The sequence below is a fragment of the Dermacentor albipictus genome, chromosome 2 (assembly GCF_038994185.2).
Source record: "Dermacentor albipictus isolate Rhodes 1998 colony chromosome 2, USDA_Dalb.pri_finalv2, whole genome shotgun sequence".
In the NCBI taxonomy this organism is placed as follows: Eukaryota; Metazoa; Arthropoda; class Arachnida; order Ixodida; family Ixodidae; genus Dermacentor; species Dermacentor albipictus.
The window spans coordinates 122176554-122298449 of NC_091822.1; the positions used below are offsets into that span (position 1 = coordinate 122176554).

A 121896-nucleotide genomic window follows, 5' to 3' on the forward strand; every position below is an offset into this window, starting at 1 on the left:
TTAGCCTTTCGCATCTCTTCTTCGTTTTAAACGGGGGCACCGCCGTTCATCAGTAACAACAACCTAATGTTTGTCGAATCTTCTGTAGTGTACACGAGCCGGCCAAGATTAAAAGACCTGCTGTGGCTGCTTAATGCCTAAAGTCTTTGCTATGTTGTTCGGCTGCTAAGCATGAGGTCGCAGGATCGAGTCCCGCCCACGGCGAGCGCATTTCGATAGAAGCGCAATGCGAAAGCACCCGTGTAGTTAGATTTAGGCACGCGTTATAGAACCCAGGTGGCGCAAATTTCCGGAGTCCCTCACTACGGCGTGTTTTACCACTACCATGCATCCATTGTTATACCGTCGTCGCTATGTCGTCGTGATCCAGCCGTCATCGTGACTCCTGCTTCGTCACTCGACTCTCGCCATGCTGTCGCCGTCACACCATCGCCGTCATACAGGCTTCCTGATACGCCATCGTCACGCCATCATCACCGTACACTAGCCTTATCCCGTAGTCCTCATACGGTTGTCATGTCATCGTCGACATTAATTCGTTGGCATACCGTCCCCGTGATTCCACTGGAGTTGTTCACTCGCTCTCAGTCTGACTTCGACATGTTGCTCTCGTCATGCCCCCGTGGCTGGCCATCGTCGTCACCCGCTTTCGCCATAATATCGATGTCGTCAGTCTGCCATCATTATGTTATCTTTGTACGATTGTGTTCATTTCAGACACGTCATCCCATTGCCGTCATGCAGCTGCCGTTATACCGCCTTTGTCTTTCGTTTGACGTCATTTGTTTTTCGTCATTGCAGTGTCATTACGGCGTCGTCGTAATGTAGCCCTTTTCATGCCACCATCTCACGAGTGACCTTGGCAAGCGAGTGTCATAGCAAAGAAAGACAATATAGAAGTATGTTGCGAATTGCCGATGCGGTAGCAGTCTCTGAGTTACCACTACATATTTTCACAGAATGTGACCTCAGAAATGCCGAGTTTTGCCACCTTGCTCGAATGGTAATAACCTCAGCATTCTTAAGCACCGGCAGATGAGTTCTGCCGTAATATTTTTTACGTTACGTGTTGCGGGTGACGTCAACGTTCGGAATCGGCCATTCCAGTTTAGCTAGGGACATAGGACACGTTCGCACGAGCTTCATGCAATTACTGCAGCTGATGCACTCTACAAACTACTGCCTGTTAGGTTCTCCAGTCTGTTTGTGTTGCGGCTGGTGTTTATTTGGCACAATTGTGAGCAACTGCGTTTTCAATCGGAACGTGCTGCGAGTCATTCTACGCCCAAATTCGTCGTGCTTTAAACATTTATGCTCGTCAAGTTCCTCACTGTCTGGAATCACAAAGTTTTTCACTTGAACCCCCTTTTAAAAGAGACCCTTCTTGCCCCTCCGTGTTATATTTCTGCCCGCACTGACCACCGCCTTAAAATCGGGGTGCCATTGTGCCGTGCTAACCGGTACAGTGACTCATTCATCCCCAGGACAAGCACGGACTGGAATCGCCTTCCCGCTTCAATCGTACTCATCACCGACCCTACTAACTTCAAGACCGCCATTCAGAATGCCTTTTGTTAATATTTTTTCTTAATACCTTTTTGTTTGTATTTTTTACTGCATTACTTCTTGTTTTGACTCCACTCCTTTCTGTAACGCCTTCGGGCCTTGAAAGTACGTGAAATAAATAAATAAATAAATGCGTCGCTGTTGCGCTTCCCGCGAATGGGTGCGATGTTCCTTACACTCCTGTAGCTGCTATCGGGCATCAAGCGTTGTTGTTCCGCTTCGTGGTTAACAGTCAAGAAATGCTGTACTACAATTATACGAGTGCACGAGGCGAATTTGTGTTGTTGATGCCCTTGCATTCATGTTATCACGCTGTCTATGGCTCATACGTGACCTCTAGAGACTCGGAGTGCGTTTGGCTGCAGCAAGAACATGTGAAGTGATGTCAAGAAAATTGATATTGTGATCTATACAAGGTGTGAAGATTGTCGCAAAGAACATAAACATAACAGTTGCATCGCTTGAACGAATAGAGCTTTATAATGTACAAAAAAGTTACAACCTGTGTTTTGTTACTTTTAATCAGTTAGCAATGTATAATGTATCATTCACAGCCTTGGCATACCCGTCTCCATGCTCTGCTGAAATTTCGACCAGGAGCTGCTTCCCGCCTTCCTTGCCTTGGCACACATTCCTCTGCGGCGTGACGACAGATTGCTACGGACGGGGTGGTGCCATTGTCCGCCCCGCTTGATGCTCACTTTCGTGGTAGAGGACGTGCTCTCGAAAGGGCGGCGGCCTTCGTTTCCATCCACTTTCCTGCCTAGGCTAGTTTCCGAAGCTGTGGTGGAGCTTCTACGGCGGCTGCCTGGAGATCTTCGATCACCTCGACCGCGATCTACCAGGGCTCCTTTCCAGAGGAGACTCCACGAGTGATGTCGATGCTTCGGACTTATAGCAAAATCAGAGTGGCCAGTTCTCGGGGTGGAGGTTCCTATCTCTTCTTCCAGCTCAACCTGGGCAACCTAGGCAACCTGGGCACGTCAATATCATTGTCGGATGGCTGTGCGTCTGATAATTTCTCGACTTCGCAGAAGTAACACGTAAGCCGGTTCCGCATTCGCCGATCTGGTCCTTCTTTTCCTTGAGGACGAGACCTTACCGGATCTGGCACGTAACCCCATGGCAGTGGGCGCCTCTTGCGAACGTCTAGGCCCGTCGTCGGTATTAGCCGGCTGCCTCCTCGCCCGTTTGTCTAGGGCGGAACTCTTGTTCCATACTTGAACTGCCACCGTCGTATACCTTTGAAGAGATCGGTCAATGCTAGGCCTGGGTACGAGTTGTGAGGAGCGAGGAAGTTTGCTTGCCGAAGAAGGAAGCCATTGCCACAGTAGCCGCAAGAGCCGAATTTGCTCTGGCAGTAAATGCCTCGAGAAGGCTTGATCTCGAATGAAAGCAATGACAACCAAGGAAAGTTCGTTGCTTGGACGTTCGCTAATGGCGCAACTTCGTCTGCAGCATCGACCAAGATAGCAGTAACTAGCAGTGTTACAGAATATAAAATGGCTTCTCACTGTTGCCACCGGTGACATGTCTTACTTTGACGATGGTGATGATGATCCTCAAGCATGGCACGTACTCCCGAGTTAGGGGGTTACATCAAGAACCATGAGGGAGGAGGAAGCATTAAATTACTCTAAATGTTTAAAATATATAAAAAGTCGCATAAGGTATAACAGAATTATGCATTCCAGAATCGTGCTCAATCGAAGGAATGGTGATAGTGATTTGGTGCGAATTGGTCTAAGTTCATGGCGCGAATGCTCACGACTACGTGAGTTCTCCATGTACACTCTACTCGAGCAATGAAGTTCAATTGGTAGCCACCGCCTAGGCTTGCACATCATTGCGCTAAGCACACAAATCCTTTCAGATGACGCTGCTTTGCGCTACATTCACGCCATTTACATTCCGCAGGTCTCACTCCTACTTTATAAATCTTCTGCGTAGTCGTCAAAATAAATCACTCACACTCACTCATTGGAAACTGTAGGTACTTCAAGGAAGAAGGCGCCCCAGATAAACCAAAAAACACCTCAATTTTCTATCCATCTTTTTCGTCCATACCTTCAGTTTTGGACAACATTACTCAGAATGTGGAGTCTCTCAATTTCAAACGGCCTCTTCCTTGCTTCGGATAGATTTGCCTACATTTTCCCATATCGAGCATTTTACGTTACCCGAATCAAGCATTTAAAGAAAAGTGGCAGATCATAGACAATCCCGGCTATCATAGCTCCTTTTCTTGTTGTCGCACAAACTCTGCAATAACCTGACGTGTCCACGGATTCGGTAAAGAAGGTACTTCTGGAGCAGTCAGAGCGAGACCTTCGGTATTCACAGCAGAGATTGGCTGGATCGGCAGCCGTTTGCTCCGCGCTAAGGGAATACTTTAATCTAGGACAACGCGACCGACAAGGCTGGGGTCAGTCCCGTCATTATCAGAGAGAGGTCCGTGCCGCCCATGTTCCCCTGTAAGACGCGAAATAGGCCAGGGCTTTCTGTGCGGACGCAGCTGTCCCCTTTCTTGGAGCCCCGTAACGCTAACCTTTAATATTGCCGTCAATGTTTCACCCTTCAGGCGAAACTACCAACTTTAATGCCCATGTTCTGGAGCCTGATTGCATTGTGCCCATCATGCAAACGTATGGGACGAGCAAAGAGGATAGAATGAGTGAGAGGCACTGACGTGCACATCGTCACATAAGACAAAATGCGGAGCGCTCGCTCCTTTGAGCAGACTTTTTGCACCTCTACGAGGTCTTCGTATTCAACTCCGCCCCAAATATAGGCAATTGAAATGAGAAAATCAAGAGCGATTTAATGTCATGTGCTATTTTACAATGACGTACGAGCGCTTTACACGTGGACCAATAGGTCACAATTACACGGTACAGGTATTATGTTGTGGTTTGTTGTTTTATAAGCAACAACAAAGGTGCGCTCGCTTGCCGTAATTCTCGGCTAAATTGTGTGCTGTAAACTCCTCAGTCTGCTCGGGTGCCACAGTAATGACACGCGAAACCAGGGGGAAAACAGAAGAAAGGGTCGTTAAATAATTTAGAAAAGCGGGAGGGCCTTTGAGATTGTAAATATAGAGGCTGCTTGAAATTATCCATTGTAGATTTAGACCTCACATACAATGTGGTGAAGCTGATGTGCTATGTTTTAGTAGATGAAATAATCTCATACGTCTTGGACGCTGGAGTGGGCCTCCAACTTAGACGCTGGAGGCCCACTCGATGTTATGAACGAAACACTAAAATGAACGTTGTTATCAACGAAACATCAAATATCAATTAAAACGCGTAGAGGTGCCTTTAAGTATGCGCCCAAAACTATTTATTTTCCTCTTAGAACTGCAAGCAGGAAACATTGCCGTTAATTAAAAATTAGCAACATTTATAAAAAGAACATAACGTAACTGAAGGGGGTACTAAAGTATGATACTTGAAGAGACTCGAACGTACTCCTATTTGAAGAAAAAAATGCAAACATGCTTATGTGTAATGATGGTCATCTGTTGTCATGCTGACGTAATAATACAGAGTATACTTCCAACAAAACACCAGACGACTCGTTCAGTCGGGCAAAGTTTAATTTAATGCCCAGGGTCTTAGCGTTTGCTAGCTTTTGGCTTCACTCCTCGTAAAGGAGCACTTGCACAAAAGTTACGATGAGGTATTTTAAAATCCTTTCCTGCGAAACGTTCAATTCAAGAATAAGTAAATATGAGAGCACTCCATCTCCTTGCAACAGAAATGCTTGCGTCAAAAGATAACCTACACTGTCCTTCTACTTGTCTAAAGTTGGGCGTATAGACGTCGGGCTTCCCTTTTTGCTAAGGCAGTTAGATGTATGATAATTTCAGCCTATCTATGTACGCGGGTTAGCATCTTCATTCCTACATTATCATACCTCATCGAGTGCTCTATTAGCCTAATCTCATTCTGGATATTATTGAATTTTGTATACGCAGTCATGTGCTGCGCAGCTTCACCGAGCCCCTGTCCATGGCTACGTAAAGTGTGGGTTTGGCTTAGTTGTTAACTCAAGTCTGGTTGGTTGGTTCCTTTGTAGGTTGATTGGTTGGTTGGCCCTGAATGCAACGGTACTCGTCAATTTGGAGTATGAGCCAATAACAGCACTGTTAGGGAGGAAAGAAAAAATTCAATAAGGCGAATATAATAAAAGAGTAACAGTAGTGCAATAATAAATAAGTTTCTCTCTCAACCGGGATATATAAATTTTAGGAAGAAATAAGTAAAGTATGCATTACAGCACCGTTAATTATTAGGGAAAAGAAGCAAAATTCACAATACCTCAACATTGCAGAATATCTTACTGGCCGAAGTACCACATAAATAGCTCCTCCAATGGGTCGTCACAATGTGCAGCGGCTCAATCGCCGAAATCATAATGGGGAGTATGATTGACTTCCAAGAGTCGTCATACTGCCGGTGGTTGTCTGACAAGTTACGGAGTTACCCACTCTAAAAATGAAATCGCACATGTGTACCAATATGAGCAACTGACACATCAAAGACGGGCGAAGCTGTACTATCGAATTCTCACAAGCTCTGGAAGAAGAGGGGATCTGTTTATTGATTATTATTCATCGGCGCCATTGCCATACGCGAGTTTGACGGCTCCAGCGCAGAGCGCGTAGCTCAAGTTTGGGATCTTTCTTGGTCTTACAACCTACAGATGACCTTCAACGGGGAGGCGCTAAGCACAAACACTTACGCTGGCCAACAACGCCATGACACGCCATATGGAACGCCGCCTGGGTCACCTGTCCGTCCAGGCGGGCGGGCTATACCCAAACGTCCTCCACACCTTCTAGATATGTCCACGTGCTAAGTGATCATCTTATTTCTTCCACTACATTTCTTCTAACCCCTTCGCCTACTCACCCGTGACTGTTCTGGACCACTCAATCAGAATCCGTTTACCCCAAGCTCTGGCGACTCCTTCTGCAGCACATCGAGCCCATTCAGAAAATTTCCCTAGCTCAAGGAGCTTCCTAATACATCATTAGAAACGACGGCTCCGAAAATGAGCTGTTTGTTTATTAGAGTTGATCTCTCCCTTTCTATATCTTTCTCTGCTACGTGGCTTATGTGAAACTTAACGTGAAAAACAAGTCTCCAATTATTTACAAAAAGAAAGAAAAAAAAAGAACACTGAACGAAGTTGTCTATTTGAGCAAGGTACACGCACTGTAACCGTTAGAATAAAATTGATATATATATTTAAAAACAAAAATTGGGTACTGTGACACAGGTTTTGCTGCTACCTGTTCTTTTATTGACATTGATAATCAAGACGACGATGCATGTCGGCCTTCGCCACCACACAAAAATTGTTGCGGAACTATTCGTCATAGTTTCATTGTAAAATGAGGCAGTTTCACCACAACGCCAAATTATAACAAGCGAAAGAAAGGCTTTAGCGTTATACTGAACCTCTAGGGACGCAGGAGGGAGATGTTGACGCGACGCAGCAAGCAAGCAACTGCTAGGGAGCCTTTGTTATAATTGTTCATCATGTTCATAAACTACGTCGTGCCTATGCAAGAACACAAAATTCAGTACTGGGTTATTCTTTTAGTAACTCTTTTAATTAGGTAAACAAAATATATGTACATCAACAAATGCAAATCTAAAAACAGTGCTACTACATGTCGAGTGGTGGATAATGAGGGATAAGAACTTGCACTCGAGCTTCAAGGTTAGTAGCACACGTCTTCTTTACATGAAAGGATTTGTGATGTAGTCTGGCTGCACAGAAATGTTAAACGCAATTGATTTAACAATGTTCTGGTAGCCGACATCACTGTGCAAGCGCTTCAAGAAAAACATCCCATCGAGTTTCAAAATTCTGGAAACACATCCCTCTATAGTGCACTTATTCAGTACTCTAAGTTATCTGGAATAAAAGAAGTTAGTTAAATCGGGTTTAATGGCGCAGAAGCGACTGAGGCCATGCTGAGCCAGCCATAATATATAAAGAAATCAAATCCTAAAGCAGTGAAAGCTACGTTACTTTATAGACTTAAAAAAAATGGTTTCTTCTTAAAAGCTCAACAAGTCAGTGAAATGCACTAGCGGATCATCTTACCAGTATTTAGGCTGGGTGTAAGGTTTGTGTAAGTAATAGAGATTCTGTAAAAGCTTCCTTCGTTGTGTTTCAATATGTGAACATGTCATATAAGCGTGCATTAATGTAAGTGGTTCGTGGCACTTTCTACAAGTTAGCGGGTTTTCGTTTTGGAAAAGAAAATTGTGTGTCAGGCGTGTATGCAAGTCGACCTAGAATCACCTCATAGAAGCGTTGCTAGTGGCGGCACGACTTCCACTCGAAAAGCAGGGGGTTTTCTTGTGTGTAACCTGATATTTATGCAAGAGTCCCATTGTAGTGGCCACTTTGATGGCAGCGCCTTATGAATTGGTGGAATACTGTCTTTGTATGGAAGTGTTGTGTGCGTTACGCCCTTTGTGCGCTGCCATGAAAGCGCATCTATCAGCCCCTTCATTCCTTGGCATCCCAACATGGCTTGAGACCCAGCAGAATCGTATGGTTCATCCATACTTATTACAGGCCACCATGTTTAGCATATCGCGATGCAGGGATTCAGACGCGGAATTAAGGTTCAGAGCTCTGAGTGCACTTAACGAATCGGTATATATGATGGTATTCATCTGCTTGTCGGCGGTCATTTTTTTACCGCCATTCATATCACATACACTTCGGCGGTAAAGACAAGAAAAGTTATATATCAGAATGTGATTTTCCCAATTTTTCGTTATGACTATGACACCTACATATTCTTTAGCTTTAGAGCCGTTCCGTGCAATTTTTATATTTTTATTCAATAGCTCGGAAATCTTGCATTATGTGTTCGTGTGTAGGGTCTTTTTTCTTGAGATGTGTTAGTGCCCAGTCACATAGCTGTCTAATATTGTACCTCGGGGGCAATCTTCGTGGTGTTTCAGCAACCTGCAGGACCTCATGAGGAATATCATAAGTCAGTCAGTGTTCTTCGCGTCGTAATATAAGTGGCCGCATCGTGTTCGGCTTATTTGTTTAATGTATCCATGATTTGCACTGCGTTATGATGTCATAACACATATGTTGGAGTGATGAGAGAATTCGCACTACGTAGGAAAGTGTTAGTAGTGCTCTGCGGTTCTGTAAGGAAGGCTCATTACAGCCAACGTACAAACTTTGGACAGGCGATGTTCTGTAGGCACCGCTTGCCAGTCTCGTAGGCCAAGATTATGAACTGGATCAAGTCGCTTAATGTACAACTGCCTAGCTGTACCATAAGCTACACTGCCCTAGTCGCGGATGCTACGTACAAAGGACCAGTATATACGTAGTAGACATTTTCGGTCAGAGCCCCAGTGCTTGTGCGATCAATCCTTGAGGATATTTAGTGCTTATTTGCTTTAATTTAAGTTCTGATAATGTTAACCAGGAAGTTCAGTTTTGTGTCAGAAGTTACGTTTAAAAATCTGTAGTCATCTTTCAACAGCTGCGTTGTACCATCCAATGTGAGAACTAGATAGTAGATAGCAGTGTAACCCTCGCATCTGGGAAAAGAGAACTGTAACAGGTTTGTGTGTTGAAAAACGGAAACCATTTTTATCAACCCGCTATGTTAGATTATTTATAGGTATTTGTAGTAGTCTTTCGCAGGTGGGTAGATTTGAGGCGCGGCAAGCCACTTGCAAACTGTCGAAATATACTGAGTACATAACAGAGCGTAGGATGATTTTATTAACAGAGTTCATTTTGACTATGAAGAGTGTCGTGTTCAGAACGCAACCTTTTGTAACGCCATTTTCCTTTGTAAATGTGCGTGAAAGTATTTTGTTGAGACGTACTTCAAATGTTCTATTTGATTGGATTGAATTGGAGTGAACTTTATTTGTGCCTGCAGTTGGGCACTCGCCCGCCCTGGCGAGGGCTCACGTCATCTACAAGGTTGCCGTTACTCAGAGGGTCTCCGTTCGCCGTTGCCTGCTCGCAGGGTTCCTGCCTTTCGAGCGCCCCGAGGACCTGCTGGACGGCCCAGGGCTTTTGGTCTTGGTCGTAGCTCTTCGCGGCTGCCTCGAGCCGCGGCGGGATCGTCCTTGATCTTGCTTCTGGATTTTTGATGCAGTCCCACATGTTGTGCGTGTAATCTGCCGTCTCCCTCTGGCAGACCCCGCACTTATCAATCGGGTATGCCTCGGGGTACATGCGATGGATCAGTCCCGGGCTCGGTAGCGATCCGGTCTGGAGCTGTCTTGGTAGTACCGCCTTCGCTCGACTCAGCCTCGGGTGCGAGGGTGGGAGAGTCCTGCGAGCCAGGAGATAGGCCTTCGTGCTGTCGTTGTAGCCCGACATGCGGTCCTTCGCTCCGAATCACGTCGGACGGTCTGTCGCCGGGGCGCGGTTGGTTAGCGCTCGCGCCGCTGCGTATGCCGTCTAATTGTGGTTCTCATTGCGTTCCGACGCGTCGCTCACGTGCGCTGGGAACCACTTGCCTCTTGCTTTTCTGCCTTGCAGTTTGGCCGCTGGCAGTACGCGCTCGGCCTCCCTGCAGATTTGGCCTTTGGTGAAGTTTCGCACCGCCTGTCTCGAGTCACTCAGCATCGTGTGGCAGTCTGCGTCGGCGATGGCCGGGGCGATGGGTGGCTCCTCCACTTGTTCCGCTCCGGCGCTTCTCACGCTTGCTGCCGTCCTCGTGGCGCCGATTGTCCCCTCTATGACGACCGCTGCAAAGGCGTTCCGCTGGTATTTTGCCGCGTCTACGTACCACGTGTTCCCGTCGTTGGCGTGAAGGTCGATGAGAGCCTTGGCCCTCGCCGTTCTTCTTCCCTCGTAGAACTCGAGATTCATGTTCTTGGGTATAGGGTCGCTTCTGGTCTGGGGTCGGACCTCTTCGGGGACGGGGAGCTTCATCTTCGCCTCGTTCCAGCGTCCTCTTCCCAGGTCGTCCAGTATCTTCCTCCGAGATTTGGTCGTGGACAGCCGCTCCACTTGAGAAGTCTGTTGCGCTTCGGGTCATGCTGGTGGACTCGAACAGGCCAGCGCCGTCTTGTACGCTCTTCTGATGACTACGTTGATTTTGATGCGTTCGTGTGGCAGCCATCTGTGGTAGGCTGCAACGTACGCGACGTGGCTGATGGTGAAGGATTGGACGAGCCTAATCTACAGTCCCTCCATCTGCAGGTGTGCAGGATCGCAAATAACCACTTTCAATTTCAAAGTTTATTAAGCTCTCCTCTTTCATGCCAGCCTTCCGGGAAGCGACTCGTTTGAGGAGTTGAATCGCGTTGGTCGCTTTTGCCGTGAGACCGGTGATAGTTTCGCCGTTTCTTCCGTGCTTTTCGATGACCATGCCTAGAATCCTGATTTTACCGACCTCAAGGACCACGTTGCCGGATTTGGTTACGATACCTGACTTTTTTGTATTCGCGTTGTATGGTCTTGCCTCTGCCGTTGTTGGTAGTTGGGAGTATGAGAAGGTCCGATTCGCTCGACGAACATGTCAGTCCGGTGCCTTCGAGCTAGTCTTCTATCGAATCGACGGTGGTTTGCAGCGCACCCTCGATGTGGGCGTCGCTGCCACCGATCACCTAAAGCGTGATATCGGCCGCGTAGAGGGTGTGCCTGACGCCATCGATGTCCGCGAGCTTCTCGGCCACTCCGATCATTGCCAGGTTCAACACCATTGACGAAATTACCAATCCCTGCGGTGTGCTGGTGCTCCCGAACTTCTTCTCTTGCATGTGTAGGTCGCCTGCTCGTAGCTTGGCGGTCCTGTCCGTGAGGACGTCCTTGATGTAATTGTAGGATCTTTCGCCCATGTTGAGCTTGGAGACTTGGGACAGAATTACCGAGTATTTCACCTTATCGAAGCCGCTTTATAGGTAGAGCTCCAGGATTGCCTTTTTATCGTGGCCGCTAACGCCAACGTTGATGATTTGGTATTTGAGCTGCAGCATCGCGTACTGAGTACTTAGGAGCTGTCTGAAGCCGATCCCCGTGGCCGGGTACACCCCTTCCGGTTCCAGGTAGTCTTGTAACCTATTGAGCAGGACGTGCTCCAGCACCTTGCCCACGAAGGACGCGAGCGAGATGGGCCTGAGGTTGTCCGTGTCCGGCGGCTTCCCCGGCTTGGGGATCAGGATGGTCTTGGCTGTCTTCCACTGCTTTGGCGGCGCACCCGCTCTCCAGCACTTGTTGAAGTATTTTGCGAGGTTCTCAATCAACCTCGAGGTTCTTGAGGGCCTTGTTCGTGACGAGGTCTCGGGCCGGCTGGCAACCCGCTGTTGAGGCCGTGCAGGGCCGCGCGTAACTCCTCGACGTCGATGTCACGATTTGCGCTTCGTGTTGGGTAGGCCACCGTACGGCACGTGTTGTTCGGTGGGAGTATTCGGCAGGTATCTGTCGTTAATGCGCCTGATTTTGTCGGCGCCGTGTATCAAGACCGCCCGACGTATGAGCTTTTTATGTCGCTGAGATTATGACTTCAGTGAATTTTTCGTTCAGCTCGTGAACGGTTAGTTCTGGCGAAAGTACATCTTCCAGTTTCGCGTTCTCCATAAAAGCCGGCCAGTTAGCGAGCTGTAATTTCCATCGGCGTGGCCTAATTACTAAGGTTTCTGGTGATGATAGGAGTTTGATGACTGCGTGTAAATGATCGCTACCATATGACGTGTCGACAGCTTCCCATTTAAGATCACTAAAAAGAGAGCGTGAGCGAAAAGCTTAAACTAAACAACCAAACTTGGGAGAAGTCGGTGAAAAGTAAGTTGGTGCACCTGAGTTTAAAAGAGAGATGTCATTTGACAAAATGAAATCTTCAACAAGTTACCCTGTTTGGTCAGTTTTTACACTGCCCCAAAAAGTACAATGAGCATTAAAATCTCCTACCAAAACAAATAGCTCCGCTAACTGATCTGTTAAATTTTCTAAGTGTTTAGTACTAAAACGGATGTGTGGTTGAATATATAATGAGCAAATGGTGATGGCTTTGTGAGACAGAATGGTGATAGCTATGACCTCGAAAGATGTATTCAATTGGACATTTCGGGAAGGAGTGCCTTCCTGCACGACTATACCGACTGCTCCTGACAAGCGGCAGGAGTGTACACGATCCATTCGGACAACGGTGAAACCTATAAGCAATTGACTGTTTAGGGCCTAAGTTTGTTTCCTGTAGGCAAAATGCGACTGGCGAGAACTTATTTAAGTCTTTAACGTTACCTAAAAATTGTGAATCAGTCCTCTACAATTCCAGTGTGTGATACAACTATAGTGGCGGAATTGATAATGGTAATTTATGTGTATGTGCTCAACAACTGTAGGTGACGTGGGCTAGAGGACACATGTTAAAGGTTACAGAACGGTAACGGTTCAGGTTTCCCGTCCCTTTCTTGGAGCAGTTACTACGAGCTTATCTTCCTTAGCGCACTCCAGAGAGCACTGATCTTTTGACGTCGATGATGCCGGAGTTTTTGCATCAACCTTCGTAGCCTTCTCCGAGGCGCTGGATGATCGAGAACCAGGCGCTGAAACGGGCGTCTCAGGCTTGGAGTTCGGTTTAGCCTAGAGCACTGCGAAACCGGGGTCTGCAGGTCAGTCTTTGATGATGATGGAGCAGCACTGGCTGCTGCCATCAAGGGGGTGGATGAAGTAACTACTGCGCCACTAACTTTGGTCCCCGTAGACACCTGAGACCACTGTGGCGCTGCCTCCTGCCGCGCCACACTGGCATAGGTTGTTTGAGGCAAGCATGATACCTTTTTCTTGCTTCATAAAAGGGGATCTTTTCTTTCACGGTGAGTGCAACTGTCTCTTTTTCTTTCTTCCAGCCAGAACAAGATCATCCTTTACAGGTTGTACAGTGGGGCGGAGCATTGCAGTTGTGCGATTGGTGATCGTTGGCACTACACTTTGGATATGTCGATTTATCTCTTCATGTCTGTGATGCATGTCCGAACCTCTGACGCTTGAAACACCACCTCGGGTTCGGGAAATGCGGTCTTACGTTGACTTTCACATATCCTGCATCAAGTGAACTTGACACAATACTGATACCAGAAGTAAGTATGACGCGTTTGGTTGGGATATGTTCAGCATTTCTTCGAAAAGGTATTCTTTAAACTTTGATTACGTTTTGCTTTTGGAAACCTTCCAGGAGTTCTTCGTCGCTCAAGTTCAAGAAATCTAGTTCTGATATCGCGCCCCTGCTTGTGTTTAGAGAACAGAGTGCTGAGATTGTGTCTTTGATGTCACCGACACTGGTGAGATCAGCCAGCTTTTCTACTTGGTCTTTGGTTTTTAGTTCTAGGAGGATGTCCCCACTTGACATCTTTGAGGCCTTGTATTGCTTTCCAATTTTTTCTACGAGGCATTTCGCCACTAGTAATGAAGATAGTTTTATCATTGATGTGGATACTTCATTGTGCATCACATGATAGCGTGGGAATGTTTTGAAGTTGCTTGTTAAACTAAAATCAAAAATTGCTTCGATGCGCTCACTTTTCTAACGGCGATATGGAAGGGGGAGGAATGCATTTGCCATGACATTCTTGAAATTTTCAGCGGCGATGGTAGCCCCCCACCACCGAGCACAAGGGGACGCTACGAGGTTAGCAAAATCCCTGTAGACGTCAGCTACACAACGGCGCTATAACCTAATATATGTACTCAAGGCTGGGTAGATACACACCGTTGACCCTTGCTGCCTGGAAAACGAGGAGTAAATTGAAGAGAGTAGAAGACAGGAGAGATTGAAAGTGAGAGAAAGACGAAGATTGGAGAAGGGGACACGAAGAACGTGCTACCAATTTCTCCAGGGTGGGTCAGTCTGGGGGTGCCGTCTACATGAAGCGGAAGCCAAAGAGGCGTGTTGTCGCCATCGAGGGGCCTTAAAGGTTCGAACACCCGCCATTGGCTCAACCCGCAATACCCTTTTCCCCGGACACAGCTAAGCTGCGATCGGCTACATGCGGAAGGGTCCAGCCCTCGTGTGCTCGGATACGTGGTTTTGCAACACACCAAACGCCTGCTGACGTAGACGTTCCAGCGGCAGGAATAAAAAAGGTCTACTTAGGCACGTGTCTTAGCATTTACGCGTTTAAGTGAAACCGCTATGAGGTAAGTGCTAAAAGTACTATAATAACTTTACATACTCACTTACCAGTTCCATTTAGTGAATTGGCGCCATTTATTTAGACGAAAAGAAGACGAAGAAGAAGTCCAGAGTGAAAGCGAAGCTTGCTTTTATTCAACCAAATATTCTAGATCTCGGCACAGTTTTTTTTTCATTTTATAATTTTAAAGTCAATTGGGGTACTTTAGAGCTTTTCCCTTAAACGTCTTAAAATAGCTCGAAAAACTGGTTACGTACCGTACTTGAGGATCATCATCGCCATCATGGTAATAAGACGTGTCGTAGCTGATAGCGGTGAGCCGCCATCTCTATATTCTGTAACCCTGCCAACGCCTGATCTCCTGGCTGATCTCCTAGACAGGGTTGTGACGTTGCTCAGAGGTACAGCCGATGACAGAGCAACCAACTTTCCTTGGTTTGCTGTTGCTGTCCATGTACATCAAGCCGTCTCGCATTATCGGCAGACATATCAAATGCGGCTCCATTGGCCAGTGCGGCTACGGCTTCCTTCCCTGGTAGACGACCATCCTCTAGCTCATCAAGGCTCGCATCCAGGTCCAGTCCAGCCTACCATGTTACCAGTCTCCGCGAAGGCGTACAACGACGACAGGACAAGTCGAGAACAAATTCGACTACGGACCCGGGGCCACGGTATTGTGCCAAGCGTGGCCCCCATGAAGAAGGGGAAGGTGAAGCCTGCCGAGAAGGAAGCTGCCCCGCGCAACACCATATGGGCCAACAGGCAGCCGGCTGCTGGCGACAACTCTAGCGGACCTTCACTAAAGGCCATAACTTCCATATGGGTACCTGCTGGAGCCAGTAATGGCCCGTTCACACTAAAACCGAGGGCTTCTGCAAAGAGAACGGAAGCTTCAGAGGCACCACCACCGGACGTCGATGTGAATCGTCCATCGAATACGCAAGGGTTTTTCGCACCATGTACACAGGGTGAGCCGGATAACGTGATCAAGGAGCTCCTCCCCGACTTCTGCCCACCCTACCGCTGCCAAGTCCCCGAAGCGTCGACACTGCTCGCGGAGTCACTTCCATGGCAGCAGCAGTCGCCATGCCAACAGGGGAAGGAGCCATGCAAGATCCAGGCGGTAGTCCCGCAGGCGGCACGGCAGGCGCAAGCGTCGTGGCGCCTGCCGATTCAAGAACAGCTTGTCTGCTGCCAGTGAAAGCATCAAGCACGGCCGGAAACGGCACCGCTACGCCCGCAGCCAAGCGTCGTCGAACTGCAGAGGAGTGCGTGTTAAGGAGAAGGTGGCAAGCAGATCCTCGTCGAAATCATCAGAGAGCCATGAAGGCGACTGCTGGCAAGGCTACGAATAGTACAGTATACGTTGTAAAGGGATTATAAGTTATAGATCGTAGATCGTAGATTTCTACTCTATAGTGCAGAATAAAGGTGTTTTCGGTAAGGTAATGCTTCGTAGACGCTGATCTTCTTTCCGACTATTACTACACTAGGGCGTAAAGTCGTTCTTTAGTAGACGGGGGGAGGGTATCAAAGCATGGCAACAAGCACATATATATATATATATATATATATATATATATATATATATATATATATATATATATATATATATATATATATATATATATATATCTTTATTCGTGACCACAAAGAAAACAAATAGTATCACCTGCTGGGTTCAAATTGATATCTGGAAATAATCTCGGGCAACCTCATTGTACTACTACAATATGTTTACGGTTTCACACCTACTTCCCTAGAAAAGTGGTCAAAATGTATGCGTCATTGCTAAAACACGTCACTCGTAACGCACAGCTAACGAATGAAAATTAGCTGGTTACCTAAAGAAACCAACGTGAACTTCAATAATTCACGAGTAGGTAGCTTCATGGTCATCTTGCTCAAGAACCAGTATACTATACCTGTGCCAAGAATCAGTCGAACAAGGGTTGTGACCATTATATGCAGTGCCTCGGGGAAATGTGTGAAGCAACACGACAATGCATGCTTTCCTGCTCTTGCTGATGCCATATCAGCCTATTATTCACGAAAATATCATTATTCACAGAATTGAAGAGTTACAATTACCCTGTACACGACACAACTCGTAGTAAAATAACCTCCAACTCTGGCCGAATGGATGCCACAGTGCAACACTTGACGTGTAGAGGGGGGCAGAGCCCCTCCTTAAAGAATAGAGGGGGAACCGGACCCACCGCCCCCTCCCCGTCTTCCCCTAGCATTAAGCACGGCATTACACAATAAGCAGACGAGAATATAAATTACACCTGGGGTTTCTTAAGCGCTAAATATGTTGTGCCAAATGACAAATTTGGAAGTAATTCAGGTAGTACTCATATTTCTGTGAACGCCTGCGTTAAGGCGATTATCCTTGAAACGATGCAGCAACACACCGTATTTACTGCCACAGATGGTCGTTACGTATGAAGCGTGTACGTAGCCAGATTCCCGTAGCGCTTCCCACTGAACACACTGCGTCATCTAGCGGTGGCACTGTGAACTTCACGCGTGTTGCGCGTGAGAATATATAGTTGTGTGAAAGAACACAGAGAAAAGACTATGTACACTATGTAGTATTTACACTGCCGCCAGAGCGCTAGGTTGATTTGCTTTCGTTTGCTTTGCTGCCTATGAGTACGGCTCAGCCCACTGTAGGGATGGTTTAAATACTTCCGGAGTCCCCCACTACGGTGTGCCTCATAACAGAGGATTGTGGTTTTGCCACGTAAAACCTCGTAGTTTAATTGAATCGCCCGTGAATCTGGCGGCGACCGTCACTCGCGCCAAGAGCTCAGAGGCTTTATCGTCTGCCTCACCGCAGCTCGTCGTTTCAAAATCTGTCGATGTCCTATCGAGGTCTGTCGTAATACTATTCGCGGTGGCGAAATCATGGGCCCGTGCTGCTAAATATCTAAGGTGCGTGGAAATTTGTAGGGCTTGCGCCTGGTGACGTGGACAATGTCACTGGTTTTCACAGCAGAGAACGTTGTGGGAGTTGTCAGAATGATTTCGTAGGCGACATCGGTCATTTGGCGGAGTACGCCATATTTGCCTGGGCAACAGGAGAGTACATTTTCACAAATGCCAACTTTAAGTGATGGGGATCAAAGCAACACGAGGATGCCAGACTAAAAATGGACATCACGGCGATGGAGGTCGTTGTGGTGCTTCCGGTTCTCTTCAGACATTTGCGGATGAGTGCGTGCAAGTTAGCGAGCGTGGTCAGCACCGGCTATGGCATCGCGCGCATACTAGCTAGTTTAAGCTGTGATGGACGGAAGCCTGGTGTCTACACGTAGCCTCAGCTCTCGGTCATACAAGAGGTAGGACGGGGAATAGCCAGAAGTTTCGAGACGGGAGGAGTTGTGAGCAAAGCTGATGCAAAGTAGGGCAAGATCCCAGTAGTGACGGTTGGCTGAAACTTATTTCAATGTCATTCCTGTAAGGGTTTGGCTTACTCAGTGATATTGTGTGTCGTATAATATATCGTAATGACATATTCAGACAAGATTTTCTGTCTACATAGGCCGAGCGTTATATTCCCTCCAGCACCATAGAAAACTTCGATTGTGTATTTTCATTGAAATTACAACGCCACAACCCTGATATTACATACCGATAGGTTCACTAAAGAACGGAAAAAGGTCAGGGACACATTGCCAATGACTTAAGTCGATCCGACGGTTAGTTTCCAGCTTTGTTATATCAGCACAGCAGTCTGATGCTGTATTCGCAGAGACTTATTGACTACCCAGTGATTTATAGTGCGCGGAAAAAACCGTTAGATAGAAAATTAGTCTTCTGAGAGTGCGCTAAGTTCGCGAAGAATTATAATCGCACTAATATGTTGTACTTAGCACAGTCTCTGCATCTCAACCTAGACTAAAGCGCCGCTAATACGATGTGTGTGTGCGACCAGGCAAAGTATTGTGTTCATGTTATCCTGTGAGTGCTTGAAACATTGCTTGTTCGTGTAATTTATAGGGAAATGTCTACAGCAACTTATTCAGTTGATAAAACCACAACCCCTACTTCGATTAGTTGTCTCATACTTTGCTATCACTCTCAATGTTTTGACTTCTTGGCGAAAACATGCCATTCTGTTTTCACTAACTGCCGTCAGTGCTTTCGTGCTAGCGAAGTGATACACTGCAATTTTAGCTCTTGTGTTTTCTTAGAGGCGCTGGTCTCTATGAGACATTTTAGTCGAGCGTCGAGTGTTGTGTTTTTTTCTGTGTGGTATATCTGTGCTCTGCACTACGTGCTCATTTCATTTTTCACCCCATCCGTTTGCAGTAGCAGGCTATGCATGGCACCAGGCAAAACTCTCCAGGACGCAATAAATCTTTCTCCAAGTTTGATGTATTTACAGTGCTATGTATGTAAGCGTTTGATGCGGCCGCATTCATTTAAATATGGCTCTCCAGCTTATCTCTTCAGTGACCTCACCAACCACCAGGAGGACGATTGAGCAAAAACACCTTGAAACAGGACGCTATCGCGCGGCACCAATTTCTTGATTGCCGTCGCCATACGTACATAGGCGTTCTTAGACGAACGTTAACGTTGACCCAAAACAACTGCTTGACACCATGCCGGCCAATTTATTTCTTTGTATCTGGAACAAGGTACTTACCCTTTCTAACTTCGTAATTTTTTAACCCTCCTAGAACATTGAAAGCGAATTTATTTATATGGACACGTTTGCAGGAAGTGATGTTTGCATCTACACGCAACCACAGGATAGATCGTTTGATCTATCCTACGAGAAAAAAGAAAAAAAAATGTTGCGCTCGTTTCTTATCAATAATGATTCAAGAACTCGCATTTGTTGCGCTGTTAGAGTCTTGGAAGACGACTTATATGCTCTTCATTTACGGTAAGGATTTGTCCGGGTCTTATTAATATTAATATGTGCCATTTTGCCATGTGCCATGTGCACGGCGAAGCAAAACTGATCATGCAGGCGTGATGTTTGTTATTCTCCCTTTTTTTTTCTCAAGCTATTTAAGATAACTAGCAGAAACGAGACCCCTGCACAAATTTTTACGCCATGACCGAAGTGGTAAATTACAACAAAAATCTCATGTCCGGGACATCAGTAAAACGCGCCTCTTGAGAAGAATTGTGCGAAGCGTCCTCCAAACCGGTTTTTCAGAGGACGTTCAGGCCCTGACATTATGCCAACCTTCCGCGAGTGCAACCCGCCGCCGAACCCTGTCCCTTTCCCCCCTCCTACCGCGTACAGGAGAGCCGTGAGAGATGAGCCAAGGCGTCTCTCAGGCTCCTCGATCAGTGGCAGCATGCACCCCCGTCAGACAACAGCGCTGCTGTGGTCACCCGAAGTCAGCTCTTTGTACAGCTGACCTTTCACAATTCGAACGGGTGCTTATGTCTTCGGACATTGACACCTGCTCAAATGTGATGGAACAATATATGCCCACAAGTAATGACTTTCACGCTGTCAACTCGAATAAGACTGCCTCGGTGCCCCAAAGGCCTTCTTATCCAGGAAGTGCAACATACGGACAACGGGTCGCTGTCATCCTGGACCCATTTGTTTAACCACCGAGGCCGAAAACCAACCTGGGTGCAAATACACAATTCACCGACATCAGATCTGAAACACCCGACATCTCCCATTACCGCGCTATACTTTACATTATAGGCCGTGGTTCTGGTGAAGGCTGATCGTGATGAGACTGCTTATGAGTGTGCTCGTGAAGGACTACTTGCATTTTAGGTCGTTATTATACGTGTATAATATTTCTGCCATACGAGGTACCTTTTTGTTGAGAACATGGACAGTAGAATAGCCCATCTGTTAGAGGCCAAACAGTCTATTCTCAACAGATGGAATAGTCAGCGACTTAATTGTGGCTACGCAAAAAAGATATGTGAGATTAAAAAACAGATTGTGGAGAATTGCATAACCCTCTCTAAACGGCAGTGGAACGAGATTTGGAATTCCATCGACGGCAGATGCGTAATTGTAGAACTTGGAACTTGCTTAAGCACCTGCCTAATGAGCCTTAATCTAACCCTAATCAGAAGCTTGTCTTTGGTAGAACCATACATGAGTCAACACGAATGACCTCCGAGGATGAGTTAATCCGTACGCTTGCTGACAAATATTTCCCAGTCGGGTCAGAGGTCAGATACCCACCGCCGGCGCGATGGGTGTCTTGGGGGACACGGAGCGGCGCGCCCTGTTCCTTGTAAACCTCCGGCAGGTGCTTCCGCCGTATAGGCGACCCACGCGAGAGGCCGTGTTTCTGCCACAAAGCTCGCCTTCGTGCACAGCATTCGCTGCGAGCGTTTCCCAGTAAACATTACGGTTGCATACTCCCCAGTTTCCGGGAAGCGTAAGAAGGAGTCGGGTTTTTTTTAATGCTATCTGCTCCACTCTTAAAGGCGAAGCTTAAGCGTCCTCCAAATTATTAGAATTCGGCTGCGTATTATATTCCAGTGGTCCCTGCTATAAAACTAAACCATTCATTTTCTTAGAAAAAGAAGGTCTACGCTTATGCCTCGGGCTACGTAGATTCAGTGCCAGCACTGTGTTATGTCAGGAAGCTCGTACACCTTCCCCAGATTACAGATTCCCCGTCATGGCGGTTCAAACATTTTTAACAATTTATTACTTTGAAAGAGGCGTGCACAATATATATTTATCACGGAACTGTCTCCATTTTTTATCCATTGTTGCCACAATTCCGCAGCCCTAAGTTAATATTTGTGCGAGCACAGTTACACAAACTGAATGTGTCCATAGGTCACATTTTTCAATCGTATGATGTATTATACCTCGACGTTACGCTCGTGAACATATTTCAGAATCATGCAAAAAATTGCCTAGCAGACATTTAATTAATATACTACAAGATCAGCTAAGCCACCAAGCCTGTGACAATGTAATAGCTACTGACGCTTATCTGTGCATTTAGAAGGCAAGAGTGAGGATCATCTCTGTACGTCAAGTTTACTTGCTCTGAGTACCGGGACATCATGGGCTACATTTGAATAATATGGCTGACCCACTCACACGAGGGCCCTCCAATGGCTCCGTCATATGTTTTGACGACATCAGCTTATGTTACCGCGGCTAAGGACAGAAATTTGTCTATGTCGCGAAATTCCGCAAAATTCTTTCCAACGTCGTCTTTTGTGATACATCTTATCTGCTTCCCGTGTAATGATAATTGTGGTCCTTCAAGGCATTTGGAAGTTTTAGTTACAAAAATTGAGATGCCGTATTCCGCCTCCGAATATTCACTTGCGTAAGCTCTGCAGGACTATAAATAAAGTTGTTACCAACCAAATAGGTCTGGCCTCGCTGTGTCCCGGCCTCTATGTTACTTTTGCAATAAACCATAATCTATTGAGAATTTTTTTCTCTCGTTCCGCCTATTTTTAAGACAACAAAAACTCTTAGACATTTCATTCCGATAATGTGGGCTATCGCTGACCTCGCCAACCCTTCTTTTCTACGGGGCCACTTCACTCGTATTCAGCCATAGGGATGCTTTTCTCACAGCTACCAATTTTATAAAGGACACAAAAAGAGTATCATCCTGATTTTATCAAATTATCAATAATTTTTATTTCTCATCTTTATGCTAAAATATTTCATCTCAAATTTCTTAACAGTATATTGTTTTATTTCTAAATTGTATTTCGTCAACCCACGCTTTGATCTGCAAAGTTAGTATTTGTTTTAATAATAATAAACGTACTTGAAACCTCCGGCTTCTTGAGCAGTTACCCGTAGTGGGTTTCAAGCAGTATTTGGAGACAAGAGAAGATGAGACAAGACAAGACCACAGCAGCAACAGCAACAATACCCTAATGGTAAGCGGCACTACTTTCACGCTCCGAAAGGTTGTTCTGGCGTCCTCCACGCATGGTTCACACTGTGAACAAGCGAGAATAACTGGTTATTCCTCTCTCTAAATGAGTAAGCATTTCTATGCCTACCCAATGAGAAATTTCTCCGTCACATAAGACAATGAATGGCTCATACCCCCGTAAGAGAGCAAAAAGTGCAATGACTAGGGAGCACCGAGACCCGCTGCTCACCTTCAACGAAATAACAACGCACTATCAGCTGTCGAGGAGAACCTTCCCGCTACCCCACGCTAAACTCACTAGACCACAGTCATCGATATTCAGAATGCTACAGACAGGGTCGTTCCCCTCGAGAGGCATACTGAGCCGTTATTCACCAGAAGTAGAGCCGCAATGTCCAGATTGTGGCGCATCGTACTGCTCGCTAGCGCATATGCTCTGGCAATGCTCCGCGTTAAGCGGCACCGTGTTCACTAAAGAAGAAGACTGGGTGGACGCCCTGCGAAGCGACGACCACCAGACCCAGCTCCGGGCCCTCCAGAGGGCTCACGAAAGGGCGGAGGCTCACGGGCTTCCCGTCCCAACGTGGGTGCGGCCCGCGACCCCTGCCGACCACTAAACCAAGAATGGGTGGGGAGGGGTTCCTCGGGACCCAATAAAGTTATTTCTTCCTCCTCCTCATATCCACGAAAGGCAGAGGCTACAAGCGTTCAGCGGCGTAAAGCGAACAGTGCATAGTTTCATTACATGAAATCACCCATACGACACACAGAACAGTGTACGTTTCAATAAAAAATAAGCACAAAAAGAAAGCATCCCAACCATCAACCAAGCATTGAATACCCGTGCAGCAACTGTTGTGGTGGTTTCGCAGAAGCTTCGCTAAACTAACTGTACTGCACCTTAGTTAACAGCAAAGGTCGTGGATAGGACTCACAAAGAAGGCCCAGGATTTGAATACGCTAATTAACTCTATCATAGTTATCTGTGAATAATTAATTTAACCGTAACACCAATGATCGTGGATTCTAGTGCCGTAATGAACTCTAGTTTAATTGAACTTTTCTTATTATGTTCGTTATCGAAAATGATAAGCGAACGACCGATGCGGGTTGATAAGCGTTTATGCTGGTCAGATCAAGTTCCATAACATTGATGATGCACCGGGCTGTGTGGAGAAGAGCAAATGGCACAATGCTTGTGCATATTTAGACAACTACCAGAAAATTTTCTGCGGGAACTTCTTTCGACCGTTCCACCAAGCTTTTCTTTTCATTGCGTGTGAAGCGGAGGTCGAATTCACAATTTTTTTTCTTTTATAAGGGCTCTTGGTCATTGGCTGGTAGCGATCGCTAATAATTTGTTGGCATTGGCTCTTGCGAACAATCCTAGCTTAGAAGCTTTTTGTGAATAGGGCGCAGAGGCGCAACTGCATAAATAAGCAGCTTGAAGGGACAGCTACAGATGGGATTCTCATTGAACAGTTTGAGCGTCCACTTGCTTCGAAAAACAAAGCATTGCGCGGTTTTAAGCTCCAAAACTACCATCTGATTATGAGTCACGCCGTAGTGGGGCACTTCGGGATAATTTTGACCCCCTGGGGATCTTTATCCTTCACCTAAATTTAAGTAAACGGGCGTTTTCTGCCACGTCGAAATGCGGCCTGCGTGGCCGGTATTCGATGCCACGAGCTCGTGCTTAGCACCCAAACACCGTAGCCACCTAAGCAACCAGAACTTTGACTCCACGCCTTCTGCTGCTGCGATGAAGACGTTGGAGCACATTCAGTGATCCTATTCAGAAAACGCCCTTACGCTTGGATTTTCTTAAGAGAAAATTGCAGCCAATAGTGACGCAGAGCATACTGTTACGCGAACGAAGACCTATGAACTGGAGACTATTTACAAAGTATATTTACAAAGGATAACTGCAGTGCTGGCCAGTTCAGCCGACAGCTCGAGAGCCAGAGAGCGTTCGTCGTCTTCGTCGGGGCACCCGCGTGCATCGTTCACAAGAAACACGCAATATGCATGTATCAATATCATTACTGCTGGCGACCGGCAAACGACAAACATCACTTAAAGGGCCCCTCATCAGAGCCCGTAGCAAATTTTGGTTATGCGCTGGAAGTAGTTACGTGTCCTCTACTGAATGTCCTGCCACAAAAATTTTTCTCAGATCGGCTCATTAAAAATTGGAGGACGCTTAAGCTTCGCATTCAAGAGTGGGACGCGACAGCGTTCTCGTCGACCCGCCAAGGGGTATAAGACAATGCGCTACGGCACAGCGATCACTTACGATGCGCCCCGCATTGGACTTAGCGCCCACCTATCACGCGGTGAGCGTCGAGCAACGCAGCGTTCGGCGCGGCAACGAAACGTGCGCCTGAGCGAACGCAACGAACCAAAGAACTCGGTGTCTCGGAGGGGAAACGATCTACGCCAGCCAAACGTCGTGATCGGCACGGCCAGAGAGATAGATAGTAATCTAAAGAAAGGAACGGCGCTTGATTCTGCAACCGGGAGCACGGCGAAGCGTCTTCAGGGGAGAAGGAGTCGCGTCTGTCGCCGATGGAGTCGCCGAGGGAGAGGGAGTCGCCGCGACGCGCCTGGCAGCGGTCCCAATTCGCGCGCGGCGCGCCTCCTGTCGGGGCAGCGCCGTACATTGAGAGGAGGGGGCCTTCTGTGTTTGCCGCAAGATGGCTCTGCGTGTGCGGAAAGCGCAGAAGAAATGCAGTGGAATCGCACTTCGCAACTCGTGTAATTGCGACTTCTGTACGTCACATGGTCATAATTACCGATATACACCGCAGTATAACTTTCCACGGCTCGTTTCGAAGGCAACACCGCATTCACTAGAGGCGCGTTTGTACCGCTTGGAAGCATCGAACTCGTGGCTGAGTGGTAGCGTCTCCGTCTCACACTCCGGAGACCCTGGTTCGATTCCCACCGAGCCAATCTTGGAAGTTGCTTTTTATTTATGAAGCGCCTGCCGTGATTTATCGCTCATGGTCAACGCCGTGGACGCCGACACCCGACACCGACGCCGACGACACCGGCTTTTCTGCGACACGAGCTCCTTAACGCTATCGCGTTAATAGCCGACATATAAATATTTGGGTGCCCTGAACCCATGATTTCCCAAGGTGAGCTCCACTGCGCAGCGAGACACACTCTCCACTCGCCCCGTCTAGCCTCCACAAGCGAAACTACATCCTTGCGTACTCCCATACCGGACATCGAGGGTCGCATGACGTCTGCGTCATGGGCCCCGCCTTCATTTTTTTTCTCCTTGCTTTCTCTTTTTTTGGCGCTGCGCACTTTGCTGACGGCGTTGTGCGCGAGCTGTTATGATGTCTCGTTTCGCGGTTCGCACGATTTTGCGCGCAGTGCACAAGGACACTTGATTAGCGGTATAATTCGGTGCTGCACGAATACTGAGGCAGAGCTTGATCACGCGGTGGAACATGGTCGAAAGTGGCATAGTTTCCGTAACTGCGCACGTGACTGCCCGACCGTGGAAACAAGCAGACGAAGCGGAATGTATCTCTCTTGCTTCGGTGCGAAGTAAAAGAAAAAAACTCGCCCACGTTTCATAACGTACAATACACGACCTTCCAGACGCATAATACACGCCATTGTCAACAGAACTGAATTAAGGTCAATGTCACGTAATTTTCATCGCTTTACCATACAGCTTGTGTCCTCAATGCCTAGACCAAACTACATGGCTCTTGCGCGCTAGACTATCAAGACTTGCGCGCTAGACTATCAACTGAAAAGTTTGTCCGGCATGAACGTGACAGGAAACGACCTGTGCCCACTGTCAAGGAAACACTACGGCTCTTGTTCACATCAAGATTACATAATGCCCTGTTCGCCCAGGGGGGTTCATCTTTGTAAGCTGCCGTTAGATGTCAATGAAGCTGCACATTTCACTATAAGGAACAAATAAGTCAGCGATCAAAGCATTGGCGTGCTTCTCGGAAATTCCGCCATCGAACGCTTCCAGGAAATATTAGAACAGGCATGTTCTGGCATGGTGCGTAAAATAATCCAGGGTTAGTCTCCTTTCGTGCATTTTAGAGCATGCTTCCTTATGAGAATTGTCCTAATGACGTTGATTTTTTTTTTGAATTCTACCGGCTTGCCGGCAGGTTTCTCGCCGAATGAATTTGGCGCATCCCGGATGTAGGTAACATTAAGATGAACGTTTCCTAGAAATGATGCACTCAGAAATGTGGGGCTACACTGATTACAGAACTGTAATCAAGGGAGATGTCTGGGCGGGACGATCCACATGCCAGTACATGACATCTATCCTCGCGAAGCAATTACTGTGCTTTGTATAGCGAGCTGATTTTGCCGACATTGTAGAACTGACAATCAGGGTAACCATATCGCATTATGGTCGACCAGTCGTAACATGCGGACATCGCTTCTTTGACTTTTTCCTCCGGGTTAGGAGTCTCATGAATAAGCGTAGCGGGAGTTCTCCCACACAGCTGTAGAATGAAGAAAGAACCCACGGCGAACATTTGCAAAACAAAGAAAATTTACAAAGGACAACTCGGCCCATAGACTCAGTGGCAGCACTGAGCTGTCACGTGGGTGACATTGTTGAGGCGACTGATTAATCACGTGTTTGCTAGTGCTTTTGAAGAGCTAAATATAAATTGCTGTGGCTTGCCATATGGTTTCACATTTCATTGTACATACCCGCCTTTTTATAACGCTCTGTTCACTCTCAAATAACATCGCCCTAGCCTGCAAGCCATCACTGCATCCATTGCGCATTTATGTTTGCATTTGAGCAGAAGGTGTAACAAATAGATGAGTTGTGAAAGAAAATACAACCTCGCACATAATTTGCCGCTTCACGTATCATTTAATTAAAGTGATTGTAGAAAGCTTTCCTTAACGTGGATTACAATAAGTCCGTTGAATATGTAGTGATCTTTTTTAGATTTCAGTGCAAGGATCGAAAATGTTGAAATGGAAGTCCACTGGGGAACTACCTTATATCTTAAATTGTAGGGTCTAATTGTACAGGTGGTCTACAGTTCAACACTCGAATTCAACACTTGTTGGCTTTCTTTCAATATTCGTGCTAACACTATCAGTACTTCCGAGAAAGTCGAAGTTCCGGAGAAATATGACAGATCAACGACCTTATCAACGCCTCTAAATTTTGGCTTCATAGAAATGTTTTGTTTCTTCTATTTCTGCTATTCCGCAGTAGTATTACTTCGCAGAAAGAATATTTCAAACTTCAGCAGGCCGCAGACCACAAATTTGGTATAAAGCTTTACACCTTTTGCTTTCAGTTTATTTCCACATACAAAAGGAACAAAAATAGTTCTGTACCAATAAATGATGAGGTTCTTAGCCCTTAATAGAGCGCAACAATTCTCCCAAACCAATTCAACTGCACAAGTAGCTTGAAGTTCATAAACCAGATTATCGCGTGTACAGTCGAAAGGCATCACGCAAAATAAATATTGCGCTTTATTTTTGCAGGCTTCCAAGATCCTTCGATTTATTCGCTTTATCGTCACCATGTGTAAGTACAACATCGGCGCTCTTTGTCCCCTCACTAATAATTACAATGCACACAGCAGTGGTAAACTATTCTTAAGTTATGACTCAATTTAACCACTAAGCATCCTTGACATGCGCCCATCAATGCCCACAAGCACAAAAACGTTCTTGCACATAACTTTTCGAAAGAGCAGATACGAGCCAAACGTGATGGCGGACGTAATATTACCGAAGGCGACAGGCCACAAATGAAGTGCACTTGCGATCGAGAGATTTCTTGCATTCGGTGTCGCTCGGCTTAAACCAGCATTTTTTTCATGTGCCCATGAACGCGTCGGTACGTGGCGGCACAGACGTGAAAATTTTTTAGTAGAGTTTGAGCAACGCGATCAGAAACATGGGGAGCAACATTTTCCAGAGTAGCTTTAATTACGGCTAGAGGTGCTCGAGGGAGACAGTGAAAAATAAATTTTAAAAAACGTTTCGATTATAACAAGAGCGGTTAGATTAGCCAGGGTCTTGGCATGCTACCCAAGGCTGTAATTGGGGATAACGGTTGAAGTAAAGTAAGCGAACACGTGTGCCCACAAACACAGGTGAAAGAAATGCACTTGGACACAAATAGTTCTTGTAGATAAGCTCAGTTGAGTCCTATTTACAGTTCGATTAGAGCAAGCACCTTAGTAAAGCTCTAAGCAGCGCCCGGACAACTGTGTCCAAGCCGCTTAGGTATTGAGATAAAGGAGGGAGAGGGGTAATAGTACGTTTGCTTGATTGTTTCATTTCGGCACGAAATATTTGGGAGAGCACTGTGCAGATTCAATTATTACATTTTGAGCTCAAGTGACCTTGTTTACTGGTGTGAAAAAAGCATTTTTTCAGAACCATAAACTTGTAAGATTTAGAAATATTTCAGTTCATTACATAATTTCCGGCGCATGAGAAGCTTGAGATATATTTCACGGCGTCTATAGTTCATATGTAGGCAGTAATGCGTCCCGTCTACAGACTCGCTTTCTTTCACTTCAAGATGTGTATCATTGGTAACATATTAAAATAGTAAAATACCAGAAGTGTATGACCTAATGTTGCTATTTCAGTGCAACATATTTAGCATACCAACGTATATTAGAAATTTCAATAAAATGAAGCAACACAGCTTGTAAAGGCAGCATCCCGATGTTTAGAATACTGAGTTCTATATATAGGCAGGTATTCCAATAGTGATCCCCCGCTGACTGAAGCGCCATGCCGGCGGTTTCCATTAATACTCATGCCGGGTTTCACATACTAGTTACGAATTGTACGAGGCTCGGTTCTCTCAGGAACAGAGCAGTGTCCACAAGAGAGAGAGAGAGAATAAACATTTTTATTAGGTAAATGCAGCTAGGGAGAGGCGTCCTCATTCCAGGATGCCTTGAGCTCGGGCCGCGTCCTGGGCCCTCGCAATCAGCCGTTGCTGATCCTCGAGGTCGGAGCTGGCCAAGGCTCTCTCCCAAAGCTCGTTAGTGGGTTAAGGGTTCGGATGATTTAATGGTGCCGCTCTGCAACCCCCTACTATGTGCCTGAGGGACCCGGGCTCTGCGCAGAAGCGGCATTGCGGAGAGAATTTTGTAGGGTCTATGAGGTGATTTCTGGTTGGGTGGGGGAATGTATTGACCTGTAGAGCTCGGAGGAATCGCTCCTGCTCTCTAGGTAGTGACTTGTGTGGGGGTGCATATGTTCTGCGGGTTAGCTTGTAGTGTTGTGTGATGTCTTGGTAAGAGACTAGAGGGTGCATGCGCTCGGGTTCAGATTCCTCGGCGTCGGCTCGGTGGGTCAGATCTCGAGCCACGTGGTTGGCGACCTCGTTGCCAGGAATGCCTTGATGAGCTGGCGCCCAGATGATCATGACTGATCTCGTTGGCGGCTTTTGCTTGATGATCCGGAGTGTAGTGACATGAATTCTGCCGCTAGCAAAGTTGCGGCACGCCTGTTGGGAGTCGGTCACTATGACTTCAACCTCTGTTTGGGAGAAAGCGAGGGCTATGGCCGCTTCCTCGGCTTGGAGGGGATTGTGTCGTGTGAGCGAAATGCTGCTCCGATGTTCTGTGTTGACGACTACGGTGGCTGTTGTGGCTGCGCGTCTGGAGTAAGAAGCCGCGTCAGTGTAGGCTGTAGAGGATAAAGTTCCGTATCGCTTGTGTATGGCCAGGGCGCGGGCCTCCCTTCGCTCTGCGTGGTGCACTGGGTGCATATTGCGAGGTAGAGGACGTACGGTGATGTTTCTCCGGATGGCATGGGGTAAGCTCACAGTCTGAGGCGGCGGATGGCTCAGAGGGGCAGAGAGCCCCAGGCGTAAGAGAATAGATCTCCCTGCTTCCGTAATCGCCAGCCTTGTTCGCTGACTGGATAAATGTGCCTCGATCAGCTCCTCGGCCGTGTTGTGCACACCTAGTCGTAGTAGGCGTTCAGTGGACGTACTGATTGGCAGGCCCATCGCCTGCTTATATGCCTTTCTGATCATTGTGTTGATTTTCTTGAGTTCCGTCTCGTTGCGTAGTGCGTACGGAATAGCGTAAGTTATTCGAGACACGACGAAGGCTTGGACAAGCCGAAGCGTGTCCGCCTCCCCCATGCCTCTTGTCTTGGTTGTTATTCGCCGGATCATGTGCGTAACTTGGGCTGTTGTATTCTTAAGCTTTTGAATTAATATTGTATTGGTGCGATCCGACTGGAAAACCATTCCCAATATCTTTACGCTCTGAGACGGAACGATGGTGTGTCCCTCCAGTCGTATGTTGATAGTGGGCGAGTTGCTTCTGTGCTTCTTTCGCGGTGAGACCAGGAGTAGCTCCGACTTTTGGGGGGCGCAGCTGAGCCCGCATGACTTGGCATAGTCGCTCACCACGTCTGCAGCTTCCTGCAAGCGGCTCTCCATTTCCCCGATGGACCCTGTGGACGACCAGATGGTAATGTCATCGGCATATAGGCCATGCCGGATCCCTGGGATGTTATCGAGGAGCGGCGGTAGGCCTATTAGGGCGATATCGAAAAGGAGAGGGGATAACACTGCGCCCTGTGGTGTGCCGCGCCCGCCCAGTAGGAAGGGGTTTGTGGCTTTGTCCCCGACCTTTAGGATGGCTTTTCTATCGGAGAGGAAATCTCTGATATAGGAGTACGTCCTGGCCCCACAGCCCAGCGCGTTTAGCCTCTGTAAGATTGCTGTGTGCTTGACGTTATCGAACGCCCCTTTAAGATCTAAGGCGAGGATAGCCGTGGGGGAGTTGCGTGTCGCTGGTACAATCACCTCCTCTTTCAGCTGAAGTAGCTGAAGCTGAAGTCCACAATATCATGGTGCATAGCGAAGCGATGCGGTTTGTTCACCGAGCTTATTTCCTTGGAACTCCTGACTGTCCACGCTATCAGGCGAGGTCCAATTGTGTTTGCAAGACTGGTGAAATGAAACACATTGCCGCTGGGCGAGTTGGTTCATGACGCTGATGAAGAATATAATGCGCAACGCAGACAAAGACGAAGGGTTGCAAGACAACCCGGACTAGCGCTAGTCTGTGTTCCCAGACCTCTCGTGCTTGTCTGCGCTGAGCATTCTATCCTTCCTGAGCAATACTGGCACATTGTGGTGGGCCGTAGTCAAATAGATTCCGAGGCGAATCCATGGCTCGAGTAGCCACATAGCCTGTAGTATATATAGTTAATGCAAAACTAACTGAAAAGAGCCAAAACACAAAACAACAAAACAACAATCAATGGCAGAGGCATGCTTTTACTCTGATACAAAAACTAGTCCATGTAATGTTACGTGAAATTTCAGACCTGAGTACTCTTCGCGAATTCATGTTCGTTCGCTTTCTTTTTGCTATCCTCAATAAAAGATTCCGTGCAGCTTCACCATCTATCTACGTGTACGCGCGCGAATCTTATGGGAGCGAGCCAATTCATCTTATAATTGCAAGAAGCGTTCCAGCAGCTCATCGGGCGAGTAATGCCGGCAAAAACATTGCTATATGCAGTGGTAGATTTCATGTAAGAATTTTCCGCGTAGTGCCGGATGTCTTGTCGCGTCTGGTATGTTGTGTGTAAAATCGTAGCACAGCATTTAGGTTGTGACATCCTGACAATTGCAGAAAATGGAAATGCAAAGCTTACTTTCAGAAAGCTATCAACTATGTAGCACTTTTTCTGTAATGTGATCGGAAATGTGATTAGCAGAAAATTTTACCGGAACTACGGAAAAGAAGAATCAAAACACAGAAGAGAGCAGAAAAGGTGTGCTATTAAAATGGCCCTACTTTCCAGAATTTTCCAGAAAAAACATATTATGCTGTAGAGAGCGAGGTCGCTGTTATTGCAGTGCTTGGGCCAGCACAGGGGCCAGCACAGGGGCCAGCACGAGCTTCGGTCGCTCCCTGTATGCAGCTACAAGCATGCCGCTTGGCCCCGTGGCACCTCTAAATATTTTTGTTTCTCGCGAGCCCTTGCCAAGGTTCCCTCATACCTAACGAGCAAAGGGGCGTCAAATCAACACGTGCGTTATGCAAGCAGTGCAGCAGCGTGCTCCTGCAATTTTTGCCAATTGTTGTATAGTCTTCTAGAACATGAGCCTTCAGTTTAGCGGCCTCCCTGAGCGTCTCGCGCGTATTATGTCGAGTTGCAGGCCGTGGCCCCTGAATGTGGTGTCTGGCCACTCGGGCTCAGGAGCCGGGGCCATATCATCGCATAATACTATTTCATTCTGGTGTTATTGCGAGCTCCTGACGTCAAACTTACGCAACCGCCGACGCATGCATCGGGCGGTGATCTGCATCGTTCTTTGAAAGGCCTACTCAAATACTGTCATCATTTATAAGTCACTATTTTTCGCCTTCAAAGCGAATAACATTGCTTTCCTGACAAGTTTCTTTTTTATCGGATTGACTGACGGGAGGTGAGGAGCCCGGTAACATTGCGAGTGTTTCAGTGAGGTCTAGGTAGCCTAATGAATATTGGTAACCGAGTGAGCCTAGTTCTGCCGGCTCCTACGATTGTAGGGCTTCCTTTAGCTCAGCAGGCGATGGTTCGTCGCAAACCGATGTGATGCGTAACAGAACGTTAGAAACGCCGCTAAAGCGAATTATCATCAAAGTGCTATTTCGTATACGTGCCGAAAGGGCTCGACAGCGCTATGCAGCCACCGAAAAAATTCTGTATTATATGCAATGAAAAAAAGAATACCAGACGGTATTTACCTCCGAATAGTCAGTGCAGAATAGTCACCTTCTGTTGCTTTTCGAATGAAGAAATTTCCGGTTATTCAGAAAAAAATCCACCGACGATTACAATACTCCCGAACGCGAAATTTGAGCTGACCTTCATACGCGTCTTTATTTCGCCATATATTGGTTGGCTCGAACAATCTGTCTCGTGCGCCATCTTGCAAACAAAGCAAAGTATGGCGCGACTGCCTCGCTTATCGGGAGATCGCCAGAGATAACGCGTGGTCGACGCGTGGGCGCGGTTTACAGGGGCCGCCGCATACGGACTTCCGCTCATGCAGTGCTTTGTTTCCACATTTATTTATTTTATTTTTATTCATTTTACAAGTACTGCCAGCCTTGTTACCAGGCCTTAAGCAGGAGTAGGCATTTGGAACAAAAAAAAGAATGAAATAAGATCACACAAGATAACAGACACTAAACAAGAATCTGCACAACAAACAACATAAGAGAAACCTTTTCACAATCATGATTTGACTGATAAAAACGAGGGATGAACGCTATGGTTTATCCACAAAGCGCACAAAGAAAAGATGAAACCGTTGGACAGTCGACAGTTGCGGCAGGTAATGCGTAGCATCCGGAAATCGTGCGCGGGTGAAAAGAATCCTAAATGCGTTGATCCTGCAGGAAAAATCTTATACACATATATATATATGGTATCGGCGGACTCGCTCGCCGCATGATTCATCGATGGCAGACGACGCGCGCTATTCCGGCGCTATCTCGTAGCTTTTTTTTTTCTTTATTGCCGGATAATCACAGATACAGGACATTGACCACACTTAAGTAAGAACAAAACAAAGTCTTACATAGTCATTACATACACTTCTTGAAAATCTCGTGTCAAAAACACTTTAAGGTCACCAGGGTATCCAGTACAGGTAACCACTCTGGTGGTTCGGCGCTATCTCGTAGCTGTCGTCACCGAAGAACACATATTGCGCTGCCCTACGCTTTTCTTCTCACGCTTTCCCCATACTTTCGTCTTCCGCTTTCCACCTCATGGTTCCGCTGCACCTTCCTCCTCAGCTTTCCTCCACGCTCTCTCTTAGCTATCGCTGTCTTTCATACCCCGCTTCGCTTCTCGTTCGCTCTTTCATCCTCCGCTGTGCTCGTTGGGTTGGTTGCGTCGAGGGACGCCACCGCCGGCGCTCAACGCAGGAACGCGCGCCTATATGAGCTGCGCTATAAAATGTCAGATTATTTTCGGCATAATGATCCATATTTAGAGCGTACAAGTAACTTCAGCGTGGTAAGGTTTCTAGGTTTTGTGACGTCGCGTGACCTACAAGGGAAGTAGGCACGGCCCGAAAAGTTTTCACCAGTCATGGAGGGTTAAGAGCAAGAATGACGTGAAATTCGAAATAATTGTTCATGTGAAAGCATTATATGCCCCCTTATGCGAAAGCCCGGCGTTGTAGTCGGTGGCGTGACCGAAAGATGGAACCAAAAATGACCGACGGGAACAAATAAGAACACGCAAAACAAATACTCGGATTGACGTCGAATATCTCAGGGATGTTTCCGGATACAAAGTAAATACTGCCTATGATAATAATATTAGGGAACTTCGGTCTGGTTAGGAATCCAACCATGACCTGCGGAGCACAATTTTCCGCAACACAATTCTCCGAAGCCACGGTGGGTCCACTGTACTGGCTGTCTAAACGTGTGGTCGAGTGCATGCGTCATTGGGCACGTGGCGGCGCAGCCTTTGGTAGGAGGCGGCGCCACGTCATGAGTGTATAAGATGAGCGTGTAAAATGAAAAGCAATAATGTCCATTTGAACGTCGCTGAGGAGTTCTTCGAATTATTTTTGCCTTACCGAGGCCTAATACTAAGGTGAGAGCGCGCGCAGAGAAGGAACGCGGAGAGAAAGAACATTTCACAAAGAGGATTATAATGCTTTCACATTCCCAGACGTAAGCAGACTTAAGTGTCCTTGCTGAATTTTTATATGTCCGTTGTCCCTCCAAATCATCCATCAACAGTGTGTTCAGTTCATGTCATGCGCGGAGTTTTTGTAGTTTCCGTAACGCCCCTTGGCAGACAAGCGAAGTGGGCGGGGCGCTAAAATTTTTGACATTTCGAGGACAGCTAATGGCAGAAAAGAAATAGGACCCAATTTTAGTAGTTCTGCGCTATAGTGCCTCTGGTAACTTAGGGCACGTTCTAGGGTCGGTAATTGTGGATTCTTACGCCGAGCTGAAAGCAGTTGTCAAAGGCAACAAAGCCACCTAAAAAAAAACTTCATGCAACGAGTAAAAGTTACAAAGCCCTATTTCCGTACCACGATGATGCGGAACTTCTCCGAATGAGTGTATGGCCATGTCGCGCTACTGCCACTTTTAGGTACTTCCATATTTTCTACACGTAATATTACGCTACCTGCTGCTGTCAATCTCTCTGACGTTGGGCGTAATTGCGACATTTTTTTCTTTCTTTACTTTATCAACATCAAATGCAATGATGCACTCAAATATTTACCAGTCAACGTGGGTGCCTAAGTTGGGTATTTTTTTTTTTACCCTTGGTTCAGCATGTTTATTTTCCAAGCCCAACAATATCTGTGCAGCACAGCGGTGGTATACTACGCTTTTTTAAACTTTATTCGCAGATGCCGAAGAGCGCGCCGTTCATCAGGCGCGGCTGCTGCTGAGGCACCTGGGGTTCGACCCAATTGGGATCAGGGCTGGGTCCATAGCGGCGGGCGTCCAGGCCCACTACCCGGAACGGGTCACAAAAGGCAGCATCTTTAGCATGCTTCATCGGTGGGGCCGAAACGGCATGCCTTTGTGGGCGGAGATGGTGATAATGATGACGACCGCGGAAGTCGTCAGGGCCCTTTTCCGCATCGCAGTGGGAATTTTTGTCGCTGATCCGACGACCATCCTATAGAACTCACCAACAGCCACCAACCACCGCTGACCAGAATGCCACACCACGTCGGTATTCAGCTGCACATCCCGCCGGCAACATCTCGAGATAAGCAAATCAACTGGACTTGCCATGCAGTGGTCTATTGCAGCGGGTATCGAAAATTTCCTCACGTAGAACAGGGTTCAGAGGATGACCAGCTCTCGGAGACACCACACTGAATTCCTTAACTCTGATAAAATCTCGCTTCTTTACCGTAAAGAGCATTCTCTCTTTTTGGATTCAAATCGGCAGCATCAGTCCTTCAAGAATACTGAGAAGATAAGGGGACAGAATAGGCTTGAATTGAGATTATATGCTACCAGTAGTGAATGGCGAGTCGATAAGCGTAAACTACAATGCGTATTCAAAGCATGTTCAGAGCATTAACTGCTGCTATAGCACCGAAAAATCGCTAAGGCACACGAGTAGTTTGCCTATGTACGACTGAGAACGTAGAAATAAAAAGGTAATGTGTCCCGTTGTTCTCGCCAACATATATCTAAAGGGAATATATTGTAAAACATTATAATAAGACCTTCTTCAGCAATGAAGAGAATCTTAAAACGGCAAGGCTTCAGCACGAGTGTCGCTACGGCTAGTTGACTGAAGGCTGTAGGTTTTCGGGCACAAAATAAGGCAAGACGATTCACTTGATATACGAAACTAAATGGCGTCTTCTGAGAAGAATCATTGATTGCGCCATGTGGTAGCACACGTGATTCCGCAATTTCCAAAAGGCACAGATCTGCTTCTGCGAATCGGTAGACCACACGTATGAGCCAATGCTCGAGCCTAAAAAAATAGTCAGGATTAAAATTAAATTATGGGTTTTTACGTGCCAAAGCCACTTTCTGGTTATGAGGCACGCCGTAGTAGGGGACTCCGGAAATTTGGACCACCTGGGGTTCTTTAACGTGCGCCGAAATCTAAGTACACGAGTATTTTCGCATTTCGCCCCCATCGAAATGCGGCCGCCGTGGCCGGGATTCGATCCCGCGGCCTTGTGCTCAGATATGGTCAGGATCATTCGAAGTCATGTTCTGCTCGGAGGTCACCGGCCATAAGAAAGAAAGGCAAGCACAGAGCAACTTGGAACATGAGCGCGGTGAATAGAGAATCAGAGACTGATAATTCAGGATAGATTTCAGTAGCGCATTGGTTCATGCCTTACGGTTAAAAAATATGCGCATCTAACGCATATGTTGGAATGCGCTAGAAAAACCATAACAAGAAAAATAAGGTTGCTCCTATTTCAGCTGACTTCATTTTTTTTTTCTGTTGGACGACACCTACACAGGGTCTTTATTTTACCATCTGCTTCATGGGTTTCTTTTCGAAGTATTTTAAGAGCTCCAACCCAATGTTGAACGGAAAATGCTAAATTCTAAATTAAGTACATAAGGCCAAGTGTCGATACACCGTCACATACACTATAGTTTTACGTGAGAAGAAAGCTTTAATGAAATTCGGAATAAAGTTTATTAAAATCCGGAAATGTGAGCCAAGTTGGGAATTTTAAAATTTGAACAAGCTAGTCCTTTCGGGTCTACGCTGAAGCTGTCACGTGGATGAATAGCAGCGAAGCCGCCTGAGGGGGGAGAATGACTGGGCAATTTGTGACAAACCAAGTTGGCCAAATGGAAAGTCTAAAAGATTAATTTGTCGTAGGAAACAGCGGTAGGATATAAAACAATGAGTTCTAGATTCAGGCACATGCCAAAGATAACATGGAGCGGATAAAGTCAGATCAGACTTACGTCAATAAAACTTTAACGTCGCAATACGGCAGCGCTGTGTTTTTTTTTTATGAACTTCAAGTACGCCTTGGTGGACGTCAATTACTATTTCATAAACCACCGCTGTAGTCCAGTACTAATTACGTTACGCTGCTGAGCTCGAAGTTGAATGGATGGATTCCGATCACGGCGGCTACATTTGGATGGAAACAAAATGTGGAAACGCTAGTGTACTTATATTTAGTTGTACGTTAAAGGAGCTCCAGGGGTCCAGAATTACAGGGTCCCCCACTACGGCGTTAATTACGATGATATCGTAGTTTTGACACACGAAACCCGAAAATTTAAATAACGTTTTTTTTTTTAATGTTTTGTTAGATAAACAGATTATGGAAGTCAAGAAATTGTGTGCAGTACATTTTGCGAAATCGCGAGATATAGGGTCATTTCTGTAATTCACCCAGATTACATAATCTTAAGCCGGCAGAACATCGGTAGGTAGCATTGTTATGGAGGGTGTTTCGTGCCACTGAAACCACCATGTCATTCATGTACAATCAATGGGGACCAGGTACGCAAAGTAAGCGACAATTCTATTCGTTTTTCCGTTCTCATTCCCGCATTGTTCCGTGCTTTCCCCGCGGGCTATCAATCAATGGGATGCTTTCCATTTGAAGACTTTTTTATAAATGGATAACCCTCACATTGAAAATTATGTATCTTTTTATTCTTGGCCACAGGATTGAAACAATGATGGCTGTTAGTATCACATTGCACATGGATTTGTTTGCTAACATTCTTTAGATTTTTAAGCTCCTGGTTGGTCTTCGGACTGCCCTGCGTTCTAAGTGAACAAAATAAATAAATAAATACTTTAAAGCCTTTTTAGACATTTCAAGAATTTCAGCTTCCTCCTGCATCTTGGTTTCGACGCATCACGCTGAGTACGTGCCTTAGTTGAGATCACCATCATCAACACATAGTAAGACGCGACGTGCCATCGACCACCTGATTTCACGGTCGATCCCGGAGACATAGTTGGGATATTGCCACGGCGCTTGGGCCACTTGCTCCCAAAAGGAGTCGAGGAAGTGCTAGCTCAGAAGATCGTGCCTTTGTCCGTGCTGCGCTGCCCCTTCGATGACTTGAACTTTAACGGCCTCTTTTAGAAGTCGCCTTGCTATTAAACGGGACAATATTAGGCTCAGATGCAATCAGCCAACCAACCTCTCTCGGTACTTGGTCATAAAGAATCAATCTCAACGCAATATCGAGAACAAAATCATATTCGGCTCGACCGACCAGGGCAGCTACGACTTATTTCCCCGGCCACCTTCTCTTCTCCCATTTCTCACGGCTCTTTATGAAGAGCGCACTCGAGAGCCACCTCACAGGCCTCCTCGAAGGCGTGCGACAACAGCAGCTAGGCGAAGTCGGGAACGAGTGCGCATGGAGGCTCGAGGCCACGGCATAGCGCCAAGCACAGCCTGCACGAAGAAGGAAAAGTACTAGCTTGCCGAGGCAGAAGTGTCTCCGCTCAACACTGGACGGGCCAAGCCCCAGTCGTGTGCTTCCTACAACGAGACTGAACCTTCGCAATTAGCGCGTCCTGCGAAACGAGCAAGTGCTGGATCCGGTAAGGGCCTGTCCTCTCTGAAAACGAGGACAAGATCCACGTAGCTGGCTGCGTCCTAAGTCTTCGCTATCATGGCTTCTACAGAGAGAAGGAAAACCTCAGACGCCCCGCCACCCAATAACGACGTGAATCGCTCTAAGGCAATGCGAGGAGCTCCCACACAGCATACATAGGGCGTGGCGAAAGAAACGATTCGAGCCTCCTTATCGAGCACTTCTAATTCTGCCGCTGCTAGGGATCCGAAGCATTGTCGTCACTACTGGTCTAGCAGCAGCGGTGGACTTGTCAAGCGGGGAAGGGCAACGTAAGATCGCGAAACTCATCTCTCTGTGGTCGCGGTGGACGCCAGCGCAAAGGCAGCCGCCATGAAAGGCTTGCCACCGCTTCGGAAAGCAGTGGACCACCTTTCACGTAAGAGTGGCCTAAACGAGAGCCACCAAAGATCCAAGGGCAGCTACTCTGCTGCGAGCGTGAGCACGAAAAGCGGCGGGAAATGACACTGGCATGCCCGCACCTGCGCGTCATCGAGCCGCAGAGGACGGCGTGTGAAGGCGAGGAAGGCTACGAGCAGTTCGTGGTCGAAACCTCGATTTCCCAAACGACAAGGGCTGGCAAGGCCTGCACAAGTAGGCTACGGTATCCTGGTCTAAAAACTGTTTACAAATTATAGACTAGCAATTCCTCGCCTACAGTGCAGAATAACGCTGCTTTTGTTCAGTCTCCACCAATTTGGCGGGTGCTGGTTCCGACAAACATAAAAGTCCATAAACAGATCACAATCACAATTTTTGCTGAGCTTTCTTAAACGATAAATGTCTTGAGCCAACGCATAACCGTAAAATTCTATGCGCACTGTTTGCCCAACAGAAACAAAAGTGCCGCTAAGCCGATGTCAGCATGCAAAATACGTATTTAAGCATTGAGAAATAAATTAGAAAAGTATTCTATGATATGGTATTTGATTATTCTTCGAAATACAACTTATTACTGACGTCAATCGTTAAGCCGTGAATCAGAAGAACCAAATTTCGAACCTAGAATACCCTATTTCACAAACCACGATTGCCCATGTGGCTCTTACCTACTATTGCAGCTTCTATATTCCTGCAAACTTACATTTCATATATATTGTGGCATTGCACAATGAGATTCGCTACTCTGACCATGTTCGAAATGAAGTTCCTTGAAGCGACCTACTTCTGCTTTGTATTTCGTAAACTATGAACAAGAAGAACGGGCGTTAACCGAGGGGCCCGCTTTTTATTAGTCATATCATAAGAAGCCAACAAACACTGACACCAAGGACAATATAGGGGAAATTACTTGTGCCTAATAAATGAAATAAAGAAACGATTAATTATTGGAAATTAAAGTGGATGAAAAAACAACTTGTCGAAGGTGGGAACCGCGCCCACAACCTTCGCATTTTGCGTGCGATGCTCTACCAATTGAGCTACTGCGGCGCTGTTTCCCCATCCACTTTCTTGAGGATTTATGTGTCATAGTAGGCCCCTGGGACTGTTAGCCAGCGCCACCCCTCACAGACCTTGGCGGCGGACGTGGAACGTCCTTTCTGCCGCAGGCATCACGAGAACGTGATCTTTTTGGGTGATCACGTTCTCGAGATCACCCAAATCACTCGTGATACACTCGTGATCACGCTCGTGATACACTCGTACATACATACATACATAGTCCTCGGAAATGCGTGCGTGACGTTATCGTAAGAGTGCTCCATAATAATATTGTGGAAGGGGGAAGTGTAATTTGGCAACTCTTGGAAATACATCGTGATCCGGTAACACGATGTATACTGATCGATAAAGCGCTGTTGGGAACTAAATGCTTACATGGATTTAATATCGGCCACCTTCACGGGCTGCTCAACGAAGGATTCTCAGCGTTATCACGCACTGGCGCTCCACTGGTGCCATCTCGGACTATAAGCAAAATGACAGCGTCATGGCACCCGCGCCGCCAGATGGCACGGCATGTCCATAGGGAAGCGCGAGAGAAGAACCCTGCTGCAGCATGTGGCTCACACTTGACGCGTTTCGGTGGCGGCTCTTTCAGCTGTCGCTGCTGACACCGAAATACGATCCCACGACAGGGAAGCAATGGCCATACTCTACTATGTGGCATGCTCTCTGTAACGAACTTCCCACCACCAAATGCACGTGCACCTTTATTTCAAAGCCGATCGCATTATAACGACCGTCAACATTGCGGAAGGATGGGTTCTGCCTTAATTTTACGCTGCTTAGCTATAGGCAAACCTTTAACCAAAGGTTGAACAGTCCGATAGACCTAACAGTCCATAAAACACGCTAACAAAGACTCCTAAAAGCATACCTCCTGAATTATTCTGACTGCGTTTTCCTTTACGTTTCTGCAATTATATTCTAATAGTGCGGAGAATGAATTATTGCTCATGCTATAGAGCTTCATTGTCAGGTGATTCCTGTTTCAAGGTGTAAGGTGCAATAAGAATACTTGAAATGGTGTCTGTTATTTCCTTTCTACGGCTATTATCACAAAATAAATACTTCGCGCCGAAAAATTCTCCGAATTCGATTTCACAGCATATAATTTTATTGATTTCCCTAATTAAGCTCGCTTCTGGCCATCCAATATTGCAGTTAATTCAAGGATATTTGCACTTGTGGTAGCCTAGATATCCAATAAGGTGGGATATAAGGTTCTTATATAAATAATTGTTATCTTCAGGCCTTTTCAAGTTAGCTGTGTATTTATTTACGACACGCAACTCAAGAAAGTAGAAAGTGGATTTTACCGAACTAGGTTTTCCTCACCGACATGTCTTCTCAGTAGCATTATTCCCAAGAAATCTTCCTTTATTTCAATCTCACCAGTGTGGTCACACCCTAAAATACTCTAACGCCTGCTGCTTTCAGCAGCGGTCAGATGACTTGCTATCTCTGGGCGCGTTTTTTTAACTGTAGTAGGAAGCATGTCAGGTCATTTATTTTCGTATTGGTCACTGTGTACATACCAGCACCGAAAAGATCTCTCTACCCTAGTGTGTGCCCCACCCCACCTGCGTTCTACGGTGTTGACACATGTAACGCTAGTCCTCTAAGTACATCGCGAACATCTTTATGGAAACGCACACGAGGGTACAGCTTGAGGACCATAGCTTGTGACAGTAGCAGTCATAACATTATGCACAACGTCTGGCAGCCACGAATACGACTTCTGTTCAGTTCCCGATTGGACGGAGTCTTCCACGGTTTGCGTAATGGTATTCATGAACGGTAGTCTTACACGCACGCTTACTATTTCACTTTCCTGTCTCTCTCTCCCTAGACTGCTGTTTCTCATATGTAGCCTATTAGCATGGTCATTGGAACGATGTCAAGCAACCGCTTTTCGAACGACCGGCCACCCACTTGTGCACAACTACCAGAGTGAATAGCCTCGCTTAGTTCCCTGTGTCTCAAGGCTGGGCGGACGGCAAAGGTTCCGTGTTGTAACTTTTGTATGGCAGCGACCGCTGTCGTCGCCGATAAGCTGAAAAACAAAGAAACAAATGCCTTCCTATTTACCACACTTCGTCAGAATGTAAACAGAATGCCAAATCTTTTGTCCAGAATGAAACCAAACACTGTTCTGCTAGGAAAACTATGGGAACACGTTGTCGACCTTGATTTCTGGCCTAAGAGGCTACATTATTAAAAAGAAGTAGCTTTACACACAAAAAAAATGATATAAGAAATACGTAGGTAGGTTCTGGTTCCATGGAATAGTTTCAACTTGAAGATTGTGCAGGCATATATATACTGTCACAGACAAAGCCACAAAAGACTTCGGTCGACGCTATCGATCTTTTATCTATTGCTGTCCTGGCACCTTCGTCATTGTCTTCTTCCGGGAGCCACCCAACATGTCTAGCATGTGGCACCAAATTGCACCGAGTGGCTGTCAGCTGTGTCGAGGTCATGGCAATATATAAAAATGCTCCTCTAGGCATGATGTTATGTTTATCTACATGCTGATATAAGGCATTTGAGGTTCCAAAGTGACAATACGAAGAATTTTGCATTGGGCTAGCAAATTTTTAAACAACATGAATATACGTTTAGTGTTTTTATAGGGTATATTCTTCAATGTTTCTTTCCTTCCCTACTTCCTTATGTTAAACCCGGCAGGAAAAATATGTGATTAAGGATACGATGGTGATCGCGAAAAAATAAAGGTGGGTCCATCGGTCACCATGGATGGCGCATTCGCGCGACGGAAAACGTGCCGTGCTACGCTTCAGTGTCAGTGCCTTCTAGGAATGCGCAACACGCAACCAAATGCGTCGGTAGGAAGCCTGGACAATTTTTTTTGTCGAGTTCACTTCCGCTACGTTCATCAATGAATGGCTTCCCTGTATGTACGCAGAAGCGACACCAGCTCATGCAGCGTCTGTTGGTGCATGACATGCAGCAACCAAATTCAAAACAAAATGTACACCAAGAAGTGAAAATCGGAGAAGAAAGCTCTTATTTCTTCGCGTAATCATGCCATTTTACTTTACTTTTTAATAGGTTCAATAGTCAGAGGCAAATATACATAAGGCATTGAATTTATTATTGGTTACGAGAAAACTGACAACCCTGTATTGTCAGAACCCAAACTGTAGCTCAGACGTCCTGTCTGTGAATATACCGAAGGGCCATAGAAAGGTCCGCTGTGTTCAAAGCTTTCCCCGTGTGGTTCTCCTTTCTGCGTCGCCGTCCCATTTGCGCCACCTTATAATAAACGACAACAAACTTTCCCAGTTTTAAACCGTACTTCCAAGTAAGTAATGCCTTGCGTACTGCGCAGAGACGGAAGGGAGACGTAGCTTCAAATCAGCACCGCAGTAAACGAACACGTCGCGGTGAAACCGCAACAGGCACGCGGAAGTGCTGCGAACGTTTCTGCGTTGCGTAAAACGCAAACGAACTGTCGGGAGAACGGCAACAGCTGCGAGTGACTCGAGTGCAATGGCTGAAACAGCAATAGAAAGCTCCATCATTTGTCTACGTAATATTTCCAAATCCACAAGATTGGAACGAAGAAACTGGAACGCATTTGGACTGTGTGTGAGTGTCGCAAAGATGTTTTGCTTTTCGTTCTGTAATGCTCAAGTGTGCAGTCGTAAGCCATGGCTCCGATGCGCGCGCCAGATTCGTTTAGTGCGCCTCTCTAGTTTTCAGAGGCACTCCGCTGATTATTATGAGTTCCCTTTTCTTCTTTCTTTCTTTTTTTCTTGGAAACGAGTTTCTAGCGACCTTTCACGCTCAGCTTTCCTCGGATGTCATAAACGCTCAGCCCGGTCTGCTATAATTGGCGTACAGCACGAGTTAAGAAATTGGCTCTCGCTTGCTAAATTATGCGCTGCTCGCTAAATCAGGGCCACTGCTGCTCCGCGGAGCATGCTCGAGGGGTAATGTTGCCTTTGACAGTGGAAATTAAGTCGTCGTGGCCGGACGAAATCTTTTTTGAAGCCGTAATTATAAGAGGGCTCCCATGCGTTGGGCTATGTATCCACAGAAACAAGAACGGCCACGGACGCCACTGCGGTTTTGTTCCACCCGCTGGAAGCAGACAATGCTCACCAGGCCATTATTCTGGGCAGCTTTGTTTTGCAATAAAGGTTTTGTAACAAGGCGGCGAAAAGCTGCGTGATATTTAACGAGAGTGGGTGCACGCTCCCGCATAGGAGCTCCCTTGGAAACCGTGTGTAAAGTGCCATCTCATGAGGCGTCGCGTTCGAGTGCAAGGAGGTGAAGATGACCAAGTGAGCTGCCTCGTTAAGAACTGGAAGGTCAATATAAAAAGATCTTCGAGGTTGCTCCACGTGGTCAGCCTCATGAAATTATGCATGCAGGAAGTTCTAACTGCGCGTCGGCGCACGAAATCTCGTTTGATCGCAAGCTTCTTTCGGCAGGTGTTAAACAAAATATCGGACATTCCTTCTCTTTTACTCGTGTAACGTACAGATTAAGAAGCATTAGCAACAACAACACCAAACATAAAAAAGGAAAAGAATGTGCCAATGGTTGATATCGTGGCGCCATGGAGGCGATCAGGGTTGGGCTTTGTACTCCCGGTATATGCGATATCTCACAGTCCTTCAGCGTAAGGCAACTAGTATACATGGACACGACGGAACAAAAAACCCGCACACCTGAAACATTGTAGCAATTCTATTTTAATGCCGTTTCTCCTTTGCATTTTTGTCAGGGGTACAAAAGGCGCTTCGACTGACAAAAGGCGCTCAGGATTTGATTCGTTTTGAGATATTCATTGCCAAAGTGCGCGACGAAATATACAGGGGCGTTCCAGTCATTTTTGTGCTTCATTGCATAATAAAACAGCAGGTTGGTAAAAAACACCGCCCGTCCGCCCCGCAAAGATTGTAAAGCAGGGAAGCTGACTTGGGTTGGCCCAGCGTTTATGTGGACGTCGTCGCTGCTTTGCTTCGGGGGCTCGAACCACCGGATCCTCGGCCCGACGTCCAAGCTGGCGATCTCGCCCGTCCGCGGCATCGTAACGCTCCCGCTTTGGCTACGCTTCGCGAACTAGCTCGGCTGCACGAGCCGCCGGATCGGCCAGACATGTCGAGCCGGAATGGGAACCGAACCGAAAACCGGAACCGAAACCGAATTTTTGGCCCGGAACCGGAACCGAATAAAACCCGTATTTTTTTTTTCGCGATTTTGGAATTGAACCCGAACCGGAACGAATCGAAGGAACCGTTCCGAACCGGTTCCGGGAACCGAGATTTCGACTAGAGCAGTCTAGGGGACTGAAGAGGGAACGTCATTCGCTCGAAGCACTGTTGAGAAAAACGGGAGACGCTGCCGAGAGAAAATGAGGCGGCAACGTCCGTACACGCTCTGCGCATCCTGATAGAACCATCATAAGTCGTGGTAAACAAGTTGATTTTTATCATGTTAACAGCCTCTTATGGTCCCCGCTTGTAACGAAAAATAGGCCCACATATGAAAAAGCCTACGCGGCTCGAGTAAACTCGCCGGCGTGCAGCGTATTGAAGCCTCCACAACGACGGAGAGAAATCGACTCGCGGGCCGGGCGGACAGCGTGTAGCCTTACAGTGTTAAGTGAATGCGTCTCCACATTCCCTCGTGGCCGACGGCGCCGCGTCGGAGAGAAGCTGCTGGAACGTTGTGGACCAATAGCGACGCGAGCACCGGCGGGAGAGTGAGAACACTGTTATATGGTGGATGATATATGTGTAAGTGCGCAGCTGTATTTTGGGTTGCGGCGGATTAGTGGGTCGGATATGACGTTTAACCATCGCGACTAATTATATCTTTAGGCCCGAGATTGGCTCATACGTGTGGTCTACCAATCTGTAGAAGTAGATCTGTGCCTTTTGGAAATTGCTGAAGCACATGTGCTTCCATATGGCGCCAATCTATGGTTCTCCTCAGAACGTGCCGTTTAGTTTTGTATATCAAGTGAATCGCCTTGCCTTATTGTGAGCCCAAAAACCTATACCCTTCAATCAACTAGCCGTAGCGACACTCGTTTACCATCCTGTTCATTGCTAAAGAAGGTGTCATAAAATTGTTTTACAATATTTCCTGTTTCGATATATGTTAGCGAGAACAATACAACACATTACATTTTTATTTCAACGTTTTCAGTCGTATATAAGTAAACTACTCGCGTGCATTAGCGATTCTTCGGCGCTATAGCAGCTGGTAATGCTCTGAACATGCTTTGAATGCGCATTGTAACTTTATACGCATTGTACGCAAGAATACGCATTGTAACTTTATGCGTATCGACTCGCCATTCAATATTGGTTGCAGATGGACTGAATTTAAGCCTATTATGTCCCCTTATCTCCTAAGTGTTCTTGAAGGACTGATGTTGCCGATTTGAATCCAAGAAGAGAGAATTGTCTTTACGGTAGGGAAGCGAGATCTTATTATAGCAAAGGAATTCAATCCAGTGTCTCCGAGAGTGGCCATCCTCTGAACCCTGTTCTACGTGTGGAAATTTTTGAGACCCGCTCCAATAGACCAATGCATGGCAAGTCCAGTTGATTTGCTTATTTCGAGCTGTTGCCGGCGGGATGTGCAGCAGAATAAGGACGCAGTGCGGCTTTCTGGTCAGTGGTGGTTGGTGGCTGTTGGTGCGTTCCATGCGAAGATTGTCGGTTCAGCACCGGAAATTCCCACTGTGATGCGGAAGAGGGCCCCGACGACTACCGCGGTCGTCGACATTATCACCATCTCCGCCCAGAAAGGCACGCCGTTTCGGCCCCACCGATGAAGCGTGCTAAAGATGCTGCTGTTTGCGACCCGTTCCGGGTAGTGGACCTGGACCCCCGCCGCTACGGACCCAGCCCTGATCCCAACTGGGTCGAACCCCAGGTGGTTCAGAAGCAGCCGCGCCTGATGAACGGCGCGCTCTTCGGCATCTGCGAATAAAGTTTAAAAAAGCATAGTATACCACCGCTGTGCTGCACTGATATTGTTGAGCTTGGAAAATAAAAATTCTGAACCAAGGGTAAAAAAATACACAACTTAGGCACCCACGTTGATTGGTAAATAATCGAGTGCATCATTGCCTTTCATGTTGGTAGAGAAAAGAAAAAAATGTCACAATTTCACCCAACGTCAGAGAGATTGACAGGAGCAGGTAGCGTAACATTCCGTGTAGAAAATATGGAAGTATCTAAAAGTGGCAGTTGCACGACACGGCCATACGTTCACTCGCAGAAGTTCCGCATCATCGTGATATGGAAATAGGGCTTTGTAACTTTTACTCGTTGCATGAAGTTCTTTTTTTAGGTGGTTTTGTTGCCTTTGACAACTGCTTTCAGCTCGGCGTAAGAATCTACAATTTTTGACCAAAGAACTTGCCCTAAGTGCCCAGAGGCGCCATAGCGCAAAAATATTAAAATCAGGTCCTATTTCTTTGCTGCCATTAGCTGTCCTCGATATGTCAAAAATTATTGCACCACGCCCACTTCGCCTTTCTGCCAAGAGGCGTTACGAAAACTACAAAAACTACCCATCTGACATGGACTGAACACACTGTTGATGGATGATTAGGAGGGACAAGGGAAAAATGAAAATTCAGCAAGGACACTTAAGACTGCTTACGTGTGGGAATGTGAAATCATTATAATTCCTTTTGTGAAATGTTCTTTTTCTCCGCGTTCCTCCTCTGCGCGCGTTCTCGCTTGCGTTTTAGGCCTCGGTAAGGCCAAAATAATTCGAAGAACCCCTCAGCGACGTTCAACTGGACATTAATGCTTTTCATTTTACACGCTCATTTTATACACTCATGACGTGGCGCCACCTCCTACCAATTGGCTGCGCCGCCATGTGTCCAATGACGCACCCAATGGACCACACGTTTAGACAGCCAGAACAGTGGAGCCACCGTGGCTTCGGAGAATTGTGCTCGTCTAGCCCCCCGCAGGTCCGCGTTGGATTCCTAACCAGACCAAAGTTCCCTAATATAATTTTAATAGGCATTATTTACTTTGCATCCAGAAACATCCCTGAGAAATTCGACGTCAATCCGAGTATTTGTTTTGAGTGTTCTTATTTGTTCCCATCGGTCATTTTTGGTTCCATCTTTCGGGCACACCACCGATTACAACGCCGGGCTTTTGTATAAGCTGGCATATAATGCTTTCACATAAACAATTATTTCCAATTTCACGCCATTCTTGCTCTTAACCCTCCACCACTGGTGAAAACTTTTCGGGCTGTGCCTACTTCTCTTGTTGGTCACGCGACGTCAAACAACCTACAAAGTTCACCCAGCCGAAGTTACTTGTACGCAATAAACATGCATCAGCATGCCGAAGAAGATCTGACATTTTAGAGCGCAGCTCATATTGGCTCGCGTTCCTGCGTTGAGCGCCGACGGCAGCGCCCCTCTACGCAACCAACCGAACGAGCACAGCGGAGGATGAACGAGCGAACGAGAAGCGAAGCGGGGGATGAAAGACAGCGATAGCTAAGAGAGCGAGTGGAGGAAAGCTGAGGAGGAAGGTGCAGCGGAACCATGAGTTGGAAAGCGGAAGACGAAAGTATGGGGACACCGTGAGAAGAAGAGCGTAGGGCAGCGCAAGACGTGTTCTGCGGCGAAAATAGCTACGAGATGGCGCCGGATATGGGCGCGTCGCGTCTGTCATCGATGAATCATGCGGCGAGCGCGTCCGCCGATACCATATATGGAAACAAAGCGCTGCATGAGCGGAAGTCCGTATGCGGCGGCGGCTGTAAATCACGCCCCCGCGTCACACACGCGTCATCTCTGGCGATCTCCCGATTAGCGAGGCAGCCGCGCCACACTTGGCTCTGTTTACAAGATGGCGCACGAGACAGATTGTCCGAGCCAACCAACATATGGCGAAATAAAGACGCGTATGAAGGTCAGCTCAAATTTCGCGTTTGGCAGTATCGTAATTGTCGGTGAATTGTTTTCTGAATAACCGGAAATTTATCCGTTCCAAAAGAAACGGAAGGTGGTTGCCCACCGATACCTCTGGCACTGGCTATTCAAAGGTAAATACCGCCTGGTATCTTTCTTTTTCATTGCATATAATGCAGAATTTTTGTGGTCGCAGCATAGCGCCATCGAGCCCTTTGCGTACGTATACGACATCGGTCTACCGGCACTTTTATGATAATTCGTTTAAGCGGCGTTTCTAGTCTTCTGTTACGCCTCACGTCGGTTTGCGATTAGCCATCGCCTGCTGAGCAAAAGTAAGCCCTCCAATCGTAGAAGCCGGCACCACTAGGCTCCCTCGGTTACCAAGATTCACAACGCTACCTAGGCCTCACCGGAACGCTCCCCACTTCAGCGGGCTCCTCGCCTCCCGTCAGTCAAACCGATAAACAAAGAAGCTCGTCATGAAAGCAATGTTGTTCACTTTGAAGGCAAACAAAAGTTACTTATAGATGATGAGAGTATTTCAGTAGGTCTTTCGAAGAATGATACGTGTCACCGCCCGACGCTTTCGTCGGTGGTTACGTAAGGTTGACGTCAGGAGCTCGCAATAACATCGGAATGAAATAGTATTATTAGATGACAGGGCGCAAGCTCCTGAGCCTAAGTGGCCACACACAACCTCCAGTGGCCGCGCCCTGTAACTCGAGATATTACGCATGAGACGCTCAGGCAGGCCACAAAACTGAAGACTCATGTTCTAGAAGACTATACAACAATTGGCAAAAATTGCGAGAGCACAGTGCTGGACTATTGTGTAACTCACGTGTTAATTTGACACACCTTTGTTCATTTCACCGCACATACGCTGCTCTACAACCGTCAATTAAAAAGGGTGTAAATATCTAGCCCGCCGCGTAAGTATGAGGAAACCTTGGTACTGGCTCGTGAAAAAAAGAAATTAGAGATGCCACGAGGCCAAAGCGGCGTGCTTGTAGCTGCATGTAGGGACCGACCCAAGTTCGCGCTGGGCCTTGTTGCGAACATAAACACCAAGCACTGCAAAAACAGCAACTTTGCTCTCTATACTGTAATTCATTTTTCAGGAAAATACAGGGAAGTAAATGGCCATTTCAATGGCACATCTTTTTTGTTCTCTTCTGTGTCTTGTTTCTTTTTTTCCTTAGTTTCGCTAAAATTTTCTGCTAATGACATTTCCAATCACTTTACAGAAAGAAAGTGCTTCATAGTTGATGGGTTTGTGAAAGTAAGCTTGACATTTCCATTTACTGAAATTGTCAGAATGTCACGACATAAATGCTGTGCTACGGTTTTACACACAACATACCAGACGCGGCAAGACATCCGGCACTACGCGGAAAATTTTGACATCAAATGTACCAGTGTATATTGCCATGTTCTTAGCGGCATTACTGGCCCGATGAGCCACTGCAACGCTTCTAGCAATTAAGATTAATTGGCTCGCTCATATAAGATTAGTCCGCGTACACGTAGATAGATAGTGAAGCTGGACGGAATTTTTTATTCAGGATAGCAAAAGAAAAGCGAACGAATATGAATTCGTGAAGAGTACTCAGGTCTGAAATTTCACTTAGCATTACATGGACTAGTTTTTCTATCTAAGTAAAAACATCCCTCTGCCATTGATCGGAAACAAAAAAGAAAGGACCATGAAGTGATGATTACGAAATTAATTAAGCTTTGTATTAAGAAAATATTTTTTGTAGTAAAGATATCAATTTGTTGTTTTGTGTTTTTGTTTTTTTTTTCAGTTATATTTTGCGATAACTATATGTACTACAGACTGTGTGGCTACACTAGCCACGAGTATGCCTAGGAATCTATTTCACTACGGCCCACCACAGTGTGCCAGTATTGCTCAGGAAGGATCGAATGCCCAACGCAGTCATGTACGAGAGGTCTAGAGACAGAGACTAGCACTACTCCGGGTCGACTTTCAACCTCTCGTCTTTGCCTGCGTTGCGCGTTCTATTCATCCTAAGCGTCATCAACGAATGTGTTTCATTTCACCAGTCTTGCAAGCACTATTGTACCTCGCCTGATAATGTGGACAGTCCCGAGTTCTCAGGGGATGTTCTGCGAATAAACCGCATCGCTAGGCTATTCGCCACGACTTTGTGGACAGTGCTCTGTTCCTGAGAGAACAGAGCCTCGTACAATTATTCACTAGTATGTGAAACCCGGCATGAGCGTTAACGGAATCCGCCGGCATGGCGCTTCAGTCAGCGTCGAATCACTCCTAGAATACTTGGGTATAGTACATTAATTATTCTAAACTTCAGGATGCTGCCTTTGAAAGCTTTGTTGTCTCCATACATTGAAATTTCTAATATATCATGGCATGTTAAATGTGTTGCACTGAAACAGAAATATTAAGTCACAAATTTACGGTATCTTTTGTAATATGTTGCCAGTGATACGCATATTGAAGTGAAAGAAAGCAAGTCTTTAGACGAGACGCAATACTGCCTACATATGAAGTGGTGACACCGTGAAACATATCTCAAGCTTTTTATGCATCGGAAATTACGAAATGAATAGAAATATTTCTTAATGTTACAAGTTTATGGCTCTCAAGAAATGCTTTTTTTTTACACCAGTACACAAGGTGACTAAACCCCAAAATGTAATGATTGAATCTGCACAGTGCTTTGCCAAATATTTCATGCCGAAATTAAACAAATGAACGAACTATTCCCCCCCTCCCTCCTTTATCGCAATACCTAAACGGCTGGGCAACAGCTGTCCTGGGGCTACTTAGTGCTTTACTAAAGTGCTTGCTGTAATCGGACTGGATATAGAACCCAAGTTAGCTTGTCTATACAAACTATCTGTGTTCAAGTGCATTTCGTTCGCCTGTCTTTGTGACCACGTGTGCTCTGTTAGTTTACTTCAACCGTTATCCCCAATTACAGCCTTGGGTAGTATGTCTAGCCTCTGGCTAATCTAACCACTCTTGTTATCATCAAAACGTTTTTTTTTTATTTATTTCTCACTGTCTCCCTCGAGCACCTCAGTAAGTAATAAAAACTACTCTGGAAAATATTGCTCCCCATGTTTCTGATCGCGTTGCTAAAACTCTACTAAAAAATTTTGGCTCCTGTTCCACCGCCAACGGACGCGTTAATAGGAACAAGAAAAATAAATTGTTTTAAGCAGAGCGACACCGAATTCACAAAACCGCTCGATCGTAAGTTCGCTTTGTCTTTGGCCTGTCGCCTTCGCTGGTATTACGTCCGCCATCACGTTTGGTTCGTATCTCCTCTTCCGAATCGTTATGTGCAAGAACTCTTTTTTTTTGTGATTGCGGACGTTGATGGGCGCATGTCTAAGGATGCTTAGTGGTTAAAAAGCTAGCTTAAGAATAGTTTACCAGGGATGTGCTCATTGTAATTACTAGTGAGGGCACAAAGAGCGCCGATGTTGTACTTACATGTGCTGACGATCAAGCGAACAAATCGAAGGACCACGGAAGCCTGCAAAAATAAAGCATAACATTTATTTTGCGAGATGCCTTTCGACTTTAAATGCGATAATCTGTTTTATGAATTTCAAGCGACTTATACAGTAAGATTGGTTAGGGAGAATTGTTGCGCTCTATTAAGGGCTACGAACCTCATCATTTATTGGTACAGAACTATTTTTTTCTTGTTGCATGTGGAAATAAACTGAACGCGAGAGGGGAAAAACTTTAGACTAAACTTGTGGTCTGCGGCCTGCTAAAGTTTGAAATGTTCTTTGTGCGAAATAATATTACTGCGGAATAGCAGAGATAAATTTTCAATGAAGGCAAAATTTAGAGGCATCGATTAGGTCACAGACATGTTATATTTCTCAGAAACTTCCACCATCTCTGACATTAAGTATGTTTTAGGACGAATATTGAAAGAAAGCCAACCAAGACCTTATAAAAACATTGCTACAACGAACTTCTTACTTTTAAATGGAGTAAATGTTCAACTAACATCGACTATTCCAGTGCTGAACCGTTAATCGCCTGTATAATTATAGCTTGCAATTTAATATATATAGTATTTCCCTGTAGACTTCCATTTAAACATACGTGATACTTGCATTTAAATCTAAAGAAAGATCACTACAAATGCAACGGACTTTTTCTAGCCCACGTTTAGCGAAGCTTTCCACAATCACTTTAACTAAATGATTTGCGAAGCGGCACATGATGCATGAGGTTGTATTTTTGGATAATTCATGAATTTGGTACACCTTCTGCTGGAATGCAAACATAAATGCGAAATGGATGCAGCGATGACTTGCAGGCTAGTGCGCTGTTCTTTGAGGATGAAGAAAGCGTTATAAAAAGGTGGGTATGTGCAAACAAATGTGAAAGCGTATGACCAACCACAGCAATTCATATTCAGCACTTCAACACCGCTAACAAACACGTGATCAATCAGTCGTCCCAACAATGTCCCCTACGCGACAGCTAAGTGCCCCCACTGAGTCTATCCGCCGGGTTGTACTTTGTAAATTTTCTTTGTTCTGCAGATGTTCATGTGTTCTTCCTTCATTCTAGAGCTGTGTGGGAGAACTCCCGCTACACTTCTTCGGGAGGCGCCAAACCCTGTGGAAAAACTCAAAGAAGTTATGTCCACATGTTACGCCTGATCGAATATAATGCGATATGATTACCCTAAATATCAGTTCTGAAATGTCGGCAAAATCAGCTCGCATTACAAACCACTGTAAATGCTTTGATAGGACAAATGTCAGGTACTGGCATGTGGATCGCACCCACCCCCCCACTACAGCCCAGTCAACACCTTTGACTACAGTTCTGTAATCAATGTAGCCCCCACGTTTCTGAGTACATCATGTCTAGGAAAGGTTCATTTTAATGTTACCCCACATCCGGCATGAGCCCAATCTGCTCGGCGAGAAACCTACCAGCAAGCCACTAGAAACCCTGGTCTGCTCTAAAATGCACAAAAGGAGAATAACCCTGGATTATCTTACGGAGCATGCCAAAACATATCTGTTTTAATACTTCCTGGAAGCGTTCGATCTCTGAATTTCTGAGAAGCACGCCAGTGCATCGAGCGCTCACTTATTTGTTCCTTCCAGTGAAATGTGCACCGTCATTGACATCTTGGGGCAGCTTACGAATATGAACCCACTGGGCGAACAGTGCATTAAGTAGTCTTGTGAACACGGGCCGTTGTGTCTCCTTGAGGCTGCGCATGGGTCGTTTCCTGTAGTGTTCATGCCGGACAAACTTCTCAGTTTTGGTCAAGCAATTTTGTGTTGCTATTGCTGTACCCTTGATAGTCTAGCGCGGAAGGGCAATGCGGTTTGGTCTACGCATTGAAAACACAAGATGTAGGGTAAAGCGATGAAAATGGCGTGCCATAGACCTTAACACAGGGATGTTGACAATGGCTTGTATTATACAGGTGAGTGATTTAATGTAATGTATGCACTGTTCGCTTCATGCCGCTGGGCGCTTGGAGATACTGCGTTTTGTGGATGTGAGCCATTGCATTTTTTGCTCCCTTACGGGGTATGAGCCATCCTTTGTCTTACGTGGCGGAGAAATTTCTCATTGGGTAGGAATAGAAATGGTGACTTATTTAAAGAGAGGAATGATGAGCCATTCTCCCTTGTTCACACTGGGAACCATGTGGTGAGCACGCCAGGCCAACCCTTCCGAACGGGATTTAGTGCCACTTACCATTAGCGGAATTGTTGCTGCTGCTGCTGTTGCTGCTGTTGTGGTCTCTTGTCGTGTCTCCAAATACTGGCTCATACCCACTACGGGGAACTTATCAAGAAGCAAGGGGTTTCGAGTGTGTTTATTATAAGTAAAACAAAAACTAGCGTGGGTTGAAGAAATATAATTTAGAAATAAAAAAATACTGTTAAGTATTTTAATATAAAATATCCTACCATAAAGACGTGAAAGAAGAATAACTGATATTTTTTTTTTGAAATTCAGCAAGGTACTCTTTTTGTGTCTTTATAAAATTGTGAACTGTGAGAAAAGCATCCCTGTGGCTAAATACCAGTGAAGACGGCCCAAGGAAAGGAATGGTTGGCGAGGTTAGCGATAGCACAAGTTATCGAAATCAAATGTCTAAGGGTTTTCGTTCTCTTAAAAATCGGTAGAACGAAAGCAAAATTCTCCATAGATTCAGGTGTATTGCAAAAATAACACATAGGCCGGAACACAGGGATGCCAGACCCATGTAAGCAATAATTTAGAGGCGAAATACGGCATCTGAATTTTGTACCTGAAACTTCCAAATGTCTTGAAGGACCCCAATTATCATTACACGGAAGGCAAATGTGGTGGAATTCAAAAGACGATGTTGGAATGTATTTTGCGGAATTTTGCGAAATAGACAAATTTCTGTACTTAGCCGCGGTTACATGAGCTAATGTCGTCATAACATATGATAGGACCATTGAGGGATCCTCGTGCGAGTGGATCAGCCACATTATTCAAGTGCAACTCACGATGCCCCGGTATCAGAGCGAGTAAACTTGACGTACAGAGACGATCCACACTCTTGCCTTCACACAGATAATTGCACAGATAAACGTCAGTAGCTATTACATTGTCACTAGCTTGATGGCTTAGCTGGTCTTGTAGTATATTAATTAAATGCCTGATAGGCAATATTTTGAGAGATTTCAAAGTATGCCCCCGACAGTAATGTTGAGATCTGGTAATGCATCATACAATTGAAAATCTTGGTGTATCGACACACTCAGTTGGTGTAACTTTGCTTGCACAAATTTTAACTTCGGGCTGTGTAATCGTGACAACAATTCATAAAAAAACGGGGACATTTCAGTGATAAATATATATTGTGCACGTCTCTTTTAAAATAATAAATTGTTAAAAATCTCTGAACCGTAATCACGCGGAATCTGTAATCTATTGAAGGTATATGAGCCCGATGAATAAGCGTAGAGCTTCTCTTTCTAAAAGAAATGACTGGTTTAGTTCTATAGCAGGGACCACCGCAAAATAATATGCAGCCGGATTCTAATAATTTGGAGGACGCTTAAGCTTCGCTTTTAAGAGTGGAGCGGGATAGCATTAAAAGAACCCCAACTGCTTCTTACGGTTCCCGGTAGCTTTTTTGCATTTGCTACGCTTACATTCATACATTTACATTTTACATTTGCTACATTCATACGCTTCCCGGTAACTGTAGGGTATGTAACCGTAATGTTTACCGGGAAACGCTGGTCGTGAACGCCATGCACGAAGGCGAGCTTTGTGGCAGAAGCACGGCCTCTTGCGTGGGTCGCGATGCGGCGGAGGCGAGTACCAGCTGGAGCTTTTAGAAGGAACCGGGCGCGCCGCTCCATGGCCCCCCAAGACACCCATCGCGCCGACGCGCCCAAAATGGCGGTCGCCGCGGCCACTGTGTGAATGGGGCGGGTGGTTTGTGTGTTTGAAAGGGTATACCTTGAGTTTTAGCGTAACAGAATTATGTTTTCTGGTATATTCAAATTACAATCCGAGAGTTATGATGTCTATAGGTTGCGTGCAGGCCGTAGCTTACGACTTTTCTGCGTATTTTATCTTTAGAAATCCAATAAGTTTAGCCATGTTCTTGCGTTACATTGAAGGCCTAGGTATATGTGGTTCGAAAATATTTTCGCCGCAACTAGAGCCGTAGTTGAGGCAACGTCTAACTCCGGATGCCGACTCGGGACGCCGTCGCCAGACTTCCTGCGGCACGGGCTCCTTAACGCTGTTGCGTTAAAATGGGCCGAACATACATGTTACATATAATCGGTAAAGTGTTCCTGAGAAGTCCAGAGTGGCGGGGACAGAGCAGCCGATCACAGCTACGGCACGTTCAGCCTTTGCTGTTGTAATATTGACACAAGGCAGAAACATTCAAACAACGCGCGAAGGTTCGTGCGCCCCCTCAAGACGACAACAGCGTATAGGAGGAAAAGACGACGAAATAATGGCACGTGTTTTCGCCGCACGCACTCGCATCGCAGGTGGCCGTTGTCGGCGTCTACAAGAAGAAGACGAGGTGAAGCGACGCTCGAGAGAGAAGAAGAAGGCCTTCCTGATGTTCAAACCATGTTAACAGTTTCTATGCCTGATTTTTTTGTTTCTTCAGCCATTGGCCCTCACTACACAATTTCAAGGTTCTTGCGTGCAGTTGTAACGTCCTATCGTTTTCTTAGGGCGAGATTTTCCCTTGAGTACCTCTCCAATGTAAAAAGAAAGCGTCTTATAAAGGATCTCATTGAAAGTGTGTTCCCTGTTCCATTGTATTGGTTAATTTTTCAAGAAGGGCCTGGGCAAGACGTACTTAAAAGGGTTAAAAATATGTGGATACCGGCGAACGTTAAAACATTCTTCTTCAAGCTTCACACGGGAACCTTGCCTGTTAAAACTTGGCTAGAGGAAAGAGGGATTTATGTGCCATGGGGAAGCAGATGCTTTTTGTGCAACAAAGCTGAGACGATTGAGCATGTTTTCATCGATTGTAATAATGCCATATTCTTTTGGGATATATTACAGAGAACGTTAAAGATAGACCTACCCCTCAATCCACATGGCATTCGTTTTTTACCCCCTGAACGCGATTTTGAACAGATAGATGTTACCGTTTTACTTGGACTGCACGCAGTATGGCGTAGTCTGTTGGCATAAAGACATTGCGATGTTAAAGACCGAACTGTGTATGAATATTTTGTGGAAATGGTTGAGAAGGTACGTGACGTGTACAAGATGAATGACTGTGATGAAGCTGTGGTGTCAATGCTTGATACTTTGACACATATAAAACGAGTGTGATCTATGATCACAAACACTTTTGAGGCTTGTAGCCAAGCTGGAAATAAAGAAAAAAAATGATGTTCAGTTTAGAACGTGGCAGTGCTTTTTATTTACCGCCAGGGCACAAGTTCACCCACAATAAATAGTTTTATCTGAATTCCCTTAGCTCTCCGTTACAATATATTCAATCTGACTGCGCCAGAGCGCGAGATTGAGGAATGATTTCCTGGCCGTGTTGGAGTGACATATGCACCTGTGCAGTCAACGGAAAGACTACTACAGCACTTTTAATAACATTTAACGACATGCATAACTCATCCGATCTCAAGCCTCTCTAATGGCATTTTTCACTGGTCGATTCGTAGCAGGATTTCTTGCTCCGTGGCAACGAATCCAAATTTCACTGGTCTATCTTGAGCGGGTTCGCGCTTCCCGCTGGTCGTATCGAATCAACTGGCTCCACGCCACATCGCTCTCACTTGCTCCGCCACCGAGGCACGGATTCGGGCGCAAATAGCTCCCGTCACTTCAGTCTTTAAGCGAAATTGGTAACCTGTCGATACGCACAACTTCGCAAAATGGCTGCGTTCGGTGCTGCTGCAGAGTTCGTGTTTAGCGATGAGAGCTCGCACGACAGCGATTACGAGGTGACGCAGGTTCTGTACGAAGCCTTCTACGCACGTTGTTCATGCAGGCGCCACATGGAAATGACGGACTCTGCGGCTGCCGCAGTCACATTACGCACGGGGGACGGCGACATTGGTTGCCGTGGAAACGTACAGGGCGGAAGTCGGGCAGGCTTTCCGGAACTGGTTTTCAAGTGTGCGCAGTCTTCTTGTGTCATCCCTCGCGGAGCGTTTTTGCACTCCGCTGGCCGATTCGGATTTGTGAAACCTGAGCGCTTGCTCGATGATTTCGTCGGCCGCTCCAGATCGACCAGTGAAAGGTTTACCCAAGCCAAAGGAATTGTACTTAGCAAAATGTTAAGAAGGATAGGATAGAAATAACTCTTCTTTAAACGGCAGCAACCAACGGTTTAACGCGTCGTGACGTTAGCCAAGTGTTTTTTTATTTTTTTTTTATTTATTTGAACATACTATCAGCCCTTTACAGGGCCAAGATAGGAATGAGTACAATAACGTATTACATACTGTACAACAACAAACACTAAACACACAGCAGTGCATATGATCAGGTATACACAAACAATATTAAGAACAATTCGTGACCCTTAGTGCAGCAGCTTGTGGTACTTAGTACAGCACTATAGGGTAACAAAAACTGAAATCACCAGCAAACTAGGAAGAGTATTCTTGAAGTTGGGACCGAAACTGCTCGCAGTCTCTCGCGCTTATCATTCTCTCCGGCAGTTTATTCCATTCTCTCGCAGTTTGCAAAAAGAACGAATATTTAAAACAATCCTTAGAAAATCTATCTTCTTTCACGTGCTTTGAATGTTTATTCCTCACTACCCGTGACGTTGTCTCCGTTATGTAGCGTTCCTTGTTTACCAGCACCATCTGATTCATAATGCTGTAAAAAAGGCTCAGCCTTTTGTGTTTCCTTCGCATTTTAAGCAATGGAAGGTTTGCCTTTTCATAAAGCGGTGACACCGAGTCTCGTCTTCGATATTTGGAAAAAATGAAGCGCAAGGCACGCCGTTGCACACCTTCTAATTTTAGTGTGTTCTTTTGGTCGTAAGGATCCCAGACTTCACATGCATATTCCATTATAGGACGCACTAGCATTTTATATACAATAAGCTTGGATTCTGCGGATGCTTGTTTGAAAGTCCGCCGAATAAATCCTAATCTTTGATTTGCCTTGCCTACTATATTGTCAATGTGGGTAGTCCAACTCATATTTGCAGTCAAAGTTACACCCAAGTACTTGTATTCTGTCACTCGAGTTAGTGGGGTACCCGATAGGGAGTAGTTGAACTGTAATGGGGCGTGTTTGTGCGATATTGTCATGCATACAGTTTTATCCAAGTTCAGTGACATTTGCCATTTTCTACACCATTCATGTATTTGATATAAGTAAGAATTAAGTTTAAGTTGGTCATGTGCGGAGGTTACTTCAGTGAAAATAACGCAATCATCTGCAAATAATTTGACTTGTATCGATGGGTCTGCTATCAGATCATTGATATATATTAGGAATAGCAGGGGTCCCAGCACAGAGCCCTGCGGCACTCCGGAGACGACCTCACATATTGTAGACTGGCTGTCTTTAACACTAACGAACTGTCGGCGATTCTTTAGGAAAGCTTCGATCCATTGGACGACTTTGGAGTTACCTAACACGACTCTTAACTTCAATAATAATTTCGTGTGACTAACCGTATCGAATGCCTTTCTAAAGTCTAGATAAATGATATCTACTTGCCCTCTTCGATCTAGCACTTCACAGATGAAATGCACTGTTTCCACAAGTTGGGTCACTGTCGAGAGGCCGCTACGAAAACCATGCTGAGACTCACTGAAGAAATTTTCGCGCGTCAGAAATTCTCTGATGTGTTTGGAGACAACGTGTTCAAGAATCTTACATGGTGTTGACGTTAGTGCAATAACCGATAGTGAATAACCGGGGTTATGCCCTATTCTGCACTACCCCAGTTCGGCCCGTTTGTGGTGGGTCGTGGGGCTTGTGGGGCTTCGAGCGCGCCCCTGACCTGCTGGACGGGCCATCGTTGACTGTCCCTGTCTATAAACTGCACTGCCCTTCGAAGATCGGGCGGGTATGACCTGGAGGTAGCTTCGGTCGGGAACCTGGCACACTCCCACATGATGTGCCATTGGTCCGCCGGACCCACTGCACAAACACCGCACTCACCACTCGGGTAGAGTTCTGGGTAAAGCACGTGTAGTACTGCCGGGGTAAAGAGTGACCCGGTCTGGATCTGCCTTAGGCTGCCGGCGTCCTCACGACTGAGTGCCGCGTGGGGAGGCGGCATTGTGCGTCGAGCTAAGCGGTAACACTTATTAACTTCGCCATAACTGGTCACTCGGTCTTTGGTTTCGAACCACCACACGGAATAAAAATAGGAGAGAGAGCGGCAACCTGTGGTGCACCTTTTGTCTGCTTATATTTAAACCTCGAAAGACCGCGTTGATAAAGGTAACACGCTCTATCTCATACATTCACACATGCAAGTCGTTTTTACCTTTGGAAGCTCGTAGACTGGAGCTTATTGAATATAATAATGTTTTATACAGAACTGTACGCCATTGCTACATCTGGCGCCTCAAAAACTGCCTACTCTCGTTTGCGGCGAGCAAGTTTGATGCGCCCCTGGTGTTAACAGCGCAAGACGTAGATGGAACACGAGACGAGAAGGCGACACCACAAGCGCTGACTTTCAACAACCTTGTGGTGTCGTCTTCTCGTCTCGTGTCCCGCCTACGTTTTGCACTGTTAACACCAGGATGGAAAACCAACAAGCCCAAGCTGCTGTTCTGGTGAAGTTTAATGCGGCTCTCGAGGTCTACATGGACAGCATCATATAGAATGTCCGAGACGAAATACGTCTGGAATGGACTGAGGAGTGTTTCATCCTCATAAAATTTGTTACGCGGCCACGAAGAATCCTTCCTATTTATTTTACATCTGAAGTAAGAGAAATCGGTCTTATGTTGTCTAGGTCAAATCCAGCTGCTTTCTTTCTTCAACAGTGGAATAACTTTAGCTACCCTCCATTCTCTTGAAACCCAGTAATTTTTATAGAAACATTTATTACATTTATTAGATCCGCATGCAGATAATCAAACGCAAATTTTAATACTTCTGTCGTAATTCTATCAGTACCTGGGCCAGGCGGCGATAATGATCTAACAATGTCCGGAAGCTCTGTTGACGTTATTTCTGCAAACTTGCCTCACGAGAAAACTTTCGGTAGTCCTGTGCGTAATTTATGAGTGAAACGTAGCCCAGGACCTTGAGCAATTCGCTCAAGTGACTGATAATTATCTGGAAGGGGGCGCTTGAAGGGGGCGGAGCTTCGGACTCAGTTGCGGCCGATGGGACCTTCGTGCCCAGAAGACTCAGGACCATCAAATTATTGTATGGTGACGCGACTCACCATAATTGAACCCTTGCTACATAGATAATACAGATTGGCTATTTTACAACTCATTAGTTAGTTTACTGCTTCACTCTCTTCAGATCATTATTTTAATACTGCATATATCCTCACAATTTTCCGTACTATCAGCATTATTAGGTGTAGTTGGGGTTGTGGTTAATTTTCTAGGTGAATCCAAAAATTTAAAATGACTTTGCGTCACTTTCCTGCGAGCACCCTATAAAATGTCTCGCATTGAGAAAAAAAAAACACAAATAGACATTAGAAGAACGAGCCGTGCGTGTCCACATCGATCTTTCGCATCCAGTGCTTCCTAGATAGCCGTGAATCTTTTACTGGCGTAGTTCGCGAAATCTTCGCCGCTATTATTGCCACAGTTATTACCTGCCCGCAAAACCCTACGGCGACACCTTACCTTACGGCAACGTTTATCAATTTCGGGACGTCATCGAACACCGTTGCTTGTTCTGAAGCACTAACATGTAGCTTCCATGAAGGCAACACTGATATTCCTTGTGCAGCTTTTCATGTTCAACGCTTGGTAAAGATTGTGGCAGAGCTAAAGATTCGAATTTCTGCGCTGCGAATACGTGCAGGAATACATTTCACAGATTAAAAAACGTGAAAAAATAAGTACTCCGGGTTGGTCTCGGTGTTTCCCAATGTGCATCGCCAGTCGCAACCACTGGCAGTGCCCGAGGCAATCCAAGACCGGCGTGCGCGTGTGCCATGCCCCAAACTTACAAGGCTTGATGCGGCGTGGCAACTTGATCAACAATGTCACGAAATTGTGTGTAGATGAATTACCGCCTTTTTAGACAAATTTCTTAAGTGCTCCAAATCGCTACATGCTGGCAAGGTAGCGTAAGGGCCACGTTTTTTATTTAATTAGAGGCAGCTGAAATACTTGTTAGGGCTAGAAAGAAATAGCTTCACTTAAAGTTGGGTTTAGATGCTGCAAGCTCCCATGAGTTCGTTGTCCTTTTTTTTTTTTTGCTCTCAGTGCTTCGATGACATTTTGCATTGTAGCACATCGCACCTTGTTGAGCAATAATTCAGTCTGCTCTCTCGTGCTAACAATGCCGCTCCATGTTTAGGATTTGTCTTTAGCGCAAGGTATTTCGGCTACAGAGTGAGCGTGAATTCTCTTCCATTTAAAATGTCTTCCTTGCAGGAAATAAAAACTGCGAAAAATTTGCATCGTTTCAACGAAGCCCGCTTTAATGAGTGCTGCGGAGCAGAAATTCACGAGTTACTTCGCTATATCTCGTCCATGTCACCATGTCAGACATATCCGCTCTCACATCACTACATCCCAAGGTACACCACAATACGTGCCACAATTCTACTCTGCGCTGCTACTTTGTGACTATCTCTTCTGTCCTTAAATGGCTTCCCATCGTCAAGATTTTCCCATATTTATGGCAGCTTTTACGGTCCACGTTGGGATGAACAAGTTGAGATGAACAGAAAAAAAATGTAAGTATAGAGGTTAACAGAGTAACCTGTAGTTTTGCGAAAATGTCTAATACAACAGAACAGCAAGCTAAACAGATTTACAGAAACCTGTCTGAATTTACCTGTCTGGACTAATTAAGAATTTAATGTCGTCCATAACCGAAAAGATCCCTTTATCAATCGCAACGTCGGAGCTAGCGTGTATCCTTCCACACGGACAGCTTTAGAGACGCACACAACTGAATTTTTGCATGCCACAGAGAGTCAATGAATGAAGAGGTTATCAGAAAAGCTACATTATCGTGCTTCAGGTATAACTGTAATTGTTAAAATCAGCATACTAACTCAAAGACAAGTTCAACGTGGTTGTTCGTAGCATGGCTTGAGTCGCACCCATCATTTTCAACATTTGTCAACATAAGCGTTCCGTTTCCACGCATCTCTTTGCTGGAAGTCAACTTTCACTATATTCCCTTCATTTCCGAAACAAAGCAACCGTTATTCTACCATTGTGACAGACGAACTACGTTATACCGATGGACCAACCACTTCATTCCAAAATCAATTGTTGGACTACTAAGAAGGCCGTAGTGATGGGATCACAATTAAGACCATCTGTGCTACAACGCGCTGCTAACGCGATTTTCGAGTGCACAAGCGTTTTCGCATTCCAACCTTTTCGGAATCTGACAACCACGGATGCGAACCGAGCCCGATACATCGTTCTGACCAACAAAGCCCCTTGGCCACCATGACAGCACACTGGATGCAATGCACGAAATTTTAAACTATGCTCCTATGATTATACGCGTATTTATTTCAGCGACAAACTGCCTGTCGATCGGCTTTGTTCATTCGCTATATATTCCATCCAAATTTTGTCCCAACTCTAGATTGGGGTGTCCGTTGTGCTGTTAAGCACCATGAGCGTTTTGTTGGCCCACTGCGGGAACGTGCTGAAGCTGAAGTAGTAGTTCCCGGTAGTGTGGACTGAGATGAAAATGGCCAGGATGGTGACCGCCTTCATGAAGAAGACCGACGACAGCTGCGCAAAAATAAGGGCTCTTTGTACACGTTTTTGTCGCACTACAGCGAGATGCGAACATAAAAAAAAACTAACTTGCGAAATTTTCTGTACACTCACAGCTAAACATTAGGTGCAGTAGCTTTTAAAAGGGTGCAAATTTTCACACTTTGGTAGGTCGGAGTGACATTATTAGCCTCGAGTAACGTTAGTGTAATCCTCGAATAGCGGAACCTAGTCCTAAATATTACTATTATAAAGCATAATGAAATCTGAGGCCTTATGTTTACAGCAGTTGGTCGTGGTAGTATGAGTGCCTTTATTCAAACGGTGACTCCGGTGTAAATTTTACAGAAACCCACAAGCAGCAGTGCTAGGTGTCATGTAATCACGTGCTTAACGGGCCGCCTGGTTCTGCAAGTGAATGTAGGTCGCCACTAAAAATGTCATTAACCCACTGTGCTTGCTCAGTGGCTATGGTGTTGGGCTGCCAAACGCGATAGTCGCGGGATTGAATTCCGGCCACGGCGGCACCATTACAATGGGGGCGAAATGCGAAAACACCCGTGACTTAGATTTCGGTGCACGTCAAAGAACCCCAGGTGATCCAACTTTCCGGAGTTCCCCAATACGGTGTGCCTCATAATCAGATCGTGGTTTTGCACGTTAAACCACATAATCTTTTTCTTTATTTCTTTTTAGTATCTTCTTTTACAGCTAGCCACCGCTGGCAACGACCACGCATGATGTCACTCTGCCAAGCTGTTAAATCTCAACTGCCGAGGAGCGTGAGGCTGCCTTTGACGAAGATAGGTCCCCCTATCGAAACGTTGGCCAGATTTCTGAGGCACGCTATCACTGTAACTTTTATTTAAAATCCCTATACACTTGCCCTTCGAGTGAGCGACTGAATTCGAAGGCGCAAAGGTTCCTTCAACGACTCCACAGAATACCAAAGAGGATACGAATGCATGATTTGTTTTCGTGTACTTTCATGTGTTTCTCTCATGTTTAGTTAAAGAGCGTAGTCCTGCCATGTATTTCTAGCTTTCTGTACCCGCTACGCCTCCGGAGAAGAACCGCTGGGTTCTGCTTGTGATTAGTTTTGCACGCGGGCACGTAAGTCTCAACCACTTGTGAAAGGCAGAACGCACCTGTAATATCAGTTGGAGATTTGGAAACATGACGCTACAACAGAAAATCGAAGTTCTCCTTAGTTGTTGCATTGCGCAAATTTCCAGTAAGTGCAACACACGCAAAAGCATAGATTTACATATATTATTTACATTGAAAAAGAAGACCATGCAGGATTGACTCAAAGGTATAGTCACATGACAGCGAATGCGCTGGAGAAAGCGTACATTTTCGGTTTTATGTTCGGCTACATTCAGATATCGGAATGACAAATAGCAATAAACTTTGGCGGTTACTACGCAACACTCCCCCGAGCTGGAGCGGCTGTGCGTAGCGTTGGCGATGGCCGTGGATTCTCGTGTTCCTATGGTACGGCTGCCGATTGAGATACATATATATGTCACCGACCTCGATGGAACCGAAGTTTAAATTAAAGATGCACCCTCTACGTGAAATGGCTTATACGACACAAGAAAGTGCGATTTCAAGCTTTGGTTACGGTATTGCCTTGTATAAATGGGCCGACTGTTCGACTCCTATGATGTTTTCTCCTCCCCATATCATGGTGAGCTTGTAGCATCGATTTCAAGTTTTACACTGTGAACGAGGTATCTCATCCATTATATAGAGCAGCTCCATTGATGTTAACAGCCCATAAGTGGTGCCATCGCGATGCTGCCAATGCTCCACCAACTGCGGCTCAATGGCACAGACATTCCACGTACCACGCTGGTGAGCCGGTACTCGAGCAGGTTGGCGTGCACGAGCGCCATTTGCAGTGAGCACACCGGCAGGAGAAGGCCCGTTGAGCAGGCGACGGTCACCGGCACGCCGTAGTACAGCGGATTGACCATTGTGGACTCGGCCTGCGGGTTGGTTGGACAGGTGATCGTGCCAGGACAGGTGAGAACTAATGGCACGGGCATCCGACGTCAAGAAACGGCAATTATGAGGTGTTGAGCTACGCCCAAAATTAATACACCTAACTGGAGAGTTACAACGACAGACGCGACTAATTATTTCGACAGGCAACAAGACTGGCATTGATATCACCCCATTTCGTTGATTCCTGGCGAAGCAATAAGGGCGAACGACGGCTGCCAGAGACGCGATGAGGAGGCAGACTTGTGCGCTTGCTGGTATGCTGTGCTTCAAAGGCCGGTGCGTGCGAACGCTGAGAAAAGCGCCATGCGGCAACGGGCCTCCTCTCTCGCCCTTCTTTCTTGACTCGCTGCGCCATCTAAATGCAAAGCCGAGAAGTCCGCGCGTAGCCTTCGAGAGTAGAAGCGCGGCACGCCGGTGACAGCGAACGCGGAGAATTGTTCCCTCGCTTGCCGCACACTCAGTAGCACATACTCCGTGACCCAAGTTGGCTAGAGATACATTGAAAAGCAGCACCTACCCAATGCATTCATGACGTATGTAGCTGAAGCATTGGCGTGAAAGGCGTTCAAAGACAACTTCAGCGTCTCCGGCATTCCGGTAAGCGCAAGTGGACTGGGAATTTTATCGCATGAGTGGACGCGCAAACGTGAACGGCCTGCATGGAGCAGATACCTCGGGGCGCATAGCACAGTTAGACAAACACAGCTAATATTGCAGTAACCAAGTGCATTTTACTTTGCTGCTGGTGGAAGTTTTTGTCAGGAACATGGTTACGCCACCGCGAAAGATTTACGCCAGCAGCAAAGTAACATACACTTGGTTGCTGCAATATTAGCTCTGAGCTTGTCCAATTGTGCTCTGCGACAGCAGGTGGCTGAATCGTGCAGGGCATTCACCTTTGCGCCTCCTCTGAGCCGGTAAAACCGTAGAACGCCTATAATAAACGTCTGGTCTGCTTGTCTTTACCCAAATACCGAACATGGTAAAACTATCTGTCCGAAGCTCCACAAACCTGATGCACTTATAGCGCAGCCTGCTAATGCGTCGGGTTGCTGTCCTACAGGAACCCTTGCGACGAGAATTCGAATACGCTCAACATCAAAGCAATTTAACATATCTTTATCGTCATTGTAGAGCGGTACATTCTCAGTTACAAATACCGAGTGACCAAAGAGGACATCAAAAATGTTAACTGAAGGCCAGAATTCCCCGCGCGCAACATTCCCAGTGCTACAAGTCGCCGTCGAAGAGTTTCTTCGAACAGCGGTGAGCACCAAATGCCGCATGCACAGATATACATGTCGGCGTGGAATATATCCGTAGAATGAGAGAGAGACAGAGAGAGTGATATTAAAGAGGGAGAGGCGCTCTTTTTTACAACCATTTAGGGAGCACGACTCAGCGGTTCGGGGAAGGGTAGGGTGGACACAAAGACTACAGAAGAGGGACACGGCCGAGGCGGTCACAGAGCCCAAAGCGGCATGTATGTACATATTGCCAAATGACCAGTGACCAACAGTTAGTCCGATGGTTGGTTTCGAACCCTATACCCTCAGCAGAGCGGCCTAATCTGCTACCCGTTCGTTCACGCACTACCCAGTGACCCATGTAGGCGGTAAAACGGTTACATACATACATACATACATACATACATACATACATACATACATACATACATACATACATACATACACACATACATACATACATACATACATACATACATACATACATACATACATACATACATACATACATACATACATACATACATACATACATACATACATACATACATACATACATACATACATACATACATACATACATACATACATACATACATACATACATACATACATACATACATACATACATACATACATACATACATACATACATACATACATACATACATACATACATACATACATACATACATACATACATACATACATACATACATACATACATACAACCCCGATATTGTCTAAAGTACACAGAATGCTAGCGGAATTATTAAAACAAATTTTCCAGGAGAATTTCTTGGAATCAGCGATGAAAAGCGGGATGGCCGACTAGGCATCTCTGGGGATGAGTCGAAACTGAAGACTGAAAGAATAAGGGGAGTTTCTCCTATGGCGATACCAATTATATGGACACTCCAGGCGAATTTCCGCTGTCGGCGTCGGCGTGAGGTTGTGTGTAATGTGCAAGTGCGATAAGATCACGGCCGTGCGCCATATGCTACAAATGTGAGGAAAGCATGCGAGGCTGAACGGAGACGGTGGCTTGGTGCGGGGGCATCTTTTCGTGCGCTCAAGGGGGAGCTTGCAGATGTGCGCCAGTTAGCAGAGGGGAGGATGGCAGTGCAGGGTGCGTCTACGCCTATACTCCCCGTCCGAGGTTGCGGATGGCGTGGCTGAATGCGGCCGCACGCGTACTGTCTCGCAGGTAATCTGCGGTGGGTACGAAGGCTAGCCGACTCGAAATAGCTGATTGCTTCGTGCGCGTTGTGCGCTCGCGTGCCTCGTTCGCGTTAAAGCGAGAGACAGCACGCCGGCGAATTCCCTCGATGCGGTTGCCCCTATTCATCGCACCTGCATTCTCACAGCGAGTGTCTGCGGTGTCTCATTCACCTTTGAGTTTGCGCACGTCCCACCGCGCTTGTTAATCCAGTTAGTATGCGAGTGTTTCCAACCGTTCACACAGCTGATAAAACTACATACCGTACTGCGTATATCTGTCTAATCATTTGCTTTCGCAATCAATGCTGCGCCTGTTCGGCGAAACTAGGACATTTTTCTCATATCGGTGAAGCAGTGGCCAGAAAGAAAGTAATCTGTTGTTTTGTCCTGAATAAGGAAATTTCCAAAGGTTTAGCGCACCCAATTAGTGCTGTGTAAAAGTAATACCTGCTTTATGACAGCTGGTAGCCGCTTATAGTGAGCACATGAAGGCGCCATCGCACTGTGCGATCTGTCTATTTTATGAGGAGCTGGCTGTTCCGTCAGTGAAGTTGTGAATTTGACATTCTGCCTGAAAATGAGAATTGAAAATAGGCGACGACGCGGAGTGGTTGCGATATGCGTGACCCACCGCAGGGGTTTCTACACTGTAAAGGGCGCTTCTTCGCGGAACGGTCACGAGGCTAAGGGGGAGACTCACGAGGTCGCAGGCGATGGGTATGAGCACCGTGGCCGCTGCGGTGTCGTTGTTGACTTCCGTCAGCACCGTGGTGATCAGCATGAGCACCAGCTGCACGAACACCGGGTGCCAGTGGCTCATTACCATAAGGACGCTGGACAGCCATGCCAGTAGCCCAGACTCCTGCGCGAGCAACATTTACATCAGCCGATAAATTTATTATGAGAACAAAGAAAAAACTGCGCAAAAAAGAACAAGACAGAGAAAGAACCACACGACACAGGCGCAGACTAACAACTGGTTTAATGCTCCAATGCCTTGACTACATGATAGCGGCATTGCTCTTTGTGGTTGGTGCGCATGCGTTCTGTTGTTGGTAGGAAAGAGGCGTTGGAGCATTAAACCAGGTGTTAGTCTGCGCCTGTGTCGTGTGGTTCTTTCTCTGTCTTGTTCTTTTTTGCGCAGTTTTTCTTTGTTCTCATAATGTCTTACCAACTAGCCCCTCACCGTTCGCTTCTAGATAAATTTATTTTCCAACATCAAGTATAGTAACTGCTAACCGCTTGCAGTGCATCTGCACCCGGCTCACTAAATAAACACAGCAAAGTCGGTCTTTAGTAAGAGAATTCCAGGCAAGGAAATTATAGGTATAAGTATAGTGTACTAGAATGGGGAGGTGCAAAGTTCACTTGGACAACGAAGCGAACGTAATTCAAGTACAACTCCTGAGATACAGGTATGGGATTATTACAGTTAACTTTTTTTTTACATTCGGAAAAAGCTTATTTGAATGTGCCTAGTTTGGCTTCGACCGATAGGCGAACTGATAACAGTGGCAAAGTATTAGACAACTACACGAAATTGCGTTCGTAGATTTAACGGGCATTTATTTTTTGTATAAATAAAGATAACAAACGTGGCGCCACACGTGCACAGACCGGCATGAAAAAATTGTCGTGGTCGTGGTAACAAAGGCAAACAGAGGAAAGCGAACATTTCGTGCTGCCTCTCGCTTCATCGTTGCCACCATCATCAGCGTATTTTTATGTCCACTGCAGGACCAAGGCTTCTCCCTGCAATCTCCAATTACCCTGCTCTACGCCAACTGATTCCTGCTTGCGCCGGTAAATTTCTTCTATTAATCGCCCCACCTAATTTACTACCGTCCTCGACGGCGCTTCCTTTCTTTTGGCACCCTTTCTATAACCCTAATGGACCACCGGTTACCCATCCTACACATTACATGGCCTGCCAAGCTCCATTATTTTCTTTTAATGTGAATTAGAATGTCGGCTATCCCCGTTTGCTCTCTGATGCACACTGGTCTCTTGATGTTTCTTAGCGTTACGCCTAAGTTTTTTTTTCATTACATCGCTCTTTGCGCGGTCCTTAACTTGCTCTCAACCTTCTTTGTCAGTCTCCAAGTTTCTGCCCCATATGTTAGCTCCGGGACAATGCAGTGATTGCACACCTTTCTTTCCAATTATAGTTGTAAGTGCCCCGTCAGGATCTGGCAATGCCTGTCGTATGCACTTCAACCCATTTTTGTTCTTCTATAAATTTCCTTCTCGTGATTATGGTCTCCTGTGAGTAATTCACCAAGGTGAGCGTGCTCCTTTACAGACTCTAGACTTGCGTGACTGGCAAATCCTGAACTCTTTTGTTCCCTTGCTGCGCTATGGAACATTATCTTTGTCTTCTGCATATTAATCGTCAACCACAGTCTTACACTTTCTTTGTTAAGGTCTTCAATCATTTGTTGTAAATCGGCCCCAGTGCTGCTGAACAGGACAATTTCATCTGCAAACAAAAGGTTGCTGAGATACAGGCAGTTGATCCTCACTCCAATGCCTTCCATCCTCTCGTTTCAATGCCTCTTCAAAACTTGAGACAGCGCCACCTCCATAACCAGGAAGACAGTGCACATGCAGCCACTAGACATATGGAGATTACCTTCACCGCAGATTACCTCTAAGATAGGGTGCGCGTACAGAGCCTGAGCGCAGCCGCACCATGCGCGGCCACAGCCGGGCTAGAGAAGGAGGTAACGCACGCTCACCTGCCTACCACCACCTCGAGAGAGCTTCATCACGTGACTACTAATATTGAGCGCGTGTGAAGATGGCATGCACTGAAGCGACAAACAACCGTTGAAACATGAATCGCAATAGCCCAGCTGATGGAAATATCGTGTCTCGTATTGAGTGCAGTGAGCACTGTGTTCCTCAGTAAAAAAACGTTTGTATCTTTAATTCTTCATGACAAGTCGCAACAAATGACTACTGGCACCCTCACGCGGTAAAAACAAGTAGAACGGCCTATCACGTGACCTTCAATTAGTGCACGTGGCTGCTGGACCTTTTTCAAATATCTAAATGCAATACACTTTCTTTATTATAAGTGTGTTCTATATCTTATAATGCGCAGGAATATGTTCGAAACGTTGTACGAGTAGGAAGTGGCACCTTGGCCTCAGCCTGATCTCAGGGGGCAGAGTGGCGCTGCGAGAACTAGCGCCAGCAGCCAAGAGAGGGAACCACATTACCACTAGCAGCAGTCCCGCTTCAAAGGGGACGCTCATAGCATCCATCCATCCATCCACTAGGATTTTTACCATTCATTAATGTAGCATCTTCAGATTTTTTTTTTTTTTTCAGAAGCGGATGGAACGCTCAAAATGCACATGGTTAACTAAAGTCGCACGCACTCCTACGGCAGCCGCCTATCGTTCGGCATTTCCAATTTTCGAGGCGGGCTAGAAAAGAGCTATCGGCATCGCACTTACTTTTCAGTGGTGCTGGCTTCAGGACTCCGAATTTTTAGAGATTGCTCAGGAGGAAAAACTATGTTTAAATTTTGCATGTGCTTCCAGAAGTAACCCTTGCAAGTACAAACAGTTACTAGGATGAGCTTTTCATTGTGCCATAAAAAAGTTGCAGTTTCGCCCCAGCGACGAACAAACGATTGCGATCGCGAATTAGTAGATAGCTATACGAACTGAGGATAGTAGTTTTATCGGCGGTATAAAATTGTAGGCATTCGCTTACTAACTAAATTAACAAGCATGGTGTCACGCACGCACGGGCAAACATGAGCACATCTCGCTCGATGACCGCGGGAACTCGCTGTGTGAACGCTGGAGTGAAGAATCGCGGCAGCAGGAGCGAGCGAATTGATCTTCGTGCATCTCTCGCTTCAGCGCGAGCGAAACGTCAAAAGCACAGCGCATACGAAGCTGCCGGCACTACGCGCAGTCGCCAAATATCGCAGATCGCTTTGAAGATGAGGCCCGCGCGGGCGGGCACTTTGGCAAGGTCCCAGATCGCCTTCAACATACGGTGCCCGCACAGCCACGCCGCAAGCAGCAGTCGCCGGAGAACGCACCCCTCGCGCGTGACAGAGGAGGGTTGCGTTTCCGCCCCGCCTTCCTAACTCGCGCACGCGAGATTGAGCCGAGTTAGTCGGGGGTGGTATTCTGTAGGAGTCCACCTAGTGGACTGTCCATTTCGGCCGCTGCTGATTGGCTGAGGCCGCTTGACTCCTCCTCTCTTGTGCACCTGCATCCAATCAGCAGCGGCCAAAATGGACAGTCCACTAAGTGGACACTTACAGAATACCTCCCCGGATCACCATCACACGCTTCTACTCGAACATACAGCATACAGTGTGCGGCGACGATTTTATCACCCTTCGACTTTACAAAGAACCCCACGACGACGGCGACGCCGACTGGAAAGTGCGCCGGGAGTGTCTATAGTATTGCTATCGCAATAAAACTGGGCCCTTTAAATCGGTTCCCAGTCCCTTATGCCACCCTTCTCACCCTCAAACGGTTTTCCTCGCACCCACAGCATGGGCGCGCAGGGCGCGATAGGATTTCATCCCACTTCGACATTATACGGGACTTCGTGGATACGCCGTCGGCCCTAATTCTCATTGAGTGTCGTTATTATCGCCAGCAAAATCAAAATATCTGCCGACTTCAGCGACAACTGCCGTTCTGAACTCACTGTATCAGTCGTCCGCCACCGCACTATACAAATGCTCTCGATGTTATTGAAAGCCCCTGCAATCGGCCATTGCCTCCATCGATTGTATGGAATTAGGGCAATGTAGTGACTGGGACAAATCTCGTTTCGAAATCACATACTGCAGTCACAGCCTGCGAGAAGAAAGGTAGAAGGAGACGGCCGCAATTTTTCTGTTTTCTCTGCCAGCAGCAGGCTCTTTGCGCAGACGGCACTTTCCTGAAGAACACCTTCTTTGTGACGGCAACAACGTCGCCTTCCTCGCTATAAGTTAGTCGCTCCTGTTGCTTCCGAATTGAATTTTGTTTTAAAGCGAATACCTGTTTCATTTTATTCTTTATTTTTAGCCAGACACTACAACACCATCAAGACGACGGTGAAACGAAAGGGACGGAGGCAGTCAACAAAGCCATTTCTGAACATTTAAATGTACTCGTGGTGAACGAAGTTTAGGTTATATTTATTAGGCTTTGCTATCACGAATTGCCAAGAACAAGGCCCATCTTCACAACATACCGCACTGCCTCATGAGGCGTCGGTGACAGGAATGTAGCCTCTGTAAGCATTGTAGGACACTAATTATAATTAATAATGCGGACAGTGCAGAATACTCATTAAACCATACGGAACTTGCGTTATTCTGTGCCCTTACGTTTAATATATACACTAAAACCATGTTATTTGTATCCTTCTGAGTTTATACATTCGTGCTCTGACGCAAATTGGTATAGTTGCTTGTGGCAGCGACAAACTGCTAACGGCCGCTTCGTAATCTTCGTAATCTTCGTAAACAGGGATGTAGCCTCATTAAGCAATGTAGGACATTGATTATAGTTAATGATACGGAGAGTCCAGAATATTCATTAAAGCATACTGTATTTGTTTTTAGCATGAGCCCTTACGTTAAATGCCAACTTTACAACCATGCCATTCGTATCCTTCTCAGTTTATATATTAGTGCGGTGACGCAACTTGGTATAGTTGCTTGTGGCAGCGACAAACTGCCAACGGCCGCTTCGTAAGCTTGCACCTAGCATGACATCACGCCGACGTGCTGTTTATTATAACAAAGTTTACCGAGCCGCTATGACTAAGACGTTATCGCTGGTCTGGCATCATCTGCACAGTGGACTCGAGCATCCAGATCACGATGTCGTCTCATTGGCTCAAAGAATATGTCCTTATTCACTCGGTCCGACCAATGATATCTGGCTACTACGCCCACAACACGTCTTCACGCGCAAGATCAGTGTGCTCATGATCAGAGGAACGCTTAAAGTTTAGAGAGTGGGCTAGTCAGAACGACACCTCTGGCGTACAAGGGCTGGTATTGCAGTCAGCAATCTTGTTTATGACCGGTTTTGTACTATTAAACACCCAGATGCCTTTCGAAAAAGGGTCTATCTCAACATGAGCATTCATGTTTACATTCATGTTTATATTCATGTTTCATGTTTACAGCACCCTACTTGTCCAGCTTGTCGACGAGCATACGAATGGACGCAAGATAGACATAGCTACGATACCGCGTAGGGTTCGACATGTTCAAACTAGTCGAGTTGAAGACAGCTTCTCAGAACTTCCCAGCAGGTATTAAAGTACGTTGTGTGCGTCGTACTACGTGATCCCTGGCTGTGCACATATGCCGCTCAGCAAAAGTTACGCGACAGAAAGGAAAGCTTCATTGGACTATCTCCAGAAAAAAAAAAGACATGCGCAATGAAGACTCGCAGTTCAGCACGCACCTTTATGGCTCCTGCCACGCACAGCCCTCCCCCGTAGGTGATGAACGCGCTCCACGGCACCTTCCGCTTCACCAGGCTCCATTCGAGCAGGTATTCGCTGAACAGGTGGTCGCACGGCTGTTGCGGCATCGCGAAGAACAGCAGCACCAGCACGAACACGAACGTCGTGTCTCTGAGGCTCCTGCAGCGCACGCGAGGCAATCTTGTTCTGCGGTCGTGCTGGGACGATGCAGCTGCTGTGGAGCCTCTCTTCATTCCCTGGCCGTCATCAGTTTTCGTTGTGCGCTAGGTCCTAATGTTCGCACCATTCTAGGCCCTCCTAGCAGGGCTTCTATAGTTCGTTACGCTTGCAGAAAATAAAGGAATTAAGGTTTATTGAATGTGTTTCGTGTTGTTGGTTTACTCAATATGGAAGCGGTACGCTTAGAGCCAAGCTTAGTGGGCGCGAAAAGAAGCGTGTGGGAAGCTCGATCCCCTTCCTAGAATAATGCCAAGAAATTGCTCGCAGAAAAGGGACACACGTGTTAGTGAAACGTAAACAGGAGCCGATGGTGATAATGTAAATGGAGCATCCTGGGCAAGAGTGCAAAATCTGATTCCTCGGTATTGACCATCATGTGCTACCCACAAGCAAAGGGAAATTATAGGATTACCGTGTAGTTGTGACTCTCTTGCACAGGTGCTGTCGGCTGGAATTTATAGGGTAACTCTAACATGGCGATGGTGCGGGTTTGCAATTTTAAAAAGTTTTCATCATTAGTAGAATACGTCTCTCTTGAATTTTTTCATTCCCCAACCACTTTTTCTTTTTTAGATTTTTCCGTGGTGAAATATATAGTACTGCCATATTCTAGACAGCCAGAATTCCTCTTGAGGCTTTCAAGCAGCCGCTTCGAGAGACCAGTGACCTGCTTCAGCAAAATATATTTTACTCCAAGATTATCTGACGCCGAAGACATCGTAGCGTGCAGAATTTGAGCCTACTAAGTTTACAACCACCAGTGAAAAAAAAAAGTGATAGCTTACAGCCACCACAAAAGCAGTCTCCGTATTTTTACGTTTCTGAGTGGTTATTTTCTTGATGAATGCTCGCCATTATTGTATTGGTGCAGATCACTATGTTTCCGGTACTATAACAAGACTTATGATGTTGTCACATACAGTTTTTAACAATGCGAACCCCCAACCTAGCGTAAGATTAACATGAAGCCGCTCTATACGTGCATCTGGTTCCATGGTGTTTCTATCACTTTGACAGGGAAGGCCGCGCAAACAGATTTCTCGCTTCAACGCCGCTGGTTTATCTTACTTTACCTTCTTGAACGCACCTGCAAACAGGATGCAGGTCTCTCGCGAACTGTAGTCAGATCTTTGTTGTTTTTTTCTATCGCCTTATTTCCTTACCTTAGATGCATTCTGTATTCCATTCAATATTCTAAGCGCCGTATTTTTCTCACTTATTTCTCTACTCGCTACAAAGGAACTATTTGGACGACATGCCTGACTATGCGGCTGCACCGTTTAGGGGGAGATTTTATTCTGTTATGGCCTGCAATAGTGATTAGGCTTGTGTTTCAGCGAGCGACCGCTGGTGCCAACGGTAATCACACTGCCAATGCAAAGTAATCAAAAATCGTTGAGCAAGCCATCACTTTTCTCCGTAAGGCCAACCCCAATATCAGGATTAAAGTAGCCACCGCGTCCAAGAAACCGAACGTGTTATACATACGACCAAAATAGTGCATTTTGCAAGGGTGGAATGAGTTCGTTCGCCACGGATTTCAGAGGAGCACTGCTGCTGCGGCAAATCAAAAGGACGTTACCACTCGTTTCTTTTTTTCTTTTGGGCGGGGGGCAGGAATAGAATGGGGGCTTTCTTTTGAACGTAAAAACAAGAGCCACGCATGAAATAGTGTGCCTGAAACTAATTTAAATTGGTATTTTCGCATATGTCTTGAGACAGTGTGGATCTGCGGTATGTATGATAAATAAAAAAGCAAGCAAATAATTTTGACGAATCTATCGATTAGGAGGAACAAAAAAAAACTGCTCTTCATGTTGCTGATAACAACACAAGCTTGCTTACAGTTTGAGCAGAAAGCATCCCTTTCTTTAAAAAGTGCTTGATTGTTGGAGAACCGTTTATAAGCTGCCGGCACGGGACAGGATGGAACGGGAGGTCGTACTCTTATCGAATATTTCATACTGTGTCGAGTGTTATTCGGCAAAGTTTAGAGCAGTAAATTACCTCCAACAAACCACTATTAAGACTAAAGAAACATGTATACCCGGACTAATTATTCACCCAGCTATTGTTTAGAAAAAAGAATAGCTGAACTTACAACAGTCCAAATTCTTCTGGCACCGCGAACGGAGTGGCAAACTCGGAGCGGAGCAGAAGCACGAGGAAAAGCCCAAGAATGCAGGCCATGACGAAGTACTCCAGCTTGCTGCACAGAACAAACGGTGCATGGATCGAGATGCAGCACTGCGCTCCAATACGCTCAATTTGACTCTTCTAAAACCATCGCCACGTAAGCCTACTCCAACCTGCGGTTTGTCTAACCTAACCTGCAACCTAACCTAACATAGAATTAGTGAGCTTTTGCCTCCGCTCTTGTTATTGCCAGTGAGTTAAATGGTTGAAGGAGGCACGCTTGTCTCGGGCCTCGTATTAATGTACGAACTGATTTCAACTTGTTGTCGCCATAGCACGTTGTATCATGTGGTTCGTGGTTGTGGTTCAACCTGCGGATGAAAACGATTCACGTGGCCGATCACGCTCTTCCTTCCGGAGCAGCTATCTGGATCCTAGAGCGAGCTGCGCTGGGAGAGCGATCAGATTTCGCCGATCAATTAATCATCGTCACCGCCATCGTGGCATTGTATATAAACTGATGGACGAATCTATATCCAAGTAGCCCTGTCTTGCTTGTCCCTCTCGTCTTACTTTTGCACTTTTCAAATTATTCCTGTGATATACCCATACGCCTGTGATTTGTCGTTGCATCACTAGGATCGTTAGGTGCTTCTCAAGCTTTCGGTTTTTTTTTTTTTATCCTTCGTGCCCCTGCCTCATATGCTGTCCAGGCGACAGCCTAAGACGGCTCGCGGGAGGAAAATTCACCGTCCGTCATTGGGGCAGAAAATTCAATGGCACCAAAATGGGCTGTCGAATCCTAGACCTTCGGTGGGAGTCGAACCCACGAGGTTAGGTGTTAATTACGGCAAAGGGAATTAAGGTAGAGTTCCTAAAGATATAGTTAATTAAGGTAGTCGAACCCGCACTCTTTGATGGAAGTTGAACCCACGAGATGTGGTGCTAAATGAGGCGACGATAATAAAAGGACAGCTAATTATTATATATTTACTTATGGCACTGTAATCCGTGACCTGTGTTGCGAGTAGAACCCACGACCTGTGCTGTGAATAACGGCAAAGTTACTAAAGTATAGTTAATTAAGATAAAGTTAGTTAAGGCATGAATACTTTGTTTAGCGCAAAACAACAGACACAAGAAAGATGACCCCCCAGGAGAAGGCGCTACTCTCAACTGACATCATATTATTGCATCACTCCTTTATAGACAGCTCAAACTAGAGGAACATGCGCAGTGAGCACCATGTGGTGGAGCCACCAACATCCGATCCCAAGAGCGCACTCATGCGACAGAATCCAAAAAAACAAATTCAGCGCTGTACAAGGTTAAGGCAGGCACACTAATGCGCTGTGACCCCACCCGGTCAAAAAATCCGTCAGGGCTATCTTAATGGACTTGTAGAATTCTTGAAGGTCAGTCAGGAATTCTTACAGGTACTCTCCCAATACCAATAGGATTCTTAAAGGTCAGTCAGGAATTCCTACAGGCACTCTCCCAATAGCAATAGGGTTCTTAAAGGTCAGTCAGGGATTCCTACAGGTACTCTCCCAATACCAATAGGGTTCTTAAAGGTCAGTCAAGAGTGTCTATATGCACCCTCCCAATACAAACAGGGCTCTTAAAAGTCATCTAAAAACTCTTACAGGTAACCCTCCAATGCCACTAAGAGTCTTGTCGTTTATTGGAGATCCTTTACATGTAGCTTTTGTACACCATGCAGTAGGGCGCTTAAAGGGTAGATAGATTTCTACGGGCATCATGACCGTCCGAAACGAAAACGTCCGCGCAGCCGATTAACCGAGTTGAACGTGTAAAACCTCATGAAAAATCTGCAGTAATCGAAACCGCGATCAGTCTTTGTTTAGTGCTTTTACTTTTATTTAGCCTTTGTGGTGCCGAAATCGGCAGATGCATGAGGCAACTAGCAACCGAGCGGCTTTCCGCAGTACATCGGTGAATGATATTTTTTCACCTCATGTTAATTACGGTTACACAATAACATGAGTTGCGCTACCTTAAGAGTGTCGAGGAGAGCAGAAACTAATTGCCGCTATTTTAGCACAGCTACCGCGTGAGTATATTATGTATATATAGTATATATAAGCGACATCACAAACTTGGGCCAGTTAGAAGCGGAATGAAGGCTGCACTACAATATTTTTTGGTGACTTGTCATCAACTCATAACCTCAGCGGGTGATTAAGATCTCGTACTCTATTTTTGTGGCTGCCGAGCAATACACCATGCATCTATGCGTTGCTCTTTTGCACCACTGATTGCATCAATGTAACGACAAAACCGAACTGGTCATGTCGAGTGCAAATAAAGCTTCAATTTCCTTAATTTTGTTTGTCCTGTTAAAAATGGAGTGTGGAATGCGCACATGCCTGCCTACTGACTGGCATACAAGCTGCCCAGGTGGCACGTCAGGTTGGGCCAACGTTGGAAACATATTGGCACTTCTTGGCCCAATGACGGCCTGAGATTAACAGCGTGGTTCCAATATTGGCAGTGCCATTCTGGTTCCTGGCCCAATGTTGGCCTAAGGTTAACAGCGTGGTGTCAATATTGGCTGTGCCATTCTGATAGAGATCCAACGTTGGCCCACATTACACAGTCAGTAAACAATATTGGCTGTGCCATTCTGATAGAGATCCAATGTTGGCCCACTTTACACAGTCAGTAAACAATATTGGCTGTGCCATTCTGATAGAGATCTAATGTTGGCCCACTTTACACAGTCAGTAAACAATATTGGCACTGCCGTTCAACAAGGCGGGAATTATTGGACCGACTTTCGTATGGATTTGCCAATATGGGTTACTAGTTGGATTTCTTTGGAGGACATTGGCCCGTAATAAGCTAATTTTCGCCTTGTCGACTTTTAGTGCTCTACGACTTGCTGAGATTTAACAACGTGTTTTGAAAACTAACGCACTGATCACAGGCACACTGCGCAGGAACCAAAAATATGTTCTCCCATGTCAACTCCATGAATGGTACACCGCCATTATTGCACTTCTCCTTTACCGAAATGTGTCCCCTAAAGAGAAAAGCCAGTGTACCACGTAGCAAGCAGGGGAAGTCGCATAAATTTAGCCGCTGCTTTATTGATCGTGAATAAGAACTTGAGCTTAACATAAGAAGCAACGGTATTGCGAATTTGCCTGCGCATTGTATTTTTTGCATGTACGCTCCGCGGCTTTAGTGGGTCAAGATTCTGAGGAGAATCGAGAATTACAGTGCCTCAGAGCTGATGGAACCGTTTTATATTGCATCGAGAATGAGCGCATATGCATTAGTGAAACTATTGTGTGTTTGTTTAGCATGCATGGCATGTTGCGGCGACATCATGCTCCTATTCTAATATATTTGTTTGTTCGTGCATGTGTAGTAAGCTCCTTGTATGAATGCCCCTGACAGAAAAAAAATTAATTGCACGTTTTGGCATTTGCGTGTCAACAACCTCTTGCATTGCCTTTAGTAGGCACGGCGCATTCCGGTTTTTTTTTTCGGCCTAGCTTTCCGTCCTTCAGCCCCCCATTGCCTCTCCCCCACGCACCCAGGTGAGCCTGGTCAATGCTATCAGTCAAGCGTTCAGACAGCCATAAGCTGCTGTGTCGAATTGGGTGCTCTCGGAAGGATGGGGGAATGCCACGGGGTCACTATTGTCCTCCTTGTCGCCCTCCATCGCTGCCACCCCAAAACCCGGTTGGGCTAGGTTCAGCGGGGGAAAGTGGCGTTTACGCCGCATTCTTCGTTCACCCTTTCCTTTCGCTCTTTCCTTCTATGCGTCGCTAGCACGCCGACTGGGTGCAACACCGCCCGAGTGCTTGCCGTCCGTTCTTGCCAGCGCACTCCTCTCGTGAAAAATGCTCGCTTGCGCTCGTCATTCCTACTGACACGCCTGCATATTGAAATACGCAGCAATATGGCCACGAATTTTTGTGAGTGTTAGAATTAATATAGGCGAAACAACAATTAGAAAAAAAGTCGGCGCTCGTGGCCACCGTCTTCGATGTGGGATGAACTCGGATACAAAGAAGCATGGATCATACAATGGTGAGTGCATTTGTTTTGCGCATGTTATAAGTTTTATCAGAAGCAATATCACCCAAGCTATATCACCCAAGCAATATCACGCGGGATATATATTACTGAAACAGGCCTGGCTAATGTAGAGTGCCTGTAATTAAATAGCTCTTTTTATTTGCAGTCTTTGAATAGTGCCTGGAGTAGAACCACGTGTAAACCTCTGTGAATTTCACCCAAATTCCAGGACTATGATTTTATCAAACCACGCGTGCGGCCTGATCCTGCTAGTGATACCGAGGAACCGCGCTTCTTCTTACTGGTATAGGTCAAGCATCATTTCCAGCTGACAGTATTTCTTTCTTTTCGTATAACAAATGCTTCTTTTACTAGTGTTTCTTGACGGGACTTCTCGATTTCCACATTAAACATTTCGCACGAAGGCCGCATTGTGTCTACACAGTCTGAAACTAGGCTTTTTGTGCTGCAGCAGGTTTTGCTGCAATTTTTAATTTTAAAGTGTTACGCTGACTAGGTGTGAGCTGTAAACAAAGCGGACGGATCCTGCGCATTTTATGTCTGTTCTAAATATTACGTTAGACCTTGTACAAGGTATGCCATATATGTCGAAATATCAAGAAGTGTTACCTGACAAATCTCTTGCAAGAAAGTTTCTTGATTCACCCCTTCGAACTCTCTGCTCAGACTTATAATATTGTGGCAGTATGGTGATTTTTCAAATGAAAACTCTCCCACATACATTTGTCATACCAACATCTCTGACAATGTTCCTTTTCATTTTACAGTGCAAACATTGCCTCCAAGTAATGGTGAAGTCGCTATGGGATATGGTAGCAATATCAACGAAACCACCGCGTTATCGTGGTCCTCGGGGGCCTGATAAGCCCGCTGTCATCCAAGCACTGACAAACCTGCCTACCGACGTCAGCTCCCTGCCCTGAAACCCCTGGCCAGCCCACCGTCCTCGGCACCTTGCCCAATTCCTATCCTGAGGGCAGTGCCTGTAAATAAACCGTTTGAAGATAACCGAGCGTCACCCATCTAGGTCCACGAAGAATGCCTGTTTGTGAAAATTTATTCGCAAATAAACTGTCATAAACGTCAATTTCAGTATTCTTTTATTATTATTTGCAATCATACATGACTTCTGCTTCTTGACATCTTTTTGTCGAGCTTTCCTAGCTACTATTGAGGAAGACGGAAAGGGGACAATTGCTACAAAAAATGCCGCTAGCAAAATGTTTGCGGTAAAAATATGTGCGTGCTCTAAAGCCAGCATATCTAGAATATTCGTCATGCAAAGGGCATTGGCTCAAAGCTGGCATTAAGAATGGCAACGATATGGCTCAACACTGGTACTACGCTGGCAGCACGATGGCTGCTGCATTGGCATAACATTGGCCCAATCTTGACTTTAACGCTGGTCCTACGATGGCAGCTGCATTGGCATAACATTGGTCCAATCTTGGCTTTAACGCTGGGCCAGCATTGAATTGGGTTGCACTTTGCCAATATGCCAACATTGGTCAAACATTGGTACCAATTTCTGCCAGCATTGGGCCATGGTTGGACCAATGCTGGTGTGCTGCCTGGGTGGATGAGACGCACAACAAGAATGTTATTCCTTCAGCCTGCGTAGGACTAGCTGTGCCAATATGTCTTAAAATTGATGCAATCATGCATTTGTGCCATTAATGGACAAACTAATAGGGACCGATAGATTGGTAGACCAGTAGACTGGTAGAGACCAATAGACTGGTAGCCCATCAGACTGGTAGACCATCAGACTGGTAGACCATCAGACTGGTAGACCATCAGACTGGTAGACCATCAGACCGGTAGACCATCAGACCGGTGGACCATCAGACTGGTAGACCTTCAAGGTCCGAAATTACGTATAGCCATCAGACATGTAAGCCAGTAGCTTGATGGAATTTTTGACTGGGCAATGACTGAATGAAAAATGCTTCCGATAACTCTCGGGCGGTGGTGTCACGGCTCTTCAAAATCATGGTATCACAAAACATGGGTTTGCACTTGCATATTTTACAATGCTGAGTCAAATGGGAACCTGTGCCTGTTGGTATGGATCGCTCATGTTCTCTAAGTTAAGGCACTCGTGCCCACAACCTTTATTTGGAGTTGAACCCGACACCTTCGGTGTTAATTATGGTTAAGGTTATTGAGATACGCTATAATTAAGAAGCGGCAAATAAGGCACTCGAACCCGTGACCTTCGGTGGCAGAAAACAAGTAATAGGTAGTAACAACGCATAAGAATGAATATGTAAAGAAATGGAATCAATGTCTCGTGCGCGCGGGCTTTCACCTTCATCCTCTTTGGTGTGCGCTAAAATGACTGACTTTGACAACCAGAAAGCTATGATTGTACACTTTGTTTTAACGAGCGCGATAAGCTCCCAGCCATGTACTCGGAACTGTCTGCCATGTATGAACATCGACACTAAATGGGTCTAGAGAAGACATTCTGACGACGTATCCCTGCGGGAAAGTGTCACGCGCCTACCGCAGAACTAACGTGACGCCTTCTATGCGACGTCCCGACTGAATACATGTTTGGACGGTGGCAGGATTTTTGAGGCTGTGGCACGTCAGGCGTAGAGGAAGTTCGTCGAAAATGGGCCCTGCGAGACGCGCACTCGGCTGTTCCTAATCGAAAACGTGGTCAGGTCGACCTCCGCAGTTTATCTTCACTGCCTGGTAGTGCAGAGTCGCAAAGCTTCAGAACGACATTGTTTTGCAACACAGGTGCCGCACCGAGTTTCATACCTGAATCTCCCGAGAGCGCGGTATTTTTCTTCCAGGATCTTCGCTATGCTTTCCTTCGTCTCGTCGTCCTCTTCGCAGTCGCTGCGGGAAAAGAAAAATAAAAGCGTGGACAGCGACATTTTCTCATAAACATCTATCTAAAGTAACTAAATCGTGGTAGGAACGATTTTCTCATAAGCCTGGCGAACGCAGCCGTAAGGCCAGCTTAGCATTCTGTGAAAACTTCAACTTCATTGCTTCAGTCGTTTTGTCACAATAGCAAGAGTCAGCTCGTCGTCATCATCATCATCATCGTCGTCGTCATCATCATCATCATCATCATCATTCCAATAAGTACTGCACTGTGAGACGAATGCTTTGCAGGACTGACTGTCCTGTCCCTCTTTAAGTTGTCCCGTCGCCTGCGTTGTTTCGCCATAATGACCCTTTCTGCGCGGGCTATCTATGTATATCCTTCTACTGCTCTTATATTCAGCGCGAGATCACAGGCTTGAATCTCTGGCGCGGTGGCTGCATTCCGTAACAGCGACAAGAGGCAAACGCGTCTAAACCGGACACATTTGCTGATGCAATTAAAAGAGTTCTTTTTGCGGAAAATCAGACTTCATGCGTCCAACTAAAACTGTTTTTTTTTTCGCACTCAAGTCAGCATTCGCGCTTTCCAACTAGCCATGTGAAGCAGCTATACCAGTTATGCAGAAAAAACGCAGAAAAAATTGCAGAGGTATCTTTAAAAAGGAGCATAAAAAGAAATGTTGAAGAATCACCACCCCTGTTTGAATCTATGCGAAGTGAAGCTTTCATAAAGCGCCTAAATAAATTCGTAAGCGTGGCTCATTGGGCTGGTTGGTACATGGTTATACTAGGAGAATGACAGTAAGCTTGAAAAAGGGAAAAAATCGAGAGGCAGACCAAGACAAAATTACAGGAAGGCGGCTGGACTCCAGCCGCCTTCCTGTGGCTTTCTCCATGTCCGCTTCTCGATTTCTTTTTCTTTTTTGAAGTTTGCGATCACTCTCCTAGTATTGCCTAAATAAACCTTGCAACTAAATGCGATCTGTATAACTTTAAGTTCTTCATATTCTGCAGCGCGTAATCACATAAAATGTTTATGTATAATGCACCCCACCATGCCATGCAATATCTGTGCTTACGCAGTGCCTTGTTCACAAGCTACCCCTAAAATCGAACTTCATATCGGGAGAAGCAGTGTCAGACATCTATGCAGATATTTTATCAGGCCGAAGGTGATCAATGATGCTCATCGCGGGAAGAACTGCTTTGAGGGGTTTACGGGCACAGATATGTACGAGCTCTACGACATGCTCTTCAATATACTTAGGGCATGCTTCCTTGCCATGTGTCCCCGATAGCATGCACCAAGTAGTTAAAAAATAGAAAAAAACGGCAGCGTTCTATTTCGATGAAACAACAGAAGGCTCTTTCTTCCGATTGTAGAGCTTGTCACGTGGTATGTCGTTATGTTTAGTTGGCTGTCTTTATCACACGGCAAGAAGAGCTGCGCAAAATATAGCGTGTTGTAAACAATTGAAATTGGTGTTTTAGAAGTTGCCGCAGTGCCTAATGTTGATATGTCTGTCGTACATACAGTAACGAATAGGTTAATTATTAGTCTTTACAAATTAATAAAAAAGCGCCAAAATAATCTAGATGCTTCTTCAGGTTGCCTGCTAACGACATGCAATGAGTTTCATCCGCATAGAAGGCTGTCACAGAGTTGCATGCCCGCGCCCGTCTCAAGATGGCCGCCATTGCCGCAGCAGCACAACGCCGCTTGCACGGCGATGGGGAAGAGCGCTTCCCATTGTCCCGAGCTCGCCAGACCGGTTTGGTCATGGGTGTCGCCTGAGCGCGGCGGAGGGACGCGGTGGCTCGGCGAGCGGCAGAGCAGCTTGGAGGACGAAGGAACGAGGTCGTGCACCGGGGGACAGCTGAAGACGTGGTCGGCAGGCTGAGATCTCCAGGCCGAAGCCTTCGCCGGACGAGCGACAGACGGTGCAAGTCCGTCAGGATCTTCGGCAGCGAGGTTGCAGCAGCCCGACACTCTTCAGATCGGGACCTCGGCAAGCACGCCCCAGATAAGCCTCGTGTTCCAGGCCGCTCTCAAACTTTCCGCCGGACTGTATTTTCTCAATCGCGTTTAATCTTTCGTTTATTTAGCCATCGAGTGTTGATTCTTATATGTTCTGTTAGTGTAGTGTTTGCCGTATTTATTGTCGCGTGTATTTTTCATTTGTGTCGCGTATTTCATTTGTATTTCGCGAGTGTTAATGGTTCCCACGTGGTGGGCTTAGTGTCGCGCGAGTGGCGTCAGGGCGTGTGTTGTGTGACCCGCACGCTCTCCGCGAGCTAGGACCCACTACTGGAAGTTGTATGTTCTTTTCCTTTCATTATGTCTCGCGCATGATTTTATTTCATTAAATTGAATGTGTGTTGTACGACGTCGCCTCCCGTCTCATGCCTCTGGTTCACGGTCGATCAGGCGTGGACCTTATCGCCGGTCAGCAGTCGAACCTTCACTAAACGCACGCGGGGTGGGTTTGTTGTCGCCCCATCCCCTCCGGTTCGGAGAGTGCGAATTGCCCCACCACCAATTGACGGTTTGCAAAAATACTGTTGCGCATGCGCGAACACGGCTGTCACGAGCGCCATCTACATGGTTAGGTACGAGAAGCAGACGAACAACCAACGCAGCTATAGCGCGCCTTGAAACGACGGTTTATGGTGGTTTTGATCGCGGTATTTTCGTGAAAAGGACGGCTCGTTGTGTTGCGTATTGTGCACAAAGTGTTTCACTAGCAAACAGAGCACGAGTTTATTTCGGTTTCCGTCCGAGAAGAGTTATACGGCGAGGAAAGCAGCATGGATAAGCGACGGCCGGAGATGCCATCACAGCACACAACTTGCTCGCTCCTCGCAGAGCCGGTTCTCATCGCGCTATTATCTGCTGCTGAATTGTCATATACCAGAGCTGCGAAGTTATTTCGGCCTGCAAGCTTCGAGATACCCTTAAAGGGAAGCTGAAGAGTCTGTCGAATTCAATAAGACGCTCATATACGGATGCGGGAACCTTATAAACCATGTCGGTAAAATTTGGGTTTTTTTTTTTCAATTAGGAGCGACGTAATCGTCGGTTGAAATTGCGCTGTAGCTCCGCCCCCCTTTGAGTGAGCGAGCGGAGCGGAGACCGGAAACCGCGGTGTTGTGACGTCAACTCTGCTTCGTTCCTTCGCAGCGTCCGCGACCGTGCCTGACCGCGCTTGTTTCTGCGTGCGTGCCATCGTGTATCTGCTTCGATCGACCCTGCATTCCTTTGTTGGTGCGTCTGCGTGTATGTAGAGTGGTAGTCAACGTGCGTGGTAGTCAACGTGAGTGGTAATCAACGTGAGTGGTAGTCAACGTGAGTGGTAGTCAACAGATGAAGGTCGCTACACGTACCGCATGAACCGGGAAGCTTTTCGCGCGTTTAAACCGTCTTTGTAGATTGCCGACAGCTTTGGACAGCGCACAAATGCCGACGATCGCATCCCCGCTTACGTTCCACGAGGAGGCATGCAGGAACACAACACTACAGTTGTTTGACCGGAAACTAGCTCACTAGATCACCGAAAGATCGCCGAGATCACTAGATCGCTTTGGAAAAAACACACTCACTAAAGAGCATTTCCAACACGAGGAGATCACAAGGCTTTGCTTTCGTTCGCGTCTAAAGCACTGCTCGCACCAGCATCGTTTGCTTCTTCGAGAGGCCGGCTCTTCGCAATCGGCTCGTACATGTAGGGAGTAACGCCGAACTCCTCAGAAAGACGCAGTCTCTCTAAATTTTCCATTACCGTCTCAGAAAACAGCACCAAACTACCTGGCACCGCGCTTCATGTGTAGCGGCAGCGGTCGGCAGCGGCAGAGTTGACGTCACGACGCAGAGTTGACGTCACAGGCAGAAACGAGACGCACGAGCTGGGCGTGTCCGCTGCTGCACTTTTCGTCAAAATAAAATATATTTGCGCTTTCTTTCGCTCAATTTGGATACGATATTCGAATTCGGAGGGTTGAAAACCATTATGTACAGATGTTCACTCATTTTTTCTGGAAAACCTTTCAGCTTCCCTTTAAACGCAGCCGCATTTTGCCGGAATAGGGAAAGTTCAAGATGGACGGAGACGGACAGCGCTTGCGAACGCGCCGTGGTGTCACTTAGTTGTCGCTGACATGTTATTATACTAAATATTATAAAGTGACGTCGAAAGTGCGCCTCATATGACAATCAGCGCCTAGTACTACGCCACTGAAGTGATCGAAACACACCATTCGAGGGCAGTTGGTGTGACCGACGGGCAGCGCGGAGCGACCACCGCGACGGAGTTCGGCTGGTTTGCTCTTTTCTGCCGACGGTGTACAGATAGGCAAATGTATTTCCTATTTAGCCTTTTAATACTGATGCATGAGGTAAAGAGCTAGCAAAAAAACTATGCGTTCACTTCCTAGCAGAAGCTTCTTCGTAACCGGCGACACCCATGGCCAGCGAGCGAGGCCTACCGTGTTCATCGATGGCAATTAGTGCGTCGAGAGAACGGCGCGTCGTTTGAGACATTCTCGTATTTGCCGTGCGCGAAAAAAGGACCATCGTAACAAGTCAAACAGCTCCGTGAAGCTTTGCTTTGTTCCAGATGGGCCATATTAGTAGGATAAACTCTCCTAAGCGGAACATCCCACTCGGCGCGCTGACTTTGTCGGCAGCCGCCGAACGCTCGAGCCGGCAGGCCTAGCTCCCGGTTGTCGAAGCAGCAGCCGACGGCGCTTGTAATGAAAACAGAGCGGGCCATAAAGTGTTTATTTTCATGAGTATTTTAGCGTCTGGACGATTATGTCGCGGTTAAATGAACGCAGAGTTCGTTCTCTATACTCTGTCGGCAGCAAAGAGCAAATAAGGCTAGCCGCCTTGCGCGGTGGTCGCTGCGCGCGGCCAGTCTGCGAAACCAAATGTGGACACTCGGCGACACGTCGGCAGCGTGTTTTGACGACGCGCACTCTGCTCTTTGTTGAAGGAGTGTATTTCGCACGCGTCAGTCCCGTGCTGGCATCAGCAGCCCCAAATATACGATATCTTTAACGTAATTGTCATTCAGTGCCGAGCCTCGATGAGCCTGGTGAATAGTGGCAGTTATAAAAAGCAGATATTTCCACACGCGATCAGTTTGTGTGGTACGCTTCGAGAAGTCGGAGGTCTATGTCATGCACGAAAACTGGAACGGAGTGACGGCGTCTTCAATTATTTTTGACGTCATGAACACACACGGTTGCCGCGGCAGAGGCCAGGCAGCAGCCGAGAAACGAAACTCGCTCTCTAACCACATACTCTCGCACGCAGAGCACTGCAGCTTTGCCTCTTGTGCGCCAGGTGGCGCTCACTATTTTGCAAACCGTCCATTCTTGACAAAGGCATGCGGTCTTTTTTTTTCCTTTTTTTTGGAAAAAAAACTTGGCGCAGTATAGATGGGACACCCTATATAAGTACTTCGGGTCACAGTGGTACATACCAGGCCGTAGGATTTACCAATCGTCACATTCCCAGCGCCCTAATAATAAACTAGTACTTAAGAAAAAAAACCGTTGAACATCACGCACTTTTCAAGGACGAGACATACGCCATCTTGAAATAGCTATATGATGCCGTTATATGTAAAGAACGTACGTCGTCAGTTATTACGCAAAACAGAGGTAAGCTGACTGCCACTACTTTGTATGCCCAAATTGCAGGCTACATAAGCCAAAGCATACATTGTCGCATACCCGTTTTACTGCAAATGGGGTAACCAAAGTATTTATAATGAAAAAGAGTTCAAAGAAGGCTTTGATTACAGTACGCCATTGCGCCGAGAGGCCAGTGGATTTTGCGAGGTACTCATCAGCTGACATTACGTGGGCAGGTTTTAATTCGTGAAGTATTGTTTGAATTATTCATTATGGGGTTTTACGTGCCAAAACCGCTTTCTGATTATGAGGCACGCAAGCCGTAGTGGAGGAGTCCGCAAATTTTGACCACCTGGGGTCGGGATGATTTCGCATATCGCCCCCATCTAAATGCGGCCACGGTGGCCGGGATTCCATCCCGCGACCTGGTGCTCAGCAGCCCAACACCATAGCCAGTGAGCAACCACGGCGGGTATATTATTTGATTAAAAAAGCAGAAATGCGCTTACCGGTACTATTTTCTCAACCAACATTCAGTGTACTATATAAGTTGTCTATTAGGCAAGACATGTACTCTTGCCAAAGCCCAGAGGTGTATGACCGAATGCACCTCCGCTTCAAAACGGCCATCGGAATAGCGTCTACGCTGGGCTCGTCTAATTAAAACTATTCCATTCTGACATTAATCCAGCATCCTGACGTCGCATTTACGGTACAGCGGACACAACGTCGGGCGGTTACCCGCAGCGTTGTTGGAACAGCCCAATCAAACGTTTTCCTTCTTTATAGGAGGTCACTTCTTTTTTGCTTTGAAAGCAAACAGCGTTGTCGACCCTGACAGGTTTTTCTTACGTAATTGGTTACGTAATTGGTTACGTAATTACGTAAAAGGCGAAGAGCCCGCTCAAGTGAAACAGGTTTGGTCCGAGCTAGCACAGGGAAAGTAGATAACAGGATGAGGAGGGAGGTGCCGGCGTCGGCGATCGGTCCGCTTCCCATTGCCGAAAATTGCTGCGGTGTGCAACGGAAGAAAAAAACAATGCAAAACGCATCCTCAGCGAAGAAGAGTTGGCATAGCGCTGTTGAATATGTGCCGAAATGGCTCGACAGCGTTGTACTGCCCCCAAAGAAAATATATTATGTACAGAGAAGTCTATTCTCCCCGGCAGCTCCGAGTAACCAATGTCAGAGCGATGCAACGGGTTGGCAGCCGTTTATTCTTTTCATTTTCAGAATGGGGAAGTTTCTGGCTATTCCAAAAAATTCGGTTTTCGTTGGCATATTAATACATCTTCAGTGGGCACTTGTAACCTTGGAGTGAGTTTTCGCGGTATTGTGGCAGCGCTTACAGACAGGTGAAGTAGGCGCAGCCCGAAAATTTTTTACCAGTAGTGCACGGAGGGCTCGTGGCGAAAAAAGCGTAGGGAATCGTGTAAAGATTTGTTTTCTTTTCTTCGGCCTAATCATGCATAATCAGTGTGCACAAGTTGTATCAGATCATATCAGTCATCGCAGTTTTCGTGGCATCGCTCGACTGACAGGCGAACTGTAGGGGTAGCCTGAAAATATGTTGACCAATCGTGAAGGGCTAGTGGCAAAAGGGGGAAAGAAACAGATTGGAATATGGCGTTACTTCTTTAGCGCCCCTGGGGCGCTGTAACGTAACACTAATGTAATATGTTCTTATTCCACTCTCCTGACGTCAGATTTGGGTAACCGCAGACGCAATCATAGGGCGATGACCCACAGGGTAGCCTGGACAGTCCAATCAAACGCTCTCCTCATTTATAGGAGGTAACTTTTGTTTCCTTTAAAAGCGAATAATATTGCCAACAGTGAGGGGCTTGTCTTATCTAACTGGCTGAAAAGAGGCGAGGAGCACGCTCAATTGGAGAGGGATTCGATGGGGCCGAGCCAGTGCACTGAAAATCGACAACCGGGTCAAGAGGGTGTTCCCGGCGTCTGCGATTTGTCCACTTTCCCTTACTTAGCGTGCGATTGCTGGTCCAAAATCGTGGCCGCATGCAAGGGAAGGATTAAGATTCAAGCTAAAATCGATCAAAAACATTACACTGCCACGCAAAAAGCTTTATTGTATGCAAATAAACCCAAGCTCTCCTGCAGGTGCGACCAGCCAGTGCCTGAGCGATCAGCGGCAGCCATCTTTTATTCCTTTAGGAACATGGCAGCCTGCGGCTATTCAAAAGGAAATTCAGTTTTGTTCGGCATATTAATGCATCTTTTACGCGTACACATCAATTTCATGCGGTGAGCTTTCGCGGTTTTGTGACGTCGCGTGACAGGCAGGTTAAGTGCGTGCAGCGCGAAAGCTTTTGACGAATAGCCGAGGGCTAATGGTGAATAAGGCGTCGAATCAGGAATAACTTTTTCGTTTGTTCGGTCCCATCATGCATACTCAGTGTGTACACGTCATATCAGATGGGGAGCTATCGCGGTTTTCGTGGCGTTGCGTGACAGAAAGGCGAAGTGCGGGTGGTCCAAAAAAGTTTTTGACCGATCCCGGAGGGCTGATTGCAGAATTGGAATAGAAAAGTTTGCAATGGGGGTTTACGTTAGAACGCCCGTGGTCCACATAGCACAGGGGCATATTCTCTGGCGGTAACTGTCGGCGTAGCTATCGCTTTCGCGTGACATGCTACACGGCACGTTGGATGACTCGAGCGTTATTGCTCGACCAGCGAATCAGCTCCACCGGTTTTGCTCAATGAGTCAAGCAGTGCATACTGAAAGTGGAATCACCGATAGTGACCGTTCCGGAATACGCCCCCTGTGTTCACCAGAGCGTGATGCATTTTTTAAAGCGATAGCATTTTTTAACGCTACTACGAGCTCTCCAGGTTGGCGTATAGCGATCTAACACAGTAAGATGCAACGAGAACGAGAAGACTAAATGGCGGAGGAGGAACCACGTGTTCGGGGTGCGTCTAGCATTCGCAGAGCACCTTATGCCAGCAGAGCTATCAGCTCCGAACACTATCTTACTTCTTATCTCTGTCCTCCTTCCCTCCCTCCTGGTCGTTCCTCTATGTTGTAGGAGGCCGTCGTTCAGGTGGCAGCGACGCGCTACACAGTTGCGGTGCGGTCATCCCAGGCTTTCATTTTCTCTCTCTAAGAATAGCTCTATCTCTCTCTCTCTCTCAAGTAAAAAGAGGAGAAAGAGGAGAGAACAATATGTATCACTGAGGGGCGCAGACGACGAACCCAAATAGATAGGAGGTGCAGAAATGCGAGGAAGAAGCGCGGAAGGCTGCATGCGTCCTCTCCACGCGAGAAATAAAGCAGGTTTAATTAAAAAGCTCCGATGATTTTCACCTTCATCTTTAGTTTTTGCTGCCGGCTTATTTTTCTTTTGTTTCTTTTTCCTACGCTCTAAGTGTGGAGAGCACATCAGCATCCTTGTAACGTGGTGATCTCAAGTTTGTCTACACTTCCGTGCAGTATGCGTAAATTAAACGAGAAATTAATCGGGCACCCTTGTATGTAGGCTTTCTTGCAGCCTTAGGAGGAACTATTTAATCGGTGAAAGCGAAGGATGCAGTGAAATACACCGCTGTCCAACTCCGGCAACTGGTATAAATGTCCCAGCTAATTGAGCTCGCATGATTTTACGTCACTTTGGTGGCGAACGCATTTCATATAGCTGGTTCTCGGGAACTACGACTTAGAACGTAGATCCATACATGAACAGCAGACGTAGCGATCCTTCCAAAGCGGACCTTGTACTGCATTCGTAGGTTTTCAGCGAGTACAGTTGTTACTAAAATAAAACCAAACGCCCTCACTATTCCTTGAGGAAGACCACAAACACGACCATCCAGCAGGCCAGGATGCCGGCGGCCGAGATAGGCAGGCAGATGACGAGCCACGACATCATGGTAAGCCGGTCGTACGAGTACCGCCTGCCAACGAAAGGAAGAAAAAGCTGGAACAGGCATTGGGCGCATTTTTTTAGGCATGAGATAAGGTTTGATTCTTTTTTTTTTCTAGGCCGCAATAACCCCAGAGGAGAGGGATCTCTGGTGCCATTATGTCACCGCAGAGTCTCATCAAAGCCAGTGTTCGCAGACTGGAACATACTAAGCTCCTTACAGGTGTTAGCTATGGCGTTCTTTCTGTTCACGTTAAACGAGCCCATGGGAAGGGAGTGGGGGGGGGGGGGATATATTTCAGTGCTTTACACAAGAGTGTACTCCACAGTTAAGTTTGCTCTTTCAGGGGTACATGCAAACTAAACAATCAAATAATTGTAATAGGATGTAATGGAAATAAAGAAACCTGCATATCCCGTGTTTTTTTTTTTTACTTTCTCAGCATTTCGTTCTTCTTCACTCATTCCTGTCTTTGTGTTACGTTAGCCAACATATTACAAACGAGAAAAAAAAACTAATACAAAGTGCCAGCCGTGGGCGCCGATCTCTTACTCTTCAAGCACCATACGCAGGACCCGAGACGCCGGGTTGCCAAAGACCGAGCCGATGGCGCCAAGAGTTGCGGAGTAGGCGACGGACAGGAGCAGGACTCGTCGGATCAGCAGGTATTTCCTGCGGTTATAATGGGTGCGCACCGGCGCCTGAAACTCCGCGTGACTATGGCGGCCGTTTGCCTAGGAGCAAAAACCTTGATGTGTTCCCTATTGTGCATTTTTTTCGAATACAAGGGAACAAGTACACGCAGCAATGGAACTATTTTTTTCGTTGTTTCATCGATCTCTTCACATTTCCCGCTTACCCGTCTTCCTGTTAATATCGAACGAACCTTAATGGCCCTTCTACTGCGAAGCTGTTAGCGCATTCAAAAAAGCTCGGAAACGTTTTCTGTGTTCTCTCAGTGTCAGCGAAAGAACGTATACACCGAATGTAAAGGGACGCCAAAGAGAAATATGATTTCTCCTGTATTAGTGTAAATTATCCTTCTGCAATACGAAATAATCAAGCTTAACGTGAGAAGACGCTTGGAGCCACATAAGCCGCAAAAAGGGAAGACGAATGGCGAGGCCGCCTTGAAGTTTCCGCACCAGGTCGCGATGACGTCATGGCTTCTGATGGCATCTGCTAGGGCCTAGTTAATTCCCTAACGGTAAAAATTGACTAAAGGTGGTCTAAAGGTGCTAAGGGCGGAACATGGCAAGTTTCGCGAACTCTTGCCGAGCAAGCGGGGCCCAAATATGAAATAATACTTTCGTATAAGTGAAGTCACACTGACGTAAAGACTTTGGAGTGCCGGCGCAGTCTAAATAAAAGGGAACTATGACCTTTACTTTGTATTCTTATATGTAACCTGTTATCGTTAAAATAACGATAGAGTTTTCAAAGAATACATCCTCGGTCTAAACTGCCCTGATATTCCTCTTCAGTGTTCTATTAAATTAGCATGGGAAAAGAGGGAGATACATATTTGGGGCGATGGGTGGGCAAAGATTGAGGGAGAGAGAGAGAATAAACTTTATGCAAAAGAACACACGAGCGTAAGATGCTCCTCCGCTCTGCAGTGGGTGGTCCCCTCAAAGCAGGAGACCAGCTAGCTCCCTTAGCTGCCCTTCACGCTCGGTTGACCAGGTTGAGGTGGTCCGTCGAGTCGGAGATGGACAGCGCTGCTTCACCATTTCCGTGTGGTGGGGTGTACTATGGGTGCGAGGTGCGGTGTGCTTGCACAAGCCCATACCATTTGGTAAATCGTTGCGCATTGATCGTAGTGTGGGCATATATAGGTGGGGAGTGTGTGGGTCAACTATGAGGTGAAATGAAGATTGCTTAATACTCGTTCTCTGCCTGTTAAGAGACGTTACATGAAATGAGGACAAACTAACCTTGCAGGACCAAATCTGGCTGTAATATTGAAGCTAGGCTTTCTTTTGCCACACCTCCCGAACTCTTCGGATTGTGGCTACTGTTTTGCCATATCGCTGATACTTAAAGAAAAAGTTGAATTACGTGCCCGATCGAACTGCGGTCCCCCAGCTCGGCAGCCAAATGCTCTAACCATTGGGTCATCATCGCGCGTACACTACTGTTGTGCCAGCGCAACCTAGCTTTGAGCTGATCGCCGCATAAGACCCATTTCGTATATAGCACGAGTGCGCAAGAACACACGACGCGAGAATGAAATGGTCAAATTGAAAGCACTCGATTATTCGTTACACGAAAGCTTCGCTCCACACGGATTCCAAGAGTGCGTTGAATAGGCCTAAGATTTTAACTGGAAGGCATGTGGGCCGCGTCATGTGTGATGTGCACTGAAAGTTCTAAGCGGGCTATTCGACTAGGGGTCTGTAAAAGCTTAATAAATGATCGTTTTCTCCCTTTTTAGGTTCCTTATCTGAGGTACATTGTCTAGTAAGGTGAGAGTGAAATGGGGTACCAAGATTTAATTTTGACTAGAATCGCGTGTTGCGGGGTAGAGGACGGCCGCGTACCGCGTCAAAAGCTTGTTTTGAGATTGGCGTAGAAATTTGACCGAGCGCTCACAAGGAATTCAAGGCGCCACTGAGTTTAAATTTGCTATGCACAGAATTCTCGAATGCGTTATATCAATTGTTTCTCAGTGTCTAAGAAAGCTGCAGCTGGTACAGATTTCGCAGGCGCTTGAAATGGGTGACACAGTTAGAGTATGTTCGTAAGGTTTCTCGGTTAATTATGTGTTTTGCAGGTAGTTACTGAACTCGCAATTTCTGCCTGATACCATGGGTAATAAAAGGCTTGTAGCACTTTTCGCCGGCGTCGTCGGTGAACTATCCGGAACTTGTTTATATATAGGGATAATACTGTTATGTTACAGGTAGTGTGTATGCAATGTTTAAATTGTGTGGTTTAAAAGTGGCGTTTGCAGTAAAGTACTTATGAGAATGCTCCAGAGCGCTATGAAGCCAATATACGCAATGTTTCTCAGTGTCCTGGAGAAACAAAACATGACACTGAGCGCGAATTTGAGAAAAGTGAAGTTAGTGTAGTATTACTACAGATATTCACAGAAAGCATCTTCACTGAAAATTTGGTTAAGATTCTACAAGCGGGCACAGGTCTTCTGTGTGTTCTTTCTCTTTTTTTCCCGTCCACAAAACAGAATCTTTTCCGTGACTATGTCTTTCGCTTAGTTCCTTGCAACCTGAAAGCCCAGCCCCCGAGAACTACATTTAGCCATTTCGAATTGTAAAAAAAAAAATGTTTCGATGCCGCAAACGACACAATATACAAAACATCTCCCCGCTGGCAAACGTGACGCGGCGCTTGCGAGCAATCTCATCGTCTGCTCGTCCGCCATGTCGGGTCGTGGACCTATATGGCACGAATCGATCGCATGACGGTGACTGGCCAACTAGCGGTGACGTGGCGAAAAAAAATTGGAGGGCGCTAATTAAAACTGGAACGCCGATAGCATTCAAAAATCCCTGACTACTACTCACGCTTCCCGGCAACTGCAGCTTCTGTAAACGTAATGTTTAGTGAGAAACGCTAGCGCTATGCACGAAGGAGAGCAAGCGATCTTCCTCGTAGAAACGCGGCCTCTTGCGCGGGCCGTGGAGGAGAGTGCCATCTTCATGATGTTGTTGCAAGGAATTGAGTGCTCTATGAATACTAACAACGCTGCAAACGGAGTATATGTTTCAGTTTCCACTTAACAGAATTATGTTTTCTGGTATATTCAAATTACAATCCGACGCTATCATATGTGTACGTTGTGGTTAGGTTGAGCTTTACAATTTTTATGATGCATGTTATTATGAGGAATTCAATTAGTTCAGTAACACGCGTGCTTGTGGTTCGGAATGACTTCGTGCCAGACGACGTGCAACGCCGACATCGAATTTTATGCGACACGCGGTATTGCATTAAAATAAAAATTGCTGGCTCTCCCGTAATCGAGAGTAGATGTACGCATGAAATGGCTACTGGCAAAGCATGTTGGGTGAAGGAATTACGACCATTACTCACAACCATCCGCAACGCGCCTGACGCTGCCGGCCTAGTGACGGAGCCCGCCGCCATCTATCGAAGCAGGTGGCGCAAAACATGCGCCGTTGAACTCACGGACCGCTGGCGTTGAAAAGAGCCCAGGCAACCCAGACCCAGCGCCAAAATATGACAATAAAGTGCATGGTGCACTGTATCTTCCTTTTGAACGTCGATATTGGAAATGAAAAAAAATAAAGCTTCAGCGTACTAGAAGTTACAGCTTGAGGGATATTGTGAACATTGGGACGTTATCGTCTGAGTTACCGAATAAACAGCCTTGGCCTTTGGCTCAAGGTTCCTTGAAGGCCGCCGACAGCAGGAGCTAAGAGCATTCCATACTTTAAAGGTTCTCGCCATATTCCAGGTCCCAATGATTTTATCGTAGCCAACAAAAGAACAATGAGTAAAAGTTGTCGAATGCGATCTCGGCCCGACTTCCGACCACCCTCATGTCGGTTTCATGTGTAAGAAGCTCGTTCACACTACAGGCGACCGCCGCGGAAAGTAAGAACAAAGTAGCGAACACGCCGCACATGTGTAGCAATCCTGCCGGTTTCCTCGCACACAACGCACGCTGCAATAAGCCACTCACTGCGCCTCCTGCTCGAACTTGGCGGCGAATTCCAGGCTTATAATGCTGCTCCTTTTGCGGCAACCTGCAGACAACGGCAACGCAAGAGATTATGGCAGAGCCAGCTTTCTTATTGCCGTCTGCGTTACGTGAACGTTTTTTTTTTCATCTTTCCGAATAAATGCTATGCAAAAAGAGACGCATTGCGTGTGATTGCCCGAACTTAAGTAATTGTTTACCTCCGCCACATTCCTATAGGAAGCTCCTAGGCTAAACACGTGGGAAAAGGCAAGAAAGCCCACGGCCGTGCTAGAGAGGCGACATGCGCTATCCTACGGCCTTCGCTTCGGGGCTAATTCACAATTTTCATCGCCGTTAGTTCGTGGCAATGTTACCCGATCCTGGCTAGTTGAGCTGACTGAACCGGATAGCCCTACGATGGGGGAGACCGGGCAGCAGATGGCACCTCTTTAGGCTAATTTACATTGTCTTTACTCATTCAAGATCTCCCACAATTGTTCACTATATTACAGTATACGGTAACTAAGCGAAGAATAAAAAAAAAACGACTAAATCTGGCACACTGCGAGCGCGCAACTTGTAGTCTTACTTCCAACTTTCCATGGCGGCTCACTCGCGCTGCTGACGTCCGATATAATTGTGCAACGACGCACATCTTCTTGCATATTACATAGAAAAGAAGCGAAAGAAACCGCACTGCATACGTTGTCAGAGCAGAGAGCTTAGCATTGTGGCAGAGGCAACGCTGTTCGTCAGACGCGTCTTCAAAGTGTGCTGGCTGTTCCAGAAAGATGTCGATCCAAACCACAGTATACTCCAATACGTACAAAAGCGCGCTGGCACCAGTCTGTCTCCTGGTACCTATCAGAAACCTTATATTTGACGCCTGGGAAGGTTGCGGCTTCCTCGCTCAGCGAGTCTGTTACGAGAACGAATGAACAGATCACGAATGCTACAGACAATCTTCTAGCTACGTTACCTCGACCCCTTCACGCCACTGTGGCTATGTCATGAAGCGTGCACGTGTAGGCGTTGCACGGAAACCGACTGTGCAGCAACTATGATCGTCGTCACCACCAAAGCATCCAACTTTGTTCTTTTTCTTTTTCTTTTTTTTTTACCTGGTCTCTGTCTTCCGCAGCAACCCGTTTCCCAAGTTACGTTATCAAAACATGTTATAATTGAGTTTAGTATATACTATGTCGGAGGTCATGCCGAGGACACGCGCCGCTCATCTACCTTTCAAGCTCAGGGCCGTTTTCGGTGTGCGGTTATGGCGGTCTTTCCATCTATTACTTGTTTTATTTTTTGTGAGAGTTTCGTTAGTCGTTCACTCGTACTTCGAGTGCGAAAATCTCGAAAATTTTGTAGAAGACCTGAAACTCAGCTTTTTACACAGTCCAAAATTTCGCTGCTGTTGGCCTCCGAAGTATAGCGTATTAGCATATTATATATTTAATGTTCCTCGCTCTCTCTCTCTCTCTCTCTGCGCGCCGTTCCAACGCACCCAACGCTCCCCTGGCGTAGGCGGACGACAGGCCCGAATCGGGTGTCCACATGGTGTCGCGACTGCCGCGACTGCTGCGGCGCGACATGTGGGTCATCGGCCCGGGGCCGACGTGCTGCGACGAGGCCGCGAGCGCCGGCAGCTCGGGCTGCTGCTGGCTCGTGAGGCGCGCCATGACCGAGGCCCTGCGCAGCATGCGGCGGCGCGTGGTGCTGGTGAGCGCGTCGTTCTCGATCTCCACCATGGTGCACTCGACGACGGGCATCACGATGAGCGTCGAGAGGACGTTCTCGAAGAGCAGCGTGGCGCAGAACGCGAGCGCCATGAGCGCCGTGAAGACGGCCTTGACGCCGGCGCCGCACGCGCCCAGGATGGCGAGCGCCACGCGGCTGTATATGTTGGTCCCTTCCATGGCCAGCGCGAGCAGGACCACGCCCACGATGAACAGCATCGTCTCCTGCGGTTAATAACGCAGCAGCGACCTCGAAAGCGCTCTTTTCCTATGGCCGCCAATATTCTGTTTTCAGTTATCCCGTTTTTCGTTTTAACGTGAAAAAAATCATGTTTGGCAAATTTTGACAGTGGAAGGGTGGATGTGACATGTTTCCTTTTCTTTTCTCATTTTCTCTCTTTTTCTTGTTTTTCTTTCTTTTTCCGAGGCGGGGAGGGTTAGCGAAAGTGGTATGTGCACATGGTGCTTTAAAAACCAAAGATGTATCTCAATGTACTCAATTGCAAGTATTCCAGTGACAACGTCACTCAATGCTCCTAAATCATCACCAATCTGTAGAGAGCCGGCGTGTTGTTTCGTTGTGTCGTTGAGCGGAATGAGGGCGGAATGAAACAATGTGGACGATATGTCATTCCTGAGATGTAATATTCCACATGTTATTATGGACTGCGCACGTTAGCTGTCATGCGAGAGCAGGATCACGGGAGAAAACCAGCACTCCGAAGATGCGCAATCCCTAAATAATTCCTGCACCTTTTCTTTTCTGCATCTTAAAGGCACCCCTCTCTGGCCGTACCTGCCCTCGTACTCCTTCACTTGAGGCCCTTTAAGCGAAGCAATTTGACAAGACTACGAAAACAAAAAGCTCGTAATAGAATTTCTTTTATTAGCCCGGTTTGCTACGTGGCGTAATGTCGGACTGCAGTTAAGTATAAGTATGGAGACCATGTTGTGAAGATGCCGCCAAAGCGACAATATTTCATGCAGAACCCAATCTTTGGATGTATTTATGTACGGATGTAACGATATATAAACCTGCTGGAGAGCATGAGTTTATTTGCGTGTAATAAAACTTCTTGCGTGGCCGTGTAACGTTTTCAAGCACTTTCGGCAGGTTTACGATCTCGTTCTGCCCACTCTTCCTTGCTGAGGATCTGTTTTAGCGTCATTCTTAAGCTTCCGTTGCATGCCGCCGCGATTGTCGACGAGCCAGCGCAAGCTAACTAAGGGAAAGCGGACCGATTGCTGACGCCGGCACCACCCTTTTCATCCGGTTATCTACTTTCAATGTGCTGACTTGGCCCCATCGAATCCCTCTCCACTTGAGCATGCTCCTTGCCTCTTGTCAGCCAATTAGGTAAGACAAGCCGCTCACTGTAGGCAATGTTATCCGTTTTGAAAGCAAACAAAAGTGACTTCCTATAAAAGATGAGAGCATTTGATTGGTCTGTTCAGAAAACCCTGTGGGTCACTGCCCGATGCTTGCGTCGGTGGTTACGCAAATTTGACGTCAGAAGATGGGAATAAAAACATATTGGAATAGTTTTACGTTATAGGGCCCCAGGTTGGTCACTTCTCAAGTTGATATCGCGGAACGCAATTTCGCGGACAACATTTGTATCAGATAACGCTCGATATAGGTGGCGGGCTTCTTTGTTCAACTGCATTATGCGACATAGATTACACACGTGTTACAAATAGGTGCTCCACACCATAGTAGGAGTTGCATAAGTGTAAGTGCATCAAAAAATGATACAATATGGTTCTGAATGTGAGCGAAAACTCTCAGATGTGCGTAGGCAGTGATACTTCCCCAAGTTTCACAATCGCATCGAAATCCTGACCCTAGGAAAGGGGTTCGAAACATAACTGCTAGGATAACGGGTCGTAATTAATCAACTTCTCTGTCATTATCTTTAGATGAAACGTTTAGGTGAGAAAATTCTAAAGCAACATGAAAAACTGCAGATACAGCTTACTGATGCTCAATACGAGCTAAATAAGAGTGTTTTTCTGAGCTTCAAAGCAGCCCGCGAAGGCATTCAAAACGGCCGAGCTACTGGCGGCTCGAGGGACTTTACGTGTATGTGCGGGCTTCTTTCATGCGCAAAAAAGCAATGTTATGTAGCACGTATCGAGTAAAAAAAAGCTGTATCGGGAGTTTTTCATGTTGCTCCAAAATTTTCTAACTGGCACTTTTGATCTAACTGAAATATGTGATAAGGTTAATTATAAGTTAAAGCTAAATATGTAAACAGGCGGAAGGCAAAAATAATCTGAGTTTCTCCAACCGACGGCAAACAACGTTACCTTGGTTCTGTCCAGCTACGGGACGTATGCATATTTTTTAAATCTTGGTGAAAGATAGTTGACACCCTTTATATAGGCGTGAAAGGGACGACAGCCATACATGCAAACATTTCATCAAGAGCAAACCCGGACCTTGACAATCTGCTGCGTGCGATGCGTTCTTAATGCCGCCGCTTCAGCACAGCTGTTCTTCGCCTTCATTTCAATAGACAGACACGTACTGTGTCTGATCTGCAACCTTCAACGAAAATTGTCGTCGGTATTGTGTGCACCTCCTTTACTTCACACTCACCGCTCGCTGCTTTCCTGTTAGGGACGTTGAGTCACAATGATACACGCTTGCCGTTTGTGACCCAAAATATTACGCGCGCATCGTTAACGAAAGGGAAGTGCACCCATTTAGATAAACGACAATTACTGTTGCAGTTCAAGGTAATGTCCGAAAGGAGCAGATTTTTCTGAACGACTGCAGCGAAGCCCCCGTAGTGCTTTGAAGCCGCGTTCCGAGACTGTGCGGTTAACGGTCATCATCACTGGACTGCATAGTGACAAAACGCACTTGCTTTGAGAACGCGACCTACTCATGTTACCCGCCGTGGTTGCTCAGTGGCTATGGTGTTGGGCTGCTGAGCACGAGGTCGCGGGATCGAATCCCGGCCACGGCGGCCGCATTTCGATGGGGGCGAAATGCGAAAACATCCGTGTACTTAGATTTAGGTGCACGTTAAAGAACCCCAGGTGGTCGAAATTTCCGGAGTCCTCCACTACGACGTGCCTCATAATCAGAAAGTGGTTTTGGCACGTAAAACCCCATAATTTAATTTTTTTTAACCTCACGTTTATATAATGTCCGGCCACGAGGTCTGGGTCAATGACACCCAGAAGCGGGAGGAGCACGAAGGGCACCGACGACGCCACGGGCGCTGGGATCACGTTCAGCGCCCAGAACTCGAACACGAGAAGTACGCAGTAGGCACAGCGACCTTCCTGTGAACGGAATGTGAAAAGATACTTTGCGAAAGCAAAGAAGGCGTCCGCTGCAGCAGTACAACACAGAGTCCGCGCTACAAAATATAATATACGCAAGACAAAACAAAGCAGCCTCCTTCTATCAGTCAGCCCTCATTAGGCTGAAGCTGCGACAATGCAATCAGAGCGCGTCCGGTGCTATTTTTGTTTGCTTACAATTTGTATAGAGTCAAACTGCGAAAAGACTGTCAATCCCAAAGCATGTCGCGACCTCACTGTTGCCATGATGAGAAGTCATGAACGCTCTCTTATGTGGCGTAATTTGTTTCCTTTCTTTGCTATATCTTGGCATCCGCGCGTATCTCTGCGACGACACCAATTGTTCACTTCTTTTTATGGAACGATCCTAACGAAGAAGTATGAAACGATTTTGTTGGGCATCTTGGTTGAGATCCATAGCAGAGAAAAGTAGGTGCAAAAGTGCGTACACAGCTACAAAGAGTACGAGTTCAACTTGCGCCCATTTTCTTACACGTCAGTCTCTCCGTAGGCATGAAAGCAGTATAATATTACGCATGTGCTTGTACGCCCCACTGTGCAGATTCGCGATGCGGGTGTATGAAGCTCGGCGGTAACAGTTGGCACAGCGCCAAGAATGAGGTCAGCGGCGCAGTTTTCACGGCGGATGATGGATGACCTAGAAAAGAAAAGGGAGCGGCGGCGCTGTGGATGGTGTCATCGGCACAGCTAGCGCGGTTCCAACTGGCAAAGGCAGAACGGCCGATCGACGCGGAAAGGATGGCTTCTGCGACCGCTTGGTCCGTGTGTTCCCGCGTGTTGCATAAGTGCCACGTGGTTTAATTTCCGAGGACTGGGTGAAAGTGTTGGAACGGGGCTTCGCCGACTCCGACGCGAGTACTTTTGTGGTTTACAACGCGTGCAAGGGCTCCCTCGAAAACATGAAGGCTGCGTTTACCCGCCCAAGCCTGGCCATATGCCCTAGTTGAATGTGGTGGCCGAGAGTTTAATTTCCCCGCGGATCTCCTTCATGCAGATACGTCGTTTGTTGTACAACCGACGACAGCGTAGTATAAGGAGACCGGTGGTGAACGTTCCAGTCGAGACGGACACTATGCTTTCGACTCTTCCCCGCAACATCAAAATTAACAAGGACCCGCCGTGGTTGCTTCGGGGCTGTGGAGTTGGGCTGCTAAGAATGAGGTCGCGGGATGAAATCCCGGTCACGGCGGTCGCATTTCAATGGGGGTGAAATGCGAAGACACACGGGTGCTTAGATTTAGGTGCAGGTTAAATAACCACAGGTGGTCCAAATTATTTCGCAGTTCCTCACTACACTGTGCCTCATAATTCGTGGTTTTGGCACGTAAAAAACGGCATAAGTTAACTAATTTAATATGACAAAGCAATCCAAGTATACTTGAAGCACAGCATGATCCATAAGCACGTCTACCTCTCAGACCTGGTTTCCATAAACGGGCTGATTCCGTGGTTGGAATATCTCAAGGACACTAGCCTGTACCGTAACCGCAACACGAGTAAGTTAATAATGTACGTAATTGTGCTCTTTTGAAGCGTACTAAAAAATAATAAATATTTAGACAAACAATAAGATGCACAATAAGATAAACAATAAGTGAAACATTACACAAACAATGACGGCAGAAAGGAAAGAAAGTGCGCTTGCGTGAAATACGGGTTCACTTCGGGAACAAGGGAGGTCGTTTTTTTTTTTTTCGCTACAGCGTCAGATGGAAAAGGCAGATACAGGGCAGCCTCCTGGGAATGTGTTGCACATCGAAGCATATAAAAAAGAAAGGAAGGGAGCAGGGTAAGGGAGGAGGGGGGAGGTGTCTCCTTCTTTGTATTAAATTAGCGTCAAACTGCCATGTAAAATATGTGTCTCGGCACTCGCTTCAACTATAGGTGATTTGACCGTGACGGTGACGTAATCTACTGTCGTAGAAACGTTAGATGGCCCGTTCGCGCACACCTGTAGCGTTCTACAATGCGCAGGTTTTATTACATATTATGTTCAATCTACTAGTTACCATGGTAGCGTGAAACAAATTGGAAGTGCCGCAGGTGTTATAGAGCTAATAGCAACATTGCGCGAGCACATATTCAATAGAAAGGAAAAACAAATACAATCAAAATGCTTGCGTACCATGGTTCCACGTGCGAGTAGGGGCGACAGGTAAATAGGCGCCAAGTACGCCACTAGCATCTGCGTCCCGTTGAACCATCGCTGCCTCGACGCCACAAAGGCGTGCACTGCGAAAAATGGCGCAGAAAGGAGCCGTCCCAGTAAATGAGACTAGTGCATTACGTATACTTGCATGAATGATCATTAAAGATAGAGTGATATGTTATTTTGCTTCAATAAACATTTTGAACAGATTTAAGGAGTGGTTTGATTTATTCGGTTTACCATTCCGATGCAGGGCTTCGGCTATGAGTTGCCGCAAGTTTGGAAGAACGGGCTTGAGTATATTATTTTTTCACAACATACAATATGACATCGGAAAGGTGTTCAGAGACCCGAGAGAGTTATTTCTTTAATAATATCTTTTTTTTCGAATAGCTTTTTTTATTGTATTGTGCGAACAACAGCGCACATCTTATATAGGCAAAATGTTCGGAAATTTGAGCAGACATGCAACTAGGTGAGGAAACAACGCCTAAAGACAGACTAGACCCTGACTAGGCGACTGTAATAAGTGTACCCATTTTTCTCAAATTCACAATTGTCGTTCCTGTTCTGATCCCCACTTTCCCTGTCTCTATTTCTTCCGCTTCTGTTTTTCATAAGAAAGGAAACATATTTTGTCAAGTAAGTATAACACAGCGCGAACATACGAGGCGAAATCGCACGATTTCGTCCTATTTCGGGCATCGGGGGTTCGGGCGAAAGGCTTCCATGTTCACGAGACAAAGTTTGGGCGCCCCGGCGACCGCAAAACATTCGCTGCTCCGCAACGTTAAATAGGTTTTTATATTGTGTATTTTTTTTATAACATGCGCACGTAGGCTGCGCCGCTTGGCGGAATCGGCATGCGCATGCTGCGAAAAAGAAACAAAAAAAGCTTTCGACGTACTGTTCATCTCCTAACTTTCGTTCACGATTGTAACTTTGCGCGACGTTTCTTTAAGGCTAAACACGTAGGCAAAAGATGCGTTAGTGCATATAAAATGACAACTAACTCGTCAGGCGGATGATCTGCTGTCACTGAATTTTTCCCCCTCTCATGTACGGACTAGCAGCCTCAAGAGCCAACAGAAGGCGGGTCTCCACCAGAGAAGCATATGGCGTCGCTATTTGCGTTGTGGCTTTGTTTTCCCGTGCTACGCCTGTAGCTCCAATCGCTGTCACAGTAGGAGTGCTCTTTTGTGTTTCGCACCAGCAACCGTGTCTTGTAGTAGGAGATAGACGTAGCCTACTGAATCTGTAGGGCAGTGACATTACTTGCGGAGTCATGCTAACTGTTACCACATGTAACCTGGGGGAAAAAAATCTACTTTTTTTTTCTATAAAACCGTTTACCTATGTCCACGAACGATGACAACACCTGCACGTAACTGTTGGTACGAAGCCCCTGCTACTAGTCACGTGGGTCTTCTAGTGTCACGTGCCACCCACAACCTCCACGACTGAAACGAAGTAGCGCGAAAATAAATTGAAATATGCGACTTAACATCCCAAATCGTCGCGCTGTCTTTGAGGGACAACATAGCGCGCAGGGCAAGGGGGCGGAGGGTTGAATACTATTTACAGCTTCGTATTGTTTAACATCCCCGTAGGTCATCGAAATGTGGCCACCGTATCGGCAACGCGCGACCTTACGTTTTGCACTGGAACGCCACAACCACTTGATCACCACGGCGGATGTAGTAACACAAAAAGAAACAATGCACCGGAGGAACAAAAAGAAGAAACTCGATTCTTTCATATAGCTCGAGCGATACTTACTTCCCCTCATGACAGACAGCATTGGTCTACCCAGTGCAGTGTCTGGTGTTGAGTACGACGTTGCGTCGAAGCGATCACACAGAAGAGACGGTCGCGCCCACGAAACCACGAGCTAAGCGAACACGGTTCGCACGTGCATCGAGCCACGTCGCGAGCGGTCGTTTTCTTTCCATCTCATGGGTCATGCCCACTACGGAGGGACTGGGCGAGAATCGGATGGCATGGTATTGTAAAACGTCGTTGAGGTCCTGCAGATTGTGAGTCATCACGAAGCCGGCCGCTCCCAGGTGGGAACCGCAAGCCTAAGCCTCCCGGCCGCATCTTGGTCCTGCTGGTCACCCCAGAGTTTGTCAGCCAGAAGCGGGCAGCGGAGGATAACCGGGTATCCACCGCCCATTTGTCCGAGCTGTTATCGATGATAGAGCGGGACCGGGTGCCCCGACAGAGCATGTTTTCTAACGTGGCCATTTCTCCGCAATCGTGGCAAGGGCCATGGGTGTAAGTATCCGGATAGATTTATTTATTTTTTATTTATTTATTTCATGTACCCTCAGGGCCATTGGCATTGGAGAGGGGAGTGGTTACAGGCATACAAAACAAGAAAAATAGGAAATGTGATACAAGGAATAGGAGTATTGCAATAAAAGTTAACAAGTGTGTCTACTCATACAATATTAGCTAAGGCGTTCTTGAAAAGCTGGTAATCTTTGATGGTGGCTGTCAGTGCGGGAAGGTGATTCCACTCTGCTGCTGTACGAGGTATAAATGACTGGAAGAAAGCGTTAGTTCTACAAAATGGAACACCGACCTTGTAGGCATGATCTAATCGAGATGATAGGTGACGTGGGGGAGGGATTAATTCGCTACGCAGGTGTGGATGGTGAAACATCTTTGTGGAACAGACAGATACGAAACGCTTTGCGACGTGAGGCTAGGGATGGTAGATTAAGGCTTGATTTCATTGAAGATATGCTAGCGGTCCTGTTATAGTTGGAAAGAATGAAGCGAACCGAGTTATTTTGGACCATTTCTAGTGAATGTATTAGGTTTTCATGATGAGGGTCCCAGATGGATGCGGCGTACTCTAGTTTCGGACGTATTAATGTTTTGTACAACAGTAGTTTGAGGGATGATGGCGCTTTAGAAAAATTGCGGCGGATGTAACCGAGCATACGATTAGCATTGTTAATTATGAATGTGATATGTGCAGACCAAGTGAGAGTGGAAGTGATGTGTACACCAAGGTACTTGTATGAGCTTACCGATTCTAAGAGGACATGATCCAAGGAATAAGTGGGGATACTGTTGCAAGTTCTTGATACACGAAGAGATTTACATTTTGTGATGTTAAGTTCCATTAGCCATGTTTTACACCACAATGAAATAGCGTTCAGGTCAGTCTGAAGAGCGGTTACATCGTCACTGCTTGTTATTTCTTTGAAGATTACGCAGTCATCCGCAAATAAATGGATATGAGAGGAAACAGAAGAAGGCAAGTCGTTGATGTAGATTAGAAAAAGATTGTATGTAACGACGATGTATTGGGATACGTATTCCTTTGTAGTAGACGGAGCGTAGTGCTTGAACTCTATTGAGCGGTGGACGAGGAACGAAGCGGGCTCTACGGCTGAGATATTAGTGTTTAGTCATCTCGTTGTAGGTGGAGGGCGTGTCCCTGTCCTTCGGGGAGTCGTCTTCTGATTGGTCAGGGGTAGCGCGGTGGGCAAGTTCGAGCGCAGCTCCGTGAACCAGGTTGGCAGAAGCACGCTGTATTTGGCTCTCATGTAAGAGAAAGCAATAAATGAAGTGGTGCGTGATTTCCTTGCCCCCAACAACTCTAATGGCCTCTTTGGAAGCGGTGCCTTTTCAAATGCTCTAACTGCAGACCTTGAATTTCTATTGATATCATCCCGTGAGCTATCCTGCAGAGCTCGTACAATAGCCATTTGTTCAGCAATTCCGAGCGCCTGGTCCAAACCTAGGCAACATTGGTGATTCCTTGCCGACTATCGACAGTGACGATGGTGAACTCCCGAAGTCCCTTACAAGAGGCGGCATCCACAAAGCTGACCTGCCACTGGTCACTGTATTTGCCTAAGGTGTTGGCGGCCCTTGCCCTCCTTCTACCGCGATTATTATCGGGGTGCATGTTCTTAGGTATGGGCGCGACCGTAATGTTCTCACGAATCGGCAGAGGAACGCAAGAGAACTCTTCCAGTATTTTATCGGGGTGATATCCTGGTTCCTGCAAGATGGATCTCCCTGCCTTAGTTGTAAGCTGCGCAAGCTCCTGGGCCTGTGAAGTCTCTTCCCGGGTATTGTGACTGCCAAGCTGCATTAAGCGCTCTCTACAGGTCTATACGGGTAACCCGAGAACCCGCCTAGTATGGTTCCTAAGCTGTGTATTCAATTTATCCCACTCTGCCCGTTTCCATCGATGCATAGCGGGCACGTATGTAAAGTGGCACAGAACAAAATCAGGCATTAGTCGAACGAATTTATCCAAGGTCCATGATGCCGATTTGATACCCTCCCAACTAAACGAACGGCACTTTCAGTTTTAGCAATTACCTTGGCTATAGCCTTGCCATTTGTACCATCTGACTCGACGATCAGGCCCAAGACCTTGATTGAATCGATTCTGGGTATGCGGCAACCATTTCTAGTGTATAAGTTCACGTCTCTGCCTTCTAACGATGTCCAACCCTTGGGCCTTGGACGGCTTTTCTTCGGACTATACAGGAACAGTTCCGACTTCAAGGGGGAGCATCTCAGACCAGTAGGTTCAACATAGGTTTCGATAGTCTCTATTGCCTCCTGTAAGGCTCCCACAACCTGACCATCATTGCCTCCTGTGTAGCATATAGTGATATCATGAGCATAAATGGTGTGTTTGTTGCCTTCAATCTCGATAAGCATTCTGCTAAGGCTGACCATGGCAATATTGAATAATGGGGGGTAAATGACCGCCCCCTGTGGCGTGCCCTTCTCTCCAAGTTCCAGCAGCTCTAATTCGAGATCGGCCACCTGGAGGGTAACCTTTCTATCCGCAGGGAACGATCTGACGTAGTTCTAAAATCTCTCACCCAGATTGAGCCCATATATCGAGGCTAGAATATGCTAATGTACAACGTTATCGAAGGCCTTCTCAAGATCAAGTAGCAAAACGGCCCGAGTGTCGCTAGGGTCATTGTCTACGATTTGATGCTCAATCAGTTTCACAGTATCCTGTGTGGATAGGCCCGCTCTGAATGATATCATAGTATGGGGGTAAATGTCATTATTCTCCCAAAACCAGGAAAGTCTATTGTGGACCGCATGTTCCACTACCTTAAGCACACAGGATGCAAGCGTGATCAACCTAAAATTGTCAACGCAAGGTGTCTTGCCTATTTCGTGGATGAGAAATGAGAGAGCTGTCTTCCAAGGCAATGGGATGGTTCCACTCCTCCAAATTTCATCAATTTCCCCTGCGAAGAATGCGATTAAATTTTCATCCAGATTTCGCAACGTCTTGTTATAGATGCCATCTGGCCCCGGTGAGGATCTACCATTGAGTCCACGATGAGGTCTAGGAATCTCCTCAACGCTAAACTCCGCATCCATGTAGGGACTGGTCTGGCCCTGGTAATTGGAACGCCCTGACCCGACTGGGAAATATTTGTCAGCAAGCATACGGATTCATTCCTCCTCGGAGGTCGTTCGTGTTCACTCATGTATGGTTCTACCAAATACATACCTCTGAGTAGGGTTAGTATAAGGCCCATTAGGCAGGTGCTTAAGCAAGTTCAAAGTTCTACCATCACGCATCTGCCGTCGATGGCATTGCAAATCTCGTCCCACTGCCATTTAGAGAGAGTTACGCAATTCTCGCCAATCTGTTTTTACTCTCACATATCTTTTTGCGTAGCCTACAAGTAAGTCGCTGACTATTCCATCTGTTGAGAATGGACTGTTAGGCCTCTAACAGATGGGCTAATCTACTGTCCATGTTCTCAACAAAAAGGTACCTCGTATGGCATAAATATTATACACGTATAATAACGACCTAACATGCCCGTAGTCCTTCACGAGCACACTCATAAGCAGTCTCATCACGATCAGCCTTCACCAGAACCACGTCCTACAAATGTAAAGTAGCGCGGTAATGGGAGATGTCGGGTGTTTAAGATCTGATGTCGGTGAATTGTGTATTTGCACCCAGGTTGGTTTTCGACATCGGTGGTTAATCAAATGGGTCCAGGATGACAGCGACCCGTCGTCCGTATGTTGCACTTCCTGGATAAGAAGGCCTTTGGGGCACCGAGGCAGTCTTATTCGAGTTGACAGCGTGAAAGTCATTACTTGTGGGCATATATTGTTCCATCACATTTGAGCAGGTGTCAATGTCCGAAGACATAAGCACCCGTTCGAATTGTGAAAGGTCAGCTGTACAAAGAGTTGACTTCGGGTGACCACAGCAGCGCTGTTGTCTGACGGGGGTGCATGCTGCCGCTGATCGAGGAGCCTGAGAGACGCCTTGGCTCATCTCTCACGGCTCTCCGGTACGCGGTAGGAGGGGGGAAAGGGAAGGGTTCGGCAGCGGGTGGCACTCGCGGAAGGTAGGCATAATGTCAGGGCCTGAACGTCCTCTGAAAAACCGGTTTGGAGGACGTTTCGCACAATTCTTCTCAAGAGGCGCATTTTACGAGCGATGTCGCTGATATCAGCTTTTTGTTTTAATTTGCACACTTCGGTTACAAATGTGAAAATTTCTGCACGGGACGCTTGTCTTCAATAGCTTAAGCACTTACGCAGCGCGTAAGTGAGGCCCCCCGCATGGCCAGAAATCTATATTTTTGGTGATGTGATTCCAAGCACAATATTTTTCTGCAAAAGAAAGTATCCATATTAGTTTCTTCTACGGATAAAAACAGATGGCCGGGATTTGAGCAACCTTGCACTGTAGCCACTGAATAAACCACAAAGAAGGTGCCAAATAAAATTTCCTCAGAAGAGCCAGATAGCCAAAAGGAAATTATGTGTGCCAACTCGGACGAGAGGTAGCCTGATTTGGATATTAATTTCCCAATCTGATAAACCAGCTAAAGGCGTTACACCGTTTCTGACAAGATACTAGACATGCCTTATTCTGCCATTTATCGCGAGAGAAGAGTGTTTCCTGCCTCGTAATGCTTGCAGCCAATAACTAACTGGCACATGCGCTGTGAGCCTGTGATGTAATTACTCTCGGAAGATAAACGCCACGTCCCATAAAACTTTAAGAGAAAAACGAAGATAAATTTTTTTTAAAAAAAGAACGCGAATACGGAATGTCACATGAAAAAAAAATAAAGACGTGAAATTGACGTGAATTACTGTGAAAGGAAGGAAGAAGTTGAATTGGACTAGAGGAAGACGAAGTCTGGCAGTTGCCTGAACACCATATACCTCAGTTGTAAATGTACATTATTTTACACTAGCAGCAACGCAGATGGAACTCAAATTCAGACTCAGACTTTCCGGCACTATCCGAATCAAGCAGTACCTCACTACACTGTCCACGCAGATCCAGAAGTGACTCCAAATCAACAAGTGGTCAAGCAAACAATGGACCCCGGTCAAGATCACGATCTGGATCCCGTACACGCAACCCACAAAAGTGAGTCACGTATGCAGACGCTGCAGGAGGAAACGCACGAACACAAGAACCCACGGAAACCGAACGAGACCTGCGAGCACAACTCCAAAATCAGCGAGCCCTCATTGACAAGCTCATACAAAGGACTAGAGGAAGAATTGGACTAGAGGAAGACGAAGTCTGGCAGTTGCCTGAACGCCATATACCTCAGTTGTAAATATACATTATTTTACACTCGTGGGCCAGCTTTCTTCCTGCAACATTTTGGTGGAGGTGCGAGGTACAATCACGGAACATCGCAGTGGACATCATCTACCTGCCGCCACAATGGCAAATCAACCGACACAAGCGACAACGCCTCAGCAGCCCGTGCCACGGGCTGGTCATCCTCACTCATCCGCGTGACCCAGGGACATATTGTGGCACGAACAACGCCGACGTCGAGGACTGGATTATGATGTACGAGCGAGTGTGCGACAACAACAGGTGGGATCCAACAATGATGCTAGCAAACGTGAAATTTTACCTAAGAGGAACTGCAAAGCAATGGTACGACACACGAAGCTGACCCTTCGCTTCTCGTCCACCGCTCTTCGTCCCCTTCTGCAACCAGTCGCATCGCTTCGGGAAACTAGGCGGTACAGCTCCCGGAGGTGAAGCTGCAACTCCGACCCGGCCCACAAATCATCTGTTCACCCTGCCTACATGTGAAAACCTACTGGACATTGAAGTTGATGGCGTTACTGTTAAATCTCTCGTTAAAAAAGGAGTACAGCTTTCAGTTATGAGCGCTGCTCTCCACCGAAGGCTCAAAAATGTTCTGACACCCGCCGTACCGCGCACTGTGCGAGTCGCCGATGGGAGTTCTTCACCTGTCCTTGGAATGTGCACAGCACGTGTGACCATTGGGCGCCATTATACCGTTGTTCTATTTATCGTCCTTGAACACTGTCCGCACGACCTAATTCTCGGCCTCGACTTCCTTTCGAAACACTCTGCCCAAATTGACTGCTCCGCAGGTGTTGCACAGTTGGATCTGCCGCTTCCAGCCGACGCAACAACTTGTGCTTCACACCGCTTATGTTCTGCTAAGTTTGCAAGGCTGTCTCCACAAGCGTCTACAAATGTCCTCCTGACGCCCTGTTCTCCCGTACCTGATGGCGAGTACGTCGTGTCGCCGCTTACTGACGTGGTTTTGTGGCCGAATATTGCCCTGCCGAGCACCTTAATCCGGATCCGCGAAACTGCACTCGCGTGCCCATCCTCAATTTTGGGTTTTCGTAGCATGTGCTGCCACACGGTATCGCCATAGCGCGTATCACTCCTTTGGAAAAAATTGAGGTTTCTTCTTTGACCTCTGAATCCTTCCTCAGTACCAACGGACCTTTGTCACCCACTTTTCGGTACTCGACGCCTGCGGACGATGTTTCTAACATGATCGCCCCTGACTTTCCTTCCGAGCAAACAGCAGCTCTTCGTCACCTCCTGTCATCTTATCGGGGCATCTTTGATTTGGACGACCATCCACTTGGCCAGACATCTGTTGTTACGCATCGCATCAACACCGGTGCCGCCAGCCCCATTCATAGGCGGCCATATCGTGTCTCCGCAACAGAAATGGTCATCATACAGAAAGAGCTAGACAGGATGACGGACAAGGACATCATTGAACCTTCCAGTAGCCCGTGGGCATCACCGGTTGTCTTAGTAAAGAAAAAAGACAACTTGTGGCGCTTCTGCGCCGACTACCGTCACCTCAACAGGATAACAAAGAAGAATGTTTATCCCCTGCCTCGCATTGATGACGCTCTTGACTGCCTTCACGGATACCAATACTTTTCTTCAATTGACCTCCGCTCCGGCTATTGGCAGATGAGCGTCGATGAGATGGACCGCGAGAAAACGGCCTCCGTCACACCGGACGGTCTGCACCAATTTAAAGTCATGCCCTTTGGATTATGCAATGCGCCAGCTACATTCGAGCGTATGATGGACTCTCTCTTGCGCGGCTTGAAGTGGTATACATGCCTCTGTTACCTCGACTGTGTGATTCTGTTTTCGCCGAAGTTTGAGAGCCATCTGCGGCGCCTCACAACCATACTCTCCGTGTTTCGCAGAGCTGGCCTTCAGCTAAACTCCTCCATGTGCCATTTCGGTCGCGGTGAAATTAACATGCTGGCCATCTCGTAAACGCCGCCGGAATCCAATCTGATCCACAGAAAGTTCACGCCGTGCGAAATTTTCCTGTACCTTGTTCAACAAACGATTTCCCTAGTTTTCTGGACTCATGCTCTTATTTCCGGCAATTTGTGAAAAATTTTGCCGACATCGCTCACCCTCTCACTGACCTTCTTAAGAAAGGCGTCTCTTTCTCTTGTGGACCACTGCAGGAGAAAGCCTTCTCTACCCTCATTGAGTGGCTTACAACTTCCCCAATTCTGTCACACTTTGTCCCTTCTGCGCCCACTGAAGCACGAAGTGACGCGAGTGGTCATGGCATCGGCGCTGTCCTCGCTCAGCGTCAACAGGGCCAAGACCGCGTCATCGCTTACGCTAGCCGCCTCCTTTCCACACCCGAGCGAAATTACGCCATTACTGAGAGAGAATGTCTCGCGCTCGTATGGGCGGTGGCGAAATTTCGGCCGTACCTTTTCGGTCGGAGCTTCTACGACGTAACCGATCATCACGCCCTCTGCTAGCTCTCCTCTTTGAAGTATCCAACTGGACGACTTGCACGTTGGGCAGGGCGTCTACAAGAATCAACGTTTTCTGTTATGTATAAGTCAGGGCGCCTTCATAAAGACGCTGACTGCCTGTCCCGCAATCCCGTGGATCAACCGGACGATACCGAGTCAGACTCGGAAATCAGTGTTCTATCCCTCTCCGGCTTCCTCTATATTGGCGACGAGCAGTGCAAATATCCTGTTCTTCGAACACTTATGGAACGCCTAAGCTCCTCGCCCAATAACCCATCCCTCCGGATGTTCACCTTGCGCGATAGAACTTTATACCGTCGTAGCGTTCGTCCTGACGGCCCGGAGCTCCTCCTAGTCGTTCCTAAGCACCTTCGACTCGCCGTGCTCCACCAACTTTAAGACGCTCCTACTGCTGGACATCTGGGCATCACTCGTACATACGACCGCCTGCGGCGCCGCTTCTTCTGGCCCGGCATTTATCGCTCTATGCGCCGTTATGTCGCTTCTTGCGACCTGTGTCAGCGCCGGAACACGCCTGCTATGGCTCCCGCTGGTTTGCTGCAACCAATTGATATCCCTACAGAGCCCTTCTTCCGTGTGGGCCTAGACCTCCTTGGCCCCTTTCCAATTTCCATCAAAGGAAACAAATGGATTGCTGTATTAACCAATTATGCCACGAGATATGCCATCGCACAAGCGCTACCAACCAGCTGTGCTACATATGTCGTCGACTTCTACGACGTCATCCTGCACCACGGCGCCCCTCGGCAGTTGCTGACCGATCGCGGCCGCTACTTTCTATCGAAGGTCGTCGATGATCTGCTCCGCTCCTGTTCTACACAACACCAGATTGCTACCGCGTACCACCCTCAAACGAACGGCCTCACCGAGCAACTCAACCGCACGCTAACTGAAATGCTGGTCATGTACGTTTCCGACGATCACCGCGACTGGGACGTCGCTTTACCATATATCACTTTCGCATACAGCTCGTCCCGCCACGACACTGCCGGATTTTCACCATTTTACCTGTTGTATGGCCGCGACCCCACCTTGCCCTTTGACACGTTGCTACCTTCCGCAGTACAATCACCCAGCACAGGTAACGCTCGCGATGCTATTGACTCAGCCACCCAGGCCCGAGAAGTCGCCCGTCATCACCTCGCAGTCTCGCAAGCTTCTCAAAAGCGACGCTACGACCTTCGGCACCAAGACTCCCATTTTTCACCTGGTTCCCTTGTCCTTCTCTGGACGCCTTCACGTCGCGTCGGCTTGTCGGAGAAACTACTTTCCCGTTATTTTGGTCCGTACCTGATCTTACGCCAACTGTCCGACGTGACGTACGAGATCGCCCCAGTCGGTCATCCTTCAGTGCCTCCCAACGTCACCAGCGATGTTGTTCACATCGCCAGGCTCAAGCCCTATGCCCCTCATTAAGCGAGGCTCTATAACTTGCACATGGATGGAGGTACTGCGCCGGGAGGGTGATGCTATGGTGAAGGGGAGCAAGAAGTTGAACTGGACTAGAGGAAGATGAAGTCTGGCGGTTACCTGAACGCCATATACCTCAGTTGTAAATATACATTATTTTACACTCGTGGGCCAGCTTTCTTCCTGCAACAATATTATCATTAGGACCGGGACAAATTCTTGCCGTAATTCCGGTAAACAGCATATAAGTTGTCTCCCGAGGCTCTAATAGCCCAACAAATATGAGTTTTTGAATCGTTATCAATAAGAAACGAGCGTAACATTTTTTTCCTTCTTTCTCTCAGATTTGACCTACCCTGCGTTTGCATGTGGACGCAAACGTCACGCTGGGCGAACGTGTGCCTAGAAATAAATTCGCTCTCAATGTTCTAGCTCTATTGAAAAAGCTAACAGCGTGAGAAAGGGTAAGTTCTTTGTTCCCGATACAAAGAAATAAATGGCCTGGCATGGTGTCAAGTACTTGTTCTCTGTAAACTTTAACGTTCATCTAAGAACGCCTATGTACGTATTGCGATGGCACTCTGCGATGGCAATCAAGAAAATGGTGCAGCGTCATAGCGTCCTGTTTCAAAGTAGTATTGCTCATAATCATCATCACGGTGGTCACTGGAGAGATAAGCTGGAGCGCCATCTTTATATGAATGCGCCCACATAAAACGCTTAAATATATAGCACTGTAAATACATCAAACTTGGACAGAGATTTAATGCGTCCTAGTGAGTTTTGCCTGGTGGCATGCATAGCATGCTACTGCAAATAAATGGGGCGACTAAGGTAATGACGAGCTTGGAGTCGGCAGCACAGATACAAAACATACAAAAAACACAACACTCAACGCTCGACTAAGGTATCCCATAGAGACCAGCGTCTCTAAGAAAACACAAGAGCTAACATATTAGTATGTCACTTCACTAGCACGAAAGCACTGTCGGGAGTTAGTGGGGAAGAAATGGCGTATTTCCGCCTAAAAGTCAAAACATTGACAGAGATAGCAAATTATGAGACAACTAACTACGACCATTACTTCGGTAAGCGTCGTGGTTTTATCAACCGCATAAGTGGCTGTAGACATTTCGCTACTAATTACATGAACAAGCAATGTGTCACGCACTCATAGGAAAACATGAACAGATTTCGCTCTGTGACCGCCAGCAGTTGCGGTCACAATGCTGACGTCATGAGGAGTGCCGGCCTCGGGGAGGGAACGCTTCGCGGTGTCTCTCGCTTGCACTGGTGTGCGAAACTTGAGATTACGCGAACTAAAACACTAGGAGCACGGGAACACAGCGCCCATGAAGCGACCAGCCATCTCGACTCGCCAATATATTGCACCCGCCGCATATTACCTCCAAGTTAGGTCATACAGGTCATGCATGCGCTCAGCCGGGCGTCCAGCCATGCACAACCACGCAAGTTCTGGGGAGGAGGCGCGCGCGCTAGGGGTGAGGTGAGAGCGCGTGCACTTACGGGCACGCGGGCGAATTACGGGCACTTTGTCACGTGACCTCCAACACTGGGCCACCGTCATTCTCGGCTCACCCTCGGATGCTATTCCTCGCACACGGATAACGCCACCAAGAATAAATTCTACCAGCCCGGTGACAGTGCCCCCCTGACTTAACAGGAAAGGGACCACCTGCAACGTCTTAGCTGCGAGCGGCCGCTTCCTTATTTGCTAATAATGTAATATTGGCCTTCTTTTACGGCAGCTGCTCGTATGACCCAAGCAATGACATTAAGTAAAAGGAGGCGCGTGATGCTAAAGACATTTAGGCCGCCTAGAGATTTCTGGAGCACAGCCCGGTTCTAATTTGGTTTCATTGCTCAAGTCAAATTGTCGCAGCAGTAGTATTAACGCACCTGAAAAATTATTTTACATCCCAGATGAGAAGAGATGTATCGATGCCTGAAAAAGAAACATATTACCGCAAGCACATTTTTTTAGAGAGAGCACACTCTCTTCTATTCTCATAATGAGGAGTATCTCTCGTGTGGCGAAAACATTTTCGCCAGTTAGATCGGAAAATCGCAAATAGCAGCTAGAAAGCAATGTCTTTTCACGTCTGCTCGACAGCCAGATGTAATGCACCGTTTATTCCGCTGCTTTTACACGTGCATTGTAGCGCACGCAAGAACGGCGCAAGAAGCTTACTTAAGCGTATAATCCGACTGTCCAATGCGTGTAACCGTCCGGCAGCAGTGATAACGCACGGCTTCGTGTCGTCTTGCCTTGTTAGATGTAAATGGCAAATACGCTTTAGCCACGTCAGGCAAAAGTGCCACAGGCAGAAAAAGGACAAGAAACAAGAGAACAAACAATTCGTGCATAGGTATCAAAAGCAGTACCTAGTGTAGCAATCGGAGACTGCAGCAAAGCTAATAAAACCACCGACTTGCGAGAGTTTCTGTAGTTGTAATATTAACTATACTGATTGGAAACTTTTAATATTTCTGCGGCATGATGTCTGAAGATTTCAGTGTTTCCAAAAATCAATTCTTGTGTGCTTTACATGCGCTATCTATGACGTATTAAACACAAACAGCCATTGGAGGTTTTGTTAGAAAAGCGAGCCCTCAACCGCGTTAGAACCGATTGTCATCGAAGTTACTTACTGTACGAGTATTAACGATGATGTTTTCCTACTTCCCCTCTGACCCCTCGCCCCCTGAGGAGCTCCATCTATCTATTTTAGGTTGACGAACCAACTTCGGAGTGGAACTGTGTATATTCTCCTGAGGCTGCCAAGAATGCTTTCAAGTGTACGCAGAACCACGACGTCATACGAGAAGCCATAGCAAGCTCTTTATAAGTGGTCTGCCTTGCGGTATGCTTAAGGTAGGTTCCAAAAGAAGCTTCAAGAAATAACTACTTTGAGCGATAAACCAAACTGTACGGCAAATGTCAGTCGCACCTTTTGCGAACGAGAACTGAACGCGATTTCAAGAGCTGTCCATGGATCTAAGTGCACAGAGAAGAGTAGCGCTTCTCTGCCTTTGTTAGTTATGTATTCTATTAATTTGTGGATGAATGTTTCTACTTCAACATTTTTGTAATTATGAAAGGCTATGACACCGAACCGATTTCCGTTATTTTTCTACTTCAACATTTTTGTAATTATGAAATGCTATGACACG

General features: G+C 46.6%; 1 protein-coding gene and 1 long non-coding RNA gene across 10 annotated transcripts; one reads left to right on the forward strand and one right to left on the reverse strand.

Moving 5' to 3' along the window:
* Positions 1–22526: 22526 nt before the first annotated feature.
* On the forward strand, positions 22527–36532 carry LOC135910721 (uncharacterized). The gene is made up of 3 exons (XR_010567118.1): positions 22527–22598; positions 28115–28157; positions 36012–36532. It is a non-coding gene; the product is annotated as an uncharacterized lncRNA (long non-coding RNA).
* An 11082-nt stretch (positions 36533–47614) lies between these two features.
* LOC135910755 (sodium-dependent low-affinity dicarboxylate transporter 1-like) lies at positions 47615–109090 on the reverse strand. Of its 9 annotated transcripts, none has more exons than XM_065442840.1 (15): positions 108955–109090; positions 107152–107258; positions 104835–104984; positions 101456–101912; positions 99949–100012; positions 95829–95948; positions 95190–95306; positions 85675–85755; positions 83796–83885; positions 78794–78901; positions 76452–76632; positions 70700–70861; positions 67372–67512; positions 53601–53643; positions 47615–48134 (listed from the first exon to the last, which is right to left on the reverse strand). In XM_065442840.1, exons 1-15 carry the CDS (start codon positions 108974–108976, stop codon positions 47824–47826), a joined length of 2154 nt encoding a protein of 717 aa, XP_065298912.1. In that variant the 5' UTR covers positions 108977–109090; the 3' UTR covers positions 47615–47823. The 9 variants fall into 9 exon arrangements, with proteins under 9 accessions (XP_065298912.1, XP_070390031.1, XP_070390030.1 ...); XM_070533930.1 differs by having other exon boundaries at positions 70700–70789; positions 104835–105008; XM_070533929.1 differs by having other exon boundaries at positions 104835–105008.
* Positions 109091–121896: the final 12806 nt, after the last annotated feature.

What these genes read in the sequence shown, in the direction of transcription:
- LOC135910755 (XM_070533929.1), bottom strand. Translation starts at nt 108,976, where the DNA reads ATGCTGTCTGTCATGAGGGGAA. An exon ending in TACTCGCACGTGGAACCATG is followed by an intron (nt 105,009 to 107,151) that starts GTACGCAAGCAT and finishes GCTTTCGCAAAG; the next exon opens with TATCTTTTCACATTCCGTTC. An exon ending in CTGCGTATGGTGCTTGAAGA is followed by an intron (nt 95,307 to 95,828) that starts GTAAGAGATCGG and finishes TTTCGTTGGCAG; the next exon opens with GCGGTACTCGTACGACCGGC.